The sequence below is a fragment of the Oncorhynchus masou genome, chromosome 10, assembly GCF_036934945.1.
Source record: "Oncorhynchus masou masou isolate Uvic2021 chromosome 10, UVic_Omas_1.1, whole genome shotgun sequence".
Lineage (NCBI taxonomy): Eukaryota > Metazoa > Chordata > Actinopteri > Salmoniformes > Salmonidae > Oncorhynchus > Oncorhynchus masou.
The window spans coordinates 48,641,644-48,766,643 of NC_088221.1; the positions used below are offsets into that span (position 1 = coordinate 48,641,644).

Below are 125,000 nucleotides of genomic sequence, written 5' to 3' on the forward strand. Positions count from 1 at the left end.
CATATTTATTATAATAAATGCATATTTTAACATCTGACCAACTTGTGTTATATTGTGGAGTGTGTAACACTACTGTCTTCTCTGTCTCTCTCTCTCTCCCTCTCTCTTGCTGTCTCTCTCTCTCTCCCTCTCTCTCTCTCTTTGTCTCTCTCCCTCTCTCTCCCTCTCTCTTGCTGTCTCTCTCTCTCTCTCTCTCTCTCTCTCTCTCTGTCTCTCTCTCTGTCTCTCTCCCTCTCTCTCCCTCTCTCTTGCTGTCTCTCTCTCTCTGTCTCTCTCTCTCTGTCTCTCTCCCTCTCTCTCTCTCTCTCTCTCTCTCATATCTCATCTCTCTCTCATCTCTCATCTCATCTCTCTCTCAGGTCCTGTGTGCACGCTACAAACGTAGACATACTATCGACCAGCCAGGAGACTCCTCCCCTGCCCCCTCGCCGCTGCCCACTGACCCAGCCATGACTCTGCCCTCAGCGGGCACATACGGCCGGGGACCTGCCTCCTACAGGAACCGGCGCTACCACCGTAACTCGTCCCGCTCCCGGACCCAAACCCTGCCCCTGCCACAGACCCAGAACCAGACCCAATGCAGGTCCAGGCAGGCCTCACAAACCTCCCTTTCCTTGGCCTGTGAAGAGGAGGAAATGGAGATGGGGGCTCGCTCTAAATCCTGGAGGACCGGTCGAACCCGCTCTCTGTTCTCCCTGCCCAGCCTGGCAGGGTTCACCGGCTCTCGCTCCCGCTCTGCCGGGTCCTCCCCCGGAACCTCACCCAGCCCTACCCACCACAGAAGCCACTCCCACTCCCTTAGCTCCTCCCTGGTCCCGCCCTTCCGTCTCAACGTGGATGCTTTGATTGGTGCGGAGGAGACGGATGTGGACACAGGGATAAAAGTGGATGCGGGCAGCATTGTTGACCTGTCGGTAGTGTCTGCATACTCTAGGAGTTGCAGACCCACGCCACCACGCCCTCTCTCTGCACCTCCGCGGGACCCAACCTCCTCCCCATCCCATGCCAACGTCAAGCCCAAGGCGTCAACGCTAGGCCGCCCTCCTGTTCCCATGAGAACCAGCAGCCTGGCCTCCTCCAATAGCATACCTTCCACCCTGCAGCGGCCACGCCTCAAGAGCGCTTTCTTGCCCCTGAGTGGCCAGCCTTCCCTGAGGGATCCCATCACGCGGAGCCAATTGGACAGCTCTAACAGCATTATTGGGGTGGTGTCTCAGAACAGGTCTGGCAAGGAGGTCGGGGTGGAGGACGACGACCAGGAGTTCTATATCTGACCAGTTAGTGGCGCTAGAGAGACACGCCGGCCAGCAGGAAGGGACAGGGACACCGAGTGACAACACAGCTCTTTTCGTCTCTGCCACCTGGGGGCTGGTTTAAGTCAGTGCAGAGGACAGTACAGTGGTTGTAGACAGACGCTTCATTCAACTTCTTCATGACATCTTTCTCACTTTGTGTTTCTACATAGTTTCTAACTAGATGTTTGTGCTATTTGTTATTTAATCAAGTTGTGGTATAAATGTGTAGCGCTTACTGAGATGGCTTAAAAACACATTGCAGACTACTCATATTTAAAACAGAGATGTTATGAAACCAGACCTATTGGACATGAATTAGATTTAAAACAGAGATGTTATGAAACTATTGGACATAAATTAGATTTAAAACAGAGATGTTATGAAACTATTGGACATAGTTCTAACAGGACATGGCAGCTATACGACAGTGAAGTTTCTGGCTCTATCTCAATTAATTTATCCTTGATTCCTCTCTCCTCACCTCCTTCTCAACGGTATTGGAGGAGAAGGGCCAAGGTTACTCCTCTTTGACCTTCTTCTCCCATCCGTTTAGCAAAAAGGAAGTTGAGGAGAGAGGATGTAAGGAATCGAGGAAAGACCAAATGAGAAAAGAACCCCTGATTCTGACACTTTTGGTGCAGTGGGTCCCTCTGGTGGTGATATTGTAATTGACGGCTAAACAGAATCTAGTTTAAAGTAGTAGTCGGTAATATGGAATGCTTTTGATTTTAACTGATTATTTCTATGTTCACCAAACTTTTTAATATTGATTAAAACATCAGATTATGTATGAATTAATAAAAATAAATACAAAAATGAATGATTTTATGTGAACAGGGTCCCTTTAAGGTGATATAACAGTGAGGCTGTGTGAACAACACACACCTAGCCTGTACTGTATTAAGGTAAGGGATGGTTTTAACACACACTCAGTATGACTTAAAGACAAAGGCTTGTTTTAGTTGAAATTACACTGCAACATGTTGGCTCTCAGTGTTGGCTTGTCTCTGTATGGCTCTCGATCTTCCCTGTGAGGACTTTACCAGGTGTGACTCTCCTTAAGCGGCCGATGAGCCTGAACATTGCCTTTCTTCATATGGACATCATGGCGAGGTCTCCGTGAGCTCTGCAGAGGTGATGTCATCGCTGGCCAATCAGAAAAGAGAGTTGTGTAATCCATTGTTCCACGGTTCAGGTTATCCATAGTGTCTCAGGTTTTGTTGTGTGTGTGTTTCTCTGTGTCTCTGTTTGTCTCTGTGTGTGTGTGTGTGTGTGTGTGTGTGTGTTTCTCTGTGTCTCTGTTTGTCTCTGTGTGTGTGTGTGTGTTTGTGTGTGTTTGTTTCTTTCTGTGTGTGTGTTATTTAATTTTTTTTAATTGTGTGTTTGTATCTGTGTGTGTGTGTCAAATCAAATCACATACACATGGTTAGCAGATGTTATTGCGAGTGTAGCGAAATGCTTGTGCTTCAAGATCCGACAGTGAAGCACTATCGAACAGGTAATATCTAACAATTCCACAACAAAACCTAAGTTCTAACAAATTCCACAACAAAACCTAATACACACAATCTAGTAAATGAGATGGGATGATAAAATATAAGTATAAATATATGGATGAGCAGTGACAGAACAGCTAAGATGCAATAGATAGTAAAGAATAGATAGTGAAGGATACAGTATACAGTATAAATATATGAGATGAGTAATGTGAGATATGTAAACATTCTTAAAGTGGCATTATTAAAATGAGTAGTGTTCCATTTATTAAAGTGGCCAATGATATCAAGTCTAGGTAGACAGCCGCCTCTCTGTGCTAGTGGTGGCTGTTTAACAATCTGATGGCCTTGAGATAGAAGCTGTTTTTCAATCTCTCATTCCCAGCTCTGATGCACCTGTACTGACCTCACCTTCTGGATGATAGCAGTTTGAACAGACAGTGGCTCGGGTGGTTGTTGTCCTTGATGATCTTTATGGCCTTCCTGTGACATCGGGTGGTGTAGGTGTCCTGGAGGGCAGGTAGTTTGCCCCTGGTGATGGGTTGTGCAGACCTCACTACCCTCTGGAGAGCCTTACGGTTGTGGGCGGAGCAGTTGCCGTACCAGGCGGTGATACAGCCCAACAGGATGCTCTCGATGGTGCATCTGTAAAAGTTTGTGAGTGTTTTCAGTGATAAGCACAAACAAGCCTCCTGAGGTTGAAGAGGCGCTGTTGTGCCTTCTTCACCACACTGCCTGTGTTGGTGGACCATTTCAGTTTGTCTGTGATGTGTACGCCGGGGGACTTAACTTTCCACCTTCTCAAATACTGTGGATAGGGGGTGCTCCCTCTGCTGTTTCCTGAAGTCCACAATCATCTCCTTAGTTTTGTTGACGTTGAGTGTGAGGTTATTTTCCTGACACCACACTCCAAGGGCCCTCACCTCCTCCCTGTAGACCGTCTCGTCGTTGTTGGTAATGAAGCCTACCACTGTAGTGTCGTCTGCAAACTTGATATAGTTGGAGGCGTGCTTGGCCATGCAGTCATGGGTGAAAAGGGAGTACAGGAGAGGGCTGAGAACGTACCCTTGTGGGGCCCCAGTTTTGAGAATCAGCGGAGTGGAGATGTTGTTACCTACACTCACCACCTGGGGACGGCCCGTCAGAATGTCCAGGACCCAGTTGTACAGGGCGGGGTTGAGACTCAGGGTCTCAAGCTTAGTGATGAACTTGGAGGGTACTGTGGTGTTGAATGCTGAGCTATTGTCAATAAACAACGTTCTTACATGGGTATTCCTCTTGTCCAGATGGGTTAGGGCAGTGTGCAGTGTGATGGTGATTGCGTCGTCTGTGGACCTATTGGGTCAGTAAGCAAATTGGATTGGGTCTAGGGTGTCAGGTAGGGTGGAGGTGATATGATCCTTGACTAGTCTCTCAAAGCACTTCATGATGACAGAAGTGAGTCCTACGGGGTGATAGTCATTCAGTTCAGTTACCTTAGCTTTCTTGGGAACAGGAACAATGGTGGCCATCTTGAAGCATGTGGGGACAGCAGACTGGGATAGGGATTGATTGAATATGTCACACACCAAAAAGCTTGTCTGCGCGTTTTCTGAGGACGCGGGATGCCAGAGCCACTGTTTTGTCCTCAAAGCGCGCAAAGAAGTTGTTTAATTTGTCTGGGAGCAAGACGTCGTTGTCCGCGATGGGGCTGTGTTTCTCTCTCTGTGTGGGTGCGTTTCTGTGTGTCTGTGTGCATGTGCCATCATAGTCATATTCATCACCTTTGGCTGTTTTAATCAAGACTGATTCAAGTAGGGAAAATGCTTCTGATGATGAACACTTCAATCGTCAATCAGTTCAATCAGCCACTGAGTTCAGCCAATCAGCCACTGAGGTCAGCCCGCCAGCCACTGAGTTCAGCCCACCAGCCACTCGCCAGCCACTGAGTTCAGCCCGCCAGCCACTGAGGTCAGCCCGACAGCCACTGAGTTCAGCCTACAGCCACTGAGTCCAGCCCCCCAGCCACTGAGTTTAGCCCCCCAGCCACTGAGTCCAGCCTACAGGCACTGAGTTCAGCCTCCCAGCCACTGAGTTCAGCCCACCAGCCACTGAGTCCAGCCCCCCAGCCACTGAGTTCAGCCTACAGCCACTGAGTCCAGCCCCCCAGCCACTGAGTCCAGCCCCCCAGCCACTGAGTTCAGCCTACAGCCACTGAGTCCAGCCCCCCAGCCACTGAGTCCAGCCCCCCAGCCACTGAGTCCAGCCCCCCAGCCACTGAGCCCAGCCTACAGCCACTGAGTTCAGCCTACAGCCACTGAGCCCAGCCCCCCAGCCACTGAGTTCAGCCTACAGCCACTGAGCCCAGCCTACAGCCACTGAGCCCAGCCTACAGCCACTGAGCCCAGCCCCCCAGCCACTGAGCCCAGCCCCCCAGCCACTGAGCCCAGCCTACAGCCACTGAGTTCAGCCTACAGCCACTGAGTTCAGCCCCCCAGCCACTGAGCCCAGCCTACAGCCACTGAGTTCAGCCTACAGCCACTGAGCCCAGCCTACAGCCACTGAGTTCAGCCTACAGCCACTGAGCCCAGCCTACAGCCACTGAGTTCAGCCTACAGCCACTGAGCCCAGCCTACAGCCACTGAGCCCAGCCTACAGCCACTGAGTTCAGCCTACAGCCACTGAGTTCAGCCTACAGCCACTGAGCCCAGCCTACAGCCACTGAGCCCAGCCTACAGCCACTGAGTTCAGCCTACAGCCACTGAGTTCAGCCTACAGCCACTGAGTTCAGCCTACAGCCACTGAGCCCAGCCTACAGCCACTGAGTTCAGCCTACAGCCACTGAGTCCAGCCCACCAGCCACTGAGCCCAGCCTACAGCCACTGAGTTCAGCCTACAGCCACTGAGTCCAGCCCACCAGCCACTGAGCCCAGCCTACAGCCACTGAGTTCAGCCTACAGCCACTGAGTTCAGCCTACAGCCACTGAGTTCAGCCTACAGCCACTGAGTCCAGCCTTCCACCACTGAGTCCAGCCTACAGCCCAACTCATGTAGACCACAGGACTTGATTAAGATAAATAAAACAGTCGCCAAGCATTTCAACTCCTCCAAGCCTGTCCTGCTCTACCTGCAGTGTTGCAGATTGTCTAGCCCTGAAGAGATGCTTTCCTTCCTTCCTTCCTTTCTTCCTTGATATATGGCTGAGGACAGGAAAAGGTACAAGAAGACCCATCAAACAAGCAAAGGGACAATATAGGAGCAAGGTTGAATCCTATTACACAGGCTCTGACACCCGCCACATGTGGCAGGGGGCTACAGTCCTTTACGGATTAGAATGGAAGACCCAGCCGTGACCTGCCCAACGATGCCTCTCTACCAGACCAACTCAATGCATTTTATGCACGTTTCAACAAAAAACAACACAGAGCCGTGCATGAGGGCCCCTGCTGACCTAGAGGACTTGGTGATCTCGCTCTCCGAGGCCGACCTGAGTAAGGTTTTTAATCAGGTCAACACTCGTAAAAGCCTCATGGCCGGACAGTATTTCAGGGTGTGTTTTCAGAGCATGCTCAGAACAGCTGGCAGATATATACACAGTCATTTCCAACCTCTCCTTGTCCCAGTCTGTAATCCCCACCTCTCAAAATGACCACCATCATTCCTGTTCCTAAGAACTCCGAGGCTTCATGTCACAATGACTATCACCCTGTGTCATTCACATCTGTAATCATGAAGTGCTTTGAGAGGCTGGTTATGGCACATATTACTCCAGCATCCCAGACACCCTTGAGACCCACTCTAATTTGAATACCGCCCCAACAGATTCATAGATGATGCAATCTTAATTGCAAGCAACACTGCCCTCACCCACCTAGATAAGAGGAATACCTATGTGAGAATGCTGTTCATCGACGACAGCTCAGCGTTCAACACCATAGTCTCCTCCAAGCTAAGGACCCTGAGACTGAACACCTCCCTCTGCAACTGGATCCGGGACTTCCTGACAGGCCGACCCCAGGTGGTAAGGGTAGGCAACGTGACCTCCACCACGCTGACCCTCAACACAAGGCCCCACGACTGTGTGGTTACACACGATTCCAACATCAAGTTTGCTGACGACACGGCGGTGGTAGGGCCTGATCACCGGGACAATGAGGCAGCCTATAGGGAGGAGGACAGAGACCTGGTGGTAGGGCCTGATCACCGGGACGATGAGGCAGCCTATAGGGAGGAGGACAGAGACCTGGTGGTAGGGCCTGATCACCGGGACGATGAGGCAGCCTATAGGGAGGAGGACAGAGACCAAGGAGCTGTCCTGTTAGCTGACAGGGTGGGTTTCACACAGATGAGTACTACAGCAACCTTCCCCTGTAACCAGCTACATCCTTTTGCCCTGAGCTACAGTACATAGGATGCATACCAAATGGTTCCCCTATTTCCTATATAGTGCACTACTTTTGACCGGAGCTCTATGTTTAAAGTAGTGCACTATAAAGGAATAAGGAGCCAAGGAGCTGATTGTGGACTACAGGAAATGTATTGGTCCACCAAATAACAGTCGTGACGATGGCGTGATGACAGTGCCTCTACCCCTTCAGAAGGTTGAAAAGCGTTGGCATCAAATCCTCAAAAAATGTTGTTGAACATCTTCATTCCAAAAATCATGGGCTGGTCCCGACTTTGCTGCTATAACAGCCTCCACTCTTCTGGGAAGGCTTTCCACTAGATGTTGGAACATTGCTGCTATAACAGCCTCCACTCTTCTGGGAAGGCTTTCCACTAGATGTTGGAACATTGCTGCGGGGGACTTGCTTCCATTCAGCCACAAGAGCATTAGTGAGGTCAGGTACTGATGTTGGGCGATTGGGCCTGGCTCACAGTCGGCCTTCCAATTCATCCAAAAGGTGTTCAGTGGGGTTGAGGTCAGGGTTCTTCAGGGTGCAAGCCAGTCACCAATCTCGACAAACCATTTCAGTATTATCTTCGCTTTGTGCACTGGGGCATTCTCATACTGAAACAAGAAAAAGCCTTTCCCAAACAGTTGCCATACAGTTGGAGGCACAGAATTGTCTAGAATGTCATTGTATGCTGTAGCGTTAAGATAACACTTCACTAGAACTAAGGGGCCCACCCCGAACCATGAAAAACAGCCCCAGAACATGATTCCTCCTCCACCAAACTTTACAGTTGGCAATATGCATTGGGGCAGGTAGCAAACCTGGCATCCGCCAAACCCATATTCATCCATTGGACTGCCAGATGGTGAAGCGTAATTCATCACTCCAGAGAACACGTTTCCACTGCTCCAGAGTCCAATGGTGGCGAGCTTTACACCACTCCAGCCGATACTTGGCATTGCACATGGGGATATTAGGCTTGTGTGTGGCTGCTTGGCCATGGAAACTCATTTCATGCAGCTCACGAGGAACAGTTCTTGTGCTGACATTGCTTCCAAAGGCAGTTTGGAACTTGATAGTGAGTGTTGCAACCGAGGACAGACAATTTGTATGTGCTACACGCTTCAGCCTACCACTTTGCAGCTGAGCCGTTGTTACTCCTAGACGTTTCCACTTCACAATAACAGCACTTGCAGTTGACCGGGGCAGAAATATGACGAACTAACTTGTTGGAAAGGAAAGCATCCTATGATGGTGCCACGTTGAATGTCACTGAGCTCTTCAGTAAAGCCATTTGACTGCCTATATTTGTCTATGGAGAATGCATGGCTGTGTGCCAAATGTTATGTCATCTGCTGAAATAGCCAAATCCACTCATTTGAAGGGGTGTCCACATACCTTTGTATATACAGTGTAGCTATTCTGTATCCGGTCAAAAATCTATTACATAGACTTATCTAGATATGGGATGCCCTCTTACCTCACTGGCCTGTGTCCCTTGCTGTGTCAGGGCTCGGCTGCCCGGGTGTGCGGGATGCATCCCCCCTCTCTCAGTGCCAGCGCCTCTGGTCTCTAATCTCGCCGGCGTGCCTGGCAGATCACTACGGCGACACCGGCTCACAGCGCTGCCGCACTCCGGGCCCACCGCGCACCGCTCCACCATGTAGCTAATCCGCCCCAAAGGCCCCTGAAGCCCTGGAAATAAGCCCCAGGAGGTGAGGCACGGTGAGCTGCTCACCTCTCCACCGTCGGCGTGTTGTCTTCACGCTGTGTATATGATGTACGCTTTGTTTAGTAACGTGTGGAGCTTTTGTGTTTTGTCTTTGGTTTGTTTTTATGTAAAGTGTGTTCATTTGAAACGTTGTAGATTCATGTTCATTGCAATGGCCAAAGCACATAGCAGGTAAACTAGTGGTTAGAGTGTAGAGGAGGCAGGTAGTCTAGTGGTTAGAGTGTAGAGGAGGCAGGTAGCCTAGTGGTTAGAGTGTAAAGGTGGCAGGTAGCCTAGTGGTTAGAGTGTAAAGGTGGCAGGTAGCCTAGTGGTTAGAGTGTAGAGGTGGCAGGTAGCCTAGTGGTTAGAGTGTAGGGGAGGCAGGTAAACTAGTGGTTAGAGTGTTGAGCCAGTAACTGAATAGTTGTGGATCAAAGATGTGTCCCTCTGCCGCTGAGCAGGCAGTTAACCCAGTGGTTCCCAGTGCCGAAGGCGGGATGTCAAGGTAGCCTAGTGATTCAGAGAGTGTTGGGTTAAATGCAGAAGACACATTTCAGTAGTGCATTCAGTTTACAACTGTAGGGGAGGCAGGTAGCCCATGAGTGAATGCATTAGAGATGTGGGAGTCTGCAGGAATTACAAATTAATCAACCAGTGGTTGGAGAGTCAGGAAGAGAGAGGAACACAGGCATGAAACACCAAGTGGGAGAGGAAATCAGTGTATTCTTGTGGCAGGTAAACTAGTGGTGAGGCAGGTAGCCTAGTGGTTAGATTGGCTCAATGAGGGAGGCAGGGGTAGTCTAGTGGTTAGAGTGTAGATGGGCGGAAGTCTGAATGGAGGTGGGGACTGTCTAGTGGTTAGAGTGTCAAACCTCATTCCTAACAGCAGGTAAACTAGTGGTTAGAGTGTAGAGTGAGGTGAAAGGTTAGCCTCACTCTGTGGTTAGGACTGTACCCACCAAACAACAAAAGGTACAACTTTAGTGGTTAGAGTCTCAGAGGAGTCATTAACTAAGTTATTAGAGTGTTAGGGGATGGCAAGGTATTCTCAGTGACCATTCCCTTAATGTCAAGTATAACTTCCCTGAGGGTTGCCATGGTAGACCTTAATAAGTGGTTAGATATGTGGGAACGGCAGGTAGAACGTTTTAATGTGTCCAGCGGTTTTAGGAAAATATTCCATCAACGCCCCACCAAACACCACAGGATTAAAGGATACTTTTGAGATTTTAGGAAGGAAAGCCTTTAGTACTTCCCCAGAGTCAGTTGAAGGGGTGGATACTAGTTCTTCTGAGTGAAGAGGAGGCAGGTAGCCTAGTGGTTAGAGTGGTAGGAAGGTTGCAAGTTCAAACCCCGGTGACAAGGTACAAATAGTGGTTAGAGTGAAGGAGGCAGTTAACCTAGTGGTTAGAGTGTCATTGAAAATAAGAATTTGTTCTTAAGACTTGGTTAAAGTGTAAAATAAAATAAATAAAGGTAAACCTTAAGTGGGGACGAGTGGGAGGTAAAGACTGGATCGGAATCAGTGGAATGGTATCAAATACTAGTGGTTATGAGTGTTGTTTGGTGGCAGGTTTCCTAGTGGTTAGAGTGTCAGCAACCACCAGATAGTCCCTAGTGGTTAGGAGTGTAGAGGAGGCAGGTAGTCTAGTGGTTAGAGTGTAGAGGAGGCAGGTAGAAAAATCTAGTGGTTAGAGTGTAGAGGAGCCAAATCAAGGCACCTCATTGGTCAACCACTGATCCATTCACAGCTCTTTTGGTTAGAGTTAGAGGAGGCAGGTAGTCTAGTGGTTAGAGTGTAACAGAGGAGTTCAGGTAAAACTCAGTGGTTAGAGTGTAGAGGATGCAGGTAGCCGATCTTGGTGAGACCATGTTCATGTCAGGTATCAGGTCAGATTCATCACTGGGTTTTGACTGTAGATTCAGGTGGCAGGTAGCCTATAGGTTATAATGTTGATGGAGCATGTTTTAGCCTGTTTTTATTTAAGTGTAGAATCACCAGGATCAATACAAGTGGTCTTGAATGTACTTCTAACAGAGCTGAGATGTAGCTTACGTGTGGTTACAGTATATTAACCCACAAAGGGTTCCCAGGTATTCTGTAGTGGTTAGAGTTTTTTTCCACATTAAAGGGTGGATAGGTAATCTAGTGGTTGTGTATTGTTTTGGGTGGCAGGTAATCTAGTGGTTAGAGTATAGAGGATTGTCAGGTAGCCTAGTGGTTAGAGTTAGAGGAGGCAGGTAACCTGGTGGTTAGAGTGTATGGAGTGTTACTATGGCCAGGTAGTTCATGGTCCTTATCTAGTGTTACTATGGCCTGCTAGTTGACATGGGTATCAGGTAATCTAGTGGTTATGGAGTGTAGAGTTGGCAGCTAATCTAGTGGTTAGAGTGTTGGAGCCAGTAACTGTTAATGGTTGCTGGATCCTGTATCTAGTGTTACTCTGCCGCTGAGCATGGCAGTTAACCCACTGTTCCATGGTCCTGTATGGAGTGTTACTATGGATGCTAGTTGACATGGTCCTGTATGGAGCCCTATGGCCTCTGATTCAGAGGGGTTGGAGTGTTAAATGCAGAAGACACATTTCAGTTGAATGCATTCAGTCCTGTACAACTGACTATGGCCTGCTAGTATGGTCCTGTATCTAGTGTATGGCCTGCATGACATGGTCCTGTATCTAGATGTGTTGGCTGTTACTGACATGGTCTCTGTATCTGTTCTTACCTCTAGTTGACAGGGAATTACAAATTAATCATTTTACCAGATGTCCTTTCTAGTGAGAACCACTGCAGGACATGGTCCTGAGTGTTAGATGGAACACAGGCATGAAACACCAAGGAGAGGAAATCACGTGTATTCTTGTGGTTTATGGCCTGGTAGGAACCATCCTTCTGTTACTTCCTGCTTTGACATGGTCCTGTCCTCCTCCTCCTCCTCCTCCAGTTCATGGTCCTGTCTCTCTTTACTATGGCCTCTTTCCATGTCGCCCAGTGTTACTATGGCTGCTAGTTGGCATGGTCCTGTATGGAGTGTTACTATGGCAGCTAGTTGGCATGGTCCTGTATCTAGTGTTACTATGGCCTGGTAGTTGGCATGGTCCTGTATGGAGTGGTCCTGTATGGAGTGTTACTATGAAGTTGACATGGTGGAGTGTTACTACTAGTTGACATGGTCCTGTATCTGTGGGACTGACCCTGCTAGTTATGGGATTCAATTACTCAAACCTCATTCCTAACAGCACACACACACACAGTAACACGGATCTTAGAGTGTTAGTATGGTGAAAGGTTACATGGTCCTGTATCTAGTGTTACTACTCTGTTGTCTGTATGGACTGTTACTACCCACCAAACAACAAAGTGTTCCCACAACTTTAGAAAATGTTCCTTAAGAGTCTCATTTGGTCATTAACTAACGGTTTTATATGGCCTGCTATTCTCACGAGACCATTTCCTTAATGTCAAATATAATTGCAACTTGGTTTCCATGGTCCTGTATGGATGTATATATGGCCTTCCCTAGAACATGGTCCATGTTCTCAGACCTATAAGATGTTTCACGTTCTAGATATGACATGGTTTTAATGTGTCCAGTTTTCTGCATGGTTTTAGTGTAACTATTCCATCAACGTCCCACCAAATGGCCACAGGATTGGGATACTTTTGAGATTTTAGGAAGGAATGGTCCTGTATTTATGTTACTTCCCCAGAGTCAGTTGTTACTATGGCCTGCTAGTTGACATGGTCCTGTATCTAGTGTTACTATCGTGGATCTAGTGTTACTATGGCCTGCTAGTTGACATCTATCTAGTGTTACTATGGCCTGAGTTGGCATGGTCCTGAGTGTTACTATGGCCTGCTAGTTGACATGGTCCTGTATCTAGTGTTACTATGGCCTGCTAGTTGGCATGGTCCTGTATGGAGTGTTACTATGGCCTGCTAGTTGACATGGTCCTGTAAGTGTTACAATGGCCCCAGTTGACATGGTCCTGTATCTAGTGTTCTATGCCCCTGGTAGTTGGCAGTTAATCTACTGTTCCTAGGCTGTCATTGAAAATGGAATTTGTTCTTAACTATGACTTGCCTAGTTAAATAAAATAAATAAAAATAAACCTTAATTGGGGGAGGACGGGTTACGTGGTAATGACTGGATCGGAATCAGTGGAATGGTATCAAATACATCAAACTACCTGGTTTCCATGGTTTCTCTTTGTTTGGTGACGTTGACATTGTCCTTTCCTGCCATTAGTTATGATCCTGTATGGAGTGTTACTATGGCCTGCTAGTTGACACCCTGTATCTAGTGTTTGGTCTGTATAGAAGGACAAGTCCTGTATCTAGTGTTACTATGGCCTGCTAGTTGACATGGTCCTGTATCTAGTGTTAGCGCAATGACATGGTCCAAGAACAATTATGTGTCCAAAGAAAAATGACATGTCCTGTATCTAGTGTTACTATGGCCTGCTAGTTGGCAAATCTAGTGTTACTATGGTCAAGTTGACATGATCCATTCACAGCTGTTTTGTCTAGTTGCATGGTCCAAGATTACTCACACAGTGCTTTAAAAAAAATTAGTTTTCATGGTCCTTACAACTTATGGCCACATGAGTGTTACATGGCCTGCTGGAAGTTGGCATGGTCCTGTATGGAGTGTTACTAAGTTGACATGGTCCTGTATCTAGATTCACATACTATGGCCTGCTAGTTGACATGGTCCTGTATGGAGTGTTACTTCCTGCTAGTTGACATGGTCCATGTTCATGTCAGGTATCAGTTCATCAGATTCATCACTGCTAGTTTTGTCCTTATCTAAAATTCAGCGATGTACAGGGTTTTCTGTATAGTTTTTATAATGTTGATGGAGCATGTTTTATGGTCCTGTTCTAGTGTTACTATGGCCTGCTAATTGACATGGTCCTGTATCAAGTGTTCTTGGCCTGTAGTTACATTCCTGTATCAGTGCTATGGCCTGCCAGTTGACATGGTCCTGTATCTAGTGTTACTATGGCCTGCTAGTTGACATGGTCCTGTATCTAGTGTTACTATGGCCTGCTAGTTGGCATGGTCCTGTATCTAGTGTTACTATGGCCTGCTAGTTGACATGGTCCTGTATCTAGTGTTATTATGTTGCAATTTGACATGGTCCTGTATTTTTTTCCACATTAAAACTTGGATGTTAAACTCTGTGACATTGTGTATTGTTTTGGTATAACTGCATCATAATTGCTTAGATGACAAATGTTAGAATGGCCTGACAGAAAATGTCTGATTATCTGAGAATATGACAACCATAACCTGTATGGAGTGTTTCTATGGCCTTAGTTGACAGTATGGAGTGTTACTATGGCCTGCTAGTTGACATGGTCCTGTATGGAGTGTTACTATGGCCTGCTAGTTGGCATGGTCCTGTATGGAGTGTTACTATGGCCTGCTAGTTGGCATGGTCCTGTATCTAGTGTTACTATGGCCTGCTAGTTGGCATGGTCCTGTATGGAGTGTTACTATGGCCTGCTAGTTGGCATGGTCCTGTATCTAGTGTTACTATGGCCTGCTAGTTGACATGGTCCTGTATCTAGTGCTACTCTGGCCTGCTAGTTGACATGGTCCTGTATCTAGTGTTACTATGGCCTGGTAGTTGACATGGTCCTGTATCTAGTGTTACTATGGCCTGCTAGTTGACATGGTCCTGTATGGAGTGTTACTATGGCCTGGTAGTTGGCATGGTCCTGTATCTAGTGTTACTATGGCCTGCTAGTTGACATGGTCCTGTATCTAGTGTTACTATGGCCTGCTAGTTGACATGGTCCTGTATCTAGTGTTACTATGGCCTGCTAGTTGACATGGTCCTGTATCTAGTGTTACTATGGCCTGCCAGTTGACATGGTCCTGTATCTAGTGTTACTATGGCCTGCTAGTTGACATGGTCCTGTATCTAGTGTTACTATGGCCTGCTAGTTGACATGGTCCTGTATCTAGTGTTACTATGGCCTGCTAGTTGGCATGGTCCTGTGGCATGGTCCTGTATGGAGTGTTACTATGGCCTGCTAGTTGACATGGTCCTGTATGGAGTGTTACTATGGCCTGCTAGTTGGCATGGTCCTGTATCTAGTGTTACTATGGCCTGCTAGTTGGCATGGTCCTGTATGGAGTGTTACTATGGCCTGCTAGTTGGCATGGTCCTGTATCTAGTGTTACTATGGCCTGCTAGTTGACATGGTCCTGTATCCTATGGCCTGCTAGTTGACATGGTCCTGTATCTAGTGTTACTATGGCCTGCTAGTTGACATGGTCCTGTATCTAGTGTTACTATGGCCTGCTAGTTGACATGGTCCTGTATCTAGTGTTACTATGGCCTGCTAGTTGACATGGTCCTGTATCTAGTGTTACTATGGCCTGCTAGTTGACATGGTCCTGTATGGAGTGTTACTATGGCCTGCTAGTTGACATGGTCCTGTATCTAGTGTTACTATGGCCTGCTAGTTGACATGGTCCTGTATCTAGTGTTACTATGGCCTGCTAGTTGACATGGTCCTGTATCTAGTGTTACTATGGCCTGCCAGTTGACATGGTCCTGTATCTAGTGTTACTATGGCCTGCTAGTTCACATGGTCCTGTATCTAGTGTTACTATGGCCTGCTAGTTGACATGGTCCTGTATCTAGTGTTACTATGGCCTGCTAGTTGACATGGTCCTGTATCTAGTGTTACTATGGCCTGCTAGTTGGCATGGTCCTGTATGGAGTGTTACTATGGCCTGCTAGTTGGCATGGTCCTGTATGGAGTGTTACTATGGCCTGCTAGTTGGCATGGTCCTGTATCTAGTGTTACTATGGCCTGGTAGTTGACATGGTCCTGTAGTGTTACTATGGCCTGGTAGTTGACATGGTCCTGCCTATGGCCTGCTAGTTGGCATGGTCCTGTATGGAGTGTTACTATGGCCTGGTAGTTGACATGGTCCTGTATGGAGTGTTACTATGGCCTGGTAGTTGACATGGTCCTGTATGGAGTGTTGCTATGGCCTGCTAGTTGACATGGTCCTTTATGGAGTGTTACTATGGCCTGCCAGTTGGCATGGTCCTGTATGGAGTGTTACTATGGCCTGCTAGTTGGCATGGTCCTGTATCTAGTGTTACTATGGCCTGCTAGTTGACATGGTCCTGTATCTAGTGTTACTATGGCCTGCTAGTTGACATGGTCCTGTATGGAGTGTTACTATGGCCTGGTAGTTGGCATGGTCCTGTATGGAGTGTTACTATGGCCTGCCAGTTGACATGGTCCTGTATCTAGTGTTACTATGGCCTGCTAGTTGACATGGTCCTGTATGGAGTGTTACTATGGCCTGGTAGTTGGCATGGTCCTGTATGGAGTGTTACTATGGCCTGCTAGTTGACATGGTCCTGTATGGAGTGTTACTATGGCCTGCTAGTTCACATGGTCCTGTATCTAGTGTTACTATGGCCTGCTAGTTGACATGGTCCTGTATGGAGTGTTACTATGGCCTGGACTGTTCCCTCGCCCATACCCGGGCGTGAACCAGGGACCCTCTGCACACATCAACAACAGTCACCCTCGAAGCCAACCTCACTGGACGTGGCCTAAAGAGAGACCTTGGTGTTCCTATTTCCACCGTACATTTACATTTAAGTCATTTAGCAGACGCTCTTATCCAGAGCGACTTACCTAATGTTATCAAGACGTTTAAGGGCCCATGCCACTGTAGCCAACCTCACTGGACGTGGCCTAAAGAGACCTTGGTGTCCCTGTTTCCACCGTACCTAATGTTATCAAGATGTTTAAGGCCCCATGCCACTGTAGCCAACCTCACTGGACGTGGCCTAAAGAGAGCCTTGGTGTTCCTGTTTCCACCGTACCTAATGTTATCAAGATGTTTAAGGCCACATGCCACTGTAGCCAACCTCACTGGACGTGGCCTAAAGAGAGACCTTGGTGTTCCTGTTTCCACCGTACCTAATGTTATCAAGACGTTTAAGGCCCTATGCCACTGTAGCCAACCTCACTGGACGTGGCCTAAAGAGAGACCTTGGTGTTCCTGTTTCCACTGTACCTAATGTTATCAAGATGTTTAAGGCCCCATGCCACTGTAGCCAACCTCACTGGACGTGGCCTAAAGAGAGACCTTGGTGTTCCTGTTTCCACCGTACCTAATGTTATCAAGATGTTTAAGGCCCCATGCCACTGTAGCCAACCTCACTGGACGTGGCCTAAAGAGAGACCTTGGTGTTCCTGTTTCCACCGTACCTAATGTTATCAAGACGTTTAAGGCCCCATGCCACTGTAGCCAACCTCACTGGACGTGGCCGCGAGAGAAAACTTGATGGAAGATTACAGCGAAGGATTGTTCGAATAGGGGAGAAAGCACCTCGGTCAACTGCCACACAGATTCAAGCTGACTTTCAGACACTCGAGGTACGACAGTTTCAACTCGTACCATCCGCCGCCAACTCAATGATAGGGGGTTATATGGTAGGAGACCCAGGAGGACCCCACTACCGAGAGAAATACGTTTAAAAAAGCCTGACTGAAATTCTCCAAAAGACACCTGAACATGACAAAATCCTTCTGGGAGAATGTCCTGTGGACAGAATGAGACCAAATTAGATTTTGTGGGGGGGGATAAAGTACACCATCTCTATGTTTACAGAAAACAAAATGAAGCTTTCAAAGAAAGGAAGACCTTCCCTACAGTCTAACATGGAAGGGGGTCAGTGATGTTTTGAGGTTGCTTTGCTGCCTCTGGCTCTGAGTCCCTTGAATGTGTGCATGGCAACATTACATCAGGATGATACCAAGGTATTTTGGAGCGCCATGTCGGACCCAGTGTCAGAAAGCTGGGTCACCGTCGAAGGTCATGGGGTCTTCCATCAGGACAATAACCTCAAACACACTTCAAAAAAGCACCCAGGAACGGTTCAAGACAAAACGCTAGATTGTTCTGAAGTGGCCAGCAATGAGTCCAGATCTAAATCTCATTTAAAACTTGTGGAGAGATCTGAAAACAGAAATAAGACACCCTTCTAATCTGGAAGAACAGGAGCCGTTTGACCAAGAGGAGTAGGCCAAACTGCCAGTACAGAGGTGTAGGAAGCTCATCGTTGGCTACAGGAAGCACTTGATTGCAGTTATTTAGACCAAAGGTTGTGCTACCAAATTTTAAGTCTAAGGTGTCAATCATTTTGTCAATGGCATTTCTGTTTATTTACTGATTTAAATGGATATATTAAGTTCTGAATAAAAAAAACAAAGGTTCTGTAATATTAACAGTGAAATAACGAATTGTGGAGACCAAATACTTTGTTTAATTTCAATTTATTTTGATGTAAAATTGTGAGTTACTTGAAAAAAAGTGCAAGGTTGCCAATATTTTCGGCCACGACTGTAATGATACATTCATAGCGTCATTCCTAATGCAGTACTGGGATGGTCAGTGTGTTGTTATCCTCTTTTTCGGGATGCCATTTGATCACCACAACAAATAATTAGGGGACCGACTGTCTTCTGGTAAGTGTGTGTGTATGTCTTTTTTCTCAGTTCGTGTTGGGATTTGCTGGTCGGTGACATGCCTCCCCTGCGCCTGGCTCCTTCTAGTGCCGGTTCGGGGAAGTGGGAATTCTAGCCGAGTGGTACGGACATCGCCGACAGAGACCGCAAACACCGAGCACTCCCTTTAAACACGGTCTTATGACTGAGAACCCGCTCACCACTCAAGCAGCTGGCTACGCAAGGCGCAGACACAACAAACACCGGGACATGAACGGTGAGAGGGACATACGCGCACACAAGCTCTCCAGTGACAGTGATAGAGGACTTTAGTGGATACCAGAGCTTTGGAGATAACTGTCAGGAATTGGGACAGATAGGCGACATAATTGTAACCTTCCTATGTACCTGACTTACAGGTAAGTTTCTGGCACGTGTATGTGCCTTGTTTAATATGGCCAAGCGCAATTATGACAGACTTAAAACTGTGATGAGTTTTAACTTTAAATTATTGCAGATCATTTAAGTTCCATATTTGTTGGCTTATATGGTTTCCATTAGCTTTAGCTCTTTAAAATACAGTGCCAGTCAAAACTTCTACATTGTATAATAATAGTAAAGACATTCCAACTATTAAATAACACATATGGAATCATGTAGTAACCAAAAAAGTGTTAAACAAATCAACATATATTTTATATTTGAGACTCTTCAACGTAGCCACCTTTTTTGCCTTGATGACAGCTTTGCACACTCTTGACATTCTCTCAACCTGCTTCATGAGGTAGTCATCTGGAATGCATTTCAATTAACAGGTGTACCTTCTTAAAAGTTAATTTGTGGAATTTCTTTCCTTGTGACAAGGTAGGGGTGGGTATACAGAAGATAGCCTTATTTGGTAAAAGACCAAGTCCATATTATGGCAAGAACAGCTCAAATAAGTAAAGAGAAACAAGAGTCCATCATTATTTTATTAGGACATGAAGGTCAGTCAATTCGGAAAACTTTGTGCAGTTACAAAAACCATCAAGCACTATGATGAAACTGTCTCTCATGAGGACCGCCACAGGAAAGGAAAACTCAGAGTTACCTCTGCTGCAGAGGATAAGTTCATTACTTATCAGCCTCAGAAATTGCAGCCCAAATAAATGCTTGAGTTCAAGTAACAGGCATATCTCAACATCAACTGTTATTTCAATGTGTTATTTCATAGTTTTGATGTCTTCACTATTATTCTACAATGTAGAAAATAGTACAAATATAGAACAATCCTTGAATGAGTAGTGTCCAAACTTTTGACTGGTACTGTTTGTATGGAATGTGTAACATTTATAAAGTTTATGTCTACTGGGTAAGGAACATTTGCTTAGACAGTATATCAGTCATGATCATTATAGGCATAGGCTACATGTATTTGCAACCTGGAATCAGGGGTAGACTTAACATATATTCTAAATGTATGGTATTTATTAATTTGTGGATGTCCATCATCAATTTCGTATGATATGTTATGAATTCTAATTAGTTTTGGCTAACGTTAGCTACGTGGCTAACGCTAGCGTGGCTAACATTATCCAGGCTAGTGGTTAAGGTTGGGTTAACCTCTCTAGGGTACGCCCATCTGGCCAACATCCAGTGAGATTGCAGGGCGCCAAATTCAATTACAGAAATGCTCATTATAAAAATTCAGAAAACAAAACATATTTTACATAGGTTTAAAGATTAACTTCTTGTTAAACCAACCACAGTGTCATATTTATTAAATGCTTTTCGGTGAAAGCATACCTAGCCCAGAACATAGCCCAGTTGACAAATTATTACAAACAGTAACCAGCCAAGCAGAAGCGTTACAAAACTCAGAAATAGAGATAAAATTAATCCCTTACCTTCGATGATCTTCATATGGTGGCAATCAGAAGACATTCATTTACTCAATAAATGTTCCTTTTGTTCGATGAAGTCTCTTTATATCCAAAAACTTCTGCTTTGTTAGCGCATTTTCATCAGTTATCCACAAGCTCAAACGCAGTCAAAACATTCAGATAGAAAAATCCAAATTGTATCCGTAAAGTTAATAGAAACATGTCAAACAATGTTTATATTCAATCCTCAGGTTGTTTTTTAGCCTAAATGAGCTATAATATTTCAACCGGACAATAACGTTGTCAATATAAAAGGTAAACAAGAAATGCACATGCGCATGAAAAAGCTTTGCGACATGGTAGGGTCCACTCGTTCAGACTCGTCTTACTCCCTCATTTATAAGAATACAAGCCTGAAACGATTTCTAAAGACTGTTGACATCTAGTGGAAGGCATAGGAACTGCAAATAGAGTCCTAAGTCAATGGATACTGTAATGGCATTGAATAGAAAACTACAAAACCAAAAACTACTTCCTGAATGGATTTTTCTCAGGTTTTCACCTGCTAAATCATTTCTGTTATACTCACAGACACTATTTTAACAGTAAGTGGAGTGTTTCCTATTCAAATCTACCAGTTGTATACATATCATATCTTCTGGGCCCGAGTAGCAGGCCGTTTCATTTGGGCATGCTTTTCATCCAAAATTCCGAATGCTGCCCCCTACCCTAAAGAGGTTAAGGATAGAGGAAAGGGTTAGCTAACATGCTAAGTCGATGCAAAGTAGATAAAAAAGTGGTAAGTAGTTGAAAATATGAAAATCAGTTAAAATGCTAAAGCTGTCAGTGTTATATATATTATATTACAGTTTTATAAGCCTACCAATCCAACCATGGCCAAGCACCCTTCTTTTGTTTTGGCCTTAAAGGGATACTTCAAGATTTTTAAAGGGATACTTCAAGATTTTGTCCAATGAAGCCGTTTATCTACTTCCCCAGAGTCAGATGAAATCATGAATACAATTTTTATGTCTCTGCACGCAGTTTGAAGGAAGTTGCTAACTAATGTTTGTGTAATTGCTAACTAGCGCTAGCACAATGACTGGCAGTCTAGCACAATGACTGGCAGTCTACAGTAAAAAAGATTTGGCATGGGCCCTCAGATCCTCAAAAGGTTCTACAGCTGTACCATCGAGAGGATTGTCTGACTGGTTGCATCACTGCCTGGTACGGCAACTGCTCGCCCTCCGACCGCAAGGTACGACAGAGGGTAGTGCGTATGTCCATACGGCCCAGTACATCACTGGGGCCAAACTTCCTGCCATCCAGGACCTCTATACCAGGCTGTGTCAGAGGAAGGCCCAAATTATTGTCAAAGACTCCAGCCAACCAAGTCATAGACTGTTCTTTCTGCTACTGCATGGCAAGTCTAGGTCCAAAAGGCTTCTTACCAGCTTCTACCCCCAAGCCATAAGACTTCTAAACAGCTAATCAAAGGGCTTCCCATACATCTCTTTTACGCTGCTGCTACTCTCTGGTTATGATCTATGCATAGTCACTTTAACTCTACCTACGTGTACATGTTACCTAAATTACCTCCACTAACCGGTGCCCTCGCACATTGACTCAGTACCGGCACCCCCCTGTATATAGCCTCCACATTGACTCAGTACCGGTACCCCCTGTGTATAGCCTCCACATTGACTAAGTACCGGTGACCTCTGTATATAGCCTCCACATTGACCCAGTACCTGTACTCCCTGTATATAGTCTCCATATTGACTCTGTACCGTAACTCCCTGTATATAGCCTCCACATTGACTCAGTACCGTAACACCCTGTATATAGCCTCCACATTGACTCTGTACCGTAACACCCTGTATATAGCCTCCACATTGACTCTGTACTGTACACCCTGTATATAGCCTCCACATTGACTCAGTACCTGTACTCCCTGTATATAGCCTCCACATTGACTCTGTACCGTAACACCCTGTATATAGCCTCCACATTGACTCTGTACTGTAAAACCCTGTATATTGCCTCCACATTGACTCAGTACCTGTACTCCCTGTATATAGCCTCCACATTGACTCTGTACCGGTACCCTGTATATAGCCTCCACATTGACTCAGTACCTGTACTCCCTGTATATAGCCTCCACATTGACTCAGTACCTGTACTCCCTGTATATAGCCTCCACATTGACTCAGTACCTGTAAAACCCTGTATATAGCCTCCACATTGACTCAGTACCTGTACTCCCTGTGTATAGCCTCCACATTGACTCAGTACCTGTACTCCCTGTATATAGCCTCCACATTGACTCTGTACCTGTACTCCCTGTGTATAGCCTCCACATTAACTCAGTACTGGTACCCCCTGTATATAGCCTCGCTACTGTTATTTTATTGCTGATGTTTAATTATCTGTTACTTTTATTTTCTATTTTTTACTTCACACTTATTCTTCTTAACTTCTTAAAGCTTGTTGGTTAAGGGTTTGTAAGTAATCATTTCACTCTAAAGTCTACACTTGTTGTATTCGGCGCATAAGACAAATACAATTTGATTTGATTTGAGATATTAGACCAGATTACGTGTTTTCCTACGCATGAGTTTAGACATTAGCTAGCCAACGTCGCAATGGCATCGCCTACAAGTGTGATCGGGGATTTCTAATTGGACAAGCAGTTTTAGCCAGACTGTCCCGTCTTTGATTCAGCACCATTCAGCAATATGGCATGCTTCAAATTAACATATTTCTGTCTTTTAATGCGCCACCGGAGTTTACCGAAGGAATGGGTGGATGATGGCATCGCTATCACTGGTTTATTATTATATATATCTCTTGCTTTTGGCCTTCTTTAAAATATATATATATATATATATTTAAACTAAGCAATTCAGTTAACAAATTATTATTTATATTGACGGTCTCCCGGGGAACAGTAACAACTACCCCGGTCAAACCAGACAACGCTGGGCCAATTGTACGCTGCCCTATGGGACACCCCAAGGTTGCAAGGCAGGTTGTGATACAGCCTGGATTCAAACCAGGTACTATAGTGACGCCTCTAGCACTGAGATGCCTTAGAACGCTGCACCACTCGGCAGGCCAAATACTACTACTATACCCCAAAGAAACACATTAAATAACTCATTCATAAATGGCAAAAAACGACAGTCAAAAAATAAATAAGAAATACGATTTTGAAGTGTCTGTCCTATATCTAAGAGATATAAGAAATGGAATTTATATATATATATTTTACACTTTTTAAACCCATTATTTTTGTTGACACTAAACTACCTCCATACTTCCATTTGTTACTTTCAGATGAGTCCTGTGACACTTGTGATTCCACCCTTTCCACAAAGTGGTCATAATATAATAAGATTTTGAAGTGTCTGTCCTATATCTAAGAGATATAAGAAAGCTCAGGGAATTTATATATATATTTTTTACACTTTTTAAACCCATTATTTTTGTTGGCACGAAACTACCTCCATACTTCCATTTGTTACTTTCAGATGAGTCCTGTGATTCCACCCTTTCCACAAAGTTTCACTGGCAATTTCACTGGCTGTTGTCGAGGTGGGACGCTACCGTCCCACTGGGAGGTTAACGTTTAACGTTAAACCGTTCAGACGCTACAGACGTTTTCGTGAAAATACACATTTTCGGAACGTCTCAGAGGCTGACGAAACAACGCTCCGAGCTCGCCCAACTTCTACAGCAGATAAGGAAGGCTGGCGGATGTGGTGGATTGAGACGCAGCAAATCCTGATATCTCCCGTTTAAACTGACAAATTTTGATAAGGATTTTTTTTGTTATTATGTTACTTTGATTGACGCACGGGTTATCTCATGATCACTAGATAACAAAAGTTGTTTTGTTTCGAGATCACGAGATCATGAAAGTTCCATCATCATCCATTCATTTGTTCAGATGCATGATAATAAACCACCTCATCAAGGTGCCCTCTGGGTGTGTTCATCGTAATGAGGTCGCGGGGGAATTTAAGCCCTGGATGATGCCTGACAGGCAGCCTTCCGCACCCAAGACCACAGTCAATCGCATGCAAGGTACAACGCAGCTAACTTGGCTAGTCTTGTGAGCTAGCTAGTTAGCCAGGTAGTCTTGTTAGCTAGCTAGCAAACTAGCTTGTTATCTATTCTGGTTGTTAGCTTGAATAACTGAAATGTGTATAATTATAAGGGACATGTCTTGTGGATAATATTTACATTTACAGTGGGTGAGGTTAAAATAATGTCTGTGAGTATAACAGAACTGATATGGCAGGCGAAAACCTGAGGAGAATCCAACCAGGAAGTACTATTTTGAATGTCTGTTTTTCCATTGAAAGCCTATCCACCATACAAAGACTTAGGACCCAGTTCATGGTCTCAATGGCTTCCTCTACATGTGGCCAGTCTTTAGGCATTGTTTCAGGCTTTTACTCTGAAAAATGAGGGAGATAAGGCACTTTCAATGAGAGGCCAGTGGAAATTTCCAGCCGTGAGTCCTGCACCTTTCTTGTTTCTCCTTTTCTATTGACGAAGCTTTTATCAAGTTGAAATATTATTGATTATTCATAACGAAAACAACCTGAGGATTGATTTTAAACATCGTTTGACATGTTTCTACTAACTTTTATTTAATATTTTTACTTTTCATCTTGATGTTGAGAGCGCACATTGTGCCTTTGGATTTCTGAACTAAACGCACCAACAAAACTGAGGTTTTCGGACATAAAGAGGGACATTATCGAACAAAACAAACATTTATTATCTAACATGGAGACCTGGGAGTGCCACCAAATGACGATCATCAAAGGTAAGTGATTAATTTTAACTTCTTGCATCGAGCAAATCCCGTATCCAGGAGCGTAATCATAGCCTCAAGCTCATTAGCATAACGCAACGTTAACTATTCATGAATATCGCATATGAAATGAAATAAATATATTGGCTCACAAGCTTAGCCTTTTGTTAACACTGTCATCTCAGATTTTCAAAATATGCTTTTCAACCATAGCTACACAAGCATTTGTGTAAGAGTATTGATAGCTAGCATAACATTAAGCCTAGCATTCAGCAGGCAACATTTTCACAAAAACAAGAAGAGCATTCAAATAAAATCATATACCTTTGAAGAACTTCAGATGTTTTCAATGAGGAGACTCTCAGTTAGATAGCAAATGTTCAGTTTTTCCCCAAAAATTATTTGTTTAGGAGAAATCGCTCCGTTTTGTTCATCACGTCTGGCTAAGAAAAAAAAGAAGAAAATTCAGTCATTACAACACCAAACTTTTTTCCAAATTAACTCCATAATATTGACAGAAACATGGCAAACGTTGTTTAGAATCAATCCTCAAGGTGTTTTTCACATATCTATTCGATGATAAATCATTTGTGGCAGTTGCCTTTCTCCTCTGAACCAAATGGAAAAATGCACGCAGCTGGAGATTGCGCAATAATTTTGACGGAGGACACCAAGCGGACACCTGGTAAATGTAGTCTCTTATGGTCAATCTTCCAATGATATGCCTACAAATTCGTCACAATGCTGCAGACACCTTGGGGAAACGACAGAAAGTGTAGGCTCATTCCTGGCGCATTCACAGCCTTATAAGGAGACATTGGAACACAGCGCATTGAAAATCTGGGGCACTTCCTGTATGAAATTTCATCTTGGTTTCGCCTGTAGCATTAGTTCTGTGGCACTCACAGACAATATCTTTGCAGTTTTGGAAATGTCAGAGTGTTTTCTTTCCAAAGCTGTCAATTATATGCATGGTCGAGCATCTTTTCGTGACAAAATATCTTGTTTAAAACGGGAACGTTTTTTTATCCAAAAATTAAAAGAGCGCCCCCTATATCGAAGAAGTTAACTCTATTTCTGACTTTTGTGACACCTCTTCTTGGTTGGAAAATGGCTGTATAGTTTTCTGTGACTAGGCGCTGACCTAACATAATCGCATGATGTGCTTTCTCCGTCAAGCCCTTTTGAAATCGGAAACTGTGGTTGGATTTAAAAGAGATTTATCTTTAAAATGGTGTATAATACTTGTATGTTTGAGGAATTTTAATTATGGGATTTCTGTTGTTTTGAATTTGGCGCCCTGCAATTTCACTGGCTGTTGTCGAGGTGGGACGCTACCGTCCCACTGGGAGGTTAATTTCATGGGGCATGAGCTTTTTGGACTCCTTTGTCTGCATGTTGAACGAGTGGATTACTGAAATCGATGGTGCCAACTTAACAGACTTTTTGGGATGTAAAGAAGGATTTATCTAACAAACGACCGTTTATGATGATGCAGACAAAGACCTGGTTCCGCCAGCGGTGGCATATATACTCAAATTCGGGGTTGAATCTCCTCCTTCTCTCTAAATATCAACGTCTCTGTTGCCAGGCAGGAAATTAAGTGACGCAGGCAATAAACTCTTCGTTCTCCCTTAACGTGACCTGACCTCAGCCCCCTTCCTCACTAATCCACAACTCCCCACCGTTATCAGTGCCTGCCAAGATGTGGTCGTCTTTCCTTCACTCAGTACATTCCAGGCTTAATTGCCTCCACCATATGCATTCCTCCTACAGATAACCATTAACTTCTGGTGTAGACCCTAGACTATGGCACCACTCATATCTCTATGACAACTAATGATTAATAATATTTAAAGTTTAGAAATCCGAACCCATCAATGCTAATCACCCTGCAAGGAGCTTTACCTATGGAACAGCCTACAAGGCAGAATCCTGACTTATCAGCCTTTGAGTCTGCTACTGAATCTGATCAGCCTGTCAAAAATAGAGCTCACTCACTTTGTAATTGTAAATATTATCGATAAAACACAAAGTGTTCCTTACAATTACACACATATCAGTTGTGCAAGCTAACAACCAGGGTAGATAACAAGCTAGCTAGCTAGTTATCTAGCTAACTAGCTAGCTAGCTCGCTGTGGTCGTGGGGACGGGGCCTGTCAGGCATTGTTCATGGCTTACATGCCCCATAGTTAGCTCTACAGCTCAAGGTAAGGGATATTTAGCTTGCTGACATTCTATGAACTGATAATTATTTCCAAACACAAATGAAAGCATGATGTCAAAATGTACCATCCCTTAGTGTAGCAATCAATAAAAACGTATAGGCCGGTCCACCGTGGGGCGCCGGTCCACCGTGGGGCGCCGGTCCACCGTGGGGCGCCGGTCCACCGTGGGGCGCCGGTCCACCGTGGGGCGCCGGTCCACCGTGGGGCGCCGGTCCACCGTGGGCTCTGATCCACTGTGGGCTCTGATCCATCATGGGTTCTTCCGCCTCAGTCATACAGTCAATCTAACATCAATACATCCACTCCTATTTATACAGTTTTTTTCGTGATCTCGTTGTGATCTCAACATAACGTCGTTGTGATCTCAACATAACGTCGTTGTGATCTCAACATAACGTCGTTGTGATCTCAACATAACGTCGTTGTGATCTCAACATAACGCCGTTGTGATCTCAACATAACAAGGGAAGCATTTTTTTTTTATTCATACGTCCTCTCTGGATTTCCATACGTTAACTAAGTGTGGTGTTCCAATGAAAAGTTATCCCACCTAGAACTCTTCATGAATGTATCTAAGGCAACACTTGATATCATCAGGGATCACAAGTCATTGACTTTGTCAAGTTTTACACATGTCTATATATTTTTTTAACAGTCAAATAAAATCAATATATGTAGTGACACGGAACAATAAAAATGTGACTTTAAAGACGTTATTACATGACCTACTCTCCTTGTCTTTGCAGTGACCCCATCTCTGTGGACCCCATCTCTGTGGACCCCATCTCTGTGGACCCCATCTCTGTGAACCCCATCTCTCTGAACCCCATCGCTGTGGACCCCATCTCTGTGGACCCCATCTCTGTGGACCCCATCTCTGTGAACCCCATCTCTGTGAACCCCATCTCTCTGAACCCCATCGCTGTGGACCCCATCTCTGTGGACCCCATCTCTGTGGACCCCATCTCTGTGGACCCCATCTCTGTGAACCCCATCTCTCTGGACCCCATCTCTGTGGACCCCATCTCTGTGGACCCCATCTCTGTGGACCCCATCTCTCTGAACCCCATCGCTGTGGACCCCATCGCTGTGGACCCCATTGCTGTGGACCCCATCGCTGTGGACCCCATCTCTGTGGGCCCCATCTGCCATCAACATCTACATTTGTCCTTTGACCATTCACTTCCAAGGTCATGTGTCGCCTGTCGATGACCTCACTGTTCATCTACCTCTGGTTGGTGGAGAGGGGTCAGTGTGATGCCTTCAGCCTTCAAGACACCATGGGAGAGCTGCACACAGAGTTTGCCGTCAACCTTTACCAAACGCTCACTGAGACAGAGAACAATTCCAACTTGATAGTGTCGCCGGCGAGCGTCTCACTGTCCTTGGGTCTTCTGCAGCTGGGCGCCCGCGGCAACACGCTGGCGCAACTGGTGGCCGCACTGGGATATGACATCAACGGTAAGAAATCCCGCCCCACCAAGCAGAGCCCCATGGGCTAAAAGGTGAAAGGGCGGTGGCTGAGTACTTTAACTAGCATCTTTACCTGTGTGGGTTTATTTTGCTCTCCATTACGGTTTGTTTAAATCAGTCATCTGAGAATACCGTTCCCTTAAACTGGTGCTGGGCTGCACCGCTGGTACGGGGTCCTGTGGGACAATTGGCATGGGGGTCCTGTGGGACAATTGGCATGGGGGTCCTGTGGGACAATTGGTATGGGGGTCCTGTGGGACAATTGGCATGGGGGTCCTGTGGGACAATTGGCATGGGGGTCCTGTGGGACAATTGGTACGGGGTCCTGTGGGACAATTGGCACGGGGGTCCTGTGGGACAATTGGCACGGGGGTCCTGTGGGACAATTGGTACGGGGATCCTGTGGGACAATTGGTACGGGGACCTGTGGGACAATTGGTACGGGGGTCCTGTGGGACAATTGGTACGGGGGTCCTGTGGGACAATTGTTAAGCGGGACAATTGGTACGGGGGTCCTGGTACGGGGGTCCTGTGGGACAATTGGCATGGGGGTCCTGTGGGACAATTGGCACGGGGGTCCTGTGGGCCGGTAGAGTGGTGTCTGGAGACTTAATACCTGCCTCTGCTTTGTAAACAGATTATTCAGAGGGTAAGACATTCAGAGGGTAAGACAGGTCACGGTGTTCACTAAACCAGTGAAGTTTAAAAGGTAATGTAGAGAAGAGCGTACTTCAGGCAGAGAGAGAAGCAGAATATTTTATTGATTTATCAGCATACTTGATTGATAAAAAAAGGTGAAAGGTGCCAAAGTGAAGAAAAGGTTTCGACTCTAAGCCAACGGTTGGCTGTGTATGTGGTATGGACCTGGGCTCGATGTCACATGCGTTTCTCAAGACACTGCAATAGATTTAAAACCGTAATTAGAGAATGTGTCGATACGTTACTGACAGGATGGACATGAAGGCAGTGCTGTTCTGATTAGCTTTTTCCGTTCAAATCTGACCTTAACATTAGTCCACAATACAGACAACGGATCAGCATCCTAGAGCGATATTGTAACCTATGGCTGCAAATATTGAGGCTTATTCTTTCCTTTGGCACGTTATTGTGCACATCTTGTGACACATCAATCATGAAATATTGTAGTCAAAAATCACAGACGGTAGCCAACAATTAGCAAAATAGAACTCAATCGAGCACCCACTTTACATTTTATTTTAATATGATTGAAATAAACTCAGCAAAACAAAAAGAAATGTCCTCTCACTGTCAACTGCGTTTATTTTCAGCAAACTTAACGTGTAAATATTTGTATGGAACATAAGATTCAACAACTGAGAAATAAACTGAACAAGTTCCACAGACATGTGACTAACAGAAATTGAATAATGTGTCCCTGAACAAACGGGGGGGGGCAAAATCAAAAGTAACAGTCAGTATCTGGTGTGGCCACCAGCTGCATTAAGTAATGCAGTGCATCTCCTCCTCATGGACTGCACCAGATTTGACAGTTCTTGCTGTGAGATGTTACCCCACTCTTCCACCAAGGCACCTGCAAGTTCCCAGACATTTCTGGGGGGAATGGCCCTAGCCCTCACCCTCCGATCCAACAGGTCGCAAACGTGCTCAATGGGATTGAGATCCGGGCTCTTTGCTGGCCATGGCAGAACGCTGACATTCCAGTCTTGCAGGAAATCATGCACAGAACCAGCAGCATACCACCCTGCATCCCACTGCGGGCTTGCTTCCAAAGCTAAGCAGGGTGAGTCCTGGTCAGTCCCTGGATGGGAGACCAGATGCTGCTGGAAGTGGTGTTGGAGGGCCAATGGAAGGCACTTTTTCCTCTGGTCTAAAATAAAATAAACAAATATCCCAATACCCCAGGGCAGTGATTGGGGACACTGCCCTGTGTAGGGTGCCGTCTTTCGGATGGGACTTTAAACAGGTGTCCTGACTCTCTGAGGTCATTAAAGATCCTATGGCACTTATCGTAAGAGGAGAGGTGTTAACCCTGGTGTCCTGGCTAAATTACCAATCTGGCCCTCACACCATCAGGGTCACATAATCATCCCCAGTTTACAATTGGCTCATTCATCACTCTCCCCTGTAACTATTCCCCTGTTTGTTGCTGTAAATGAGAATGTGTTCTCAGTCAACTAACCTGGTAAAATAAAAAAGTATGTATGGTGGCATTGTCATACTGGAGGGAGGATGATGTCACGTCAGGATGAGCCTGCAGGAAGGGAACCACATGAGGGAGAAGGATGTCTTCCCTGTAACGCACAGAGTTGAGACACGGACATTGCAATGTATTGCCCTGACGACATCTGCAGTCCTCATGCCTCCTTGCAGCATGCCTAACGCACGTTCCCGCAGATGAGCAAGGACCCTTTCTTTTGGTGTTTTTCAGAGTCAGTAGAAAGGCCTCTTTGGTGTCCTAAGTTTTCATAACTGTGACCTTAACTGTGACCGTAATAACGACCGTTCCACAGTTGTATGTTCATTATTTGTTTATGGTTCATTGAACAAGCATGGGAAACAGTGTTTAAACCTTTTAAAATGAAGATCTGTGAAGTTATTTGAATTTTTACGACTTATCTTTGAAAGACAGGATCCTACAGATATGCTGACCTTCTAGGCAGAGTGGCAAAGAAAAAGCCATATCTCAGACTGGCCAATAAAAATAAAAGATTAAGATGGGCAAAAGAACACAGACACCGGACAGAGGAACTCTGCCTAGAAGTCCAGCCTCATCACTGTTGACGATGAGACTGGTGTTTTGTGGGTACTATTTAATGAAGATGCCAGTTGAGGACTTTTGAGGTGTCTTTTTCTCAAACTAGACACTCTAATGTACTTGTCCCCTTGCTCAGTTGTGCACCGGGGCCTCCCACTCCTCTTTCTATACTGGCTAGAGACAGTTTGCGCTGTTCTGTGAAGGGAGTAGTACACAGCGTTGTACGAGATTTTAGTTTCAAGGCAATTTCTTGCTTGGAATAGCCTTCATTTCTCAGAACAAGAATATACTGACTAGTTTCAGAAGAAAGGTCTTTGTTTCTGGACATTTTAAGCCTGTAATCTAACCAACAATTTCTGATGCTCCAGTTACTCAACTAGTCTAAAGAAGGCCAGTTTTATTGCTTCTTTAATCAGAACTAAAGTTTTCAGCTGTGCTAACATAATTGCAAAAGGGTTTTCTAATGATCAATTAGCCTTTTAAAATTATAAACTTGGATTAGCTAACACAACGTGCTCTTGGAACACAGGAGTGATGGTTGCTGATAATGGGCCTCTGTACGCCTATGTAGATATTTCATAGAAAATCATCCGTTTCCAGCTACAATTGTCATTTACAACATGAACAATGTCTACACTGTATTTCTGATCAATTTGATGTTATTTTAATGGACAAAAAATGTGATTTTCTTTAAAAAACAAGGACATTTCTAAGTGACCCCAAACTTTTGAACGGTAGTGTACATACATACAGTACATACATGTACATACACACTTTATATTTATACATAAATACATATATGCACTTGCCATTGCAGAGTGGGTTGGCCGGATCCTGGTGTCTTCTTCACTCTTGTTTTGGAATACATCGTTTTCTCATCACATTCTTGAACACACAAGGTTTCCAGTTGCAAAATCGTATCTAGGGTCAGCTTACCCTTAACCATTAGTGGGGAAGACCAGTTCTATTTATCTTCTTAAAATCTGATTTTACACCGAACCATAACCACACTGCTAACCCTAACCACACTGCTAACCTTATACCTAACCCTAACCACACTGCTAACCCTAACCACACTGCTAACCTTATACCTAACCCTAACCACACTGCTAACCCTAACCACACTGCTAACCCTAACCACACTGCTAACCTTATACCTGACCCTAACCACACTGCTAACCTTATGCCTAACCATAACCACACTGCTAACCTTATACCTAACCCTAACTACACTGCTAACCTTATGCCTAACCCTAACCACACTGCTAACCTTATGCCTAACCCTAACCACACTGCTAACCTTATACCTAACCCTAACCACACTGCTAACCTTATGCCTAACCCTAACCACACTGCTAACCTTATACCTAACCCTAACCACACTGCTAACCCTAACCACACTGCTAACCTTATACCTAACCCTAACCACACTGCTAACCTTATACCTAACCCTAACCACACTGCTAACCCTAACCACACTGCTAACCTTATACCTAACCCTAACTACACTGCTACCCTTATACCTAACCACACTGCTAACCCTAACCACACTGCTAACCTTATGCCTAACCCTAACCACACTGCTAACCTAATGCCTAACTACACTGCTAACCTTATACCTAACCACACTGCTAACCCTAACCACACTGCTAACCTTATGCCTAATCCTAACCACACTGCTAACCTTATACCTAACCCTAACTACACTGCTAACCTTACGCCTAACCCTAACCACACTGCTAACCCTAACCACACTCTAACCTTATACCTAATCCTAACCACACTGCTAACCTTACACCTAACCCTAACTACACTGCTAACCTTATACCCAACTATAACCTTAAATGAAAACCAAAAAGCTCATTTAGTAGGAGCCAAACCACTGATTCCATTTCCGGTCTCTCCAGATATGCAGGTGCAGGACTTCCTGTTGCGGTCGCAGGGGGATGTGGGTAACTCCAGTCACGGGGTGCGGCTCCGGCAGGCCTGCGTCCTATTCGTCCAGAGCGGCGTCCAGCTACTTCCTGTTTTTACCCAGCATGCAGCAGCCTTCGGGAACAGCAGTCTGGTGCGAGCCAACTTCAGCCAGCCCAACCACAGCCGAAGCCAGCTGCAACAGTGGGGACGTAACCACGGCACTGGTGGGCCGCTCCAGTCCGGTGGCAGCGGAGAGCTGTTTGGGTCTGGCGAGGCCCAGGAAGAAGCCTTGTGGTGGGGCCTGCGGCTGCAGATGGCCCTGGTCAACACTGTAAACTTCCGGGGAGTGTGGCAGAAACAGTTCCTCTTCGCAGACACCCAGAACCTTCCCTTCACCCTGTTGGACGGCAGCACCATCAAGGTGCCCATGATGCACCAGGCCACAGAGGTCAACTTTGGTAAGTGAGAAGAGACAACGGCGATATCTTTCTCTCTGTCTCTCCCTTTGGCCATGGCTTACAGTCAATCCATCAAGCACCACACCACATTTAGCTTAATGGTAGAGTTGGAGTTTAGGTTCGTACTACAGTAATCTAGATCATTTGACATTCTGCAATTGTAAAGTATAAGTGTTTAGTGTTTCTGCATTGCTTGGTTTTTGGGGGTTCTGGGCTGGGTATCTGTAAAACACTGACAACTGCTAATGTCAAAAAGGGCTTCTAAATTCCATATGATTGATTATCCTGTGTCCTTATTTAAGCTGTCCCTCTCTTTGTTTCCCTTCTATGTGTAGGTCAGTTCCGCACCTTGTCTGATCAGCGCTACACAGTTCTGGAGCTGCCATACCTGGGCCACTCCCTCAGTCTGCTGGTAGCTCTGCCCAGCGACAGGAAGACACCACTGTCCTCTCTGGAATCCCAGCTAACTCCCAGCGCTGTGGCCACCTGGGACACTGGTCTCCGTAGAACCAAGATGGATGTTTTTCTCCCCAGGTAGCCTACACACATCAATATGTTTTCATTTGAAAACATTTCTTATACCAGGTTAGTATCACTGATGTAAAACATTTCCTAGCCCAAAGTGGCTTCCGTTCCCTGTATCCTAACGGTTTGCTAAGAGGGATATCTGGGACAGCCCAACTTCACGTCATTGAAGTTGACATTTAAAACGGTTTCGAGTTAGGTAAGGATTATAGTTTAGGGTATTTTGTATTTATTAAGGATACCCATTAGCTGCTGCCAAAGCATCAGTTACTCTTCCTGGGTTCAAACAAAATTAACCATTTTAAAAACATTACAATACATTCACAGATTTCACAACACACTGTGTGCCCTCAGACCCCTACTCCACCACTACCACATATCCACATATCTACAGTACTAAATCCATGTGTATGTATAGTCAGTATGTTATCGTGTGTGTGTGTCTGTGCCAATGTTTGTGTTGCTTCACAGTCCCCGCTGTTCCATAAGGTGTATTTTAAATCTCTTTTTTAAAATCTAATTTTACCTTTTGCATCAGTTACTTGATGTAGAATAGAGTTCCATGTAGTCATGGCTCTATGTAGTACTGTGGAATAGAGTTCCATGTAGTCATGGCTCTATGTAGTACTGTGGAATAGAGTTCCATGTAGTCATGGCTCTATGTAGTACTGTGGAATAGAGTTCCATGTAGTCATGGCTCTATGTAGTACTGTGGAATAGAGTTCCATGTAGTCATGGCTCTATGTAGTACTGTGGAATAGAGTTCCATGTAGTCATGGCTCTATGTAGTACTGTGGAATAGAGTTCCATGTAGTCATGGCTCTATGTAGTACTGTGGAATAGAGTTCCATGTAGTCATGGCTCAATGTAGTACTGGGGAATAGAGTTCCATGTAGTCATGGCTCTATGTGGTACTGTGGAATAGAGCTCCATGTAGTCATGGCTCTATGTAGTACTGTGGAATAGAGTTCCATGTAGTCATGGCTCTATGTAGTACTGTGGAATAGAGTTCCATGTAGTCATGGCTCAATGTAGTACTGTGGAATAGAGTTCTATGTAGTCATGGCTCTATGTAGTACTGTGGAATAGAGTTCCATGTAGTCATGGCTCTATGTAGTACTGTGTGCCTCCCATAGTCTGTTCTGGACTTGGGGACTGTGAAGAGACCTCTGGTGGCATGTCTTGTGGGGTATGGTCATCCCAAGTATCCCATAGCATTTACCATGTCCTAACCTCCATGATGACTGATCTAGCGTGGCGAAACAAGATAACGGTAGTGTAATGTGCTGTCATTTAACAGGTTTAAAATGCAGAACAGGTTCAACCTGAGGTTGATTCTGCCGTCTATGGGGGTCAGTGACGCCTTCAATCCAATGGCAGCAGACTTCACTGGACTCTCAGGTACAGAACACTTCAACCTTTTCCTGGTTTAATGTGAGATTAGGATTTGGGGTCAAATTCCATTTAAATTTGGGGTCAATTCAATTCCAATTCGCTTTTCAACAAGGAATATTTTCCAAAATTTGGGATTTGGTTTACTTTCTGAGTTGAGCTAAAATAGCCTGTATGAGACTCCATGTCATCCTCAGTACTCTGCAGATGACGGTCCAGGACTTACAGCATTGTGTTTGTTATCTCTCCGCAGCAGAGGAAGGCCTGTATGTGTCAGATGCCTTTCATGAGGCCAGGATAGAGGTAACAGAGGACGGGACCAAGGCAGTGGCAGTAACCGCCATGGTGCTACTCAAACGATCCCGAGCTCCCGTCTTCAAAGCAGACAGACCTTTCTTCTTCCTCCTGCGACAAGTCAGCACAGGTAGGAGGCCTACCATACAAAATAATTAACAGATGGCTTACATATGCAATAAGGCCCGAGGGGGGTGTGGTATATGGCCAATATACCACGGCTAAGGGCTGTTCTTATGTACGATGCAACGCGGAGTGTCTGGATACAGCCATTAGTCATGGTATATTGGCCATATACCACAAACCCCCAAGGTGCCTGATATTGATATTATAAACTGGTTACCAACGTAATTAGAGCAGTAAAATGTATTTTTTTGGTCATACCTGTGGTATACGGTCTGATATACCACGGGCTTTCAGCCAATCAGTATTCAGGACTCAAACCATCCACTAATAATCAACACAGTAAAAGAAGCATGCTATAGCTGCGTTTACACAGGCAGCCCAATTCTGATCTTTTGCCACCGATAGTATTTTTGATCAATCAGATCAATTGCAGATCAGATTTGGGATGCCTGTGTAAACGCAGCCTTGGTCGGAGTGTTGTACTGTCGTTACAGCATCGCCTTGTTAGTTTGGCCTATTAATCGCTCCATTTGTCAACCCTCTCTCCATCTCTCCAGGATCTGTTCTATTTATGGGGCGTGTGGTGAATCCAGCTGATCAGGCACCCTAGGACTCCCTTACCTCCACCCTAGAACTCCCTTACCTCCACCCTAGGACTCCCTTACCTCCACTCTAGAACCCCTTACCTCCACCCTAGAACTCCCTTACCTCCACCCTAGGACTCCCTTACCTCCACCCTAGAACTCCCTTACCTCCACCCTAGGACCCCCTTACCTCCACTCTAGAACCCTCTTACCTCCACTCTAGAACCCTCTTACCTCCACCCTAGGACTCCCTTACCTCCACCCTAGAACTCCCTTACCTCCACCCTAGAACCCTCTTACCTCCACTCTAGAACCCTCTTACCTCCACTCTAGAGCCCTCTTACCTCCACCCTAGGACTCCCTTACCTCCACCCTAGAACCCCCTTACCTCCACTCTAGAACCCTCTTACCTCCACCCTAGAACTCCCTTACCTCCACTCTAGAACCCTCTTACCTCCACTCTAGAACCCTCTTACCTCCACTCTAGAACCCTCTTACCTCCACCCTAGAACCCCCTTACCTCCACTCTAGGACCCTCTTACCTCCACCCTAGAACCCCCTTACCTCCACTCTAGAACCCTCTTACCTCCATTCTAGAACCCTCTTACCTCCACCCTAGAACCCCCTTACCTCCACTCTAGAACCCTCTTACCTCCACCCTAGAACCCCCTTACCTCCACCCTAGGACCCCCTTACCTCCACAAGAGAACCCCCTTACCTCCACCCTAGGACTCCCTTACCTCCACCCTAGAACCCCCTGACCTCTACCCAAGGACCCCCTTACCTCCACCCTAGGACCCTCTTACCTCCATCCTAGGACCTCCATCCTAGGACCCCCACCAACATACCCTACCCCCGCTCATATTCAACCCCAACACACTACCCATATTTATTGGGGACCAGAGGTTTCCAGACATCCGGAAGAGGGACAATATTTGTTGTACATATCTGTAAATAAAATGTAAATACATATGTGTTTTGCACCCAAAGTGTCTTGGTCATTTACTTCTGTAGCACGTAGGACTACTGGCTATTTCCTGGTTGATCCACGAAGAGGATTCAGAAACTCACATCCACCAAATTAATAAAACTCATGTCAACACTAATTTCTCATAGTTGACTTATGGAAAAATATTTCTGTTCATACAGTCGATCGTCTTGCAGTTGAAGTCGGAAGTTTACACACACCTTAGCGAAATACATTTACACTCAAGTTTTCACAATTCCTGACACAGTTTAATCCTTGTAAAAATTCCCTGTTTTAGGTCTGTTAGGATCACCACTTTTGAAATGTCAGAATAATAGTAGAGAGAATGATTTATTTCTTGCTTTTATATCTTTCATCACATTCCCAGTGGGTCAGAAGATTACAGACACTCAATTAGTATTTGGTAGCATTGCCTTTAAATTGTTTAACTTGGGTCAAACGTTTCGAGTTGCCTTCCACAAGCTAACCACAATAGGTTGGGTGAATTTTGGCCCATTCCTCTTGACAGAGCTGGTGTAACTGAGTCGGGTTTGTAGGCCTCCTTGCTCACACATGCTTTTTCAGTTCTGCCCACAATGTTCGATAGGATTGAGGTAAGGGCTTTGTGATGGCCACTCCAATACCTTGACTTTGTTGTCCTTAAGCCATTTGGCCACAACGTTGGACGCATGCTTGGGGTCATTGTCCATTTGAAAGACGCATTTGCGACCAAGCTTAAACTTCCTGACTGATGTCTTGAGATGTTGCTTCAATATATCCACGTACTTTTCCATCCTCATGATGTCATATATTTTGTGAAGTGCACCAGTCCCTCCTGCAGCAACGCACCCCCACAATGTGATGCTGCCACCGCCGTGCTTCACGGTTGGGATGGGTGTTCTTCAGCTTGCAAGCCTCCCCCTTTTTATCCTCCAAACATAACAATGGTCATTACGGCCAAACAGTTCTATTTTTGTTTCCTCAGACCAGAGGACATTTCTCCAAAAAAGTACGATCTTCAAATCGAATCAAATTGGTCACATACACATGGTTAGCAGATGTTAATGCGAGTCTAGCGAAATGCTTCTAGTTCCGACCGTGCAGTAATATCTAACAAGTAATCTAACAATTCCACAACTACCACCTTATACACACAAGTGTAAAGGAATGAATAAGAATATGTACATATAAATATATGGATGAGTGATGGCCGAACGGCATAGGCAAGATGCAGTAGATGGTATCGAGTACAGTATACACATATGAGATGAGTAATGTAGGGTATGTAAGCATATACAATGGCATTGTTTAAAGTGGCTAGTGATACATTTATTACATTAATTTTTTTATTATTAAAGTGGCTAGATTTGAGTCAGTGTGTTGGCAGCAGCCACTCAATGTTAGTGATGGCTGTTTTACTGATGGCCTTGAGATAGAAGCTGTTTTTCGGTCCCAGCATTGATGCACCTGTACTGACCTCACCTGGATGGTAGTGGGGTGAACAGGCAGTGGCTTGGGTGGTTGTTGTCCTTGATCTTTTTGGTCTTCCTGTGAAATCGGGTGGTATAGGTGTCCTGGAGGGCAGGTAGTTTGCCCCGGTGATGCGTTGTGCAGACCTCACTACCCTCTGGAGAGCCTTACGGTTGTGGGCGGAGCAGTTGCTGTACCAGGTGGTGGGACAGCCCGACAGGATGCTCTCGATTGTGCATCAGTAAAAGATTGTATTTTTGGTGACAAGCCTAATTTCTTCAGCCTCCTGAGGTTGAAGAGGCGCTGTTGCGTCTTCTTCACTGCGCTGTCTGTGTGGGTGGATCAGTTTGTCCGTGATGTGTACTTTCCACCTTCTCCACTACTGTCCCATCGATGTGGATAGGGGCTGATCCCTCTGCTGTTTCCTGAAGTCCACGATCATTTCCTTAGTTTTGTTGACGTCGAGTGTGAGGTTATTTTCCTGACACCACACTCCGAGGGCCCTCACCTCCTCCCTGTCGGCAGTCTCGTCGTTGATGGTAATCAAGCCCACTGTAGTGTTGTCTGCAAATTTGATTGAGTTGGAAGCGTGAATGGCCACGCAGTCATGGGTGAACAGGGAGTACAGGAGAGGGCTGAGAACGCATCCCCAGTGTTGAGGATCAGCGGGGTGGAGATGTTTCCTATCCTCACCACCTGGGGACGGCCCGTCAGAAAGTCCAGGACCTGTCCTCATGTGCAGTTGTGAATCGTAGTCTGGCTTTTTTACGGTGGTTTTGGAGCAGTGGCTTCTTCTTCCTCCCTGAGCAGCCTTTCAGGTTATGTGGATATAGGACTCGTTTTACTGTGGATATAGATACTTTTGTACCTGTTTCCTCCAGCATCTTCACAAGGTCCATTGCTGTTGTTCTGGGATTGATTTGCACTTTTTACACCAAAGTACGTTCATCTCTAGGAGACAGAACGCGTCTCCTTCCTGAGCAGAATGACGGCTGCGTGGTCCCATGGTGTTTATACCTGCGTACTATTGTTTGTACAGATGAACGTGGTACCTTCAGGTGTTTGGAAATTGCTCCCAAGGATGAACCAGACTTGTGGAGGTCTACAAATTTCTTTCCTGAGGTGTTGGTTGATTTCTTTTGATTTTCCCATGATGCCAAGCAAAGGGGCACTGAGTTTGATGGTCGTCCTTGAAATACATCCACAGGTACACTTCCAATGGACTCAAGTGATGTCAATTAGCCCATCATAGAAGCTTCTAAAGCCAATGCATCATGACACTAACATCAAAAGTCTCAAAACTTTTCTTGAAAGTACAGTGACATAAAACAATTATGCTGATTGTGTGTGTTGACTTTATTTACATGGCCAAGTCACAGGTTAAAATAGAAACTTTATTCATGGAAATACAAAAAAAAAAAAAAAAAAAAAAAAAAAAAGGCCTTCCTCTGAACATTCTCTTTAAATAATTCTCTAAAGGTATTTACATCTATACAGCGTATTCAAAATACTCTCTTTTGGTAGCGTCCTCTTTATAAACAAAAGACAAGTTTGGCAACTATTTGGTCCCTGTATAGGAGGGTAGGGGAGGTATTGGAAAGGAGATGGGAGAGATAAAAGGGGAATAGGGGCAGGGAGGATTGCAAATGTTGTGGTGTAAACTGCCAGTCAGACATCTAGGGCCTCAATTCTACACAATTGAATGTCCAACGACACTTAACTGTTACACTACAAAAGAGATTTAGTTTAGGATTGCAGTAAAGGGTAACTAAGTGGTTGTACGGGGTAATTGCTAGTGGCACGGATGCTATTGCTAACCTTTCAATTATTGTCTGTTTCCTGAGGCTCGTCTACTACCCATCACAGAGGGTTCTTTTCTGTGGCACGTTGATAACAGCATTGAGATGGTACGCTATTATTATTATTATTATTATTGTTGGGAGTTTGGTTTATCCTTCTAGCTAAAATCCAGAACTGCTAAGATGACTGACCCGTGACGTTCCTCTTGCCTACAAATATGGAGTTCCATGAGAGTGAAATGTGGGCTTCAGTTTAGGTTGTGTAGCTGCAGCCTATTTTAGATGAACCTTTTCATGGCAAGATTAGGAAGTCATGAGGGAGGGGAGTAGCCAACCCTTTCTGTTGGTGAATAGAGTAAAAGGAGTGTTTCTATTGGTGGAGTGGAATGCCTATCAGGATTAAGTGAATAACCAAAATGGGGACAAACCCACAACAAAAATACCACAGAAAGAGAGAGGGAGATGACTAGAAAGAGAGATGACTCGAAAGAGAGATGACTAGAAAGAGAGAGAGGGCGATGACTCGAAAGAGAGATGACTAGAAAGAGAGAGGGCGATGACTAGAAAGAGAGATGACTAGAAAGAGAGATGACTAGAAAGAGAGATGACTAGAAAGAGAGATGACTAGAAAGAGAGATGACTAGAAAGAGAGATGACTAGAAAGAGAGAGGGCGATGACTAGAAAGAGAGATGACTAGAAAGAGATGAGAAAGAGAGATGACTAGAAAGAGAGGGCGATGACTAGAAAGAGAGAGGGCGATGACTAGAAAGAGAGAGGGCGATGACTCGAAAGAGAGAGGGCGATGACTCGAAAGAGAGAGGGCGATGACTCGAAAGAGAGAGGGCGATGACTCGAAAGAGAGATGACTCGAAAGAGAGATGACTAGAAAGAGAGATGACTAGAAAGAGAGAGGGCGATGACTCGAAAGAGAGTTGACTAGAAAGAGAGATGACTAGAAAGAGAGAGGGCGATGACTAGAAAGAGAAAATGGAAAAAAAACATGAAGCCACCTAAAGATTCATTTGAAACCTAAAACAGTGTTCCTCTTTTGGCCCTGAGGTTGTTGGAAACTTTTTACAATCTAATTTGAACCCCCTCCCTTAGCAATATCAGTTCATCATACCATCACTGATGAGACACGCGTCACACAGTATACACTGACAGAGACAGACAGGTCAACAGCACTCATTTCATTGCTTGGGTTAGTTCATACACTGCCCCTTCTCTATAGGAATATTTCAGCCTGGGTAAGGGCTGCAGGTTGAGGGCTGAGGGTGGGGAGGAGCGGTTAGGTCTAAGGGTCCGGGGAGTGAAGAGTTGTCCATTAGAACCCGTCTAGGTGGTTCATATTGTTGGCTCTGTTATGGATCTCTTCTAGAAAGTTCTCCAGCTGTTCTATCAGCACCCGCTTCTTGAACCTGAATAAAAGAGAATAGAACATGGTCACTGATACAGAACAGAATACGGTAGAACAGAACATGGTCGCCGGTAGAGAAGTAGAACAGAACATGGTCGCCGGTAGATTAGTAGAACAGAACATGAAGTAGAACAGAACATGGTCGCCGGTAGATTAGTAGAACAGAACATGGTCGCCGGTAGAGAAGTAGAACAGAACATGGTCGCCGGTAGATTAGTAGAACAGAACATGGTCGCCGTAGAGAAGTAGAACAGAACATGGTCGCCGATAGATTAGTAGAACAGAACATGGTCGCCGGTAGATTAGTAGAACTTCTCTGTGGTTTATATATAAACACACATACACACACTGCTCAAAAAAATAAAGGGAACACTAAAATAACACATCCTAGATCTGAATGAATGAAATATTCTTATTAAATACTTTTTTCTTTACATAGTTGAATGTGCTGACAACAAAATCACACAAAAAGTATCAATGGAAATCAAATTTATCAACCCCTGGAGGTCTGGATTTAGAGTCACACTCAAAATTAAAGTGGAAAACCACACTACAGGCTGATCCAACTCTGATGTAATGTCCTTAAAACAAGTTAAAATGAGGCTCAGTAGTGTGTGTGGCCTCCACATGCCTGTATGACCTCCCTACAACACCTGGGCATGCTCCTGATGAGGTGGCGGATGGTCTCCTGAGGGATCTCCTCCCAGACCTGGACTAAAGCATCCGCCAACTCCTGGACAGTCTGTGGTGCTGTTGGTGGATGGAGCGAGACATGATGTCCCAGATGTGCTCAATTGGATTTGGGTCTTTGCTCGTCCTTGCACAAAGGCGGAGGTAGCGGTCCTGCTGCTGGGTTGTTGCCCTCCTACGGCCTCCTCCACGTCTCCTGATGTACTGGCCTGTCTCCTGGTAGCACCTCCATGCTCTGGACACTACGCTGACAGACACAGCAAACCTTCTTGCCACAGCTCGCATTGATGTGCCATCCTGGATGAGCTGCACGACCTGAGCCACTTGTGTGGGTTGTAGACTCCGTCTCATGCTACCACTAGAGTGAAAGCACCGCCAGCATTCAAAAGTGCCCAAAAAATCAACCAGGAAGCATAGGAACTGAGAAGTGGTCTGTGGTCACCACCTGCAGAACCACTCCTTTATTGGGAGTGTCTTGCTAATTGCCAATTTCCACCTGTTGTCTATTCCATTTGCACAACAGCATGTGAAATTTATTGTCAATCAGTGTTGCTTCCTAAGTGGACAGTTTGATTTCACAGTAGTGTGATTGACTTGGAGTTACATTGTGTTGTTTAAGTGTTCCCTTAATTTTTTTGAGCAGTATTTTTTAACTTTTATTTTACCTTTATTTAACTAGGCAAGTCAGTTAAGAACAAATTCTTATTTTCAATGATGGCCTAGGAACAGTGGGTTAACTGCCTGTTCAGGGGCAGAATGACAAATTTGTACCTTGTCAGCTCGGGGGTTTGAACTTGCAACCTTCCGGTTACTAGTCCAACGCTCTAAACCACTAGGCTACCCTGCCGCCCCATATAAATATATATATTAGCTACTTCAAGGGGTCTTAAAAATGTAAAATCAAATAGCTAAATGATCATTGGTAGGACCTTCTTAAAACAATTCCATATAGTTTAGTAGACCACACCCACCTTAGACAGGGCTTCGACACCAACGGGTTAAAAACTGTCAGCCAAACAGGAATAAAAAGAGCTGATCATGTTCTACTTTGACTCAGGTCTGTTTAGAAGCGTGTGTACCTCACCTTGCAGCTTCTTTTATAATGTTCTGGAGAAATATCAACCGTGTGTCAAAGCTTCCTTGGATCTGCTTCAGGAAGTAGAAGATTTTTTCATAGTCTATAACAACAAAAAAAAGAGAGAGAGAGAAGGGAAGAGTCAAGCACAGTGAGAGCTGCTGATGAAACTAGAGAACTTTCCATTCAGGGATTTCAGACCAGACATCAACGGTAGGCTATGAGACAAGGTCTAAGGGGTAATGATTGGACACAGAGTCAGTGAAGTGAATGACGACCATCACACAGCCAGTCTATAAACATACAGGCCACAGATTAATGACTATCACACAGCCCTCAAAACCACTGTTTTCCAACCCTGGTCCTCCAGTTTCCTCACAAAGCAACCCTGGTCCTCCAGTTTCCTCACAAAGCAACCCTGGTCCTCCAGTTTCCTCACAAAGCAACCCTGGTCCTCCAGTTTCCTCACAAACCAACCCTGGTCCTCCAGTTTCCTCACAAACCAACCCTGGTCCTCCAGTTTCCTCACAAACCAACCCTGGTCCTCCAGTTTCCTCACAAAGCAACCCTGGTCCTCCAGTCCCCAAACCAACCCTGGTCCTCCAGTCCCCAAACCAACCCTGGTCCTCCAGTCCCCTCAACAGTACAATGTTTCGTTGTAGCCCTGAACAAACACCTCATTCAGCTCATTGAGGGCTTGATGATTAGTTGACAAATTGAATCAGAAGTGCTTGTCCAGGGTTACAATAAACATGTGTACAGTTGGGGTACTGGAGGAGCAGGGTACTGCCCCAGACATACAGGCCACAGATTACACAGCCAGTCCCCAGACATCCAGGCCACAGATTACACAGCCAGTCCCTAGACATACAGGCCACAGATTACACAGCCAGTCCCCAGACATACAGGCCACAGATTACACAGCCAGTCCCTAGACATACAGGCCACAGATTACACAGCCAGTCCCCAGACATCCAGGCCACAGATTACACAGCCAGTCCCTAGACATACAGGCCACAGATTACACAGCCAGTCCCTAGACATACAGGCCACAGATTACACAGCCAGTCCCTAGACATACAGGCCACAGATTACACAGCCAGTCCCCAGACATACAGGCCACAGATTACACAGCCAGTCCCCAGACATACAGGCCACAGATTACACAGCCAGTCCCTAGACATACAGGCCACAGATTACACAGCCAGTCCCTAGACATACAGGCCACAGATTACACAGCCAGTCCCTAGACATCCAGGCCACAGATTACACAGCCAGTCCCTAGACATCCAGGCCACAGATTACACAGCCAGTCCCTAGACATCCAGGCCACAGATTACACAGCCAGTCTTTGGAAACATCTGGACCAACAGCTTCACCATAAAATAACAATTACATCTAAATTAAGTCGTTGGGGAAAAGTGAGGCAACTTTCTCTGGTTGCCGTGGCAGAGTGTGGGCGTGGCGGCCCCTGGTTACGTACGTCTCCCGGGTTTCCGTATCTCCTTGGTGATGAGGGCTCGTAGTTCGGTGTTGACCTCCAGACTCTCGCTGTTCATCACCTTCTTCAGCTCAGCGGGGGAGGGGTACCGGGCCGGGCACTGCTCCTCCACCACACCCCCAGTCTCTCCTCCATCCTCACTGCCCTCTGAGAGCTCCACCTCCCTGGGAAGCCCGTTCTCCTCCTCAGTGTCCCCATCAGCCTCCATGCGGTTCCCTGTGCCGGGGCCGTCTAGAAGGGGTCCAGAGAGGATCTCTCCTGGTTGGACCGTTGTCCCGGTCTCACACGTCTCTGGGTTGTAGAGGTTTCCAAACACAACCTCTGAGTCGGACTCACTCTGGTCGCACTCTGTGGAGTGTCAGGGACAGTCGTTTATAACTAACATGTTACTTAACTAAAATACTGTCACTTCCTTTTACAGACTCCGCACTTCAAATATTTATGTTTTAACACACAGGTGCTCTGACAACAATGGCACAGAGCTTGTGTGAGTGTCTCACCGGTGAGGGGGGGTCTGAAGGGGCTGGCGGCAGGGCTGACGGGGGGCGAATAGGCTCTGCCGGGGCGCAGTAGAGGGGACATGCACCGTCGTCTTTTAGGACCCCCACCCCCGACCCCGTGCATGTTGGAGTCACTCCCCGGACGCTTGCCCTTGTTCTGGGGACCCGTCACAAACTCATCGGCCTCGTCAATCATCATCCCCTAGAGAAACGGCAACGGAAAAGACAGGATAAACAAAAACGTACTATTACAACTTCACTGTTAGAATTGTTAAAGCAAACAACTGACATTTGTCCAGAAAAACATGTCGACTCATAAGAGCAATCAATCACAGATGTTTTCAAAAAAACAAATAAGAGTTTGCGAAGTTTTGACCAGCTGATTTCAGATACTCCGAAGTGGAAGGGAACGGTAGTGAGAGTGATTTCTGTAGACAGCCAGGTCCTACCTTCTTGTCCAGTTTGAAAGGATTCCCGAAGGTGTGCAAGCGTTTGGGCTGTTCAGGGTCTGCGTCTCTGAGGGGTTGCGGAAGGGCTTTGAGGAAGTCCTGGTAGTTCCCCATCTGGGCGATGGGCACACTGTGCAGCTGGTCTGGAGAGACAAGAGGACACAGGAAGACTTGGGCTCAAATTTCAGTCTTCGTCTCGTCCTTAACAAAACTGGTAGCGAGAATAATTCAACGCAAATTACAATTAATTCTGGAACTGAATCACACACACACACACACACACCTGTGTCCTGTCCTCGGAGCAGACAGGTGGTGCTGAGCAGGTTCCTCCTCATGCGGCTCAGCTGATCCAGGAGGTGCATTCTGGGAATGTCGTAGGCGTTCCGGAAACCCTGAGGTTTCAGACTCTACACAGGGAACAGCGAGGAAGAGCGAGTATTGACACAGTAGATCAGAAAAGCAACACGATGGGGTAGTATTATATGAAACGGTACTACAGTCAGTCATGGGGTACTACAGTCAGGGGGGGTAGTATCCTATGAAACGGTACTACAGTCAGTCGGGGGGGGGGGGGGGTACAGTCAGTCGGGGGGGGGGGGGTAGTATCATAAAACGGTACTACAGTCAGTCAGGGGGGTAGTATTATATGAAACGGTACTACAGTCAGTCGGGGGGGGTAGTATTATATGAAACGGTACTACAGTCAGTCAGGGGGGTAGTATTATATGAAACGGTACTACAGTCAGTCAGGGGGGTAGTATCATATGAAACGGTACTACAGTCAGTCAGGGGGGGGGGGGTAGTATTATATGAAACGGTACTACAGTCAGTCAGGGGGGGGTAGTATCATATGAAACGGTACTACAGTCAGTCAGGGGGGTAGTATTATATGAAAGTCGGTGAACTACAGTCAGTCAGGGGGGGGTAGTATCATATGAAACGGTACTACAGTCAGTCAGGGGGGGGTAGTATCATCATGAAACGGTACTACAGTCAGTCAGGGGGGGGTAGTATCATATGAAACGGTACTACAGTCAGTCAGGGGGGTAGTATCATATGAAACGGTACTACAGTCAGTCGGTACTACAGTCAGTCAGGGGGGTAGTATCATATGAAACGGTACTACAGTCAGGGGGGGGGTAGTATCATATGAAACGGTACTACAGTCAGTCAGGGGAGGGGGGGTAGTATCATATGAAACGGTACTACAGTCAGTCGGGGGGGGGGGTAGTATCATATGAAACGGTACTACAGTCAGTCAGTCAGGGGTACTACAGTCAGGGGGGTAGTATCATATGAAACGGTACTACAGTCAGTCAGGGGGGGGGGGGTAGTATCATATGAAACGGTACAGTCAGTCAGTATCATATGTACAGTCGGGGGGGGGGTAGTATCATATGAAACGGTACTACAGTCAGTCAGGGGGGGGGTAGTATCATATGAAACGGTACTACAGAAACGGTACTACAGTCAGTCGGGGGGGGGGGTGGGGTATCATATGAAACGGTACTACAGTCAGTCAGGGGGGTAGTATCATATGAAACGGTACTACAGTCAGTCAGGGGGTAGTATCATATGAAACGGTACTACAGTCAGTCAGGGGGGGGTAGTATCATATGAAACGGTACTACAGTCAGTCAGGGGGGGTAGTATCATATGAAACGGTATACAGTCAGTCAGGGGGGGTGTAGTATCATATGAAACGGTACTACAGTCAGTCAGGGGGGGGGGGGGGGTAGTATCATATGAAACGGTACTACAGTCAGTCAGGGGGGTAGTATCATATGAAACGGTACTACAGTCAGTCAGGGGGGTAGTATCATATGAAACGATACTACAGTCAGTCAGGTCAGGGGGGTAGTATCATATGAAACGGTACTACAGTCAGTCGGGGGGGGGGTAGTATCATATGAAACGGTACTACAGTCAGTCAGGGGGGTAGTATCATATGAAACGGTAAATACAGTCAGTCAGGGGGGTAGTATCATATGAAACGGTACTACAGTCAGTCAGGGGGGGGGTATCATATGAAGTATCATATGTATCATAAACGGTACTACAGTCAGTCAGGGGGTAGTATCATATGAAACGGTACTACAGTCAGTCAGGGGGTATGAAACGGTATCATGTAATCACTACAGTACTACAGTCGGGGGGGGTATCATACGAAACGGTACTACAGTCAGTCAGGGGGGGGTACTATCATATGAAACGATACTACAGTCAGTCAGGGGGGTAGTATCATATGAAACGGTACTACAGTCAGTCAGGGGGGTAGTATCATATGAAACGGTACTACAGTCAGTCAGGGGGGGGGTAGTATCATATGAAACGGTACTACAGTCAGTCAGGGGGGGGTAGTATCATATGAAACGGTACTACAGTCAGTCGGGGGGGGTAGTATCATATGAAACGGTACTACAGTCAGTCAGGGGAGGTAGTATCATATGAAAGTCGGTACTACAGTCAGTCAGGGGGGGGGGGAACGGTACTACAGTCAGGGTAGTATCATAGTGAAACGGTACTACAGTCAGTCGGGGGGGGGGTAGTATCATATGAAACGGTACTACAGTCAGTCAGGTCAGGGGGGTAGTATCCTATGAAACGGTACTACAGTCAGTCAGGGGGGGGGGTAGTATCATATGAAACGGTACAGTCAGTCAGGGGGGTACAGTCAGTCAGGGGGGGGGGGGGGTAGTATCATATGAAACGGTACTACAGTCAGTCAGGGGGTAGTATCATATGAAACGGTACTACAGTCAGTCAGTCAGGGGGGGTAGTATCATATGAAACGGTACTACAGTCAGTCAGGGGGGGGGTAGTATCATATGAAACGGTACTACAGTCAGTCAGGGGGGGTAGTATCATATGAAACGGTACTACAGTCAGTCAGGGGGGTAGTATCATATGAAACGGTACTACAGTCAGTCAGGGGGGGTAGTATCATATGAAACGGTACTACAGTCACGACAGTCAGTCAGTCAGGGGGGTAGTATCATATGAAACGGTACTACAGTCAGTCAGGGGGGGTAGTATCATGTGAAACGGTACTACAGTCAGTCATGGGGGGTAGTATCATATGAAACGGTACTACAGTCAGTCATATGAAACGGTACTACAGTCAGGGGGGGTAGTATCATGTGAAACGGTACTACAGTCAGTCAGGGGGGGGTAGTATCATATGAAACGGTACTACAGTCAGTCAGGGGGGGGTAGTATCATATGAAACGGTACTACAGTCAGTCAGGGGGTAGTATCATATGAAACGATACATATACAGTCAGTCAGTCAGGGGGGTAGTATCATATGAAAGTCGGTATCTGAAACAGTCAGTCAGGGGGGGGTAGTATCATATGAAACGGTACTACAGTCAGTCGGGGGGGGTAGTATCATATGAAGCGGTACTACAGTCAGTCAGGGGGGGGTAGTACATCATATGAAACGGTACTACAGTCAGTCAGGGGGGGGGTAGTATCATATGAAACGGTACTACAGTCAGTCAGGGGGTGTAGTATTATATGAAACGGTACTCACTGTTTTCAGGGGGGTAGTATCTAACAATGTTGGTATCATAACGATTTGGTGCTGTCGTACTACCGTGGTACCGGTGTACAGTGCACCATGATTACACACGTACAAATATGTTATAGAAACGTAGACTTTACACCATACAGAGAATCACGGCTGATCTACACAGTATCTCTACGTGAGCATCTCTAGAGATAACATGACGTCTTCATCCTCAAGCATCACAGCTAAGGGCCGTTCGGTGCTGCTGACCTTGTTGAGAGGAGCCAGCTGAAAGCCAGAGAACTCCTTAGAGTTCAGCTCCAGGGGCAGGGCGGCCGTCTCTCCTGTGATGCTGGCCAGAAGCTGAGTGAAGTCTCTGCGCTGGGCCAGAGAGATGTCCCCACCACGGTCACGCACCTTGATGCCACCCTCCGCTGCCACCTTCTTAGCTAAAGATGCTATCAGCCGCTCGTACTCTATCTTGGTCTGGGGAGGAGATACATGGATGGTTATGGAAGGAAGAGTGAATGGAAACCAAGACAGTTTGCACTCACCAAGAGACACACGCACGGACAGACAGACGGGACAGAGACACACAGACACACTACCTGCTGGCTGAGCTTCTTGAGGTAGGACACCACACTGTAACTCAGACCATACTCCATGTTGTCGGCCAGGAGGTTAGGAGCTCCCATGATCCTTAGCGCCTTCCGGAGGGACTGCAGAAGAGTAGAGAAGGCATCATCAAGACCACACATCGCAACCAAAATACATAACGATGTCACCTAATTCCACCGCGGCAGCCACGTTAGCCTCTAGCGGAGGATATATCTCCACCGCCGCAGCCACGTTAGCCTCTAGCGGAGGATATATCGCCACCGCGGCAGCCACGTTAGCCTCTAGCGGAGGATATATCGCCACCGCGGCAGCCACGTTAGCCTCTAGCGGAGGATCTATCGCCACCGCGGCAGCCACGTTAGCCTCTAGCGGAGGATCTATCGCCACCGCGGCAGCCACGTTAGCCTCTAGCGGAGGATATATCGCCACCGCGGCAGCCACGTTATCCACCGCTAGGGGCTAACACTACCGTTTAAGTTTGGGGTCACTTAGAAATGTCCTTGTTTTTGAAAAAGCATATTTCTGTCCATTAAAACATCAAATTGATCAGAAAACACAGTGTAGACATTTTTAATGTTGGAATTGTTAATGTTTGCAATTATGTTAGCACAGCTGAAAACTGTAGTTCTGATTGAAGAAGCAATAAAACTGGCCTTAGACTAGTTGAGTATCTGGAGCATCAGCATTGGTCTTTGTTTCTGGCCATTTTGAGCCTGTAATGGAACCCACAAATGCTGATGCTCCAGATACTCAACTAGTCTAAGGCCAGTTTTATTGCTTCTTTATTCAGAACTACAGTTTTCAGCTGTGCTAACATAATTGCAAAAGGGTTTTCTAATGGTCAACTAGTCTTTTAAAATTATAAACTTGGATTAGCTAACACAACGTGCCATTGGAACACAGGAGTGATGGTTGCTGATAATGGGCCTCTGTACGCCTATGTAGATGCTCCATTTTTTTTAATTACAAAAAAAATCTGCCATTTCCAGCTACATTAGTAATTTACAACGACTATACTTTATTTATTTAACCAGGTAGGCTAGTTGAGAACAAGTTCTCATTTGCAACTGCGACCTGGCCAAGATCAAGCATAGCAGTGTGAACAGACAACACAGAGTTACACATGGAGTAAACAATAAACAAGTCAATAACACAGTAAGAAAAAAAATCTACAGTGCCTTGCGAAAGTAGTCGGCCCCCTTGAACTTTGCGACCTTTTGCTACATTTCAGGCTTCAAACATAAAGATATAAAACTGTATGTTTTTTGTGAAGAATCAACAACAAGTGGGACACAATCATGAAGTGGAATGACATTTATTGGATATTTCAAACTTTTTTAACAAATCAAAAACTGAAAAATTGGGCGTGCAAAATTATTCAGCCCCTTTACTTTCAGTGCAGCAAACTCTCTCCAGAAGTTCAGTGAGGATCTCTGAATGATCCAATGTTGACCTAAATGACTAATGATGATAAATACAATCCACCTGTGTGTAATCAAGTCTCCGTATAAATGCACCTGCACTGTGATAGTCTCAGAGGTCCATTAAAAGTGCAGAGAGCATCATGAAGAACAAGGAACACACCAGGCAGGTCCGAGATACTGTTGTGAAGAAGTTTAAAGCCGGATTTGGATACAAAAAGATTTCCCAAGCTTTAAACATCCCAAGGAGCACTGTGCAAGCGATAATATTGAAATGGAAGGAGTATCAGACCACTGCAAATCTACCAAGACCTGGCCGTCCCTCTAAACTTTCAGCTCATACAAGGAGAAGACTGATCAGAGATGCAGCCAAGAGGCCCATGATCACTCTGGATGAACTGCAGAGATCTACAGCTGAGGTGGGAGACTCTGTCCATAGGACAACAATCAGTCGTATATTGCACAAATCTGGCCTTTATGGAAGAGTGGCAAGAAGAAAGCCATTTCTTAAAGATATCCATAAAAAGTGTTGTTTAAAGTTTGCCACAAGCCACCTGGGAGACACACCAAACATGCGGAAGAAGGTGCTCTGGTCAGATGAAACCAAAATTGAACATTTTGGCAACAATGCAAAACGTTATGTTTGGCGTAAAAGCAACACAGCTCATCACCCTGAACACACCATACCCACTGTCAAACATGGTAGTGGCAGCATCATGGTTTGGGCCTGCTTTTCTTCAGCAGGGACAGGGAAGATGGTTAAAATTGATGGGAAGATGGATGGAGCCAAATACAGGACCATTCTGGAAGAATGTCTGCAAAAGACCTGAGACTGGGACGGAGATTTGTCTTCCAACAAGACAATGATCCAAAACATAAAGCAAAATCTACAATGGAATGGTTCAAAAATAAACATATCCAGGTATTAGAATGGCCAAGTCAAAGTCCAGACCTGAATCCAATCGAGAATCTGTGGAAAGAACTGAAAACTGCTGTTCACAAATGCTCTCCATCCAACTGTGACTACAACAGACTCACTGAGCTCGAGCTGTTTTGCAAGGAGGAATGGGAAAAAATTTCAGTCTCTCGATGTGCAAAACTGATAGAGACATACCCCAAGCGACTTACAGCTTACAAAAGCTATTAACTTAAATGCTCTCGCAGCAAAAGGTGGCGCTCGAAAGAAAACAAAGTATTAACTTCAGGCAAAACCAAGGGGCATGAAAAAAATTTTGCACACCCAAGCCCTTTTTTTCAGTTTTTGATTTGTTGGGCAAAAAAGATTTGAAATACGTGTCCGCCCGGTGTCCTCCAATAAATGTATTTTTCCATCAAGCTTTCACTTCATGATTGTGTCCCACTTGTTGTTGATTCTTCACAAAAAAATACAGTTTTATATCTTTATGTTTGAAGCCTGAAATGTGTCAAAAGGTCAAAAGCATATTTTGAAAATCTGAGAAAGTTTAAGAGGGGCCGAATATGCTAATGAGCCTGAGGCTTTAGTCAAGGCACTGTATATACATTGTATATACATTGTGTGTAAAAGGCATGAGGTAGGAGTGAATAATTACAATTTAGCAGATTAACACTGGAGTGATAAATGATCAGATGAACGTGTGCAAAAGAGCAGCAAAGTAAATAAAAACAATATGGGGATGAGGTAGGTGAATTGGGTGGGCTATATCGCGATGGACTATGTACAGCTGCAGCGATCGGTTATCTGCTCAGATAGCAGATGTTTGAAGTTGGTGAGGGAGATAAAAGTCTCCAACTTCAGAGATTTTTGCAATTCGTTCCAGTCACAGGCAGCAGAGAACTGGAAGGTATAGGCGGCCAAATGAGGTTTTGGCTTTAGGGATGATCAGTGAGATACACCTGCTGGAGCGCGTGCTACGGGTGGGTGTTGCCATCGTGACCAGTGAACTGAGATAAGGCGGAGCTTTACCTAGCATAGACTTGTAGATGACCTGGAGCCAGTGGGTCTGGCGACGAACATGTAGCGAGGGCCAGCCGACTAGAGCATACAGGTCGCAGTGGTGGGTGGTATAAGGTGCTTTAGTAACAAAACGGATGGCACTGTGATAAACTGCATCCAGTTTGCTGAGTATTGGAAGCTATTTTGTAGATGACATCGCCGAAGTCGAGGATCGGTAGGATAGTCAGTTTTGCTAGGGTAAGTTTGGCGGCGTGAGTGAAGGAGGCTTTGTTGCGAAATAGAAAGCCGATTTTAGATTGGAGATGTTTGATATGAGTCTGGAAGGAGAGTTTACAGTCTAGCCAGACACCAAGGTACTTATAGATGTCCACATATTCTAGGTCGGAACCATCCAGGGTGGTCATGCTAGGCGGGCGTGCGGGTGCAGGCAGCAAACAGTTGAAAAGCATGCATTTGGTTTTACTAGCGTTTAAGAGCAGTTGGAGGCCATGGAAGGAGTGTTATATGGCATTGAAGCTCGTTTGGAGGTTGGATAGTGTCCAAGGAAGGGCCAGAAGTATACAGAATGGTGTCGTCTGCGTAAAGGTGGATCAGGGAATCGCCCGCAGCAAGAGCAACATCATTGATATATACAGAGAAAAGAGTCGGCCCGAGAATTGAACCCTGTGGTACCTCCACCGGACAACATGCCCTCCGATTTGACACACTGAACTCTGTCTGCAAAGTAGTTGGTGAACCAGGCAAGGCAGTCATTAGAAAAGCAGAGGCTACTGAGTCTGCCGATAAGAATATGGTGATTGACAGAGTCGAAAGCCTTGGCCAGGTCGATGAAGACGGCTGCACAGTACTGTCTTTTATTGATGGCGGTTATGACATCGTTTAGTACCTTGAGCGTGGCTGAGGTGCACCCGTGACTGGCTCGGGAACCGGATTGCACAGCGGAGAAGGTATGGTCAGTGATCTGTTTGTTGACTTGGCTTTCGAAGACCTTAGAGAGGCAGGTCAGGATGGATATAGGTCTGTAACAGTTTGGGTCCAGGGTGTCTCCCCCTTTGAAGAGGGGGATGACCGCGGCAGCTTTCCAATCCTTGGGGATCTCAGATGATACGAAGGAGAGGTTGAACAGGCTGGTAATAGGGGTTGTGACAATGGCGGTGGACAGTTTCAGAAATAGAGGGTCCAGATTGTCAAGCCCAGCAGATTTGTATGGGTCCAGGTTTTGCAGCTCTTTCAGGACATCTGCTATCTGGATTTGGGTAAAAGGAGAAGCTGGGGAGCCTTGGGCGAGTAGCTGCGGGGGGCGGGGCTGTTGGCCGAGGTTGGAGTAGCCAGGAGGAAGGCATGGCCAGCCGTTGAGAAATGCTTGTTGAAGTTTTCGATTATCATGGATTTATCGGTGGTGACTGTGTTACCTAGCCTCAGTGCAGTGGGCAGCTGGGAGGAGGTGCTCTTTTTCTCCATGGACTTTACAGTCCCAGAACATTTTGGAGTTAGAGCTACAGGATGCAAATTTCTGCTTGAAAAAGCTGACTGCGTGTATTGGTTCCTGACTTCCCTGAACAGTTGCATATCGCGGGGACTATACGATGCTATTGCAGTGCGCCACAGGATGTTTTTGTGCTGGTCGAGGGCAGTCAGGTCTGGAGTAAACCAAGGGTTATATCTGTTCTTAGTTCTGCATTTTTGGAACGGAGCATGCGTGTCTAAGATGGTGAGGAAGTTACTTTTAAAGAATGACCAGGCATCCTCAACTGACGGGATGAGGTCAATATCCTTCCAGGATACCCGGGCCAGGTCGATTAGAAAGGCCTGCTCACAGAAGTGTTTTAGGGAGCATTTGACAGTGATGAGAGGTGGTCGTTTGACTGCGGACCCGTAGCGGATACATGCGATGAGGCAGTGATCTCTGAAATCCTGATTGAAGACAGCAGAGGTGTATTTGGAGGGCAAGTTGGTCAGGCTAATGTCTATTAGGGTGCCCATGTTTACAGATTTAGGGTTGTACCTGGTGGGTTCCTTGATGATTTGTGTGAGATTGGGGGTATCTAGCTTAGATTGTAGGACTGCCGGAGTGTTAAGCATATCCCAGTTTTGGTCACCTAACAGAACAAACTCTGAAGCTAGATGGGGGGGGGGCGATCAATTCACAGATGGTGACCAGGGCACAGCTGGGAGCTGAGGGGGGTCGGTAGCAGGCGGCAACAGTGAGAGACTAATTTCTGGAGAGATTCATTTTTAAAATTAGAAGTTCGAACTGTTTGGGCCTGGAATGTATGACAGAACTTTGCAGGCTAACTCCTCCCCCTTTGGCAGTTCTATCTTGACGGAAAGTGTTATAGTTGGGTATGGAAATCTCTGAATTTTTGGTGGCCTTCCTAAGCCAGGATTCAGACATGGCAAGGACATCAGGGTTGGCAGACTGTTTTACTCACTGCTTTAGCACAAACTTAGGGAGGAGGCTTCTGATGTTAACATGCATGAAACCAAGGCTTTTTCGATCACAGAAGTCAACAAATGAGGGTGCCTGGGTACATGCAGGGCCTGGGTTTACCTCCACATCACCCGAGGAACAGAGGAGGAGTAGGATGAGGGTGCGGCTAAAGGCTATCAAAACTGGTCGCCTAGAGCGTTGGGGACAAGGAACACAGAGCCTGAGTTCGCTCTTCAGCCGACAGATAAAACATAAATAAACACAATGGAGTACCGTGATTAATGGACAGTCCAGCAGGCATCAGCTATGTAGCCAAGTGATCATAGTGTCCGGGGGGCAGCCTTAGATGGAACAGGGAAGCCGCCACTACGCTAGAACACGGGCGACACGGCATGTAAAGTTAGTAGCCCGGGGGTGGTAGGGGGGTGTCTGCTCAGACTGGGGCCGGTTGAAGGCACAGCGGATGGAGTATTCGTCGGCAGATCAGATGTGGTGGTGCGGCGGGGGGCCTTGTCAACAGAGAATACAAGCCAGATGGCGAAAGAGGTATTGTAGAATTTTGTTTAATAGCCGGGAGAGGTGCCTGGCTCACGGCTAACTGGTAATAGCTTTGTGGCAGTGGCGTCAGCCACTATAGCCAATCGGTAGCAGCGGTGATCCGGTGCCAAGGTTCAGAGTTTACAGCAAGGATCCGGTGGAGTATTGGGCTCTAGCCGTGTATGAGAGAGGTTCGGGTGAACAGCTGAGTAGGCCGGGAGGTGGGCCTCAGGGATAGCTTCGGTACTGGGTGCCACTGAGGGTGCAAGCTAGCTGTGAAGATTAGAAGTATTGGCCCCAGGGATTACGGCAGGAATCCGGCGTTGTTGTGGAGAGACAGTCCGATACTGGTAGATTAGCGAGTATTATCCAGGCTAAGAACAGGGCTGGTATCTGTGCAAGAAGGTAAACGCCGCTAGCAGTGGCTAACAATGACTAAATAGCTTGTAGCTAGTTAGCTGGTTAGCTTCTAGAGGTTCTTGAAAATGTGTTCTAAAGTGAAAAATAATAGCGATACCGTATCACATTGGGTGAGGCAGGTTACCAGAAGGTATAATAAAAAAAAACGAAAAGAGATTGAAATACGGAAAATACAAAAAGTACACGAGAGGACGAACAAAACACGTCTTCACTGCTACGCCATCTTGGATCAATTTTATGTTCTTTTAAAGACAACATTTTTTTTGCTTTTCTTTCAAAAACAAGTACATTTCTAAGTGACCCCAAACTTTTGAACGTTAGTGTATGAATGTAAATATTTATATTTTTCTCTGGATTTTTGAAATTCTCTCATGACCTTTTTTGGGAACCTCTGAATTAGACCCTACACCATCTATCATTTTCACTCCCTCAGCTTTGGGAGACTTGTGCCTATGGCGTAGGTTGAACGTGATCACGTAACTGGGAGTGCCGAGGGGCTGGTTTGACATTCAGCCGTTGACTTACCCCAATGTAATAAAGAGGCATGGTCTTCAGGTAGTTCTCAAATGACTGACGCCATTTAATGGTGGGCTTGAACTTGTGCACCCGGATCAAGTCATCTGCAACACATACAGAGCAGGATTTAGGAGAGGTAGAGTGTGACCACTATGGCCAGAGACATTAATTATCATATTACCAGATGTTTTCCATATAGAATGTATTACAGTGTTTGCTTTGCTTTATCTTGGCCAGGTTGCAGTTGTAAATGAGAACGTGTTCTCAACTGGCCTACCTGGTTAAATAAAGGTGAACTAATAAAAATAAAAAAGTGTGTGTATGCTGTCTTCACAAAATGAATTTCCATGTAAATGGACAATAAAGTATATTGTATCATAACCACTACTGCCCTCTGCTGGCTTGGTGGGGCAACGTGGTGCACTACATTAGGGCTCATGAGGACAGGGATGCCTTTTCTAGACACAAGGTCAGGGCCCAGTTTCCCTGAACCATCTAAAAGGCTAAGTTCTTTGTGAGAACCTTCGAAGTAGCGTTGTTAAATCTCTGAGCTGTTACCCAAAACCATTGTTAATGAAGTTGCACTTGAAAACACTATTTAGTGATTGCCTCTGACCACTCGGAGAACAACGTTGTTAGATGTTTGTTTTTCTTCCCCTTCCGCGTCACTTTATATGAATGAGATCTTCTCTAAAACGGACTAAAGATGTTTATCGGTCTCTCTGTAACCATCGATAACTTCAGAACAAAGTTCAATAAAAATACAAAAGTTTACGTTTTTTGGCAAATTGTTACAAACAAGTGAAGGATTAAAAGATGATTAAAAAAAACAACAACAACAGAGGACTGCATTAAAAACAAACACAGTATAGCCTACATAGAACTAAATATTTAAAATCGCATTGAAATCAATGTCATGTTCATTTAAATTGAGTTTTATTTTGCCAATTGTTAGGCTACTGTCAGAAATGTTTGCCTCAATATATTTAATGTGTAAAAACATGCGTAATGATGTGCCAAATCTGGAGTCAATGTATTATTATAGAGCATTAGAATAAGCAGCCTCAAGGTTTTCAGCCATAGGTGACAATTTCTGATCCGTCGTCTGTATTGTGGACTGATGTTAAGGTCAGATTTGAACAGAGGAAGTGGATCCAACGAGCAACGCTGCCTTCATTTCAATCCTATCAGTATCGTCACACGCCTCAACGATGCACTTAAGCGACCGCACTCTGTGCGTTACGTTTTGGGAATAATGCACGTTACCATCTTCGGCTGTTGAAGGAACGATCGTTAAAACCGTCGTAAGCCTAAGATCCATCGCTAATGGGAAACTGGGCCCTGGGCCTCCAACCCTGTCCTTGGAGATACACCCCCCTGTAGGTTTCCACTCCAACCCACAGTTGTAATTAACCTGATCAGTCTTTATCAACCAGATATGTATTAGAATCAGGCGCTGTAGATTAGGGTTGGAGTGAAAAACCTACAGGACAGCATCTCTCCGGGAAGAGCATTGGGAGAACTGTTCTCGAAAGAATTTGGATGGGTCATACCAAGTAGATCAGAGGCAGCAGAACCGCATAGTTAGAGCATTAGGACGAGGCCCAGGGCTTACCCAGTAGAGGCAGTACAACAGGGTAGTTAGAGCATTAGGACGAGGCCCAGGGCTTACCCAGTAGAGGCAGTACAACAGGGTAGTTAGAGCATTAGGACGAGGCCCAGGGCTTACCCAGTAGAGGCAGTACAACAGGGTAGTTAGAGCATTAGGACGAGGCCCAGGGCTTACCCAGTAGGGGCAGTACAACAGGGTAGTTAGAGCATTAGGACAGGACCCAGGGCTTACCCAGTAGGGGCAGTACAACAGGGTAGTTAGAGCATTAGGATGAGGCCCAGGGCTTACCCTGTAGAGGCATTACAACAGGGTAGTTAGAGCATTAGGACAGGGCCCAGGGCTTACCCAGTAGAGGCAGTACAACAGGGTAGTTAGCGTATTAGGACAGGGCCCAGGGCTTACCCAGTAGAGGCAGTACAACAGGGTAGTTAGTGTATTAGGACAGGGACCAGGGCTTACCCAGTAGAGGCAGTACAACAGGGATGACAGGGCCCAGGGCTTACCCAGTAGAGGCAGTACAACAGGGTAGTTAGAGCATTAGGATGAGGCCCAGGGCTTACCCAGTAGAGGCAGTACAACAGGGTAGTTAGAGCATAGGACAGGGCCAAGGGCTTACCCAGTAGAGGCAGTGCAACAGGGTAGTTAGCGTATTAGGACAGGGCCCAGGGCTTACCCAGTAGAGGCAGTACAACAGGGTAGTCAGAGCATTAGGACAGGGCCCAGGGCTTACCCAGTAGAGGCAGTACAACAGGGTAGTTAGAGCATTAGGACAGGGCCCAGGGCTTACCCAGTAGAGGCAGTACAACAGGGTAGTTAGCGTATTAGGACAGGGCCCAGGGCTTACCCAGTAGAGGCAGTACAACAGGGTAGTTAGCGTATTAGGACAGGGCCCAGGGCTTACCCTGTAGAGGCAGTACAACAGGGTAGTTAGAGCATTAGGACGAGGCCCAGGGCTTACCCAGTAGAGGCAGTACAACAGGGTAGTTAGCGTATTAGGACAGGGACCAGGGCTTACCCAGTAGAGGCAGTACAACAGGGTAGTTGTAGGGGACAGGGTTGACACAGTTGAGAGCCGTGCTGGCCTTCAGGTAGCCAAAGGGCTGGCCCAGGTCACTGTACTTGGCACTGTTACTTACAAACACCTAGAGGATGAGGGAGGGAGAGGGGAACTGAGTGAGAGCACAAACAAACAAGCCCACCTTGTGTTGTATTGGTGTTGTGTATGGCGTGTCGTGTGTAGTACTGGGTGTGTAGTGTAGTACCGAGTGTAGTACTGGGTGTGTAGTGTAGTACTGGGTGTAGTACCGGGTGTGTGTAGTGTAGTACTGTGTGTAGTACCGGGTGTGTAGTGTAGTACTGTGTGTCGTACCGGGTGTGTAGTGTAGTACTGTGTGTCGTACCGGGTGTGTAGTGTAGTACTGTGTGTCGTACCGGGTGTGTAGTGTAGTACTCTGTGTCGTACTGGGTGTGTAGTGTAGTACCGGGTGTAGTACTGTGTGTAGTACCGGGTGTGTGTAGTGTAGTACCGGGTGTGTAGTGTAGTACTGTGTGTAGTACTGGGTGTGTAGTGTAGAACTGGGTGTAGTACCGGGTGTAGTAGCGGGTGTGTAGTGTAGTACCGGGTGTGTAGTGTAGTACTGGGTGTAGTACCGGGTGTGTGTAGTGTACTACTGGGTGCAGTATTGGGTGTGTAGTGTAGTACCGGGTGTGTAGTGTAGTACCGGGTGTGTAGTGTAGTACCGGGTGTGTAGTGTAGTACCGGGTGTGTAGTACCAGGTGTGTAGTACCCGGTGTGTAGTGTAGAACCGGGTGTAGTGTAGTACTGGGTGTGTAGTGTAGTACTGGGTGTAGTACCGGGTGTGTGTAGTGTAGTACTGTGTGTCGTACCGGGTGTGTAGTGTAGTACTGTGTGTCGTACGGGTGTGTAGTGTAGTACTGTGTGTCGTACCGGGTGTGTAGTGTAGTACTGTGTGTCGTAGAACCGGGTGTGTAGTGTAGTACTGTGTGTCGTACCGGGTGTGTAGTGTAGTACTGTGTGTTGTACCGGGTGTGTAGTGTAGTACTGGGTGTAGTACCGGGTGTGTGTAGTGTAGTACTGTGTGTAGTACTGGGTGTGTAGTGTAGAACTGGGTGTAGTACCGGGTGTAGTAGCGGGTGTGTAGTGTAGTACCGGGTGTGTAGTGTAGTACTGGGTGTAGTACCGGGTGTGTGTAGTGTACTACTGGGTGTAGTATTGGGTGTGTAGTGTAGTACCGGGTGTGTAGTGTAGTACCGGGTGTGTAGTGTAGAACCGGGTGTGTAGTACCGGGTGTGTAGTACCCGGTGTGTAGTGTAGAACCGGGTGTAGTGTAGTACCGGGTGTAGTGTAGTACCGGGTGTGTAGTACCGGGTGTGTGTAGTGTAGAACCGGGTGTGTAGTGTAGTACCGGGTGTGTAGTACCCGGTGTGTAGTGTAGAACCGGGTGTGTAGTACCGGGTGTGTGTAGTACCGGGTGTAGTACCGGGTGTTTGTAGTACCGGGTGTAGTACCGGGTGTAGTACTGTGTGTAGTACCGGGTGTGTGTAGTGTAGTACCAGGTGTGTAGTGTAGTACCGGGTGTGTAGTGTAGTACTGTGTGTAGTACTGGGTGCGTAGTGTAGTACTGTGTGTAGTACTGGGTGCATAGTGTAGTACTGTGTGTAGTACTGTGTGTGTGTAGTGAAGTACTGTGTGTAGTACTGTGTGTAGTACCGGGTGTGTAGTGTAGTACCGGGTGTGTAGTGTAGTACTGTGTGTAGTACCGGGTGTAGTACTGTGTGTGTAGTGTAGTACTGGGTGTGTAGTGTAGTACTGTGTGTAGTACTGGGTGTAGTACTGTGTGTGTAGTGTAGTACTGTGTGTAGTACTGTGTGTAGTACTGGGTGTGTAGTGTGGTACTGTGTGTAGTACCGGGTGTAGTACCGGTTGTAGTACTGGATGTGTAGTGTAGTACTGTGTGTAGTACTGGGTGTGTAGTGTAGTACTGTGTGTAGTACTGGGTGTAGTACTGTGTGTGTAGTGTAGTACTGTGTGTAGTACTGTGTGTAGTACTGGGTGTGTAGTGTGGTACTGTGTGTAGTACCGGGTGTAGTAACGGGTGTAGTACTGGATGTGTAGTGTAGTACTGTGTGTAGTACTGGGTGTGTAGTGTAGTACTGTGTGTAGTACCGGGTTTAGTACCGGGTGTGTAGTGTAGTACTGTGTGTAGTACCGGGTGAGGTACCGGGTGTGTAGTGTAGTACCGGATGTAGTACCGGGTGTGTAGTGTAGTACTGTGTGTAGTCCTGGGTGTGTAGTGTAGTACTGTGTGTAGTCCTGGGTGTAGTACTGGGTGTGTAGTGTAGTACTGTGTGTGTAGTGTAGTACTGTGTGTAGTGTAGTACTGTGTGTAGTGTAGTACTGTGTGTAGTACTGGGTGTGTAGTGTAGTACTGTGTGTAGTCCTGGGTGTGTAGTGTAGTACTGTGTGTAGTCCTGGGTGTGTAGTGTAGTACTGTGTGTGTAGTGAAGCAATGTGTGTAGTCCTGGGTGTAGTACCGGGTGTGTAGTGTAGTACTGTGTGTAGTACCGGGTGCATAGTGTAGTACTGTGTGTAGTACCGGGTGTGTAGTGTAGTACTGTGTGTAGTACCGGGTGTGTAGTGTAGTACTGTGTGTAGTACCGGGTGTGTAGTGTAGTACTGTGTGTAGTACCAGGTGTGTAGTGTAGTACTGTGTGTAGTACCGGGTGTGTAGTGTAGTACTGTGTGTAGTACCAGGTGTGTAGTGTAGCACTGTGTGTAGTACCGGGTGTGTAGTGTAGTACTGTGTGTAGTACCGGGTGTGTAGTGTAGTACTGTGTGTAGTACCAGGTGCATAGTGTAGTACTGTGTGTAGTACCGGGTGTGTAGTGTAGTACTGTGTGTAGTACTGGGTGTGTAGTGTAGTACTGGGTGCGTAGTGTAGTACTGTGTGTAGTACTGGGTGCATAGTGTAGTACTGTGTGTAGTACTGTGTGTGTGTAGTGAAGTACTGTGTGTAGTACTGTGTGTAGTACCGGGTGTGTAGTGTAGTACCGGGTGTGTAGTGTAGTACTGTGTGTAGTACCGGGTGTAGTACTGTGTGTGTAGTGTAGTACTGGGTGTGTAGTGTAGTACTGTGTGTAGTACTGGGTGTAGTACTGTGTGTGTAGTGTAGTACTGTGTGTAGTACTGTGTGTAGTACTGGGTGTGTAGTGTGGTACTGTGTGTAGTACCGGGTGTAGTACCGGTTGTAGTACTGGGTGTGTAGTGTAGTAACGGGTGTAGTACTGGATGTGTAGTGTAGTACTGTGTGTAGTACTGGGTGTGTAGTGTAGTACTGTGTGTAGTACCGGGTTTAGTACCGGGTGTGTAGTGTAGTACCGGGTGAGGTACCGGGTGTGTAGTGTAGTACCGGATGTAGTACCGGGTGTGTAGTGTAGTACTGTGTGTAGTCCTGGGTGTGTAGTGTAGTACTGTGTGTAGTCCTGGGTGTAGTACTGTGTGTGTAGTGTAATACTGTGTGTGTAGTGTAGTACTGTGTGTAGTGTAGTACTGTGTGTAGTGTAGTACTGTGTGTAGTACTGGGTGTGTAGTGTAGTACTGTGTGTAGTCCTGGGTGTGTAGTGTAGTACTGTGTGTGTAGTGAAGCAATGTGTGTAGTCCTGGGTGTAGTACTGGGTGTGTAGTGTAGTACTGTATGTAGTACTGGGTGCATAGTGTAGTACTGTGTGTGTAGTGTAGTACTGTGTGTAGTGTAGTACTGTGTGTAGTACCAGTTGTGTAGTGTAGCACTGTGTGTAGTACCGGGTGTGTAGTGTAGTACTGTGTGTAGTACCGGGTGTGTAGTGTAGTACTGGGTGTAGTACCGGGTGTGTAGTGTAGTACTGTGTGTAGTGTAGTACTGTGTGTAGTGTAGTACTGTGTGTAGTGTAGTACTGTGTGTAGTACTGGGTGTGTAGTGTAGTACTGTGTGTAGTCCTGGGTGTGTAGTGTAGTACTGTGTGTAGTCCTGGGTGTGTAGTGTAGTACTGTGTGTGTAGTGAAGCAATGTGTGTAGTCCTGGGTGTAGTACCGGGTGCGTAGTGTAGTACTGTGTGTAGTACCGGGTGCATAGTGTAGTACTGTGTGTAGTACCGGGTGTGTAGTGTAGTACTGTGTGTAGTACCGGGTGTGTAGTGTAGTACTGTGTGTAGTACCGGATGTGTAGTGTAGTACTGTGTGTAGTACCAGGTGTGTAGTGTAGTACTGTGTGTAGTACCAGGTGTGTAGTGTAGTACTGTGTGTAGTACCAGGTGTGTAGTGTAGCACTGTGTGTAGTACCGGGTGTGTAGTGTAGTACTGTGTGTAGTACCGGGTGTGTAGTGTAGTACTGGGTGTAGTGTAGTACTGTGTGTAGTGTAGTACTGTGTGTAGTACTGGGTGTGTAGTGTAGTACTGTGTGTAGTCCTGGGTGTGTAGTGTAGTACTGTGTGTAGTCCTGGGTGTGTAGTGTAGTACTGTGTGTAGTCCTGGGTGTGTAGTGTAGTACTGTGTGTGTAGTGAAGCAATGTGTGTAGTCCTGGGTGTAGTACTGGGTGTGTAGTGTAGTACTGGGTGTAGTACCGGGTGTGTGTAGTGTAGTACTGTGTGTAGTACCGGGTGTGTAGTGTAGTACTGTGTGTCGTACCGGGTGTGTAGTGTAGTACTGTGTGTCGTACCGGGTGTGTAGTGTAGTACTGTGTGTCGTACCGGGTGTGTAGTGTAGTACTGGGTGTAGTACCGGGTGTGTGTAGTGTAGTACTGTGTGTAGTACTGGGTGTGTAGTGTAGAACTGGGTGTAGTACCGGGTGTAGTAGCGGGTGTGTAGTGTAGTACCGGGTGTGTAGTGTAGTACTGGGTGTAGTACCGGGTGTGTGTAGTGTACTACTGGGTGTAGTATTGGGTGTGTAGTGTAGTACCGGGTGTGTAGTGTAGTACCGGGTGTGTAGTGTAGTACCGGGTGTGTAGTGTAGAACCGGGTGTGTAGTACCGGGTGTGTAGTGTAGAACCGGGTGTAGTGTAGTACCGGGTGTGTAGTGTAGTACCGGGTGTAGTACTGTGTGTAGTACCGGGTGTGTGTAGTGTAGTACCAGGTGTGTAGTGTAGTACCGGGTGTGTAGTGTAGTACTGTGTGTAGTACTGGGTGTGTAGTGTAGTACTGGGTGCGTAGTGTAGTACTGTGTGTAGTACTGGGTGCATAGTGTAGTACTGTGTGTAGTACTGTGTGTGTGTAGTGAAGTACTGTGTGTAGTACTGTGTGTAGTACCGGGTGTGTAGTGTAGTACCGGGTGTGTAGTGTAGTACTGTGTGTAGTACCGGGTGTAGTACTGTGTGTGTAGTGTAGTACTGGGTGTGTAGTGTAGTACTGTGTGTAGTACTGGGTGTAGTACTGTGTGTGTAGTGTAGTACTGTGTGTAGTACTGTGTGTAGTACTGGGTGTGTAGTGTGGTACTGTGTGTAGTACCGGGTGTAGTACCGGTTGTAGTACTGGGTGTGTAGTGTAGTAACGGGTGTAGTACTGGATGTGTAGTGTAGTACTGGGTGTAGTACTGGGTGTGTAGTGTAGTACTGTGTGTAGTACCGGGTTTAGTACCGGGTGTGTAGTGTAGTACTGTGTGTAGTACCGGGTGAGGATACCAGGCTGTGTAGTGTAGTACCGGATGTAGTACCGGGTGTGTAGTGTAGTACTGTGTGTAGTCCTGGGTGTGTAGTGTAGTACTGTGTGTAGTCCTGGGTGTAGTACTGGGTGTGTAGTGTAGTACTGTGTGTGTAGTGTAGTACTGTGTGTAGTGTAGTACTGTGTGTAGTGTAGTACTGTGTGTAGTACTGGGTGTGTAGTGTAGTACTGTGTGTAGTCCTGGGTGTGTAGTGTAGTACTGTGTGTGTAGTGAAGCAATGTGTGTAGTCCTGGGTGTAGTACTGGGTGTGTAGTGTAGTACTGTGTGTAGTACTGGGTGCATAGTGTAGTACTGTGTGTGTAGTGTAGTACTGTGTGTAGTGTAGTACTGTGTGTAGTACCGGGTGTGTAGTGTAGTACTGTGTGTAGTACCAGGTGTGTAGTGTAGCACTGTGTGTAGTACCAGGTGTGTAGTGTAGTACTGTGTGTAGTACCGGGTGTGTAGTGTAGTACTGTGTGTAGTACTGGGTGTGTAGTGTAGTACTGTGTGTAGTACCGGGTGTGTAGTGTAGTACTGGGTGTAGTGTAGTACTGTGTGTAGTGTAGTACTGTGTGTAGTGTAGTACTGTGTGTAGTACTGGGTGTGTAGTGTAGTACTGTGTGTAGTCCTGGGTGTGTAGTGTAGTACTGTGTGTAGTCCTGGGTGTGTAGTGTAGTACTGTGTGTGTAGTGAAGCAATGTGTGTAGTCCTGGGTGTAGTACCGGGTGTGTAGTGTAGTACTGTGTGAAGTACCGGGTGCATAGTGTAGTACTGTGTGTAGTACCGGGTGCGTAGTGTAGTACTGTGTGTAGTACCGGGTGTGTAGTGTAGTACTGTGTGTAGTACCGGGTGTGTAGTGTAGTACTGTGTGTAGTACCAGGTGTGTAGTGTAGTACTGTGTGTAGTACCGGGTGTGTATTGTAGTACTGTGTGTAGTACCAGGTGTGTAGTGTAGCACTGTGTGTAGTACCGGGTGTGTAGTGTAGTACTGTGTGTAGTACCGGGTGTGTAGTGTAGTACTGTGTGTAGTACCGGGTGTGTAGTGTAGTACTGGGTGTAGTGTAGTACTGTGTGTAGTGTAGTACTGTGTGTAGTGTAGTACTGTGTGTAGTACTGGGTGTGTAGTGTAGTACTGTGTGTAGTCCTGGGTGTGTAGTGTAGTACTGTGTGTAGTCCTGGGTGTGTAGTGTAGTACTGTGTGTGTAGTGAAGCAATGTGTGTAGTCCTGGGTGTAGTACTGGGTGTGTAGTGTAGCACTGTGTGTAGTACCGGGTGTGTAGTGTAGCACTGTGTGTAGTACCGGGTGTGTAGTGTAGTACTGTGTGTAGTACCGGGTGTGTAGTGTAGTACTGTGTGTAGTACTGTGTGTGTAGTGTAGTACTGGGTGTAGTGTAGTACTGTGTGTAGTACCGGGTGTGTAGTGTAGTTCTGTGTGTAGTACCGGGTGTGTAGTGTAGTACTGTGTGTAGTGTAGTACTGTGTGTAGTACCGGGTGTGTAGTGTAGTTCTGTGTGTAGTACCGGGTGTGTAGTGTAGTACTGTGTGTAGTGTAGTACTGTGTGTAGTACTGGGTGTGTAGTGTAGTACTGTGTGTAGTACTGGGTGTGTAGTGTAGTACTGTGTGTAGTACCGGGTGTGTAGTTTAGTACTGTGTGTAGTACTGGGTGCGTAGTGTAGTACTGTGTGTAGTACTGGGTGTGTAGTGTAGTACTGTGTGTAGTACTGGGTGTGTAGTGTAGTACTGGGTGTGTAGTGTAGTACTGTGTGTAGTACCGGGTGTGTAGTGTAGTACTGTGTGTAGTACCGGGTGTGTAGTGTAGTACTGTGTGTAGTACCGGGTGTGTAGTGTAGTACTGTGTGTAGTACTGGGTGTGTAGTGTAGTACTGGGTGTGTAGTGTAGTACTGTGTGTAGTACCGGGTGTGTAGTGTAGTACTGTGTGTAGTTCTGGGTGTGTAGTGTAGTACTGTGTGTAGTTCTGGGTGTGTAGTGTAGTACTGTGTGTAGTTCTGGGTGTGTAGTGTAGTACTGTGTGTAGTTCTGGGTGTGTAGTACCGGGTGTGTAATGTAGTACCGTGTGTAGTACCGGGTGTGTAGTGTAGTACTGGGTGTAGTGTAGTACTGTGTGTAGTACTGGGTGTGTAGTGTAGTACTGTGTGTAGTACTGGGTGTGTAGTGTAGTACTGTGTGTAGTACCGGGTGTGTAGTGTAGTACTGTGTGTAGTACCGGGTGTGTAGTTTAGTACTGTGTGTAGTACTGGGTGCATAGTGTAGTACTGTGTGTGTAGTGTAGTACTGTGTGTAGTGTAGTACTGTGTGTAGTACTGGGTGTGTAGTGTAGTACTGGGTGTGTAGTGTAGTACTGTGTGTAGTACCGGGTGTGTAGTGTAGTACTGTGTGTAGTACCGGGTGTGTAGTGTAGTACTGTGTGTAGTACTGGGTGTGTAGTGTAGTACTGGGTGTGTAGTGTAGTACTGTGTGTAGTACCGGGTGTGTAGTGTAGTACTGTGTGTAGTTCTGGGTGTGTAGTGTAGTTCTGGGTGTGTAGTACCGGGTGTGTAGTGTAGTACTGTGTGTAGTACCGGGTGTGTAGTGTAGTACTGTGTGTAGTTCTGGGTGTGTAGTGTAGTACTGTGTGTAGTTCTGGGTGTGTAGTACCGGGTGTGTAGTGTAGTACTGTGTGTAGTACCGGGTGTGTAGTGTAGTACTGTGTGTAGTTCTGGGTGTGTAGTACCGGGTGTGTAGTGTAGTACTGTGTGTAGTTCTGGGTGTGTAGTGTAGTACTGTGTGTAGTACCGGGTGTGTAGTGTAGTACTGTGTGTAGTACCGGGTGTGTAGTGTAGTACTGTGTGTAGTTCTGGGTGTGTAGTGTAGTACTGTGTGTAGTACCGGGTGTGTAGTGTAGTACTGTGTGTAGTCCTGGGTGTGTAGTACTGTGTGTAGTACCGGGTGTGTAGTGTAGTACTGTGTGTAGTACCGGGTGTGTAGTGTATCATGTTGCGTACCTGCCAGCAGGTATGAGGGGACTTCCTCTCCAGGATGTACTGTGTGAGAGGTGAAGCCTCCAGCTCGTACTTGTCAAAGGGAACCTTGTCAATCACCATGGGCTCTGAGTCCAGACAGGAGAAACGCACGTGGGGGTGGGCCGAGCGAGGGGGCTGGGAGAGAGAGAGAGAGAGGGGGGGGGGGGACAGGAACATCAGAGAAAAACACACCAGACAACGAGCCGCGCGTGTCAGACAGAGACACTCTCTTACCAGGGTGGGGGAGTTCGTGTCGGGCCAGAAGCCTTCAGGAATGGGCCAGTGTCCGATGGGCACACCAGTCTTGGGGTTGGGTCGTACGTAGATCAGCTTGTGGCAGCAGTGCCACGACTGGGGGCCGGGCTTCAGGGTCTCATCTGGACAGACAAAATAAAGTGTGAAATAGAGGGAGGGGCTAAAGGAGTAGCATCCGGCCCACCGGGCACTTCAACCCAGCCCGCAAGACATTTACAACAAAAAAATATATATATAGCTATAGTCTGGTCCCATCGCTGCAACTCCCGCACGGACTCGGGAGGGGCGACGGTCGAGAACCGTGTAGAGTCCCAGTGAAAACAGCAGTATGTAGACCCAGCCGACTGCTTCTTGACACACTGCTCGCTTAACCCGGAAGCCAGCCTCACCAATGTGTCTGAGGAAACACAGCACACCTGGTGACCGTGTCAGCGTGCACTGCGCCAGGCCCGCCACAGGGAGGCGGTAGAGGCCAGGGGACCGTGTGTAGTGGGGAGCAGTAGAGGCCAGGGACCGTGTGTAGGGAGGCGGTAGAGGCCAGGGGACCGTGTGTAGGGAGGCGGTAGAGGCCAGGGGACCGTAGTGTAGGGAGGCGGTAGAGGCCAGGGGACCGTGTGTAGGGAGGCGGTAGAGGCCAGGGGACCGTGTGTAGGGAGGCGGTAGAGGCCAGGGGACGGTGTGTAGGGAGGCAGTAGAGGCCAGGGGACGGTGTGTAGGGAGGCGGTAGAGGCCAGGGGACGGTGTGTAGGGAGGCAGTAGAGGCCAGGGGACGGTGTGTAGGGAGGCAGTAGAGGCCAGGGGACGGTGTGTAGGGAGCCGGTAGAGGCCAGGGGACGGTGTGTAGGGAGCCGGTAGAGGCCAGGGGACGGTGTGTGGGAGGCGGTAGAGGCCAGGGGACCGTGTGTAGGGAGGCGGTAGAGCCAGGGGACCGTGTGTGTAGGCGGTAGTGGCCAGGGGACCGTGTGTAGCGAGGTAGTAGTGGCCAGGGGACCGTGTGTAGCCAGGCGGTAGAGGCCAGGGGACCGTGTTTCGGGGAGGCGGTAGAGGCCAGGGGACCGTGTTTCGGGAGGCAGTAGAGGCCAGGGGACCGTGTGTAGGGAGCCGGTAGAGGCCAGGGGACCGTGTGTAGGGAGCCGGTAGAGGCCAGGGGACCGTGTGTAGGGAGCCGGTAGAGGCCAGGGGACCGTGTGTAGGGAGCCGGTAGAGGCCAGGGGACCGTGTGTAGGGAGGCGGTAGAGGCCAGGGACCGTGTGTAGGGAGCCGGTAGAGGCCAGGGGACCATGTGTAGGGAGGTAGCAGTAGAGGCCAGGGGACCGTGTGTAGGGAGGCAGTAGAGGCCAGGGGACGGTGTGTAGGGAGCGGTAGAGGCCAGGGACGGTGTGTAGGGAGGCGGTAGAGGCCAGGGGACCGTGTGTAGGGAGGCGGTAGAGGCCAGGGGACCGTGTGTAGCGAGGCGGTAGTGGCCAGGGGACCGTGTGTAGCGAGGCGGTAGTGGCCAGGGGACCGTGTGTAGCGAGGCGGTAGAGGCCAGGGGACCGTGTTTCGGGAGGCGGTAGAGGCCAGGGGACCGTGTTTAGGGAGGCAGTAGAGGCCAGGGGACCTTGTGTAGGGAGGCGGTAGAGGCCAGGGGACCGTGTGTAGGGAGTAGCGGTAGAGGCCAGGGGACCGTGTGTAGGGAGGCGGTAGAGGCCAGGGGACCGTGTATAGGGAGGCAGTAGAGGCCAGGGGACCGTGTGTAGGGAGGCAGTAGAGGCCAGGGGACCGTGTGTAGGGAGGCAGTAGAGGCCAGGGGACCGTGTGTAGGGAGGCAGTAGAGGCCAGGGGACCCTGTGTAGGGAGGCGGTAGAGGCCAGGGGACCGTGTGTAGGGAGGCAGTAGAGGCCAGGGGACCGTGTGTAGGGAGGCAGTAGAGGCCAGGGGACCGTGTGTAGGGAGCCGGTAGAGGCCAGGGGACCGTGTGTAGGGAGCCAGTAGAGGCCAGGGGACCGTGTGTAGGGAGCCAGTAGAGGCCAGGGTACCGTGTGTAGGGAGGCGGTAGAGGCCAGGGGACCGTGTGTAGGGAGGCGGTAGAGGCCAGGGGACCGTGTGTATGGAGGCGGTAGAGGCCAGGGGACCATGTGTAGGGAGGCGGTAGAGGCCAGGGGACGGTGTGTAGGGAGGCAGTAGAGGCCAGGGGACCGTGTGTAGGGAGGCAGTAGAGGCCAGGGGACCGTGTGTAGGGAGGCAGTAGAGGCCAGGGGACCGTGTGTAGGGAGGTGGTAGAGGCCAGGGGACCGTGTGTAGGGAGGCAGTAGAGGCCAGGGGACCGTGTGTAGGGAGGCAGTAGAGACCAGGCGAACATTAATGGACAGTCTCTCACCCTCTCCAGGAGGGGGGTCCGGGCCAGTCTTCTCAAAATTGATGACCACTCCACTCTGGATCTTCTGCAGTAGAGACTCCAGACACTGATTCAACATGCGCTGGGAGAACACACTGTAGGAGCGACCTAGGAGACACACACTCTGACATTAGAACACACTCACCCACTGTTCACCAAGACATACAAACACCCCTCAATAGCCAGAGCCATTTTGTGTAGTCTCTAATCAGCAGTAATGGGTAGTATGTAGAGTCCCAGTGGTAGCAGTATGTAGAGTCCCAGTGGTAGCAGTATGTAGAGTCCCAGTGGTAGCAGTATGTAGAGTCCCAGTGGTAGCAGTATGTAGAGTCCCAGTGGTAGCAGTATGTAGAGTCCCAGTGGTAGCAGTATGTAGAGTCCCAGTGGTAGCAGTATGTAGAGTCCCAGTGTAGTAGCAGTATGTAGAGTCCCAGTGGTAGCAGTATGTAGAGTCCCAGTGGTAGCAGTAGTAGCAGTATGTAGAGACCCAGTAACAGCAGTAGTAGCAGTATGTAGAGTCCCAGTAGCAGCAGTAGCACGTAGAGTCCCAGTAGTAGCATGTAGATCCCAGTAGTAGCATGTTGAGTCCCAGTGGTAGCAGTATGTAGAGTCCCAGTAGTAGTAGCAGTATGTAGAGTCCCAGTGGCAGCAGTATGTAGAGTCCCAGTAGTAGTAGCAGTATGTAGAGTCCCAGTAGTAGCAGTATGTAGAGTCCCAGTGGTAGCAGTATGTAGAGTCCCAGTGGTAGCAGTAGCAGAGTCCCAGTGGTATGTAGAGTCCCAGTGGTAGCAGTATGTAGAGTCCCAGTGGTAGCAGTATGTAGAGTCCCAGTGGTAGCAGTATGTAGAGTCCCAGTAGTAGTAGCAGTATGTAGAGTCCCAGTGGTAGTAGTAGAGTCCCAGTGTAGCAGTATGTAGAGTCCCAGTAGTAGTAGCAGTATGTAGAGTCCCAGTAGTAGTAGCAGTATGTAGAGTCCCAGTGGTAGCAGTATGTAGAGTCCCAGTAGTAGCAGTAGCAGAGTCCCAGTAGCAGTAGTAGAGTCCCAGTAGTAGCAGTGTAGAGTCCCAGTAGTAGTAGCAGTAGTGTAGAGTCCCAGTAGTAGTAGCAGTATGTAGAGTCCCAGTAGTAGCAGTATGTAGAGTCCCAGTAGTAGTAGCAGTATGTAGAGTCCCAGTAGTAGTAGCAGTGTAGAGTCCCAGTAGTAGTAGCAGTATGTAGAGTCCCAGTAGTAGTAGTCCCAGTAGCAGTATGTAGAGTCCCAGTAGTAGCAGTATGCAGAGTCCCAGTAGTAGCAGTATGTAGAGTCCCAGTAGTAGCAGTGTCCCAGTAGTAGTAGCAGTAGTAGAGTCCCAGTAGTAGCAGTATGTAGAGTCCCAGTAGTAGCAGTATGTAGTCCCAGTAGTAGCAGTGTAGAGTAGTAGTAGCAGTATGTAGAGTCCCAGCAGTATGTAGAGTCCCAGTAGTAGCAGTATGTAGAGTCCCAGTAGTAGCAGTAGCAGTATGTAGAGTCCCAGTGGTAGCAGTATGCAGAGTCCCAGTGGTAGCAGTATGTAGAGTCCCAGTGGTAGCAGTATGTAGAGTCCCAGTAGTAGCAGTATGTAGAGTCCCAGTGGTAGCAGTATGTAGAGTCCCAGTGGTAGCAGTATGTAGAGTCCCAGTGGTAGCAGTATGTAGAGTCCCAGTGGTAGCAGTATGTAGAGTCCCAGTGGTAGCAGTATGTAGAGTCCCAGTGGTAGCAGTATGTAGAGTCCCAGTAGGCAGCAGTATGTAGAGTCCCAGTGCTAGCAGCAGTATGTAGAGTCCCAGTGGTAGCAGTATGTAGAGTCCCAGTAGCAGAGGTAGCAGTATGTAGAGTCCCAGTAGTAGCAGTATGTAGAGTCCCCCAGTATGTAGAGTCCCAGTAGCAGTATGTAGAGTCCCAGTGGTAGCAGTATGTAGAGTCCCAGTGGTAGCAGTATGTAGAGTCCCAGTGGTAGCAGTATGTAGAGTATGTAGAGTCCCAGTGGTAGTAGTAGCAGTCCCAGTGTAGAGTATGTAGAGTAGTAGTAGCAGTATGTAGAGTCCCAGTAGTAGTAGCAGTATGTAGAGTCCCAGTAGTAGTAGCAGTATGTAGAGTCCCAGTAGTAGTAGCAGTATGTAGAGTCCCAGTAGTAGTAGCAGTATGTAGAGTCCCAGTAGTAGCAGTATGTAGAGTCCCAGTAGTAGTAGCAGTATGTAGAGTCCCAGTAGTAGTAGCAGTATGTAGAGTCCCAGTAGTAGTAGCAGTATGTAGAGTCCCAGTAGTAGTAGCAGTATGTAAGTCCCAGTAGTAGCAGTATGTAGAGTCCCAGTAGTAGTAGCAGTATGTAGAGTCCCAGTAGTAGTAGCAGTATGTAGAGTCCCAGTGGTAGCAGTATGTAGAGTCCCAGTAGTAGCAGTATGTAGAGTCCCAGTGGTAGCAGTATGTAGAGTCCCAGTGGTAGCAGTATGTAGAGTCCCAGTGGTAGCAGTAGTAGAGTCCCAGTGGCAGCAGTATGTAGAGTCCCAGTGGTAGCAGTATGTAGAGTCCCAGTGGTAGCAGTATGTAGAGTCCCAGTGGTAGCAGTAGTAGAGTCCCAGTGGTAGCAGTATGTAGAGTCCCAGTAGTAGCAGCAGTATGTAGAGTCCCAGTAGTAGCAGCAGTATGTAGAGTCCCAGTAGTAGCAGCAGTATCTAGAATCCCAGTAGTAGCAGCAGTATGTAGAGTCCCAGTGCTAGCAGCAGTATGTAGAGTCCCAGTGGTAGCAGTAGCAGAGTCCCAGTGGGAGCAGTAGCAGAGTCCCAGTGGGAGCAGTATGTAGAGTCCCAGTGGTAGCAGTATGTAGAGTCCCAGTGGTAGCAGTAGTAGAGTCCCAGTGGTAGCAGTATGTAGAGTCCCAGTGGTAGCAGTATGTAGAGTCCCAGTGGTAGCAGTATGTAGAGTCCCAGTGGTAGCAGTATGTAGAGTCCCAGTGGTAGCAGTATGTAGAGTCCCAGTGGTAGCAGTATGTAGAGTCCCAGTGGTAGCAGTATGTAGAGTCCCAGTAGTAGCAGTATGTAGAGTCCCAGTGGTAGCAGTATGTAGAGTCCCAGTGGTAGCAGTATGTAGAGTCCCAGTGGTAGCAGTATGTAGAGTCCCAGTGGTAGCAGTATGTAGAGTCCCAGTGGTAGCAGTATGTAGAGTCCCAGTGGTAGCAGTATGTAGAGTCCCAGTAGCAGCAGTTGAAGCCATTGCCCATCTGACCCATGTGGCATTGAGCAGGAAGCCTGACTTCATAATCTTGACCCCCATCAGCACTTTTCACTCACTGTGTCCTATTTACCAAGCTGCACTGTGATTAGAACTCACATGCCCACACCACCCCTGGCTATTGCCCATCACCGCTCCACTGTAGGTCACAGTAGGCTCAGGTTAGGCGGTGCTGGCTCATTCTAGACAATTAAGGCAGCTGGCTTAATTCAAGTATTATGCTTTTAGGTTGAGGCTTACACACTGTATGCTCATACTGTACTTGTGTGTTGTGTTGGACACATGCTAACGTTCTCTAGGCAGCTACACCCCGGCCTTCTCTGGGCAGCTACACCCCGGCCTTCTCTAGGCAGCTACACCCCGGCCTTCTCTAGGCAGCTACACCCCGGCCTTCTCTAGGCAGCTACACCCCGGCCTTCTCTAGGCAGCTACACCCCGGCCTTCTCTAGGCAGCTACACCCCGGCGTTCTCTAGGCAGCTACACCCCGGCGTTCTCTAGGCAGCTACACCCCGGCGTTCTCTAGGCAGCTACACCCCGGCGTTCTCTAGGCAGCTACACCCCGGCGTTCTCTAGGCAGCTACACCCCGGCGTTCTCTAGGCAGCTACACCCCGGCGTTCTCTAGGCAGCTACACCCCGGCGTTCTCTAGGCAGCTACACCCCGGCGTTCTCTAGGCAGCTACACCCCGGCGTTCTCTAGGCAGCTACACCCCGGCGTTCTCTAGGCAGCTACACCCCGGCGTTCTCTAGGCAGCTACACCCCGGCGTTCTCTAGGCAGCTACACCCCGGCGTTCTCTAGGCAGCTACACCCGGCGTTCTCGCTACACCCCGCGTTCTCTAGGCAGCTACACCCCGGCCTTCTCTAGGCAGCTACACCCCGGCCTTCTCTAGGCAGCTACACCCCGGCCTTCTCTAGGCAGCTACACCCCGGCCTTCTCTAGGCAGCTACACCCCGGCCTTCTCTAGGCAGCTACACCCGCTGTATCGTGTGCATGTGACAAATAAACGTTGATTTGACACTACTGTCATATGGCCTTACATAGACACTGCCGGCAGGTACAAACTACACACGAACAGCGCCTCACCTCCGGTGACCTCGCACATGGGGGTGATGGCCGAGTCGTCGGGGGGGACGCCCCCCAGTGGTTCAGGCTCTACAGTGGCGTGTCCAGGGATCCTCAGCACCAGGGAGAACAAACGCTGGTCCCAACGGAACGGCTCCTTGGTCAGCTCACTGCCCGGCAGAGGAGTGGTCAGGGGAAGGTGGAGCTGGAGGAGGAGGGAGAAACCATTTGAATTACACAAGAAGAGTTTTTTGCAAGCGAGAGACGTTTATAACATGCAAACCTCACCGGACACTTGGAATGACAAAAACATTTTACACATACCTGTACATGTTATTAAAATTATTTTACTCACAGCGCTGACTCACGTCAGCAAAGCCAAGCTCTAAAATAGAACTTGGTCCTACTTGACACACCTTTCCCCATCTACTCAGTTTTCAGGAGCATACAACCCCACGTGAACGAGGGGAGATTATTCATATATATATATATAAATAACTAACTCAGAGAACATAATTTGAAGTCAGAAGAATTTAACATTTTAATTACCATTTTCAAAGTCATGTTCACCCATCCTTGACTTTTCCTAAATAAGTCTATACAACACACTGTTGTTGTTAGAATTTCGATATCGCAAACAGGGTTTGTGTTATAAGCAGTTCTAGGAGGACGTGTCAGACCCCCCCCCCCTTCCTTCACCAGTTAGCTGCCATAGAAACTACACCTAAAACGACAGTATATCAAAACTAATTTCACACCCAGGCCTATAATAAAAACAGATGCATCCTAAAGACAAGATTCAATTGACAATAGTCTGACGGGTGACAATATTATCAACTGCCTTGTGATGAGACTGCATGGAACGGAACTTACCAACAACAACAAAAAACGACTTTATCCAAAATGGTCCGTCGTGCAGGTAAGACGTTTTGATTTCAGAAAGAGCAGGTTATAAAAGAAAGGTTTCTAAAACACAGACCATAACGTAATAATTAATTTATTTGGGGTCTTAAGATTTGAATTGTGGTGTGTTTTGTGGGTTTTTTTCGTCTCCACATATAACCTACTGTAACAGACTAATACAAAACTTTTTTTTTTTGGTTCATCTTCTAAAAAAGAAAAATGGTAGGCCTACCTAAAACCTTCATCAACACAACCCAATTTTTTAATATATTTTTTTTGCAATAGCAATATATGAAATGTATTTATTAGACTGTTAGAATGCATTGGCTCAGAACGCATTGCTAGATATCCAGCTTTTGCAGGTGTTTATAGTCAGAGTAGAAAAAAAAAAAACAATCCGGGTATGAATCTGGGTCCAAATTCTACAAAAATTCAGCAAACAAAAAGGATTTTAGGTACAATAAATAACCCAATGTTCAATAGCAAGCTAGAGAAATGGCCATGAATGTTTGTGTGTTTAACATGCCCCGTAAGTTAATAGTTGCTTTTAATATTTTATCCTGTAATGTCATGACCGCGTGTGTATTGGAACAAACATTTTATATAAAAAAAATAATCAACATGTGCGTGATGGTGGACGCACGCGTGGCAAGTGTCGCACTATTTTATGTCGCACGCCACCGAGGGTGCGACGCTGCCGGCGCCACCGAGGGTGCGACGCTGCCGGCGCCACCGAGGGTGCGACGCTGCGGCGCCACCGAGGGTGCGACGCTGCCGGCGCCACCGAGGGTGCGACGCTGCCGGCGCCACCGAGGGTGCGGCGCTGCCGGCGCCACCGAGGGTGCGACGCTGCCGGCGCCACCGAGGGTGCGACGCTGCCGGCGCCACCGAGGGTGCGACGCTGCCGGCGCCACCGAGGGTGCGACGCTGCCGGCGCCACCGAGGGTGCGACGCTGCCGGCGCCACCGAGGGTGCGACGCTGCCGGCGCCACCGAGGGTGCGACGCTGCCACTGCATAAAGGGCTGTGTTCTTCTGTAGGCCCTGGCTTGACGTTTTGATAACAGTGTAAATTTCTCTCGAACAAGGTGACTATATTTGCCTGTATTTGAACCCCAAAAGAAAGCTGCTAAAGTGCCTCATTGGTGTTATCACCCAGGACTAAAAAAATGCCTGTCTCAAGCGTCACGTCACTCACCAGGGCCATGATGATCTGGAAGACTCACACATTAAGGTAAGAATCCAATCATTGTTAGCTAGCTAGCAAGTTAGCAACATTAGCCTGGCTAAATGGCTACATTAGCAATAGCCATTTAAATGAATGAGAAATATGTTTTTTTAAAATCTATAAAGTTTAGGTTTTATAAACCAACAGTTTAGCTTGCTAGTTAACTAGCCAACTTAGTTGGTGAAGCTAGGCGTTCTTGATCTTTGTGTCCGTGGGTGAAACGTAAGGGTAGCCTACTTCAAGTACACCTTGACTTGGAGCTACCCTAGCTAGCCTGTATTATTTTGGTCCAGCTTTTTTTTAGGGGTTTCAGAGATGGACTGATTACAGCACCCTCTCGAGTCAGTGTGTTTACTCCACGAAGCGTTTTAAATGAATTGGAATTCACACATTTGTTTTTGGGGGTAGAATTACAAGACCGTATTTGCACCATCTTTACTTATTTATTCCAGAACCAATGGGTGAGTCTGTGAGGAATTGTGTGAATGGTTTTGTTCCAGCCCAGCTGGAACAACGGACTTGTAAATAAATCAACATCGTGAATTACAGCGATAGGCATTGAATTATAATCATTTATGAGCTGGGCTCGGGGGCCGTCCACCCTTTTAAAGTCATTCTGTAATTTGGCCAAAATTGCTGTGGGGTGGGGGGGGGGGGTTCATTGATGGTCTGGATATAAAACACATGCTCCACGCTCAAGCTGGAAGTTGAACATGTTGACTGATGCCAAGGAGGTGGCTACGAAGGGAACTGCTATGGAAGTGAAAACTGCAGCTAAGGCAGCACAGGTCCACAACTGCCCTGTCTGTCGGGTGAATAGTATTGGCTGGTGCTGTTCTTCCCCATGTGTAGCCTATTATTCTGGCCTGTGTGGTACAGTCTTTCATATGTGTAGTAGTTTGTTGCATTCTTTTGTTCATCAGTGGTGTCAAATTTGAATTCAATTTAAGCCACAGATTGTTAACTTCCTCCATTTCGATTTAAACTTTTATATTACGCAAACCCGAAGACTGTAAGAGTCTAGCAGCTTTTTAAGAGCTAGAGCCTTGTCCAATTGTCCCAGTACGGGTTGATGTACAGGCTTAAGTGACCACAGTCTCAAATGGTCCCAGTACTGGTTGATGGATGTGCTGGCCTAAGTTACCACAGTCTAAAATGGTCCCAGTACTGGTTGATGGATGTGCTGGCCTAAGTGACCACACAGCCTAAAATGGTCCCCGTACTGGTTGATATGCTGGCCTAAGTGACCACAGAGTCTAAAATGGTCCCCGTACTGGTTGATATGCTGGCCTAAGTGACCACAGAGTCTAAAATGGTCCCAGTACTGGTTGATGGATGTGCTGGCCTAAGTGACCACACACACTCAAAATGGACCAACAGTAGAGAGTGGAAACCACCACCCTGGCAACAAAATGCGGACATTGTATTGAGTATGGCTCAACACTGTGATCACTCATCGTCTTTAATGGTTGTGATTCACAGACACACGATGACCACGATTTGAAAACTGCAACAGATGGAATGACGTCGAGGGACACACCCCGACAACAACCTAAAACGGGTGCAGAAGCACACCAGCAACCCATTGTGCCTTTATTCCACAGCCAACCATCCCTGTAGCAGAGTCTAGTGCCCCCTTATCCCACACTGCCTTTTATTGCCCTGTGGTCTCTCAACTTCATAACTCTCCATTGTATCTCTATAAACCCTGCCTACCTCCATTTTCCCTATGCTGCTTCCTTCATTTGTTCTTCTCCTGACGTGATAACATCTAGACTCAGTAATACGTTTAAAAGGGTTGTGGTGTACCGTTTCTTCATTTTAAACCTATTTCTACCTGTGTAATGGTGTCTGTCCTCCTCCTCCTGTTGCTGCTTATTTTAGGGATCAGACTGGATGTAGTGGTACATGTGCTTCTCACAACACGGACCCGTGTCGACGTGGCTGGGGTTAGACCCGGCTACACGGACCCGTGTCGACGTGGCTGGGGTGAGACCCGGCTACACGGACCCGTGTCGACGTGGCTGGGGTGAGACCCGGCTACACGGACCCGTGTCGACGTGGCTGGGGTGAGACCCGGCTACACGGACCCGTGTCGACGTGGCTGGGCTTAGACCCGGCTACACGGACCCGTGTCGACGTGGCTGGGGTTAGACCCGGCTACACGGACCCGTGTCGACGTGGCTGGGCTTAGACCCGGCTACACGGACCCGTGTCGACGTGGCTGGGGTTAGACCCGGCTACACGGACCCGTGTCGACGTGGCTGGGGTGAGACCCGGCTACACGGACCCGTGTCGACGTGGCTGGGGTGAGACCCGGCTACACGGACCCGTGTCGATATAGGGTGTTGACAAAGCTGTGTATAGACATGATATCCTTGTTTTAAGTCTGTTAAGTGTCTCTCATTCTCCAGGAGTTGACATAGTATTTTAAATGTAACTTATAAATCCAATTTCTCCATTTGTAAATCATGCCAAGTTCACATGCTAGTCGGAAATCTGAAATGTCCGACTTGCTAACTGGTTGTCGTTATACAGGTGTCCCGTTCAACCAATTAGAAAGCCGGGTATTTTGGTTTCTTAGTGCCGACGTGAACTTGGTTTTACATTGGTGTTATTTGTCTAATTCCTACAACGGACAAGCAGAAGAATCTGTGCACTCTCGCAAAGTAATCATATTTCATTCTTTGATGTCCCAGGTGTTGATTATACATTTTTTTTCTCTCAAATCTTTACTTCAAGTCAGATGTTTATACATTATGTGTGCATTGTTTACTATTTACATTTCTTTAAAAACAATATAATTGTTGGGGTTCAGGCGTTTGATGGGTTACCAGGTGCATTTGTCAAATTAACATGCTTAGTGACTTATGGATACATTCTGCACCGAGTTAATCTGCAACAGAACATGTCAAGTTAGTTAAAGCAACTCAGAACTAATACAGCAGTGATTTCACCTCGCTCATGAAGTCGGCAGAAATAAGGGATTAAATAAAGACATCCACTGGTATAATACAGGTCTGGTACTAATATCATCTAGCTAGCTCAGTGAGGGGAAAAAAAGTATTTGATCCCCTGCTGATGTTTTACGTTTGCCCACTGATAAAGAAATGTTCAGTTTATAATTTTAAATGGTAGGTTTATTTGAACAGTGAGAGACAGAATAACAAAAAAAATCCATTAAAAACGCTGGTCAAAAATGTTAGAAATTGATTTGCATTTTGAGGGAAATAATTATTTGACCCCCTCTCAATCAGAAAGATTTCTGGCTCCCAAGTGTCTTTTATACAGGTAACAAGCTGAGATTCGTAGCACACTCTTAAAGGGAGTGCTCCTAACCTCAGTTTGTTACCTGTATAAAAGACACCTGTCCACAGAAGCAATCAATCAGATTCCAAACTCTCCACCATGGCCAAGACCAAAGAGCTCTCCAAGGATGTCAGGGACAAGATTGTAGACCTACACAAGGCTGGAATGGGCTACAAGACCATCGACAAGCAGCTTGGTGAGAAGGTGACAACGTTTGGTGCGATTATTCTCAAATGGAAGAAACACAAAAGAACTGTCAATCTCCCTCGGCCTGGGGCTCCATGCAAGATCTCACCTTGTGGAGTTGCAATGATCATGAGAACGGTGAGGAATCAGCCCAGAACTACACGGGAGGATCTTGTCAATGATCTCAAGGCAGCTGGGACCATAGTCACCAAGAAACCAATTGGTAACACTACGCTGTGAAGGACTGAAATCCTGCAGCTCCTGCAAGGTCCCCTTGCTCAAGAAAGCACATATACATGCCCGTCTGAAGTTTGCCAATGAACATCTGAATGATTCAGATGACAACTGGGTGAAAGTGTTGTGGTCAGAAGAGACCAAAATGGAGCTCTTTGGCATCAACTCAACGTGTTTGGAGGAGGAGGAATGCTGCCTTTGACCCCAAGAACACCATCAACAATGGAGGTGGTAACATTTGGGGGTGTTTTTCTGCTAAGGGGACAGGACAACTTCATCGCATCAAAGGGCCGATGGACAGGGCCATGTACCGTCAAATCTTGGGTGAGAATCTCCCCTCAGCCAGGGCATTGTAAATGGGTCGTGGATGGGTATTCCAGCATGACAATGACCCAAAACACACGACCAAGGCAACAAAGGAGTGGCTCAAGAAGAAGCACATTAAGGTCCTGGAGTGGCTTAGCCAGTCTCCAGACCTTAATCCCATAGAAAATCTGTGGAGGGAGCTGAAGGTTCAAGTTGCCAAACGTCAGCCTCAAAACCTTAATGACTTGGAGAAGATCTGCAAAGAGGAGTGGGACAAAATCCCTCCTGAGATGTGTGCAAACCTGGTGGCCAACGACAAGAAACGTCTGACCTCTGATTGCCAACAAGGGTTTTGCCAAGAAGTACTAAGTCACGTTTTGCAGAGGGGTCAAATACTTATTTCCCTCATTAAAATGCAAATCAATTGATAACATTTTTTGACATGCGTTTTTTTCCAGGTTATTTTTTTTGTCATTGTCTCTCACTGTTCAAATAAACCTACCATTAAAATTAGACGGATCTTTGTCAGTGGGCAAATGTACAAAATCAGCAGGGTATCAAACCCCCCCCCCCATTGTATACAGCTTTTTCTTTACTAAAAACTACCCTAGTAATCATGGCACATGGTAGCAGTCTGATATGTGAGTCTGATACTAGGATAGAATTATGTACAAGACCAAATACACAAGACAAATATTAGTTAAAGATATTAAAACATTTTCATTTACTGTTCTATATAATCTTTCACTTTGAATCAAGGTGGCTCGTAGCTAGCTAGCTGACCGCAAATGTGTCAGCCAGAGATGACGTGCAAGAAGACCTTGCAGGGATTCGTAGTCTTGCATGATGTCTACTTTGATGCTAATTAGCATTTTACAAATCAGCGTAAATAGAGCCAAATATATTGATAAAAGTCACCTTGTCCGAGAAAGATTTAGATGGTTACCAACAACGTCACACCAGGGAAAGACAACATGAAACACACCTTGAAGTGGTTCTAAAATCCACTATGGGAAAAATGTAGGGGGAAAACAGTTATTGGAACCATTTCAGTGTTTGACAGCTAGGTTTTATGGGTATTATGTCCACTGTGGGGCTCTATTGCGTGTTCATATTAATGAGTCTGTTAAAGAAATGTGAAACATTATATTAAGTATATTTGCTGCTTTTCATTAAAATCATGTATGACAGGTTTTTTCTTGCCTAAAATAAATGCATTCATAAGGACATTTTATGTTTACCTTTATTTAACTAGGCAAGTTAAAGAACAAATTCTTATTTTCAATGACAGCCTAGGAACAGTGGGTTAACTGCCTGTTCAGGGGCAGAACGACAGATTTGTACCTTGTCAGCTCGGGAATTTGAACTTGCAACCTTCCGGTTACTAGTTCAACGCTCTAACCACTAGGCTACCCTGCCTAGTATTGTTTTTTGCCTAAAATAAATGCATTCATAAGGACATATTGATACAGTGCCTTCAGAAAGTATTCATACCCCTCATCTTATTACACATTGTGTTATAGCCTGAATTCAAAATTGATAACATTTATTTATTTTCTCAGCATCTACACACAATATCCCATAATGGAAAAAAGTGAAACCGTTAAGAAATGTTGAATTTACACAAGTATTCACACTCCTCAGCGATTAAAGTGATGTCTTTATCACACCTGGATTGTACAATGTTTGCGCGTGATTTAATAATTTTTAAAACAAGCTGTCAATTTGGTTGTTGATCATTACTAGATAACCATTTAAGTCTTCCAATACATTTTCAAGCAGATAAGACAAAAAAACTCAGCCAGTCAGGAACATTCAGTATTCTTGGTAAGGAATACGTGTAGATTTCGCATTGTGTTTTAGGTTATTGTCCGGCAGAAAGGTGAATTCATCTCCCAGCAAAGCAAATTGAACCAGGTTTCCCGCTAGGATTTTGCATGTTCTTAGCTCCATTAAGTATTTTTTTCTATCCTGAAAAACTCCCCAGTCCTTAATGATTACAAGCATACCCATAACATGATGCAGCCACCACTATGCTTGAAGATATGGAGAGCGGTACTTGGTAATGTGTTTTATTGGATATGTCCCAAACATACCATGTTGTGTTTAGGACAAAAAGTTAATTGCTTTGCCACATTTTTTGCAGTATTACTTTAGGGACTTGTTGCAAACAGGACGCATGTTTTGGAATATTTGTATTCTCTACAGACTTCCTTCTTTTCAATATGTCATTTCGATTAGTTTTGTGGAGAAACTACAGTGTCGTTGATCCATCTTCAGTCTTCTATCACACCCATTAAAATCCGTAACAGTTTCAAAGTCACCATTGGCCTCACGGTGAAGTCCCGGAGCAGTTTCCTTCCTCTCCAGCAACTGAGTTAGGAAGGACGCCTGTATCTTTGTAGTCACGGGGTGTATTGATAAACCATCCATGTGTAATTAATAACTTCACCATGCTCAAAGGGATATTCAATGTCACCCTCCCTCCTCAATCTACCAATAGGTGCCCGTCTTTGCGAGCCTTTGGAAAACATCCCTGGTCTTTGTGGTTGGAGCTGTGTTTGAAATTCACTGCTCAACCGAGGGACCTTAATTGATAATTGTACAGTGCCTTGCGAAAGTATTCGGCTCAGTGAGCTCAGTGAGGTTGGATGGAGAGCATTTGTGAACAGCAGTTTTCAGTTCTTTCCACAGATTCTCGATTGGATTCAGGTCTGGACTTTGACTTGGCCATTCTAACACCTGGATATGTTTATTTTTGAACCATTCCATTGTAGATTTTGCTTTATGTTTTGGATCATTGTCTTGTTGGAAGACAAATCTCCGTCCCAGTCTCAGGTCTTTTGCAGACTCCATCAGGTTTTCTTCCAGAATGGTCCTGTATTTGGCTCCATCCATCTCCCACCTCAGCTGTAGATCTCTGCAGTTCATCCAGAGTGATCATGGGCCTCTTGGCTGCATCTCTGATCAGTCTTCTTGTATGAGCTGAAAGTTTAGAGGGACGGCCAGGTCGTGGTAGATTTGCAGTGGTCTGATACTCCTTCCATTTCAATATTATCGATTGCACAGTGCTCCTTGGGATGTTTAAAGCTTGGGAAATCTTTTTGTATCCAAATCCGGCTTTAAACTTCTTCACAACAGTATCTCGGACCTGCCTGGTGTGTTCCTTGTTCTTCATGATGCTCTCTGCGCTTTTAACGGACCTGAGACTATCACAGTGCAGGTGCATTTATACGGAGACTTGATTACACACAGGTGGATTGTATTTATCATCATTAGTCATTTAGGTCACCATTTGATCATTCAGAGATCCTCACTGAACTTCTGGAGAGAGTTTGCTGCACTGAAAGTAAAGGGGCTGAATAATTTTGCACGCCCAATTTTTCAGTTTTTGATTTGTTAAAAAAGTTTGAAATATCCAGGAAAAATGTCGTTCCACTTCATGATTGTGTCCCACTTGTAGTTGATTCTTCACAAAAAAAATACAGTTTTATATCTTTATGTTTGAAGCCTGAAATGTGGCAAAAGGTCGCAAAGTTCAAGGGGGCCGAATACTTTCACATGGCACTGTATGTGTGGGGTACAGAGATGAGGTAGTCCTTCAAAAATCAAGTTAAAATTATTGCACACAGAGCAAGTGACTTGTTAGGCACGTTTACACCTGAACTTATTGAAACAAAAGGGGTTGAATACTTATTGATTATAAAAAATATAAGATGTAAAAGCAATCTGTCCTCGGTTGGAACTCCAGAGTTCCAACTGTTTGTCGGGAGCTTCATGAAATATGTTTCCATGGTCGAGCAGACGCACACAAGCCTAAGATCCCCACGCGCAATGCCAAGCCTCAGCTGGAGTGGCGTAAAGCTCACCGTCATTGGACTCTGGAGCAGTGGAAACATTCTCTGGAGGGATGAATCACGCTTCACCATCTGGCAGTCTGACGGACTAATCTGGTTTTGGCGGATGCCAGGAGAACGCTACCTGCCCCAATGCATAGTGCCAAATGTAAAGTTTGGTGGAGGAGGACTAATGGTCTGGGGCTGATATTCATGGTTCGGGCCCCTTAGTTCCAGTGAAAGGAAATCTTAACTCTACAGCATACAATGACATTCTAGACAATTCTATGCTTCCAACTTTGTGGCAAAAGCTTGGGGAAGGTCTTTTCCTGTCTCAGCATGACAATATGCCCCAGTGCACAAAGAGAGGTCCATAAAGAAATGGTTTGTCTAGATCGGTGTGGTAGAACTTGACTGGCCTACACAGAGCCCTGACCTCAACTCCATCGAAAACCTTTGGGATGAAATGGAACGCCGACTGTGAGCCAGGCCTAATCACCCAACATCAGTACCCGACCTCACTAATGCTCTTGTGGCTGAATGGAAGCAAGTCCCCACAGCAATGTTCCATCATCTAGTGGAAAGCCTTCCCAGAAGAGTGGAGGCAGTTATAGCAGCAATGTTCCAACATCTAGTGGGAAGCCTTCCCAGAAGAGTGGAGGCTGTTATAGCAGCAATGTTCCAACATCTAGTGGAAAGCCTTCCCAGAAGAGTGGAGGCTGTTATAGCAGCAATGTTCCAACATCTAGTGGAAAGCCTTCCCAGAAGAGTGGAGGCTGTTATAGCAGCAATGTTCCAACATCTAGTGGAAAGCCTTCCCAGAAGAGTGGAGGCTGTTATAGCAGCAACGTTCCAACATCTAGTGGAAAGCCTTCCCAGAAGAGTGGAGGCTGTTATAGCAGCAATGTTCCAACATCTAGTGGAAAGCCTTCCCAGAAGAGTGGAGGCTGTTATAGCAGAAAGTGGGGGGTGGGGGGGGGGGGACCAACCACATGAATGCCCATGATTTTGGAATGAGATGTTTGACGAGCAGGTGTCCACATACACTTCAAATGTATGTAGGGAGTTTTGTTAGGCAAAACAAAGCATGACGGATACGTTGCTTAGACTATGTGCGGTAAAGCAGATTTATAGTCAATCTGGTTCCTGCATTGTCCGTACAGCATCTACAGCATCGCTGCGGAATTCAGGGCATTTATACTTCTAGTTACAGGAAGTGAGTGCGTTAATACAGGATGTACCGCCCCCACCTACCGTCGACCAATAATCTCAAGGCGAAGCAATACAGAACCATCAGAATTGTTACAGATAGTGGGTCGTCGCCTCCTCCATACAGAGCCTCCGGATTGGTAGATCAAACATAAATGGGCTTTATGCAAACCTCACCGGGCCACCAGCAAAATAAACGACCGAGCATCTGTGTATCCCAGCACTAAAATATAACTTGCTTCTATTTGAGATGCTCCGCATGTCCCCTCCTTATTGGATACCGGGAAGATACAAACCCACATGGATGCTTAAAAAGTCAAATGAGGAGAGATTAATTGAAGATAACGAACATAAAAACTAACTAGGTTTCCTGTTTTATCTGTGGATTAATAGTTGGAGAAAAGACTTAAGGAACCAGTTGAAAAGAGCACTATATGCATGTCAGGTACACTAACAAACCAACGTTCAACTCCCAGGACAAACTAGCAAGCAACAGCTAGCTGGCTAAATGACCATGAATCTTTCATGTATGTTTCAACCTGCCCCAAAATCAAAATAGTTGGTTGGGATATTTCAACCTGTGTGTCATGATCGTCTGGTGTGGATGAACAAAATCAACACTCACGCTGCCGGTGTAGTCAGCAAGACCAACTGTCCTGCTGCATGGCCAATCAGGAAGCAAGACAAACTGTCCTGCTGCATGGCCAATCAGGAAGCAAGACAAACTGTCCTGCTGCATGGCCTATCAGGACCAAGACAAACTGTCCTGCTGCATGGCCAATCAGGAAGCAAGACAAACTGTCCTGCTGCATGACCTATCAGGACCAAGACAAACTGTCCTGCTGCGTGGCCTATCAGGACCAAGACAAACTGTCCTGCTGCATGGCCAATCAGGAAGCAAGACAAACTGTCCTGCTGCATGGCCTATCAGGAAGCAAGACAAACTGTCCTGCTGCATGGCCTATCAGGAAGCAAGACAAACTGTCCTGCTGCATGGCCAATCAGGACCAAGACAAACTGTCCTGCTGCATGGCCCATCAGGACCAAGACAAACTGTCCTGCTGCATGGCCTATCAGGACCAAGACAAACTGTCCTGCTGCATGGCCAATCAGGACCAAGACAAACTGTCCTGCTGCATGACCTATCAGGACCAAGACAAACTGTCCTGCTGCATGGTCCATCAGGAAGCAAGACAAACTGTCCTGCTGCATGGCCTATCAGGACCAAGACAAACTGTCCTGCTGCATGGCCCATCAGGAAGCAAGACAAACTGTCCTGCTGCATGGCCTATCAGGAAGCAAGACAAACTGTCCTGCTGCATGGCCAATCAGGACCAAGACAAACTGTCCTGCTGCGTGGCCCATCAGGACCAAGACAAACTGTCCTGCTGCATGGCCCATCAGGACCAAGACAAACTGTCCTGCTGCATGGCCTATCAGGACCAAGACAAACTGTCCTGCTGCATGGCCTATCAGGACCAAGACAAACTGTCCTGCTGCGTGGCCCATCAGGACCAAGACAAACTGTCCTGCTGCATGGCCTATCAGGAAGCAAGACCAACTGTCCTGCTGCGTGGCCCATCAGGAAGCAAGACAAACTGTCCTGCTTCATGGCCTATCAGGACCAAGACAAACTGTCCTGCTGCATTTCCAATGGGCAAGAAATGTCCTAGTGGTTATCCAAGACAAACTGTCCTGCTGCAGCCTATCAGGACCAAGACAAACTGCCAATCTTTAGTAGCAAGACAAATGCTCCATGGCCTATCAGGACCAAGACAAACTGTCCTGCTGCATGGCCTATCAGGACCAAGACAAACTGTCCTGATGCATTGGCAAGACAAACTGTCCTGCTGAATGGCCAATCAGGAAGCAAGACAAACTGTCCTGCTGCATGGCCTATCAGGATTCAAGACAAACTGTCCTGCTGCATGGCCAATCAGGAAGCTAAGACAAACTGTCCTGCTGCATGACCTATCAGGACCAAGACAAACTGTTGCTGCATGGCCTATCAGGACCAAGACAAACTGTCCTGCTGCATGGCCAATCAGGAAGCAAGACAAACTGTCCTGCTGCATGGCCTATCAGGAAGCAAGACAAACTGTCCTGCTGCATGGCCTATCAGGTAGCAAGACAAACTGATCTGCATGGCCTATCAGGACCAAGACAAACTGTCCAGTGCACCTATCAGGACCAAGACAAACTGTCCTGCTGCGTGGCCTATCAGGACCAAGACAAACTGTCCTGAGCAGTGGCCTATCAGGACCAAGACAAACTGTCCTGCTGCATGGCCTATCAGGAAGCAAGAATTCTGTCTGCTGCATGGCCTATCAGGACCAAGACAAACTGTCCTGCTGCATGGCCTATCAGGACCAAGACAAACTGTCCTGCTGCATGGCCTATCAGATCAAGACAAACTGTCCTGCTGCATGGCCTATCAGGACCAAGACAAACTGTCCTATAAGCTGGTTCATCAGACAAGACAAACTGCCAGCTGCATGGCCTATCAGGTGCAAGACAAACTGTGTGCTGCATGACCATCAGGACCAAGACAAACTGTCCTGCTGCATGGTCCATCAGGAAGCAAGACAAACTGTCCTGCTGCATTATCAAAGCAAGACAAACTGTCCTGCTGCATCTATCAGGCAGACAAACTGTCCTGCTGCATGGCCTGTCAGGACCAAGACAAACTGTCCTTGCTGGTGGCCAATCAGGACCAAGACAAACTGTCCTGCTGTCTGGCCTATCAGGACCAAGACAAACTGTCCTGCTGCATGGTCCATCAGGAAGCAAGACAAACTGTCCTGCTGCAAACCATCAGGACCAAGACAAACTGTCCTGCTGCATGGCCTATGGACCAAGACAAACTGTCCTGCTGCATGACCTATCAGGACCAAGACAAACTGTCCTGCTGCATGGCCATCAGGACCAAGACAAACTGTCCTGCTGCATGGCCTATCAGGACCAAGACAAACTGTCCTGCTGCATGGCCTATCAGGAGCAAGACAAACTGTCCTGCTGCATGGCCTATCAGGACCAAGACAAACTGTCCTGCTGCATGGCCAATCAGGAAGCAAGACAAACTGTCCTGCTGCATGGCCAATCAGGACCAAGACAAACTGTCCTGCTGCATGGCCTATCAGGACCAAGACAAACTGTCCTGCTGCATGGCCTATCAGGACCAAGACAAACTGTCCTGCTGATGGGGAATCAGGAGAGAAGGAGCATCAGGACCAAGATGGCCTATCAGACCAAGACAAACTGTCCTGCTGCATGGCCCATCAGGAAGCAAGACAAACTGTCCTGCTGCATGGCCCATCAGGACCAAGACAAACTGTCCTGCTGCATGGCCTATCAGGACCAAGACAAACTGTCCTGCTGCATGGCCTATCAGGACCAAGACAAACTGTCCTGCTGCATGGCCCATCAGGACCAAGACAAACTGTCCTGCTGCATGGTCCATCAGGAAGCAAGACAAACTGTCCTAGCCTACTGGCCAATCAACACTCTCCTTTCTGTGCAGGTCAGTCACATTCAGTGTTCTTTTCACAATGGGCAAAATGCTAGTGGTTACCTACTAATAGGCTACAGTCAGGCATCACATATTGGTGCCAATCTTTAGTAGCCCAATGATCGATGGAGAAATTTGATGTGCTGAGTTGGAGATGATTGGCCAGAATAAGGGGCTGTGAAGAATCTCTAATAAAGGCTATTCCTATTCAACAAATGCTGTTCGGGTCTAATTTAAAAGGAAATAAGAGGCTTAGTTGTATTCTTGATAATTAAATTAACTGGTTAAACTAAAAAGGAATTTAAATAGTTTTTTTCTAGATGTATTACTAGATGCATTACTAGATGCATTAGTAGGCTTATGGATCAGGCTAGGATATATGACTATAGCAGTCACCACAGCTCCAACAGAGAGAGCAGTAGAAGCAGCTCCAACAGAGAGAGCAGTAGATAGAGTCACCGTGTCGCCCGTTTTTAATTCTGTCAACTAGGAAGGCAACAACCTCCTGTGACTTGTTCAATGTCCTGGAGAGGAGATCAAGGGGAGAGCGTGTGTGTGAGACAAAGATATAGAGAAGGTTCTCAGACAAGTTTAACCAGCCAGCCGTGTGTGTGTGTGGGTGTGCGGGGCACCAGAAGCGGAGTGTGGGTGAAGGCGGACAAGGAGTCTTTTATCAAAGAGACTTCTGCAGCATCCGGAAAAATTATAACGAGCGGTGGCTCTTCAAGTACAAACAGAGAGAGTTGGTTCAGCTGACCAACAGGAAGTACTCCTGATTGGCTGTGAGTCACCAGGGAAACCATGATGACTGACCTCATCCTGGACTCCGCCACTGCTGGTCAGCTTGTTGGAGTGATGGCCACTAGATGGACGGCTCCAGGAAAAAGGGATTCCTGCCCTGTGGAGAGAAGGGAGAGAGGGAAGGAGAGAAGAGAAGGAGAGAAGGAGAGAAGGGAAGAGAAGGAGAGGGGAGAAGGGGAGAGAGAGAAGGAGAGAAGAGAAGGAGAGGAGAGAAGGGAGAAGGAGAGAAGGGGAAGAGAAGGAGAGAAAGAGAAGGGGAGAAGGAGAGAAGGGAGAAGGGGAGAAGGAGAGAGAGGGAGAGAGAGAAGGAGAGAAGAGAGAAGGGGAGAAGGGGGAGAGAAGGGGAGAAGGGGAGAAGGGGAGAGGGGAGAAGAGAAGGAGAAGGGAGAGAGAAGGAGAGAAGGTGAGAAGGAGAGAAGGAGAGAAGGAGAGAGGGGAAGAGAAGGAGAGAAGGAGAGAAGGAGAGAGGGGGAAGAGAAGGAGAGAAGGGAGAGGAGAGAAGGGGAGAAGGAGAGAGAAGGAGAGAAGGGGAGAGAAGGAGAGAAAGAGAAGGGAGAGAAGGAGAGAAGGAGAGAAGGAGAGAAAGAGAAGGAGGGGGAGGGGAGAAGGAGAGAAGGAGAGAAGGAGAGAGGAGGGGAAGAGAAGGAGAGAGAGGAAGGGGAGAAGGAGAGAAGGGAGAGAGGAGAGAAGGAGAGAAGAGGGAGAGGAGAGAAGGGGAGAGAGGAGAGAAGGAGGAGAGAGGGGGAGGAGAGGAGGAGAGAAGGAGGGAGAGAAGGGAGAAGGGGAGAAGGGGAGAAGGGGGGGGAGAAGGAGAGAAGGGAGAGAAGGAGAGAAGGAGAGAAGGAGGAGAGAAGGAGAGAAGGAGAGAAGGAGAGAAGGAGAGAGGGGAAGAGAAGGGGAGAAGGGGAGAAGGGGAAGAGAAGGGGAGAAGGGGAGGGGAAAGGGAGAAGGGAGAAGGGGAGAAGGGGAGAAGGAGAGAAGGAGAGAGGGAGAGAAGGAGAGAGGGGAAGAGAAGGAGAAGGGGAGAAGGAGAGAAGGAGAGAGGGAGAAGAGAAGGAGAGAAGGAGAGAGGGGAGAGAGGAGAGAAGGAGAGAAGGGGAGAAGGAGAGAAGGGGAGAAGGAGAGAAGGGGAGAAGGAGAGAAGGAGAGAAGGAGAGAAGGGGAGAAGGAGAGAGTAAAAAGAAAGGTTAAAAAGGTGCACAAATAGATAAATACATCCAACAAAAAGGACATGTGAAAGAAAGAGGAGCTGAGCCAAAATGTAAAGTTGTAATGATCTTCCGGAGCGGCGAGGAAGGGTACTTGAGGTCTGGAGCAACAGGAGTACATAGAGCATGGCTGCACCCTACAGGAGGTGTGTGTTCGGAGGGTCAAGACAGGCCATCATTATAGTGAACCTACAGGAGGTGTGTGTTCGGAGGGTCAAGACAGGCCATCATTATAGTGAACCTACAGGAGGTGTGTGTTCGGAGGGTCAAGACAGGCCATCATTATAGTGAACCTACAGGAGGTGTGTGTTCGGAGGGTCAAGACACAGACCATTATAGTGAACCTACAGGAGGTGTGTGTTAGGAGGGTCAAGACACAGACCATTATTAGGTGTGTGTTAGGAGTGACACAGACCATTATAGTGAACCTACAGGAGGTGTGTGTTAGGAGGGTCGAGACAGGCCATCATTATAGTGAACCTACAGGCGGTGTGCATTAGGAGGGTCAAGACACAGACCATTATAGTGAACCTACAGGAGGTGTGTATTAGGGGGGTCAAGACAGTCCATCATTATAGTGAACCTACGGGAGGTGTGCGTTAGGAGGGTCAAGACAGACAGTCCATCATTATAGTGAACCTACGGGAGATGTGTGTTAGGAGGGTCAAGGGAGAGAACGAAGAAAACAGAGGGCGACAACAACATCTAACAGTGGATGGTTTGATAGGGGAGGGTGGGGGTTAATGAGTGTCAGGGGAGGGGAGGAGAAACATTAACATTATGAATAGACAGTCTGTAGGGACAGTGCAGCGGAGACAGCACCAACACTTGACAAAAACAAAGACTCATCTGTGTGTGTGTGTCTATACTCTCCAGTCAAACCTACACATTATATATATATATATAAACCACTCCACCTTGCACACTCATAACACTGAGTTTGCACATTAAATTGATGCGCTTAGAAAAACCCTCTTCAAACTGCATAGGCCTATAGCCTTCAGCATAGGTCCTGTATATTCCTTCTGGCTCCAGAAATCTGTGGGGGGGGGGGGGGTTCTATCCTCCTCTTAGTGTACACTAAGGTAAACACTAGCCTGAGGACAACACAGCCAATATAGCAGACTTCATGAGGGCATGGCTATTATGCACTATGGTCAAGATGGTCTCTACCAAGCCACATCAACTCACTGCTATCCTGATACACTCTCTCGCTCTCAAAAGGAGCTACATATGTCCAGGAATGTACCTCTCCTCTTGACGTTTACAGTAATTTCCCCACTGGTGACTGTTCCTAATCAAATGGACACAGATCTTTTTCCCTTCCAAATGTTCATCGTGACCAGAGTGTGTTTTTTGTTTGTTTGTGCCGAGTAATAAATTGCAAGTTCCATAAAACGGGAGTAAAAGGAAACATACCACCATTTACAGACCGACTATGGTATCCATGACAACCTGGAGTTCCCTTTCAGAATGGTACTAATGATATCCTATTCAACACCCACTTAGCATGCTAATGTTTCTCAAAATGAACTCCTAGCCAGAGAAAACCCCTGCGGGGGGGGAGACATAGGCTTCTATCGATAAACATTAGAAAACACAAAACATTAAAAACAGAACGAAGCTACATATTTACTCAGATCCTCATTTGAGTCGCCAAGTTTCATTATTGCTCACACAACATAGAAACGGCTTCAGTGTGCCACGTCCGTGTGACTGATCTGATCCACTGGCCTGACAGAGTCAGGTGTGGGTGGTATAGTGTATCCCGTGGATCCGTTGTTCTAGGATCAGTAGGCTGGGAGTGAGTCTGTGGCACGTTGCCAGGTCTGTTAAAATTTAGACAGACGGGTAATTAGATCTCTATTAGCCGGGTTGCCATGTTGTGCAGTCCATCAAACCAGTCAAATCAGCCTTATGGGCTCTGGTCAAAAGGTAGGGCACTATATAGTGCATAGGTCACAATTTAGGATACATCGCTAACTACTAGTGACTAACTGGCATTTCACCCAGCTCTATTATAGGGCACTATGAGACATTACATTAAAAACCTCACTGGCTAAAGAGCTGAATTTTTTTTTTTTTTTTTTAAGACTTCAAGCTGTAGACATATAGGTAAACTAGCAGATATGTTATTCTCCCTGCAGCAAGGATCTCCAACCCTGTTCCCGGGGAGGGCTACTGTCCTGTAGGTTTTTGCTCCAAACCTGTTCCCGGAGAGCTACTGTCCTGTAGGTTTTTGCTCCAACCCTGCTCCCGGAGAGCTACTGAGCTACTGTCCTGTAGGTTTTTGCTCCAACCCTGCTCCCGGAGAGCTACTGTCCTGTAGGTTTTTGCTCCAAACCTACAGGTAGCAGGTAGAGCCTAGTGGTTAGAGCGGTGGGCCAGTAACCGATAGGTTGCTAGATCGAATCCCCGAGCTGACAAGGTAAACATCTGTTGTTCTGCCCCTGAACAGGCAGTTAACCCACTGTTCCTAGGCCGTCATTGAAAATAAGAATTTGTTCTTAACTGATTTTCCTAGTAAAAAATAAATAAAATAAAAATAGCACACCCGATTCCAAAACATTGCTGGTAGATAAGCTGTGTCAGGTAATTCTGTTTGTGGGAAGGTAGTAATTACTAGTTGTGAAGGCGTGACTACCAGTTGGATGCGTTGAACTGGTTGAGAAATGCCAGTTGACTATTGGCCAAAAAGTTGCGTCAACCAGAAACTAAAAGTACAACTATCATGCCTGTGAACAAATGAGAGGAATAACATTTCGTTGTTGCATTCAACTGCGGAAAATACTGTTATTGTCCAAGGTGACATTGGACGTGGTAGGACGTCATTGTAAATAGGAATTTGTTCTTAGGAGGTCGGCGTGTGGGAGAAGTAGGATCTCAGGGATGATAAGAGGAGTTATCCACTAGTAATTACAATGTTTATTTTTATTTTTTCCCCCAGTTGTAGGTGTTAAATAACACCTTCCCAAATGGTTATGAACACAGCATAAGTTACAATTGGGATTGGAGCAACAACAGAAAAGTACTGGGTAGCTCTCCAGGAAAGGGATTGGAGCAACAACAGAAAAGTACTGGGTAGCTGTCCAGGAAAGGGATTGGATCCTGGGGAGAAAAGGGGTCCTGTCATAGTGTTCTTCCCCAGGCAAAACAACAACCACATTGAGGTCTTTGTTATAGCAGCCCATGTGCTCAGACCAGAGACAAGGGGATGCATCTCGATAGTCTAGAACGGACTTCCTCTCCTCTACCTCATTTGAATTGACAGAATAGGTGAAAGCAAAGGGGGGTGGATCCCTGTCGGGGACGAGGCTTTCACCAGTCCAGCTCTACTATGAGGGGAAAGGAGATGCGAATGAGACCCAAGGATTCAAACAAAAGGCATGGTGAGAGGACGGAGACGAAGCAGGGTGTGGCCAGACGAGACCTAAGGTGTGGCTGTGACGCATTCTCAAATGGAATCTTACCGCAACTGAAAAGGAAAGACTGGATCACCAAAATAAAATTCTACTCGTGTGTTTGTATGTGCATGATGATTGTGTGCATGCTGTACCTACATGTGCCTTTCTGCTGGGGTGACAGAGGCCTTTGAACACAGAGAGAGACATCTACATGCATTATGTATGTAGTAAGTATGCATTACCCTTGGAAGGTATGGGCGGACATCTTTCATGTCTCTGCAGACGCTGGTTAAACATTTATACATTAAACCAGCCTCCTGACAACTTACCTCAATACCATTATCTCTTAACTAGCAAATAATGAGCCTGACCGGGTGTACACTATAGTATTGGAATAATAGGGAGATTATTATGATTATTTTTAAATGGACCCACTTGTTCCCATAGATACAGTATGATGCAATAGTCAACATTGCCCTACATTGGAATGTAGGCGAAAGCAGACTTGACCACAGTTTACTATGCATATAGCAGGTAGACAGCCAGAGGAAATGAGAGGAGGAAACCAATAGAGTCCCATCCAGTGGGTGGATATTCCCATCACTCACAAGGTTTATCAGAGGGAGGAACAAAAAAGACGAGTGGCTAACATAGCAGAAACCAATCCTTTAGAGGCTAGATCATCTCCTGAGCACTGTTCATCACTGATACTAGTCTAAGGCCAGGATATAACTACGTCTTACGCCGTCTCCTTTGTCTATACTGCACCTGATGTATTGATTGACTGTAGATCTCTCAAATTCAAATCTGGACTTCAAAGCAAGTGCCACTGCTTTTTCACTCTCCCATTCTAATCAGGGACTGATTTAAACCTGTGATACCATGTGGGTGTAATTAATCATCAGGTAGAGCAGAAAACCAGCATTAGTCCGGACCTCATAGGGTCAAATTTGAACGCTTCTAGATTCTCTCTCTCCTCCCCCTTCATGTTTCAGTTTAGAGAGAACCCAGTTCTAAGTAACATACTAACGTTAAAACTATTGCCTATCCATTTCTCTTCTATACAAATAGGAGAGATAAAGGAAGTTCATTGTGAAGGGTTGTTCTGGATGACATGCCTTACCATCGGGTATGGGGGAAAACCAGCAGTAGTGTCAAAAAATGTCTTTAAAAAAATTAAGTCAAAACCAGTACATGAATACTAGCTAAAAAAGAAAACACACAAAAATAAAATATGTTGTTGGAACTCCTACCACACTGTTGGTTCATGTCATTACTTGTCACTCAAGGAGAGTGTGTGGGGACAATGTGCAGGAGCATGATGCTTGTAAGACTGTGAGATTGGCAGGGTAGGGACAAAAGATGGGGGACCCTAGAGGGGGGGGGGGGGGGGGAATGGGGCGAGAAAAAAAAAAGTTGACCAATTCTCTCCTCTATCTCAGAGTACAACATACCTGTCCATAGTTGTCTATCCCAGACACTAATCTATTGAGATTGAGCAAATCAAAAGCGGTCCTCAAAGACTGGCCAATAGTTGTGAGTCCTGCTGCTTGAAGGTTCCTCAGCTCTGTCATGAATGTGGCATGGCTCTCTTTCCATCCAGCCTTTTGAAATAGGGTAAGAGGTATACAAGTCATCAACAACATACACAGAACAAAGTGGGCCTTATATATATATATATTTTGTCTGACATTGATGATTTCTAAGATCAGGTGAATTAATTAAACTTTTTTACAGTGTAATTAACTTGATAAACAATGTAAGTAAATTTACTTTTTTTTCCTTTACTTGCCTTAGGAAATATTGTTAACAAATAGACTGCTTATTCTATGCTACTGTAGCAACTGAACCACACAAAAAAAAAATCCAGAGAAAAAATAAGTGTGTAACGTTGTAAAGTTGCGACAGTTGTTCAAAAGTGGTATAAGTTAACAACCCTGACACCACCCTCCCCACTATCTAGTCCTATAGCCTAAAAAATATATATAAAAAAAAAAAAAAATCACCCAGAGTTCCATGCTGCCAGAGATCTATATAAACGACGAGATGGTCGTGTCTGTCCCCTCACAAATCAAAGTTGTTGTCCCAAAAATGCGGGAAACGGTAGGTGACAAGTTTAAGTCCAAAATAAACCCCATAGAAACGCATTGGGTTTATTTTGGACAGATTTCGGTGAGAGTGAAACCTCTCGCTTCGCCTCTTACCCTCTCTGATGCTGCTCCGTGCTCACATTGAAACAAAATGTCGGCCATGTTTTAAAAAGAGGGGGTTATGAACGCTCCGTCTGAAGATTTTTTTCTCACACAATTGATATGGTGATCGAAATGTGAGAAGACAAAAAAAAATCTGTCTAGTTGGCGTAATGTAAAGTAGGACATGACCGAAAATAAAAACTCTACCTTGATTCCGAGGGGAACGTCCTCAAAATTTATCAACATATACCGGTCCCCTCGGCTCGCCGGATCTCTGCCTCTAAGCTGTGGAAAGAATAAACGAAAAAAACGGTTATCGAGCGATTATTATTTGTTGTCAGGGTTAGTTAGTAACTTTAACACAAAGATGGTCAAAACGGCGATCCCGCGTGGGGGTCTTCCAGGGCTGTTGTCTCGTTGTTACAGTACCTTCATGAAAGTCTCAACAGCGCCTTTTGCTATGTCCAGATAGGTAGTGCCCAGATGGGTGCGCTGGTTCATTGACGCGGACGTGTCTATCAGAAAAAGTAACACGGGCATTGTGTTGGTGATGACACGTTCTGCATGGACTTGGTGTCAGTGCAACCGGTCAAAACTGAAAAAAAAAATCTTTTGTTCTCCTCCTGCCGCCTTAGCTAGCTAGCTTGCTAACTAACTGCCTCACACATCTTTACAAAAGTGTCAGAATAGTGAGTGTAAATGCCCTTCAATAACCTGAACTAAATCTAAAAATCCTATGGGCAGGCTATTAACTTAGAGGGATTTTTGATGATTCTTTATGTTATTATTATTATTTTCTCTTGTAAATATGACTAAATTTCATAGAAACCAAGTTTCCTATTACATCTCTTCCCTGTTTCTCCCTACACTGAGAGCTCTGTGTCTTGCCCACTGCTTTTAAAGTCAGCTCCACACTTGACACCGCCTCCCAAGCGATCTTTGAGCGTCACGTGATAACGCATTCGGTCACTGATAGGCTGTTTGAAGTTGAAAATTACCATATCCAAATAAGGTAATGGCAATAAGAGCCGTCTGCGCATGCGTGACACGAAAGGAATGTAAAGAAAAAGCGGGTCGGGAAGCGCATGCGGATCTCACTGAGAAGCATATTACAACATATATATATTACGGTACTCAAAATAAATGTAATTGAGGTTTGGCACCGTCTTTTTTATTCTAAGATTTTAACATTGGTTGTAGCGTTGGTTTTTTGAAGCAAAAGGGGGTGGAGGAGGTATTTATTCAAGGAGCACAATGTCGAGTTCTACGCCCGACGGCCGAGAGACGAAGAAAAATATCCTCGCATTATCGAATAATTTTATTTCTACCATGTGCATTTGCGTTAGTTCTCAATTTGTATACTTTTCAAAAAACATTTAGACTAGAGAACACTGAACATAGGCTTTATTTAGAGTATTATGCACTGCAGTGTATAGGCCCACACTACACTAGGCCTACAGTACACACAAAAGAAAAGGCATGTTGATGATGGCATCTGGCAGCATTGATAACTGTCTGATTCAGAACTAATCAATACAAGTAATCTGCGTGTTGTTCTCAATAGTATTAGCTATAGTCACGGTTATTCTCTCCCGATTATAAGGAAGGCTACACAGCAACCGACAACACAGATATAAACAAATATACGCTTATAAAGTAGGCCTGAAGCGCATCAAGCAACGAATTCCTCGATTAAAGCCGTAGCCCTACTTTATGGTTTGCTTGAGTCACAATAAGGCCTGCAGTTATTCTCGTTCACTAGACATGAATCACATGATTTACCTTATTTGTAATTGTCAGAATTATGAATGTCCTTCAACATTCAAAGCAGACCAAAGATAATATTTTTTTTGCCAGAGGGACTGATGGATCCAAGGCACAGCACAGTGCGCATTTATGCTGTTTATGGCATATGTACTGCTATTCATGTAGACCTGCCTATAAATATTACAGTATCAGACTCCTTTTAAAGATGTCCCAACTTGGGTTAAGAGTATACCGGCATGCCAGTCAAGTAGTCAGCTGACGCCAGTCACTAGAGTCAGGGGAGAGAGCCAGAGAAGACTGGCCTATTTAAACTGTATGGAGTTACTATCAAACTTCCTGTAATCATTTACATGCCAAACCATACTATGGCAATGCTCAATAGCGTAACAGAGAGACAAAAGCCAGCGTTCGATGTAAACTGTATAGTCCCACAGTATAGGTGATCCCCTCCTTCACATAAAGGTATACATGTGTTTGAGTATCATAATTTGCTAACGCTGTATTGTGTGTTGGGTGTTATGCAATGAACTGCAGCGGATGTAACCTAATTGATGCAGAAATGTTGTATTCAAGCCAATAAATTCAGCATGTTCTGCAGAACTGCTTGTACATACGTAAGAATGCTGAATATCACATAACTGGTAATTTCCTCAGTGTGTTCTCATTTCTATACATTTTGCATTTACAGTATCTATCATTCAATATCGTGAACGTGTGTGGTAAATCACAACAAACTTGCTTATTTATGATAACTTCCGCAAAAATTTTGCAACTTCCGACAGCCTCGCCATTATTTTTTTCTTTTCTTCTCCGTGTTGATTTAGATGCGCGCTACGTTTTTCCTCTTTGCAGTAAGATATAACTTTACAGTTTTTTTCCCAATAATGTCTAGCTTCTAGCTAATACATAAATGTTGTTTTCACTGGCTTCAATGAAACATTCCGTCATCACATTTGCCTGAACACAGAACCATTACGCAGGCCAGCGTGCTAGCTGCGTGAATACCGGTGCCGAAATAACGCGAGATTTCCGACAGAATTTGAAAATTTAAGGTGCGTGTCCGGTGGTGTGTTTAAACATACATATCTGTTCTGTTGCTTCATTCGCGTGAATTTGTTATTCTATATAATCTATATTTTAAATATATATTATTGTTATTATATCATTTGTTTCCAAGGTTTGGTACAATCGGTGGTCCCTTAGGATGGATTTCCAAGGTGGGTAGCTTAACCCTTTTTCCCTCTTGTCTAGCTAGGTAACTAAACAAGAGACAATACTGCTAGTGCTACGTGCTAACGTTAGCTAGCTAAGCCAAGACATTGTCACATGAGTTGGCTTCTTTAGACAGTTTTATGTAATGTTAGTGGCTTGCTAGGAAACTAGACTATAAAACTAAATTAACCCGTCGTCTGAGTTTGGCCCGCGTAGGCCGTTATTGTAAATAATAATTTGTTCTTAAACAACTTGCCTGATTAAATAAATATTATAGCTAATGTTAGTTACCTAGTTACTAGCCAACTAACTTAGGTAAGGTAATTGGCTAACAATGTGGAAGAGGCAATAGACTAACTTTAGTTAGCTAATAACAAAGCTCCAAAGCTAGGTACCATTATGCTAACACCTATACTGAACAAAAATCTAAATGCAACATGTTTCATGAGCTGAAATAATAGATCCCAAAAATTGTGTCATATCAAGAAGCTCATTAAACAGCACGTGTATTACACACGTGCATCTTGTGCTGGGGACAATAAAACCACTCGAAAATGTGATTATTATTTTTTACAACACAATGCCACAGATGTCTCAAGTTGAGGGAGTGTGCAATTGGCATAATTAATGCAGGAATGTCCACCAGAGCTGTTGCCAGATAATTTAATATGAATTTTTCTACCATAAGCTACCTCTTCACCTGCGGGATTCTTCACCTTTCACCTGCGGGTATCGTCTGAGACCAGACAACTGATGGAACTGGGTTTGCACAACTGAAGAATTGCTGCACCTGTTCCAGATGCGTAGGAGTCAAAATCAGAATACTGACAGATGGAGACCCGCACACTGTCATTAATCCAAAACAAAGGCTTGAAAATCAGTGCATGAATGGAAAAACACAGTTTCACCTTTAATTTATGCACTTTGTTGCATTGTTTTTTGGGGGGGGCACCATAATGTGCCAGACATTTCACCCATTGTCCACATTTGGTCTGCTCTGGATAGACGTGTATGACCGCATGTTCCAGTTCCCACTGATAACTTCGCACAGCCATTGAAGAGGAGCGGGACAACATTCCACAGGCCACAATCAACAGCCTGATTACATTTTACATTACATTTAAGTCATTTGGCAGACGCTCTTATCCAGAGCGACTTACAAATTGGTGAATTCACCTTATGACATCCATTGTAGATAACTAACACTATAGACACAATATAGATAACTAACACCATAGACACAATGCAGATATCTACAATGTGTCCATACTGTTAGCCATCCACACTGTGCCCACAGTGCCAGCCATCCACAGCCTGATCAACTCCGTCCCTGTCCTCGCCCCGAACCAGGGACCCTCTGCACACATCAACCAGTCACTCACGAAGCATCGTTACCCATCGCTCCACAGAAGCCACGGCCCTTGCAGAGCAAGGGGGAACAACTACTTTTAGGTCTCGGAGCGAGTGACGTCACCGACTGACACACTATCAGCGCGCACCACCGCTAACTAGCTAGCCATTTCACATCGGCCATACAAAGATATTACGCTGCATGAGAAAAATGGTCTCACCAGATACTGACTGGTTTTCTGATCCATGCCCCTACTTCTTTCTTTTTTTAAGGTATCTGACCAACAGATGCATATCTGTGTTCCCAGTCATATGGAAATGAATTTAAAATGGACTGATTTCCTTATATGAACTTTACCTCAATTTTTGCGTTTATATTTTAATTTAGTGTAGTTAACGTAATAGCTTTGCTAACTAATGTTACCTGCCATGTGTCCCACTAGGCACAGAACCAATGACTCTGGGTTCCCCAACATCGCCTAAACCCGGCCTGGGTGCCCAGTTCCTTCCCGGGTTTTTGATAGGGGATCTGCCAGCACCTGTCACACCCCTGCCTCGGTCATTTGGGGTCATGGAAATGAGGTCACCATTTCAAGCAGGTGAGGGGGAGTTTGCTTTTGGGGGTCATTTTGTCATTTACTAGTTAAAACAAATAGCTAGCTAGCTGACTTTTCAATCTGTCATACATCATTATCTAACATCCCATTCATAGACAAATTAGGCTAGCTAACTCCTCCAGCTTGATCGGCCTAACTTGCTTTAAAACACCTCATTTGTTACTGTCAGATGTTACTTTCACTTTGTGTCGTGTTCTGACAAAGGCAGTCGGTCCTCTCTGCTCTATTTCCGATTGGTCCCTGACTTTCTCTAACCCTCACTCTGTTAGGTGGCTCTCCCCCCCAACCTGTAGTTCCTACACCTAAAGACAAGAGTGGGGCCCCTCCAGTTAGGAGTATCTATGATGATCTCTCCAGTCCTGCCATCGGGATGTCCCCTATGTGTGCACATAAACAGGTACTTTTTAACAGAGTAGGTTCCATCCCTCTCCTTATGTGTAACAACACTTTACATTCACAGAGCAGTGTTCTAATAGCCTGGACACTTTAGATTCACAGAGCAGTGTTCTAATAGCCTGGTCACTGGCCTGGACACTTTACATTCACAGAGCAGTGTTCTAATAGCCTGGTCACTGGCCTGGACACTTTACATTCACAGAGCAGTGTTCTAATAGCCTGGTCACTGGTCTGGACACGTTACACTCACAGAGCAGTGTTCTAATAGCATGGTCACTGGCCTGGACACTTTACATTCACAGAGCAGTGTTCTAATAGCCTGGTCACTGGTCTGGACACTTTACATTCACAGAGCAGTGTTCTAATAGCCTGGACACTTTACATTCACAGAGCAGTGTTCTAATAGCCTGGTCACTAGTCTGGACACTAATAGCCTGGTCACTGGTCTGGACACTTTACATTCACAGAGCAGTGTTCTAATCGCCTGGTCACTGGTCTGGACACGTTACACTCAGACAGTGTTCTAATAGCCTGGCTGACCACTGGTTTAGCCAGTGACCAGGAATGCTGTGGGCCCACTGGCCGGGTTAACGCTGCTTTTGGCTTTGAAGCGATTGAGATCTCTCGCTGTTTGGATTTGAAAAGCAAGAGTTTGGTGCGCAGGTGTTGTGTGTGTGTGTTGGTGTTTTGAGCGACAGCACAAACAACAATGTAAAAGCACAGCTCCTTTCGTTATGGATGCATCATGCCGATCACATCAGTGCCCCCAGACTCTTTAGTCACACTGAGGTCTGTTGCGTTAGCCAGGCAAGTGTTCTAACCAAACGCTAGTGATTCTACACCTGCTATATTAGCATCTCACCAGAAGCTTTTTATTTTGAGTTGTGTATCTACGTTAAGACGACATGTAATAACGTCTAAAATTATCTTCTCTTAGCCCTTCTCAATGATGCAAACCCCACTGTCTGGTTATATGGCTGTCACACCAGGAACAGGTGAGCGAGAATGAATCAAAAACATTAACTTATTTGTTCCAATTTATTTTTATTTTTTTTACTAGGAGAGTGATTTCTCAGGTATGTCCTAATTTTCTCTGACAGCGTCCAGTCTATTTAGTCCTGCTAGTACCAGTCAGCAGGCCAAGTCAACAATGTCTCCAGCCCAAGTCGACCCTTTCTTCACTCAGGGAGATGCACTGTCTTCTGAAGACCATCTAGATGATACATGGATCACCGTATTTGGGTATGTTCCTGGTATTGCACCCCCCCCCCCCCTAATATCTAACTTTTAACTGTTGAAATAATTGGATACATTCTTTTATAGATCACCTGGTTTACCAGGTGGACAGAGTTTTTTTTCACTGTAGGACCAATCAAATCATCTCTGTTCACTTTTAAGGAAGACCTTATGGAGGAAGACTGAATGTGTTTTGATCTGTGGCCCACAATGCAATGGGATTATCGAGGTGAAAAATAAACAGCTTCCTGAATGACTAATGCTTTGTTTTGTTGTTAAAACAGGTTCCCTCCGGCCTCCGCGTCTTATATTCTGTTGCAGTTCGCCCAGTATGGAAACATAACGAAACATGTGGTAACAATATACATCCTTTTGAAAATAATGTTCAAGTGAGTGTGCGTGTGTATTTTGTTTTTTTTGTGTGTGTGCTTATATTTGTGTGTGTGCTTGTGTTTGTGCGCGCATGTGTTCTGTCCTGTCACACCGTTCTGTTCTTGTTCTAGATGTCCAACACTGGTAACTGGATGCACTTTCAATATCAGTCAAAACTACAAGCAAGAAAAGCTCTTAGTAAAGACGGGAAGATTTTTGGCGAGGCTATAATGATTGGTGTTAAACCATGCATCGATAAGGTAAATCACTCTGGGTAAATTTTAAATTAGGAAAACTTTTATTTTCTGATAATTGGAATTTACCCTGTAAGAATAATTAAACTGAAAAGTCAACATTTTAAATAAATAAAAACTTTTTTTTTTTTTTTTTTTTTGTCTCGGGTGTCTCTCTCTCAGAATGTGATGGAGAGCTCAGACCGAGGCTCGACCTCCTCTGGCTCAGTGTTTACTCCTCCAGTCAGAAATGGAACCCCCAGCCACCATGTCACTACACCTCACTCCTCTATGAGGCCCCTCAGTGCAGCCTACAAGGCCTGCAGCAGTGACTACCAGGTAGGATAAGGGAGTTTAACCATTCAATACTTTAATTGCCAAACCAATAGAAGTTTGTTTGGCACATGAAAAAAGACGAGGACCATCTTCATATAATTCATGATTTTTTTTTTTTTATTGTCAAGGTGTGTTCAAAGGAACCATTTTGGCAGCATTGCTTTACTGGTAATATACACTATACAAGCGTCACTGACCTAACCACGCCAGCCTCACCCTCATGTGGCAGCCTCAGCCTCACCCTCACCCTCGTGTGGCGCCAGCCTGGCGCCAGCCTCACCCTCGTGTGGCGCCTGCCAGCCTCACCCTCGTGTGGCGCCTCGTGTGGCGCCAGCCTCACCCTCGTGTGGCAGCCTCACCCTCGTGTGGCGCATGTATTTTTATTTATATTCATATCACCTTTATTTAACCAGGTAGGCCAGTTGAGAACAAGTTCTCATTTGCAACTGCGACCTGGCCAAGAAAGCAAACAATTCGACAACAACAACAGAGTTACACATGGAATAAGCAATCATACAGTCAATAATACAGTAGAAAAATCTATATACAGCATGTGCAAATGAGGTAGGATCAGAGCGGTAAGGCAATAAATAGGCCATGGTGGCAAAGCAATTACAATATAGCAATTAAACACTGGAATGCTAAGTAGTGCTAGCCTTGCCCTAATGTGGTTCTAGCCTCGCAAGCTAGGTAGTGCTAGCCTTGCCCTAATGTGGTGCGAGCCTCGCAAGCTAGGTAGTGCTAGCCTTGCCCTAATGTGGTGCGAGCCTCGCAAGCTAGGTAGTGCTAGCCTTGCCCTCATGTGGTGCTAGCCTCGCAAGCTAGGTAGTGCTAGCCTTGCCCTCATGTGGTGCAAGCCTCGCAAGCTAGGTAGTTCGACATATCAGCAGCTATTGTCACCCAATCCAGTAGGGGTTGGAAGCCAGCGCTATACCTTATTTCTTACTTGTCAGAACAACAATCGACTCGCTTTTTTTCCATGTTGCAAGGAACAATTTAACCAAAATAACCTTAATTAATCCAGGCTGTATCACATCTGGCCGTGATTGAGAGTCCTGTAGGGCGGCTCACAATTGGGCCAGCGTCGTCCGGGTTTGGCCGGGGTAGGCCGTCATTGTAAATAAGAACACATTCTTAACTGACTTGCCTAGTTAAATAAAGGTTCAATTTAATTTTTTATACATCACTGGTATTGACACTGGAAGGCTGCTGGTCTCTGATCCCATATATAAGACACCATCTCCTGTCGTTGTAGCCTTGAGCAAGGCACTTAACACCCCACCAAGTAAAACACTGCACTGATAGGCTGCTGTGCAAAACACATGTGGCCCGCCAACCCTCCACCTGGAGAGTTACTGGGTGTGGCCAACCCTCCACCTGGAGAGTTACTGGGTGTGGCCAACCCTCCACCTGGAGAGTTACTGGGTGTGGCCAACCCTCCACCTGGAGAGTTACTGGGTGTGGCCAACCCTCCACCTGGAGAGTTACTGGGTGTGGCCAACCCTCCACCTGGAGAGTTACTGGGTGTGGCCAACCCTCCACCTGGAGAGTTACTGGGTGTGGCCGAACCCTCCACCTGGAGAGTTACTGGGTGTGGCCAACCCTCCACCTGGAGAGTTACTGGGTGTGGCCCCTCCACCTGGAGAGTTACTGGCCAACCCTCCACCTGGAGAGTTACTGGGTGTGGCCAACCCTCCACCTGGAGGTTACCCGCCAACCCTCCACCTGGAGTGTTACCTGGAGAGTTGTGGCCCGCCAACCCTCCACCTGGAGTGTTACTGGGTGTGGCCAACCCTCCACCTGGAGAGTTACTGGGTGTGGCCAACCCTCCACCTGGAGCCAACCCTCCACCTGTTACTGGGTGTGGCCAACCCTCCACCCTGGGTGTGGCCAACCCTCCACCTGGAGAGACTGGGTGTGGCCAACCCTCCACCTGGAGAGTTACTGGGTGTGGCCAACCCTCCACCTGGAGAGTTACTGGGTGGCCAACCCTCCACCTGGAGAGTTACTGGTGTGGCCAACCCTCCACCTGGAGAGTTACTGGGTGTGGCCAACCCTCCACCCTGGGTGTGGCCAACCCTCCACCTGGAGAGTTACTGGGTGTGGCCAACCCTCCACCTGGAGTGTTACTGGGTGTGGCCCTGGGTGTGGCCAACCCTCCACCTGGAGGAGCCAACCCTCCACCTGGAGAGTTACTGGGTGTGGCCAACCCTCCACCCTGGGTGTGGCCAACCCTCCACCTGGAGTGTTACTGGGTGTGGCCAACCCTCCACCTGGAGTGATACTGGGTGTGGCCAACCCTCCACCTGGAGTGTTACTGGGTGAGGCCAACCCTCCACCGGGAGTGTTACTGGGTGTGGCCAACCCTCCACCTGGAGTGTTACTCCACCGGGAGTGTTACTGGGTGAGGCCGGGAGTGTTACGCCAACCCTCCACCGGGAGTGTTACTGGGTGAGGCCAACCCTCCACCTGGAGAGTTACTGGGGTGCTTTTGGTCCAACCCCTTAAAACCCTCCGCTTATCAAGTGTTGAGCAGTTACTTTTTTTTTTTTTTTTTACTGGGTGTGAGAGCAGGGCTGGCGCCTGCTCACCCAGTATCTCTCCTGGAGGATGGTTGGGCTCACCCAGTATCTCTCCTGGAGATGGTGGGCTAGTGTCTCTCCTGGAGGATGGTTGGGGTATCTCTCCTGGAGGATGGCTGGGCTCACCCAGTATCTCTCCCGGAGGATGGTTGGGCTCAGCCCTATCTCCCCGGAGGATGGTTGGGGCTCTACCGGAGGTAGTATCTCTCCCGGAGGAATGTTGGGCTCCCGGAGGATGGTTGGGCTCACTCAGTGGGTTGGGCGTATCTCTCCCGGAGGATGGTTGGGGAGGCCGGAGGATGGTAGCCTCTCCGGAGGATGGTTAGAGCCAGGGAGGATGGCGGGTAGCCTAGCCTAGTGGTTAGATGCTTTGTCATTTTTATAAAATAATTCCCGTCAATTGGGGAGGGCGACCTAAGATGTTGATCTATTTGTAAGGTTAAAATATTCCGTTTTCGGGAGTTCTTGACAGCATAGGAGTTGCTTGTCAATTGCTATTCTAAGAATTATTTGAACTGTCAGAATTACATTGGGGAGAAGAATCCTAGCAGATTTGGTTCTTCAGACTATTTTACAACCGGAGTAGCCTAGTGGTTAGCCATTTGCGGTTATACACAAGTGCCGGGGAGGCGGGGTAGCCTAGTGGTTTAGTAGCCTAGTGGTTAGAGCGTAGGGGGGAGGCGGGTAGCCTGGTGGTTAGAGCCGGGTAGCCTAGTGGTTAGAGCGTAGGGGAGGCGGGTAGCCTAGCCTAGTGGTTAGAGCCTGGTGGCTAGAGCGGGGGAGGCGGGTAGCCTAGTGGCTAGAGCGTAGGGGGGAGGCGGGTAGCCTAGTGGCTAGAGCGTAGGGGGGAGGCGGGTAGCCTAGTGGCTAGAGCGTACGGGGGAGGCGGGTAGCCTAGTGGTAGAGCCTAGCCTAGTGGTTAGAGTGGCTAGAGCGTAGGGGGAGGCTAGTGGCTAGGGTAGCCTAGTGGTTAGGGGGGAGAGCCCAGTGGCCAGAGCGTAGGGGGGCGGGTAGCCTAGTGGTAGAGCCTAGCCTAGTGGTTAGAGCGGGTAGCCTAGTGGGGGAGGCGGGTAGCCTAGTGGCTAGAGCGTAGGGGGAGGCGGGTGGTTAGAGCGCGGGTAGGGGCTAGAGCGTAGGGGAGGCGGGTAGCCTAGTGGTTAGTAGCTAGTGGCTAGAGCGTCGGGGGAGGCGGGTAGCCTAGTGGCTAGAGCTCGGGGGGGAGTGGTTAGAGCGTCGGGGGAGGCGGGTAGCCTAGCCTCGGGGGAGTGGTTAGAGCGTCGGGGGAGGCGGGTAGCCTAGAGCGTAGGGGGAGGCGGGTAGCCTAGTCTAGTGGTTAGCAACTACTCTTAGCAACTAGTGGTCAATATGTTTTGCCCATGAGCTAGCAGTTTAGTCTTTCAATCATGACTGCGGGGAGGCGGGTCAGCAGGTCTACAACAGAGAGGACAACACAGTATCCAGAGGCTCGGAGCCAATTGTTTGTTGCCAAATTTGTTTTTTACTTCTCCATTCTGACAACTTAAATCTGTTCTTGTCGACTTATTTTTACTTGCCCCCGGAGAAAGAGGGCACGTGTTAATGTTGAGCTATGGTGAGCTTCAATTGGGCGGGTAGCCTAGTCTAGTGGTTAGAGCGTCGGGGGGGCGGGTAGCCTAGTCTTGTGGTTAGAGCGTCGGGGGAGGCGGGGGGGTAGCCTTGTCTAGTGGTTAGAGCGTGGGGCCAGTCACCAAAATGTTGCTGGGTCGAATCCCCGAGCTGACAAGGTAAAAAACTAAATGTTGTTTTGCCACCGAACAAGGCAGTTAACCCACTGTTCCCCTTAACTGACTTGCCTTGTTAAATAAATAAAGTATATTAGACATGAGTGCCATTTAATACATGCTGATAGTTAACTAGTGTGATAACCAGCCAAACTACACCGTTTTGAATTGGTTCTGTTTCCCCTGTAGCTCATTATTTTACCTGTTGCGTAATGTCTGTCGGCCCACTGACACACACACACGGGTGACGCACACCATTACTGTTCCAGGATTTTCATTGCTGTCCAAAAGTGAGCTATAACTGGGCAAATAACTCACTAACTAGCAATGAATGTCAACAAATGTGCACATTTTGTGTTTGTTATGGATCCCTGGTAGCAGCAGACTCTTCCTGGTGTCTGTCAAAAACATTTATAATACATTCATAACAGATTTCACAACACACTGTGTGCCCTCGGGCCTCTACTACCACACATCTATAACACAAAATCCAAGTGTGCGATTGTTACACCTTATGGAACAGCGGGGACTGTATTGTTATCTGTATTTTAAATCTAATTTTACTGCTGCATCAGTTACCTGATGTGGAATAGAGTTCCATGTAGTCATGGCTCTATGTAGTACTGTGTGCCTCCCAATAGTCTGTTCTGGACTTGGGGGCTGTGAAGAGACCTCTGGTGGCATGTCTTATGGGGTATGCATGGGTGTACGAGCTGTGTGCCAGTAGTTTAGACAGACAGCTCTGTGCATTCAACATCTCTCATAAATACAAGTAGTGATGAAGTCAATCTCACCTCCACTTGGAGCCAGGAGAGATTGACATGCATATTATTGTTAGCTCTCTCTGTACATCCAAGGGCCAGTCGTGCTGCTCTGTTCTGAGACAATTGCAATTTTCCCAAGTCCCTCTTTGTGTCACCTGACCACACGACTGAACAGTAGTCCAGGTGTTAAAAAAACTAGGGCCTGTTGGACCTGCCTTGTTGATAGTGCTGTTAAGAAGGTAGAAACTAGGGCCTGTAGGACCTGCCTTGTTGATAGTGCTGTTAAGAAGGTAGAAACTAGGACCTGCCTTGTTGATAGTGTTGTTAAGAAGGTAGAAACTAGGGACTGTAGGACCTGCCTTGTTGATAGTGTTGTTAAGAAGGTAGAAACTAGGGCCTGTAGGACCTGCCTTGTTGATAGTGCTGTTAAGAAGGTAGAAACTAGGACCTGCCTTGTTGATAGTGTTGTTAAGAAGGTAGAAACTTAGGGCCATTTGTCATTTAGGACCTGCCTTGTTGATAGTGTTGTTAAGAAGGTAGAAACTAGGGCCTGTAGGACCTGCCTTGTTGATAGTGCTGGGGTTTAAGAAGGTAGAAACTAGCTGTCCTGCCTTGTTGATAGTGTTGTTAAGAAGGTAGAAACTACTGGGCTGTGGAGGACCTGCCTTGTTGATAGTGCTGTTCAGAAGGTAGAAACTAGGGCCTGTAGGACCATGGCCTTGTTGATAGTGTTAAGAAGGCAGAGCAGCACTTTACTGTTGACAGACTTCTCCCCATCTTAGTAACTACTGCGTCAATATGTTTTGCCCATGACAGTTTACAATCTTTACTTCTAGCAGTTTAGTCTTTCAATCATGACTGCGTGATTGAAAGACGGCTCGTGCCTGTCATCGCAGGTCTACAACAGAGAGGACAACACATGGTATCCAGAGGCTTTGATCGGAGCCAATTGTTTGATTGCCAAATTTGTTTTTGGTTTTTACTTCTCCATTCTGACAACTTAAATCTGTTCTTGTCCGACTTATTTTTACTTGCCCCCGGAGAAAGAGGGCACGTGTTAATGTTGAGCTATGGTGAGCTTCAATTGGTCACTCGCAGAGGCTGTTATAGCAGCAATGTTCCAACATCTAGTGGAAAGCCTTCCCAGAAGAGTGGAGGCTGTTATAGCAGCATAGTGGAAAGCCTTCCCAGAAGAGTGGAGGCTGTTATAGCAGCAACTCCATATTAATGCCCATGCTTTGGGAATGTGATGTTCCTCGAGCAGGTGTCCACATACTATGGTCATGTAGTATAGACCGTAGAGGACTACAGCCAGCACTATGTCCACTAGAGTGCAGCGAAAGGACAGCTCAGGATACAAATGTATAGAAACCTCAATCAGTATAATAGTCATACATTGTTTTCAATCGTGTAGTATGTAACGTGGTGAAGGAAGTATGTGACTGCATGGATCGATTTTTTTTTTTTTTATTATTATTATTATTTTTTTTAACAATACATTTCGGTCTTAAAAATTTGATATGAATTGACGCTTTGTGTTTCTAGGGATAGGGACTGTTTTTGTAATTCACCGACCATGTTCCGTGTTTTGATTTCAGGTGGTAGCTGACAGACAGACTCCAAGGAAAGATGACAGTTTGGTTTCCAAAGCGATGGAGTACATGTTTGGCTGGTGAGATGGTCTCCTCCAATGGCTGAACGCTTCCTATTTAGAACTCAAGACAGAATGACCAACCGCGGCCTTCTGTCATTACGGAGTCCGTTGTCTGTATCCCTTATAGCACTCTATTCGCTATCTACTGCATTACGTTTTACCAGGGCCCTAGGGATTAGGGTGCTATTTGGTATACATCCAGTGTGTAACTGATATACTTAACCCTGTGACTTCTATGCACTTTATGTGGTGGACAGGATTTTAAATCAGCCGGATATTTTATGTTAGCGTTGAAGTGTTTATTTTATTTTTGTGCCAAAGTCACGTTGCTAAATTGACCAACAACACAGACTTAAACAAAGTAAATATTTTTAATTTTTTTATTGGTCTGATTTGATGTGAAATTAATCACACATAATGAATACCTGTTTGTACCAAATGGCATATTCCCTATGCAGTGCACTACTTTTAACAAGGGCCCATAGTGGTCCGGTCAAAATTAGTGTACTTTTTTTTTAGGTTTATAGGGTTGGGGGATATTTTCCAGTACAGTGTCTGAAGTGAAGAGCTGCTTTGCCTATTAGAGGTCAAGGTTGTACGTCAGCGTCTTAAACCATGTTGAAATGGTGCGAGATTGTCTGGTTCTCTTTTTGTGTGGTTCTGCTGAGTGGTTCGCTAGAGAATGTTATTTAAGGCTCATACTTTTGCAGAATTTTTATTATAATTATTTTTTTTTTTTTGTATGCTTTCAAACTTATCATTGATTTATTATTTTTAAGTCCTGTTTTATTTTGTCTAGCTATTTACAATGAGCTGTTTTCTACTGTGCGGCAGGGTAGCCTAGTGGGGCGGCAGGGTAGCCTAGTGGTTAGAGCGTTGGACTAGTAACCGGAAGGTTGCAAGTTCAAACCCCTGAGCTGACAAGGTACGAATCTGTTGTTTTGCTCCTGAACAGGCAGTTAACCCACTGTTCCTAGGCCGTCATTGAAAATAAGAATTTGTTCTTAAATGACTTGCCTAGTTAAATAAAGGTAAAATTAAAAAAACTATCTTAGCTGATACTTACTGTTTTTAAATAAATGGTGCATCCATTTGATTATCTCTTCTCTTCATTCTCTTCCTCCCATCTTCCTTCCCTCTCTTTTCTTTCTCCCATCTTCCTTCCCTCTTCTTTCTCCCATCTTCCTCCCCTCTCTTTTCTTTCTCCCATCTTCCTCCCCTCTCTTTTCTTTCTCCCATCTTCCTTCCCTCTCCTCTCTTTCTCCCATCTTCCTCCCCTCTCTTTTCTTTCTCCCATCTTCCTTCCTTCTCTTCTCTTCCTCCCATCTTCCTTCCTTCTCTTTTCTTTCTCCCATCTTCCTTCCCTCCCTTTTCTTTCTCCCATCTTCCTTCTCTTCCTCCCATCTTCCTTCCCCCTTCTCTTCCTCCCATCTTCCTTCCCCCTTCTCTTCCTCCCATCTTCCTTCCCCCTTCTCTTCCTCCCATCTTCCTTCCCTCTTCTCTTCCTCCCATCTTCCTTCCCTCTTCTCTCTTTCTCCCATCTTCCTTCCCTCTCTTCTCTTCCTTCCATCTTCCTTCCCTCTTCTCTTCCTCCCATCTTCCTTCCCTCTTCTCTTCCTTCTCTTCGCTTCCTCCCATCTTCCTTCCCTCTTCTCTTCCTTCCCTCTTCTCTTCCTCCCATCTTCCTTCCTCTTCTCTTCCTCCCATCTTCCTTCCCTCTTCTCTTCCTCCCATCTTCCTTCCCTCTTCTCTTCCTCCCATCTTTCTTCCCTCTTCTCTTCCTCCCATCTTCCTTCCCTCTTCTCTTCCTCCCATCTTCCTTCCCTCCTCTCTTCCTTCCCTCTTCTCTTCCTTCCCTCTTCTCTTCCTTCCCTCTTCTCTTCCTCCCATCTTTCTTCCCTCTTCTCTTCCTCCCATCTTCCTTCCCTCTTCTCTTCCTTCTCTTCCTCCCATCTTCCTTCCTCTTCTCTTCCTTCCCTCTTCTCTTCCATCTCTCTTCTCTTCCTTCCCTCTCTTCTCTTCCTCCCATCTTCCTTCCCTCTCTTCTCTTCCTCCCATCTTCCTTCCCTCTCTTCTCTTCCTCCCATCTTCCTTCCCTCTCCTCTCTTTCTCCCTCATCCCTTCCCCATCCAGCTGGAGTTTTCATAGTCCTGAATGATAACTGTTTTTAACTTTGTCATTTTTAGTTTTACCTTGAAGACTTCTGACTTTGCTTCTGACTGTTCTCCAGAGGTGTTCTCCAATGTTTGCGTGTCGGTCTGTAAATGCTCATGTCATGTTCTAGTTCGTATTCCAGTCGGACCATTTTTAAAGAAAAGATTGCTTCATATTGTAGACACCAGCTGGTGGCTATTTCTCATTTCCTTCCAACCCATTAGGTTCCTTAGACTTCATCTGAACTACAAATTCACAGCAACTGAAGTTATTGCAACACCCACCACCTTCTTTTTTACAACGTAGTTCCTGAGTTTGCTGTGAGTCCCAAATGGCACAGTATTCCCTGTTTTAGTGCACTAATTTTGACCAGGATCTATAGGGCTCTGGTCAAAAGTAGTGCACTTTGTTGGGAGTAGGGTACCATTTGGGGGTGAAGCCATGATATGCGTGTAAAAGCTTCCACTTGTTTTGGTTCTAAAGTCTGTGTTGGAAGGTCATGCAGGTGAGTCCGGAGGCGTGTTGTGTTTTTCTGTTTTCAATCTGAGCTGTGTTGGAACTGACGCGGGTGTTGAAGGTGACACTGATCTGTTGCTCTCTGGAGGCTCTGGCTCACCCTGCATTTTCTACCTCTGCGACTGATTCATCCTACCTTTTTTTTTTTACCCCCCCCCCTCTCTCTCTCTGCACCCACCCTCCCTCCAACCTCTCTCTTCCTCCACCCCTCTGGAGACTGATTCAGAGTGTCAGGTCCCTGTCCTGGTGAGTTGTTTTTAGGGGGTACATGGTACAGTACCTTGAAGGTATGGAGGTCGTAGAGAGAGTTCATCCTGGTCAGCTGCCTTGTATTCTCCTGGGGCTGATGGTAGGCTGGATGTCATACCACCTCACTCATGATTCAAGGGAAACTAGACACTAATATTTTCCATGAAGTCTGCAGACTTTGTAACAAGCATGTATTGAATTGGTGACACTTTTTTTTTTGTTTTTTTTTTCATCACGTGTGACGACTCGAGGTACAATAGAATAAAAAGCACAGTGTAAAATAGGTGAAAGTTCAAAGAATTAAAGTTATGTCGCATGATCTACAAAGAATATAATAGTGTGTGAGATGTCATGGTTACTGTCGCTGTGATCTGGGCGTCTCTGCTGACCTCAACTGGGACTGAATGTATTCTACTGGCTGACACATAGGATCTCTGACATTCGCATGTATGCAAATATCAAGGTCAACCAACAAAACCCTGAGTAAAATGCTTCTAGGCCGCGACTAGATGGCGCTGTCGGACCGTAGATTACTGTGATGTCATCTACAAGTGCTCACTAGATGGCGCTGTCGGACCGTAGATTACTGTGATGTCATCTACAAGTGCTCACTAGATGGAGATGTTTCCATTACAGAGCATGGGGTCTGGCTGGAGCGAAACAATTACCTCTGCACCTACAGCTTTAATATCAACGAGTCAATTTCTACCTGTTGTGGATATGGCCTATATTTAGCCTACTCATTTACATTTAGCCTACACTGTATTTAGCCTACTCATTTACATTTAGCCTACACTGTATTTAGCCTACTCATTTACATTTAGCCTACACTGTATGTAGCCTACTCATTTACATTTAGCCTACACTGTATGTAGCCTACACTGTATTTAGCCTACTCTTTAAATTTAGCCTACACTGTATTTAGCCTACACTATTTAGCCTACTCATTTACATTTAGCCTACACTGTATTTAGCCTACTCATTTACATTTAGCCTACACTGTATTTAGCCTACTCATTTACATTTAGCCTACACTGTATGTAGCCTATTCTTTAAATTTCAGTTCACCCTCAATGTAAGGACATATTGGATTGAAGAAGTAGAAGCTAGGCTCCAAGCCTTCTCTGATTTTAGAATTAATACATTCATATCCATCCATATTGCATTCCAGATTTATTTTCAGTCTTGGTTTGCTTGGACATGCTGTCCTATGGGTGACCACAGATAAGGTTTTTCTGACGTGTGGATTTAAAAAAAAAAAAAAAAATGTAGTGCTCAAGTCTAGAATGTTTAACTTTCACACAACTCAGTCTTAAATTATTCATAATATAGCTTACGGAATAGGCAACCCACTGCCCAATGTCAGTTATTTGAAACTCCCCGATGTCTTAACACATTTCCAAGGGAAAATATATTACTTAGCTCATCAACAAGACTACGGTACCAGACTACTGCATTTCAATTGACTTTGTTTGTGAGATGTTCTTGAAAACACATTTCTTTTACACAAACAAGAAAAGGGGAAAACAAACAAATCAGGCAAGCACCAGGGAACCAAGAGAGAAAATGTACGACTTTATACAAAGACAAGGCAGGCAAGATATTTGTTTTCTACACTGACGTAACCTACAATGTGTCACAAAAAGTGTTCCTTTACAACAAAAACACAAAACAGGAAAAATAAAATCTGACAATATCTCAGAATGGGAACCAGTGGTTGAAAACACATGACTATGAACCAAAAGATGGCAAACGAGGATGTCATTTTAGTGTTGTGACCCGGCAGGGACACCAAGACAACAGTGTCTGCCATCCATCTCCTACCTACGGGACCTAATTGACAGTAAGTGTGCTTTGGGGCCGCTGAAGAGGAAATATATGAGAACTAACACAAAACAGTCAGGATGCAAGACAATGTTAGGCCTGGACTAATCTTATATGAGAGTGATCACAATGAAATTAAAGGAAGTTTATTCTGGTATTGGGGCAGGAGGTTATTATGTTGGTTATTACTTTATGGACATAATGGCATCTGGAAATGCATCAATTCAGAAAGGATGATAAGAAATATAGATTTGATTATCTCGGGATGGTAGAAATCAGAAGAGGATGAAGTCAAACACACACACACAGATGCAACGGGCTCAAGTAAACCTGCGCTCCCATAAAGGGAAATCAAACCAAATCCTGTGAAGCGTGGCAGCGGTAGCAGATTTCCTCATCCCTTCTCGCCAGCCGTGATTTTGGCCAGCTTTTCGTGGTAAGAAAAGTGACCGTTCCTGGTGCAAAAAACGATGTCCTATCCCGTAGCTTGAGTAAATGACATTACTAAGCTGCTCCCGAATGGACTACGTCAGGACATACAATCGATTTCCATCGTAGTCCATGTGAGGTTTTAAATGACATTAGTAAGGGCGACTCTGAACAGTTGAAACTGGATTTTTAAAGAGCTGATTGACTCTGCCGGACACTAACTAAAGACCCATCATATCTGGTCGTGTGCCCTCTCTGAATCTCTCTGCTATAGCAGATTTTCTTCCTCTCTGAATCGTGCCATTGACAACGCTTTAGCAGGATTCTTTCTCTTCACAACTGGCTACGTGATTATTGCAGCTCAATGATTGTAACTATTGTTATTCTAGCTCTGTGAGTGTAACATTTATTGACAATTTCGATACCTTTTGGAGACAAAAACAGGTTTAAAAAGGAGGATGGGATCCACCCAAATTCTATGGGATCCTGGATCCTTTCCACAGCACTATAAAGCTACGTTGAGACAATAACGTATCAATGACCCAAACCCAGCTAAGCTTATCCCTACCGCTGTGACGCAGAGTTGTCATAATGCTTCAGCAAATGTACATCACACCAGGGGAGTTGGAAGACACAATTTAAGAAACCTAATGTAAGTCTAACTGCCCTGAATGCCTTTGCTGATCCTACAGCTATTATACAGTCTAATCATGAATTAGATTTACACTGTTAGCACTGAGGCGTTGCGCCCTAGGAGGAAGACCACTGTGTGCAGCTCACCCTGCACTAACATGAATAACATGAGAATATCTACTGCTGCTAAGCTTCCCAGTAAAGCAGTGAAAACAAGAAAGCATCCCAGAAGAAAAGTGCTAAAAATAGCCCACGTTAACATTTGAAGCTTAAGAAACAAGGTTTATGAAATCAATAATTTGCTAGTAACAAATGACATTCATATTCTGACTATCTCTGAAACTCACTTAGACAATACATTTGATGATACAGTGGTAGCAATATAAATGACATTCATATTCTGACTATCTCTGAAACTCACTTAGACAATAGATTTGATGATACAGTGGTAGCAATATAAATGATATTCATATTCTGACTATCTCTGAAACACACTTAGACAATACATTTGATGATACAGTGGTAGCAATACATGGTTATAACATCTACAGAAAAGACAGAAATGCCAAAGGTGGAGGTGTTGCTGTTTATATTCAGAACCACATTCCTGTAAAGATTAGATGCGATCTCATGTTAAATACTGTTGTAGTAATATGGCTACAGGTTCATCTGCCTCTCCTAAGACCCATTCTGGTGGGAATCTGCTTTAGACCACCGAGTGTTAACAGTCAGTAGCTGGATAATGTTAAATACTGTTGTAGTAATATGGCTACAGGTTCATCTGCCTCTCCTAAGACCCATTCTGGTGGGAATCTGCTTTAGACCACCAAGTGCTAACAGTCAGTATCTGGATATTATGTGTGAAATGCTTGATAATGTATGTGATATCAACAGAGAGGTATATTTTCTGGGTGATTTAAATATTGACTGGCTTTCATCGAGCTGCCCACTAAAGAAATAGCTTCAAACTGTAACCAGTGCCTGCAACCTGGTTCAGGTTATCAGTCAACCTACCAGGGTAGTTACAAACAGAACAGGAATGAAATCATCAACATGTATTGATCACATCTTTACTAATGCTGCAGAAATGTGCTTTAAAGCAGTATCCAGATCAATAGGATGTAGTGATCACAATATCGTAGCCATATCTAGGAAATCCAAAGTTGCAAAGGCTGGGCCTAATATAGTGTAGAAGAGGTCATTGCAGAAGTTTTGTTGTGATTCCTATGTTGTTGATGTAAATAAAAGTTGTTGGTCCGTGGTGCGTAATGAGGAGCAACCAGACGCTGCACTTGACACATTTATTAAATTGCTCATCCCAGTTACTAATAAGCACACACCTATTAACAAAATGACTGTAAAAACGATTATATCCCCTGAGGATTGATGAGGAATTGAACAATTGTGTGGTTGAGAGGGACGAGGCAAAAGGAATGGCAAATAAGTCTGGCTACACAACAGATTGGCAAAACAAATTGAGAAATAATGTGACTAAACTGAATAAAAAGAAGAAGAAACTACACAATGAAACAAAGATAAATAGGCATAAAGAATGATAGTATAAAGCTTAGGAGCATGACATTGTGGAAAAAAAGGCAAACTCAGCTCCAACATTCATTGAATCGGATGGTTCATTCATCACAAAACTAATTGATATTGCCAAATACTTAAAATAATTTTTTCATTGGCAAACTTAGGCATGACATGCCAGCAACAAATGCTGGCACTACACATCCAAAGTATATCTGACAAAATTATGAAAGACAAGCATTGTAATTCCGTAAAGTGAGTGTGGAAGAGGTGAACAAATTATTGTTGTCTATCAACAATGACAAGCCAGCCGGGTCTGACAACGTGGATGGAAAATTACTGAGGACAATAATAGCGGACGATATTACCTCTCCTATTTGCCACATCTTTAATTTAAGCCTAATAGAAAGTGTCCCCAGGCCTGGAGAGAAGCTGAAGTCATTCCTCTACCTAAGAATAGTAAAGACCCCTTTACTGACTCAAATAGACGACCAATCAGCCCGTTACCAACCCTTACTGTTACCAACCCTTTACTGGCTCAAATAGACGACCAATCAGCCCGTTACCAACCCTTACTGTTACCAACCCTTTACTGACTCAAATAGACGACCAATCAGCCCGTTACCAACCCTTATTACACTTTTAGAAAAAAAATGTGTTTGACCAGGTACAATACTATTTTAGAGTAAACAAATTTATAACAGACTTTCAGCACGCTTATAGGGAAGGACATTCATGATAAAACGGTTGTGGGGGCTGTTTTGTTAGACTTCAGTGGGGCTTTTGACATTATTGATCATAGTCTGCTGCTGGAAAAACGTGTGTGTCATGGCTTTACACCCCCTGCTATATTGTGGATAAAGAGTTACCTGTCTAAAAGAACACAGAGGGTGGTCTTTAGTGGAAGACTCTCAAATATAATCCAGGAAGAATCAGGAATTCCCCAGGGCAGCTGTCTATGCTCTTCACTTTTTTTCAATCTTTACAAACGACATGCAACTGGCTTTGAGTAAAGTCTATGTTTGCGGATGACTCAACAATATACATACCAGCTACTACAGCGACTGAAATGACTGCAACACTTAACAAAGAGCTGCAGTTAGCTTCAGAGTGGGTTGCAAGGAATAAGTTAGCCCTAAATATTTCTTAAACTAAAAGCATTGTATTTGGCACAAATAATTCACTAAACCCTAAATCTCAACTAAATCTTATAATAAATCATGTGGAAATTGAGCAAGTTGAGGAGACTAAACTGCTTGGAGTAACCCTGGATTGTAAACTGTCATGGTGAAAACATATTGATACAACAGTAGCTAAGATGGGGAGAAGTCTGTCCATTATAAAGCACTGCTCTGCCTTCTTAACAACACTATCAACAAGGCAGGTCCTAGTTTCTACCTTCTTAACAACACTATCAACAAGGCAGGTCCTAGTTTCTACCTTCTTAACAACACTATCAACAAGGCAGGTCCTAGTTTCTACCTTCTTAACAACACTATCAACAAGGCAGGTCATACAGGCCATAGTTTCTACCTTCTTAACAACACTATCAACAAGGCAGGTCCTACAGGTCCTAGTTTTTACCTTCTTAACAACACTATCAACAAGGCAGGTCATACAGGCCCTAGTTTCTACCTTCTTAACAGCACTATCAACAAGGCAGGTCCTACAGGCCCTAGTTTCTACCTTCTTAACAGCACTATCAACATGGCAGGTCCTAGTTTCTATCTTCTTAACAACACTATCAACAAGGCAGGTCCTACAGGTCCTAGTTTCTACCTTCTTAACAACACTATCAACAAGGCAGGTCCTACAGGCCCTAGTTTCTACCTTTTTAACAGCACTATCAACAAGGCAGGTCCTAGTTTCTACCTTCTTAACAACACTATCAACAAGGCAGGTCATACAGGCCCTAGTTTCTACCTTCTTAACAGCACTATCAACAAGGCAGGTCCTACAGGCCCTAGTTTCTACCTTCTTAACAGCACTATCAACAAGGCAGGTCCTAGTTTCTACCTTCTTAACAACACTATCAACAAGGCAGGTCCTACAGGCCCTAGTTTCTACCTTCTTAACAACACTATCAACAAGGCAGGTCCTACAGGTCCTAGTTTCTACCTTCTTAACAACACTATCAACAAGGCAGGTCCTACAGGTCCTAGTTTCTACCTTCTTAACAACACTATCAACAAGGCAGGTCCTACAGGCCCTAGTTTCTACCTTCTTAACAACACTATCAACAAGGCAGGTCCTACAGGTCCTAGTTTCTACCTTCTTAACAACACTGTCAACAAGGCAGGTCCTACAGGCCCTAGTTTCTACCTTCTTAACAGCACTATCAACAAGGCAGGTCCTGCAGGCCTTAGTTTCTACCTTCTTAACAGCACTGTCAACAAGGCAGGTCCTACAGGCCCTAGTTTCTACCTTCTTAACAACACTATCAACAAGGCAGGTCCTACAGGCCCTAGTTTCTACCTTCTTAACAACACTATCAACAAGGCAGTTCCTACAGGCCCTAGTTTCTACCTTCTTAACAACACTATCAACAAGGCAGGTCCTACAGGCCCTAGTTTCTACCTTCTTAACAGCACTGTCAACAAGGCAGGTCCTACAGGCCCTAGTTTCTACCTTCTTAACAACACTATCAACAAGGCAGGTCCTACAGGCCCTAGTTTCTACCTTCTTAACAGCACTGTCAACAAGGCAGGTCCTACAGGCCCTAGTTTCTACCTTCTTAACAACACTATCAACAAGGCAGGTCCTACAGGCCCTAGTTTCTACCTTCTTAACAGCACGGTCAACAAGGCAGGTCCTACAGGCCCTAGTTTCTACCTTCTTAACAGCACTGTCAACAAGGCAGGTCCTACAGGCCCTAGTTTCTACCTTCTTAACAGCACTGTCAACAAGGCAGGTCCTACAGGCCCTAGGTTCTACCTTCTTAACAACACTATCAACAAGGCAGGTCCTACAGTTCTACCTTCTTAACAACCTAGTTTCTACCTTCTTAACAGCACGGTCAACAAGGCAGGTCCTACAGGCCCTAGTTTCTACCTTCTTAACAGCACTGTCAACAAGGCAGGTCCTACAGGCCCTAGTTTCTACCTTCTTAACAGCACTGTCAACAAGGCAGGTCCTACAGGCCCTAGTTTCTACCTTCTTAACAACACTATCAACAAGGCAGGTCCTACAGGCCCTAGTTTCTACCTTCTTAACAACACTATCAACAAGGCAGGTCCTACAGGCCCTAGTTTCTACCTTCTTAACAACACTATCAACAAGGCAGGTCCTACAGGCCCTAGTTTCTACCTTCTTAACAACACTATCAACAAGGCAGGTCCTACAGGCCCTACAGGCCCTAGTTTCTACCTTCTTAACAACACTATCAACAAGGCAGGTCCTACAGGCCCTAGTTTCTACCTTCTTAACAACACTATCAACAAGGCATGTCCTACAGGCCCTTGTTTCTACCTTCTTAACAGCACCTTCTTTCTACCTTCTTGACTGTATGTCAATCTCTCCTGGCTCAAAGTGGAGGAGAGATTGACTTCATGACTGCTAGTATTTAAGAGAGGTATTGACATGTTGAATGCACCGAGCTGTCTGTTTAACTGATTTGCACACAGTTAGAGTCCCGCTCCTTGAAAGCTGCAGCTCTAGCCTTTAGCTCAGTGTGAATGTTGCCTGTGTAAGTACAGCTACTGTGGGGGTGACATCGTCGATGCACTTATTGATATTACTGATGTGACGTACTCCTCAAAGCCATCGGAAGAATCCCAGAACATGTTCCAGTCTGTGACAACAGTCCTGTAGTTTAGCATATGCTTCATCTGACCACTTTTTTTTTATTGACTGAGTCACTGGTGCTTTCTGCTTTCATTTTTGGTTGTAAGCAGGAATCAGGAGGATAGAATTTGGGTCAGGTTTGCCAAATGGAGGACTAGGGAGAGCGGTGTACGCATCTTGGACCCTCGACAGCTACTGTGATTATTATTATTTGACCATGCTGGTCATTTATGAACATTTGAACATCTTGGCTATGTTCTGTTATAGTCTCCACCTGGCACAGCCTGAAGAGGACTGGCCACCCCTCATAGCCTGGTTCCTCTCTAGGTTTCTTCCTAGGTTCTGGCCTTTCTAGGGAGTTTTTCCTAGCCACCGTGCTTCTACACCTGCATTACTTGCCGTTTGGGGGTTTTAGGCTGGGTTTCTGTACAGTAAACCTTCTGTCCAAAAATGATGCAGAAAAATTAATCCATGCTTTTGTCACTTCTAGGTTAGACTACTGCAATGCTCTACTTTCCGGCTACCCGGATAAGGCACTAAATAAACTTCAGTTAGTGCTAAATACGGCTGCTAGAATCCTGACTAGAACCAATACATTTGATCACATTACTCCAGTGCTAGCCTCCCTACACTGGCTTCCTGTGAAGGCAAAGGCTGATGTACACATGGATTTAGTACTGTAGATATGTAGATATGTGGTAGTGGTGGAGTGTAGGGGTCTGAGGGCACACAGTGTGTTGTGAAATCTATTATGAATGAATTGTAATGTTTTTAAAATGGTATAAACTGCCTTAATTTTGCTGGACCCCATAATAAATACAAATACAAATGCGCACACAGACGCACACACACACACACACACATACACACATACACAAACGGACACACACAGATATACAGCATCACACACACAGACGCACACAAGGACGCACACAGACACACACTATCGTCAA

The 125,000-nt window shown here is 46.1% G+C and overlaps 3 protein-coding genes and 1 pseudogene across 6 annotated transcripts; 3 read left to right on the forward strand and 1 right to left on the reverse strand.

The window, feature by feature from the left end:
* Nucleotides 1-2,223, forward strand: part of LOC135547713 (protein FAM124A-like) — a 622,546-nt pseudogene extending 620,323 nt beyond the window's left edge.
* Nucleotides 2,224-28,403: 26,180 nt separating this feature from the next.
* Nucleotides 28,404-37,735, forward strand: LOC135547027 (probable serpin E3). The gene is made up of 6 exons (XM_064975593.1): nucleotides 28,404-28,755; nucleotides 33,412-33,879; nucleotides 34,215-34,413; nucleotides 35,705-35,805; nucleotides 36,050-36,220; nucleotides 36,774-37,735. Exons 1-6 carry the CDS (start codon nucleotides 28,488-28,490, stop codon nucleotides 36,824-36,826), a joined length of 1,260 nt encoding a protein of 419 aa, XP_064831665.1. The 5' UTR covers nucleotides 28,404-28,487; the 3' UTR covers nucleotides 36,827-37,735.
* A 4,014-nt stretch (nucleotides 37,736-41,749) lies between these two features.
* ints6 (integrator complex subunit 6) lies at nucleotides 41,750-99,443 on the reverse strand. Its single transcript, XM_064976954.1, is given in 19 exon segments — nucleotides 41,750-42,455; nucleotides 44,229-44,322; nucleotides 45,703-46,068; nucleotides 46,221-46,422; nucleotides 46,670-46,812; nucleotides 46,953-47,076; nucleotides 50,450-50,665; nucleotides 50,788-50,898; nucleotides 58,068-58,162; nucleotides 60,686-60,812; nucleotides 69,368-69,520; nucleotides 69,620-69,762; nucleotides 72,000-72,125; nucleotides 76,350-76,533; nucleotides 91,859-91,910; nucleotides 91,912-91,943; nucleotides 97,913-98,062; nucleotides 98,858-98,935; nucleotides 99,080-99,443. Coding segments are annotated over 19 exon segments (2,601 nt in total). The 5' UTR covers nucleotides 99,191-99,443; the 3' UTR covers nucleotides 41,750-42,361.
* Nucleotides 99,444-99,719: 276 nt separating this feature from the next.
* Nucleotides 99,720-114,023, forward strand: LOC135547715 (nucleoporin NUP35-like). 4 transcript variants are annotated; one of them, XM_064976956.1, is made up of 11 exons: nucleotides 101,250-101,268; nucleotides 101,385-101,469; nucleotides 101,595-101,634; nucleotides 103,423-103,578; nucleotides 103,866-103,993; nucleotides 104,930-104,987; nucleotides 105,093-105,234; nucleotides 105,513-105,582; nucleotides 105,732-105,860; nucleotides 106,017-106,172; nucleotides 112,874-114,023. In XM_064976956.1, exons 3-11 carry the CDS (start codon nucleotides 101,622-101,624, stop codon nucleotides 112,949-112,951), a joined length of 930 nt encoding a protein of 309 aa, XP_064833028.1. In that variant the 5' UTR covers nucleotides 101,250-101,268; nucleotides 101,385-101,469; nucleotides 101,595-101,621; the 3' UTR covers nucleotides 112,952-114,023. The 4 variants fall into 4 exon arrangements, with proteins under 4 accessions (XP_064833030.1, XP_064833031.1, XP_064833029.1 ...); XM_064976958.1 differs by lacking the exons at nucleotides 101,250-101,268; nucleotides 101,385-101,469; nucleotides 101,595-101,634 and adding an exon at nucleotides 99,720-99,795; XM_064976959.1 differs by lacking the exons at nucleotides 101,250-101,268; nucleotides 101,385-101,469; nucleotides 101,595-101,634 and adding an exon at nucleotides 99,760-99,780.
* Nucleotides 114,024-125,000: the final 10,977 nt, after the last annotated feature.

Excerpts from the sequence above, each read along its gene's own strand:
- LOC135547715 (XM_064976956.1), top strand. Across the intron at positions 105,861-106,016 it reads TTAAACCATGCATCGATAAG|AATGTGATGGAGAGCTCAGA; the intron begins GTAAATCACTCT and ends TCTCTCTCTCAG. Across the intron at positions 106,173-112,873 it reads CCTGCAGCAGTGACTACCAG|GTGGTAGCTGACAGACAGAC; the intron begins GTAGGATAAGGG and ends TTTTGATTTCAG.
- LOC135547027 (XM_064975593.1), top strand. The coding sequence starts at position 28,488 with ATGTGTCGCCTGTCGATGACCTCACTGTTCATCTACCTCTGGTTGGTG. Across the intron at positions 34,414-35,704 it reads ATGGATGTTTTTCTCCCCAG|GTTTAAAATGCAGAACAGGT; the intron begins GTAGCCTACACA and ends GTCATTTAACAG. Across the intron at positions 36,221-36,773 it reads CCTGCGACAAGTCAGCACAG|GATCTGTTCTATTTATGGGG; the intron begins GTAGGAGGCCTA and ends CCATCTCTCCAG.